This window comes from Gopherus evgoodei, chromosome 6, assembly GCF_007399415.2.
Source record: "Gopherus evgoodei ecotype Sinaloan lineage chromosome 6, rGopEvg1_v1.p, whole genome shotgun sequence".
Classification (NCBI taxonomy): domain Eukaryota; kingdom Metazoa; phylum Chordata; order Testudines; family Testudinidae; genus Gopherus; species Gopherus evgoodei.
In genome coordinates, this window is record NC_044327.1 from 123040418 (window position 1) to 123184596 (window position 144179).

Sequence of the window (144179 nt, forward strand, 5' to 3'; positions counted from 1 at the left end):
TTCAGCATCGCTACATATGCCAGTGTTAAGCCATGGTGTTGAATTCACTTTGTCCTCGGCTACGTTTGTGGTTAAGCCATGTTCTTCCACAGTACCCATTGCTGACTCCAGTTAGCTGACTCAACATCACCATTTTTTTGCTGAGAAAGTCATTTGCTGAATAATTTGTGGTACTTGTAGAAAGCTTATTTGGTGCTTACCAGGAAACTGGCAGAACACCTTTTTCTGCTATTCAACCACCTCCATAAAGCATAACACAGCAATGTTCTGATGTGGAGTATAACTGCACAGATGTGTGTGCAGCTATCAGTAGCGATGCACCTAACTTGGGCACTTACAGACCCCCATCACCACAGTATCTGAACATCCCATGAATGTATCCAGCCTCACAACACTCCTAAGAGATAGAGAAATGCTATTATTCCCATTTTACAGATGGGGAACTGAGACACAGGGAGGCTAAGTGACTTGCCCAAGGTCACACACACAGTCAGTAAAAATGCAGGGACTTTAACCCGCATCTCATGAATTCTAAGTTAACACCTTAACCACTAGACCACTTCCCTATTAGCCAAGAGAGACAGAGATGCAACCTTCTGCTCTGGGTATCCCTAAACCTCTGACTGCCACAAGCAAAGACTGGCCAACAAGGGATGAATCACTCGATAATTGCCCTGTTCTGTTGATTCCCTCTGAAGCACCTGGCACTGGCCACTGTGGGAAGACAGGAGATTGGGCTAGATGGACCATTGCTCTGATCCACTGTGGCCATTCTTATGTTCTTATGACCATCTTTTCTCTCAGGATTTGCAAATCCCCAGAAGACTTTTGAAATCTCTTCAGAATGAAGCTAGAGAATCCATAGACTCTAAAACTGGTTACATCCATGTCAGGAAATTCTTTCTTTGACTGAGGGGAAACCATTATAACCATTTGCACTACATTAGTGCCTAACGGCTCCAACCCAAATCAGGCCCCTGTGTGAGGTGCTGTCAAACAGATAGAAAGGAAGCAATATTATCCCAGGGCCACACAGATTTAGAGACTTACCTAGTGTAGCACAAGAAATCTATGGAAGAGCCAGGAATTGAACCCATATCTTCTAGTCCTTGTTTAGGATCCTGATCCCCAACCATTGAAAAGCCTCTGCACTGTACACATACATTGCTGTTTATTATGATGAGAACAAGGATGGCTTTGTGGCTCAGAAGACGCAATCTCCCTTGACACATTGTGATCTGATAAAAAGAAAAGACTCCCTTTCAAGTGCGTTTTTTGTTAGAAAGGTGCTTCTATAAAATGCCATCCTGTTACGGCGAGTATCTGCTCCTTCAGGTTTCTTTAGAATGGATCTCCTCTGTTCACTCAACAAAACCATGATTTTACAACTGCTGGCACTGCAGAGCCAATGCAGCTGGAGATGAACAAGCTCCAGAATTTGTTCTGATTCCTGAATCTTTATTGCAGAGGATGGTGTATAAAACAGAAGGAACATAACTTGGTTTTCATATACCTGGCAGAGTTTAAAGACCTGGCTGCTATAGTAAAAACATCTGATTTTGACTAATAAACTGAGAAAAAGGTTATTGGCAAGCAGGCTAGTTAACTGAAAAAATATAAAAATAAATGAATTGTATGTAATGGCACTAGTGGTGTAAAGGCGATGGAAGGGTGCCCTGAGTGTTATCAACTGTATAAAGCGGATTCCCCAGTTTTATAGGCCTCAGACAGCACCCAGCACAGGGGGTTGGCCAATGGGCAGGAACAGATGTGGTGGAAGTGCATTATGCTCTGGCTAGTCTAGCATGGTGGAGAGAGCTGTGAAAAGTCACCCTAATTGATAGTAGTGCCTGGGGCTGGTCTAAGATGCATTGAGTGCTGGCAGTGCTTGCTCACTGGCCTGAGCAGCATTTCCTGAGAGCCAAGGCTAGTGTCTCGCTTTCAGGGAACAAAGGAGTGGATCTTGAGAAAGTTGAGAGTTCAGTGTCTTTCCTAACCAGGTGGGATAAATTGACCAACCACACTTTAGGAATATCTGATTAATGGTCTTGTTAGGTAATAAAGCAAGTCCTCACTCACCTCTCCAACACCCGAGGTTGCTGCGGAGTTGGAATATGGGCCCACAATTCTGTCAGAGACCAGACACAAATGCGTTGATCAACGGGCACACACTACCCCAAAAGCTTTAGAATAAGTGTGGCCCCTTTATTAGGGGTGGGCATCAATATTTATACACAGAAGTAAACAAAGTGATTAACAAAAGATAATGGTCATGCATAATCAATCAAGATTTTACAGGAAGAGCAAGTTTAACAAGTAAATGCATAGAGATAAAGGCTAATGGCTACTTGAGGAAGGGGGTGTCATGAGTAGTTTGCAGGTCAGTGCTTTGTTCAAAAAAGGTTCAGAAAGGATTATGCAGAGACGGCCAGTCTGGGTGTTTTTTGGCTCCAAAGTTCACCAAAAGTTTAGACCCAACATTCCTCCATTTGTAGCTTTGAGATAACTATTAATCAAAAAGCTACACCCTATTTCAAGATCTCAAGGGCCGCTTGGCAATTTCAGCCTGGGCCAATTCGAAGAGAGTAAGGCTTTTAGCTGAAGTGGGAAAAGAATAAACTGACTTACATGAGTTTATGAGGGAGGGGACACACTGAATACAGCAACACAGTATTATAAGGACTACCATGGCCCCAACAACACCCACCAAGAGGTTTTTAACCCACCCAAATCCGGGCAGCCAATTCCATAAGGCTCCCCACCAATCATAAGGTGGCTGGCCAGAGGAGTAGTTTTTAGCCATTTCCCTTAGGTGTTTGGTACGTTGAAAAGTGTCAGAGTAGGTGTCATTTACAAAAACACAGCATTCTTCATTTATGAGGGCGCAAGTTCCTCCCTGGGCTGCTAACATCATATCTAAAGCCATTCTGTTTTGCAAAGCCAACTGGCGCAGCTGGGACATTTCCCCGGCCTGGTTTTCAAATAGGGTTGCAGTTTCATTGGTCAAAGATTCTAATAGTCCCTGTAGACGGATGATAGCACCCTTCAAGCTAGTGTGACCAGCCCACCGCTGCCAGGACAAACCATCACGGAGATTAATATTTCTGTCAGTTTCACGGATGTTACGAACGTGGGGAAAATGAGGGGGGGTGAGGGAGATCCGAGAAGGCGGTGCTAGCCATGCCAAATAACATGACCCTGCCCAATCAGGGGAGAGGAAATAATAAGCCTTGGGCCCGCACACCCAGTATGTTCCATATAATGCGTTTTGGGTATTCCATTTCTCAAAGTAGGAGGTAACCCACCGCCCGTTGTACCACTGTTCCCCTGGTAACGCAGAGGGGTCGTTGTGTGAACTGCAGAGGCACAATTTGGTAGTGTTGTCCTCAAAGGGCAGTGTAGTACTGCTTGAGCAGTTGTAGAAGGCAATTGTGTATCCTTTAACAATTAGTTGGACACCCTCGAGCTCTGAGCAGGGCTTTTTAAAAACTGACTCTGAAAACCTGCCCCTCCATGAAAAAGTTGAAAAGGTTGGATCGGGGTGAGGGATCCACATATGGGATAAGTGGGATGCGCAAGGCTTGAAGCCAAGATTTTTACTAAAGGCGGTGCCATTAAAATATATGTTGCATTTACTTGTTCCCACAAAAGTTGACCCTTTTTCTTTAACAAAACACAGTGATCCTGTTTGATTGGTTACCCTGAGATATTTGTTAATTGGCACTTCTGTTTTGTCCCATGTAAGATTGGGTTGGACTGGATCTTTTATTCTAGTCGGTGGCATCCAAGTCATATTAGCAGTGGTTAGGGGAATGGGTGTGAAGGGGAGTCCCTGTGCTGCATTTACTGGAAATTGAGTACATACCCAGCAATCACTTCTATTTCCTAAAATACGAGTTTTAACCTCATGGGAATATCTAATAAAAGCATTATCTTCATAAGCAGAAAATAAACTGAAAAAGCATAAAAAACATACAGTTGTCAAAATAAAGGGTCCTCTCATTTTTTTCGAGTTAATTTAAGTCTAATGTCTGAGAGAGGTAAGCTGGTCCACTGGTCGAAGGCAGTGTCCTCAGTGGTGACAAGAGCTGCTGGTCCGTCACTGTGGTCCACTACGGCTGGCTTGACGTGGGAGTGGTGGATCCAAGATTTGCGTCCTTCCAGGAACACTGCAGTCTGGGTTGTCAAAAGAACCTGGTGGGGTCCAGTAAACCTTGGCTGGAGGGTGTCGTCACGAACGAACTTTTTGGCCCAGACGAAGTCCCCTGGTTGGAACGGGTGGATTTGTTCCTCCAGCGGCACGGTCTGGGAAAACTGCGAGGCTTTCCAAAGGGTACGGAGGCGAGCCTGTAGGGAGAGAAACTGACACGCAGTCATATGATCCCCTCCCAATAGTGAAACATCAGCACGTGGTAGCGCCCCGCCTTTGAAAGGGGGGTGTCCATAGAGCAGTTCAAAGGGGGATAATCCCAATGCGCGGGTTGGGCGAGTACGAAGGTGAAACAGGACCAAGGGAAGTACCTGAGGCCACTTTAATCCTGTTTCCTGACAGTATTTAGCCAATGTAAACTTAAGTTCCCTATTCATACGCTCAACTTTCCCGCTAGACTGGGGGTGGTAGGGTGTATGAAAGGAGTGTGAAATGCCCAGTCCTTGTTCTAAATGGCCAAGGACATGACCAGTAAAGTGAGGTCCGCGATCTGAGTCGAGCACAAGAGGGATGCCAAAACGGGGTACAATATCTCTAAGGAGAATCTTCGCCACTGTGGCAGCAGTACAATTAGCAGTAGGAAAAGCTTCGACCCAGGAAGTCAGAGGGCAAACCAAAACAAGGAGGTGCTTTTTTCCAAAAGCCTTTGGCATATCTGCAAAATCAATTTGAAGATGTTGAAATGGAGCAGCAGGCGGAGGTCTTCCACCCTTAATTTTGTTAAGAGGTGGAGCAGGTCCATTACGCTGACATGGGCTGCATGCTTTCACTATTGATAGGCAATAGGGTTGAATGCCTGGAGCATACCAAAAGCGAGCGATAGTGTCCACGAGGGCGTGCGTGCCGTAGTGACCCCCTTTATCATGGTGCCAGCGAACTGCCACAGGGTATGTGGAGCGAGGGAGGCAGGCTCGGCCATCTGGCATAAGCCAGGTCCCTTTGACCAGAGTGGCCCCGAGGCTTTCCCATGATTTTAGTTCAGCAGCGGGTACTGGTACGGGGTGCGGTGGAGTAAAGGAGGAGGTTGCAATAGCCAATGTGGGCATGGCTAAAGGTAAGGTGGCAGCCTTCTTGGCGGAGGCGTCAGCCAGGGCATTCCCACGGGTAACGGGGCTGCTATCTTTAGTATGGGCCCGGCAGTGAACTACAGCCAGGACGGAGGGTTTTTGGAGGGCGTCCAAAAGCTTGTGGATGAGGGGGAGGTGCTGAATGGGTTTACCGGCAGCTGTCTGGAAACCTCGAAACTTCCAGAGGTGGATATGACAATGCACAACTCCAAAAGCATATTTGCTATCAGTAAAAATGGTAACGGTCTTACCAGCGGCCAACTGGCAAGCTCGGGCCAGGGCATAGAGTTCAGCGGCTTGGGCTCCCCAGTTGCCTGGCAGTGAGGCGGCCTCTTGAATGTCCCATTCAGAGGTGACAGCATAACCAGTGAAACGCTTGCCATCAACATAGAAGGAGCTTTCGTCCGAGAAGAGGATGCAATCGGGGTTGTCCAGTGGCACGTCAAACAGGTTGTCTCTTATCTGTAAGATGCTGGAAACTACTTCCACACAGTCGTGCTGGTCCTGGGGGACTGGCAGGTCAGGAAGCAAGGTAGCTGGATTAAGGGGTCCACACCTTTCAAAAATTAGGTTAGTGTCTTCTAAGAGTTCGGCCTCTAGCTGTTGCTGACGATGGGCCGAAAAGACTTGGGTTGTGCCCCTACGCAGAAGGGCTGACAAGGCATGAGAGGTCCAAACCGTGGTAAAATGACCCAGGGTTAGGCTCTTTGCCTTTGTGATCAGCAGGGCAGCTGCTGCCAGAGTCCGGGTGCAGGATGGGGTTCCCTGAGCGACAGGGTCGATTTGCTGAGAGTAAAAAGCAAGCGGGAAATGGTGGGGCCCGCTCAGCTGGGTAAGGACACCACTAGCAATTCCGCCTCTCTCGTGGACAAAAAGGTGAAAGGGTTTGCTGTAATTGGGGGGGCGGAGAGACATGGAGGAGGCTACACTGTCCTTGAGTAACTGAAAGGCTTGAATAGTGTCCGGGGACCACTGCAAAGGGTCAGGAGCAAGGTTAGCAGTGAGTCGGTGGAGCGGTTTGCTTAACTCCCCGCAGGACGGCAACCAGGGGCGACAGAAGCCAATTAATCCTAAGAAACCTCGAAGTTGTTTCTTGGTGTTCAGTAGAGGGCAGTTTTGAATAGTCTTTATGCGGGCTGGGTCCATCTGTCTTCCTTCTGGGGTTAACAGGAAGCCCAGATATCGGACCTTCTGTGAGACCCACTGAATCTTTTTAGGGTCTACCTTGTGGCCTCTGGTGTGTAGGTATAATAAAAGTGCCTTACCATCGATGCGGAGGGCAGCTTCTTCGCGATTACCTAATAGGATGTTATCTACGTATAGGACCAATGTGGATCCCTGCGGACTGGTGAAACCTTCCAAGTCGTGGCGGAGGCACTGGCTGAAAATCGTGGGGCTGTCTCTGTAGCCTTGAGGAAGTCGTTGCCAGACATAACTTTGTCCCTCCCAGGTGAAACCAAAGAGATACTGAGAGTCTGGGTGCACAGGAATGCTGAAAAAAGCTGATTTTAAGTCAATAACAGTGAACCACTCAGCATCCCAGGGGATTTGGCTGATGATAGTAGCTGGGTCAGGAACTACTGCATGAAGAGGGACCACATACTGATTAACAACTCGTAGATCCTGTACAAAGCGCCAACGAACAGGGTCTCCGTCCTTTTTAGGAGGCTTTTTGACAGGCAGTATAGGGGTGTTACAGGGAGTACGCTGAGGGCGGACTAGCTTTTGTGCAATGAATCCCTCAATAATGGGGCGGATGCCCTCCCGGGCTTCCAGCGACAGGGGGTATTGAGGGACTGACGGGGGGGTTAAGGAAGGCTTTACCTGAATCCTTACGGGCTCTGCCGAAAGGAGCAGGCCAACATCAGTGTCAGAAATTCCCCAGAGGGTTGAAGGCAAGTCAGTGAGGTCAGGGGAGAGAGAGGGGGGTGTTTCCCAATTACCCTGAGTAGGGGCCGAATCTCCTAACACTGTCATCAATAATCCTACCCCTTCAGGAGTGCAGGTTAAAGTAGCCTCAAGCTTACAGAGTAAATCCCGGCCCATCAAAGGGATCGGACAAGCTGGGGAAAAAAGAAAACGGTGAGAAAAACATTTATCAGCATAAATAACATTCAAAGGCAAAGTGAGTCCCAGAGACTGTGGGTTGCCCTCCACCCCAGTCGCAGTTTTAACCTCAGAGGATAGCCAGGGAGAGGGGGCATGATTTAAAAGAGAGAAAGTAGCCCCAGTATCAATGAGGAAAGAGACAGGCAGTCCCTGGACTGAAAGGGTTAAACGAGGCTCTTCGCTGGGAGGAGAGAAAGTGAGAAAGGAGCCGGCTAAAGACATTAAGGAAATAAGACCATCACATTGTTTGCCTTCGCCCCCGGGGTACCGTCATTGAGGAGGCTGAGTTTGCTGCGGCTGCTGCTGTTTTCCACAGTTGATCCAGGCCTGGGGGATGGGCTGAGCTGGTGGTGCAGGGGTGTATTCCTCACTTGTGTAAGCATCTGCGGATGCAGCCAGACCTTCTGGGCGTCCCCAGGGGCATTCACGTTTAAAGTGACCAGGCTGTCCGCACTGAAAACAATTTCCTGATGGCTGGGGTCGCCAGGACCCTCTTCCCCGGGCACCCTGGAATCCCCTGCCACGGCCACGGCCTTTGCCTCGAACACCACCGTGAAAAGCTAAAGCCATCAGCTTATATTCTTCCTTTTTCTCTTTCTTTTTACTACTTTCCCTTTTTTTCTCCCAGGCAAAATCAGCTACTTCCAACACTGAAGTGACTGACTCACCTCCCCAACCAGGGCGAAACTTTAAGAAGTAATCCCTTACAGGGGGCACCGACTGATTCACAAAAAATGAAATAAGAGTAGGGTGGTCTGCTTCTCTCTCAGGATCCATCTGAGTGAACATTCGGGCCCCCTCCAATAGCCTCGACCAGAACTTTCTGGGCGGCTCATCAGATTCCTGCCGAATCTGCATGAACTTAGCCTGATTAGGCGAGCGGCGAGCCATTTCCTTGAGTCTCTCTAACAATCGCTCTCTATCTGTTCGCAGCTGAGTCAGCCTTAGCTGAGTCCAGTCTAGGGGATTCCAGCCAGCGGCCAGATCCCGCCTATCCATCCAAGTAACATTAGCTGCATTGCTATCTCCCCATGTCCTTTCTGCCATCCACAATCTACTACGTTCTTCTCCAGTCAAAACTCTACTTAACAACTGATCCACATCCGTATAAGTAGGATTATAACTTAAAAACAATCTTTCTAGAAGTTCTATGATCTTTCGGGGATTTTCCCCAAAAGACCCTGACAACTGTCCCCACTCTTTCAAATCCCATTCTAGCCATCCTTTATATTCCACAATACTAGCATGTTGCAATTGTCCATCATTGCTCATATAAGGTTGATCGTGCACCTGTAAAGGCATCTCTATAACCATACTTTTATTATTCGCAAGAGATTTGACAGAGACATCCTCTAGGCTATCCTCAGGGGGGGGGCATGCACCCTGCTGTACCTGCTTGGACCTAAGCCTAGTAACTACTCCTCCCGAGGTTGGCCCCTCCAATTCCTCCTCATCCTTCTGCACAAATTCCAATCTGGGATCCTGCAGATTCCCCTCTGCTACAAGGAGAGAGTTCCCCTGCGGAGGAGGAATAGGGGCAGGTGCAGAGGGGACCAGCTGACGAGTCAAAACATGCCGTGGTCTACACCCTTCATCGAAATAACCTGGAGGGGGTTCACTCTCGGGAGAGTACCTGACTGCCATAATTTTTAAAGATTTCCACAGCTCTGCTGCTGTGTCCCAACAAAACCAGTAACATAACTGTCCCGGATGGTCTTTTTCGATCTGGCTCTTTACTCCTCTTAAGGCAGCCTGCTCGAAAGAGCCATACGAAGGCCACCTCATCTCCGAGTCGGCCAATACCGCGGTATACCCAGTCCAATTCCTTACACATAGTGTGTACAACTTCTTCCTAGACATTCCTGTCTGTACTGGGAGTTTCCCTTCATTTCATAACTTATTTACAATCCCCAACGGACTCTCAAGAGGCACGCTAGTCCCTTGACCCATGGTGTCTGACAGGAGCCCTCCAACTGGCGTTTACCCTGCTGTCCAATACACGACCTCTCAATATTGAATTGGCTAGGAGAAATCTCCTGTGGCGCCTTGCCAATTCATATATGAGTGGTCTGACCACTGGACAGAGGTACCGCACCAGAAGGAATCCCGGACGAGCCCCCAAATTGTTAGGTAATAAAGCAAGTCCTCACTCACCTCTCCAACACCCGAGGTTGCTGCGGAGTTGGAATATGGGCCCACAATTCTGTCAGAGACCAGACACAAATGCGTTGATCAACGGGCACACACTACCCCAAAAGCTTTAGAATAAGTGTGGCCCCTTTATTAGGGGTGGGCATCAATATTTATACACAGAAGTAAACAAAGTGATTAACAAAAGATAATGGTCATGCATAATCAATCAAGATTTTACAGGAAGAGCAAGTTTAACAAGTAAATGCATAGAGATAAAGGCTAATGGCTACTTGAGGAAGGGGGTGTCATGAGTAGTTTGCAGGTCAGTGCTTTGTTCAAAAAAGGTTCAGAAAGGATTATGCAGAGACGGCCAGTCTGGGTGTTTTTTGGCTCCAAAGTTCACCAAAAGTTTAGACCCAACATTCTTGGCTCTGTGGGAAATAATTTGCTACCTTTTTGCCTTCCATATGGACTGTGGAAACATCTGATGTCAGGTTCAGCAATCTCTGTGCCACAAGTATAGCCAGTGAGGGGATTCGTCCCTCTCTGTTCAATGGATGGTATTGTACTGACTGATTTTGGTTTGATAGCCTGAGTCTCGCACTCCTGGCTCCTAACAAAATTTAAAACACGAGCATTAGGTACAAAAATTCACCCAATAACACACACATTGAACTGCCTTATTAAAAAAAAACAACCACATCCAGCTTGTCAACCCATTCTCTCCCCAAGTGCCACTGTCCTTGCTGCATTCAAAGTCTAGTGCCAAATCCCCCTTTTCATGCAGGCTCTTCTAGACAGCAGGAATTCCAAAGAGATAGGCATTGAGGCACACCCCCTGAATTTCCCCAACCCCCCCTCCCAGTTTCGTGAACTAATTACATGCCAGTTTAGTGACTGGAAATTTGAATTGAAATTGAAACATTAATGCATGCCTGAAAACCATATACAGTGTATGATAAAATACAAGTATCTGAAAAAGTATAATAGATTTGAAAAGTATGAACATATACTAGCTTCCTTATAATGCTGTTGTTTTTTATGACAATGTCAGTGCATTCTTTTCAGTGATCTTGGCCAACCTAATAATTTCAAATGATGATTTGTAAGCAAAGTCTAAATGAGCTCTCCCTGACAGTTAGTGATAAGCTGGAGCTGGGGCTGGGGGGAAAGGCTTCAGGACCAGATTGTATTTACATTCACACCTAATCTACCTAGGAATCCAGCAAACAAAGCTGTGTTGCCCAAGTGATAGATTTTGGCTGGGGTTGGGTTACAAATCACTTGAATGCGGAGGCAAGGGGGAACGAAATGTTGTTGTTCTTATTGTGTGAGTAAAGGGCAGTAGAACTGTACTTAGCCTGTGCTGATTGAGAGCATCAAGAGAGAGGGTGGGGACCTGTTCCTCTCCACTGTTTAAAGATAGAGCTGATTAGGCTCCATAGATAGTCTTTTGTTCTGTTAAGTGACCACTGCAGCTGAAATCACTGATAATCAGGTCTAAGTGCTTAGTCCTGTTGTGGGGACAGTGTTACTTTGGAAGAGACAGCCCAGACTGCACTAGCAGCGAGGTTCCCCCACTGAGAGTTCAGCTGAAATCACTGAGAGCTGGTGGAAGCTCAAGAGACCAACTCGCAGAGGTCACAGCGGCAGGTGGCAGCCAAAGGTGATTGTGCAGGGCCATTGGCAACAGAGTGGTGGAGTGAACGGTGGCACAATGAACAGACGTGGCCAGAGCAAACAATGAGCAGCTGGAGGAACAAGCAAAGTGCCTTCTTGTCCCCCACCTGGAAGGTGTACTCACGTGAAAGCACCTCTGAACACTGAGTCTCCACCGACCAAGGACAACACCGGTAAGTGGAGTGCGGTGGAGGGAAAAGGGAGGGGCATGTTAAATAAACATGTTTGTTGGACTATATTTTAGTCACTTAGCTCCAGAATGCTAGATTTGTGACTGGGAATGGAAACGTATATAAATATGTTTCCTAGTAGGCCAAGTTTTTAAAATGCATTATTTGCCAAGGTTGTTATCTCACATCGTTGCTATCTTGAGAGGGCATTATGTTGAGGAGTTTCTGTACTAAACATTTTTATTATTATAATTAATTTTTACATAAGAATGGTCATACTGGGTCAGACTAATGGCCCATATAGCCCAGTAGTCTGTCTTACAACAGTGGCCAATGCCAGGTGCTTCAGAGGGAATGAACAGGACAGGTAATCATCAAGTGATCCACCCCCTCTTGCCCATTTCCAGCTTCTGGCAAACAGGCTAGGGACACTCAGAGCATGGTGTTGCATCCCTCCCCATCCTGACTAATAGCCACTGATGGACCTATTCTCCAGGAATTTATCTAGTTCTTTTTTTAATCCTGTTATAGTTTTGGTCTTCACAGCATCCCCTGGCAAAGAGTTCCACAGGTTGTCTTTATGTTGTGTGAAGAAGTACTTCCTTTTGTTTTTTTGAAACCTGCTGCCTATTAATTTCATTGGGTGACTGCTAGTTCTTGTGTTATGTGAATGATTAAATAACGTTTCCTTATTCACTGTCTTCACGACAGGCAAGATTTTATAGACCTCTATCATATCCCCCCTTAGTCTCTTTTCTAAACTGAAAATTCCCAGTCATTTTAATCTCTCCTCCTGTTTCAAAGTCCTAATCATTTTAGTTGCCCATCTCTGTACCTTTCCAATTCCAATATATCTTTTTTTGGGATGGAGTGACCAGATCTGCACAGAGTATTCAAGGTGTGCACATACCATGGATTTATACAGCGGCAATATGATATTTTCTGTCTTATTATCTATCCCTTTCTTAATGATTCCCAACATTCTGTTTGCTTTTTTGACTGCCACTGCACATTGAGTGGATGTTTTCAGAGAACTATCCACAATGACGCCAAGATCTCTTTCTTGAGTGTTAACAGCTAATTCAGACTCCATCATTTTGTGTGTATAGTTGAGATTGTTTTCTAATGTGCATTACTTTGCATTTGTCAGCACTGAATTTCATCTGCCATTTTGTTGTCCATTCACCCAGTTTTGTGAGATTCCTTTGTAACTCTTCGGAGTCTGCCTGGAACTTAACTATCTTGAATAGTTTTGTATCATCTGCAAATTTTGCCACCTCATTGTTTACCCATTTTCCCAGATCATTTATGAGTATGTTGAACACTAATGATCCCAGTACCGAACCCTCAGGGATACCACTATTTATCTCTCTCCATTCTGAAAACTGGTAATTTATTCCTACACTTTGTTTCCCATCTTTTAACCAGTTATTGATCCATGAGAGAACTGCCCTCTTATCCCATGATGGCTTACTTTTCAAAAGTCAATTTAAATTAAATATATATTTTTTAAAAAAATATTTTTTTTAGAAATCTAGTACTGTTATGTGTTTCGGTTTAACTTGCATTATCCTTATGTTAAATTTGCATTATCCTAACAAAACATTTATTTTATTCATCTCTCTCTTATATGTTGCAGGTCAAAGTGAAAATGAAAAGAAAAAAACAATGCAACAATTTTTCCACTCAGTGGCCTCAAAACTAACCAAGGTGAAGAACACATCAAGAACCAAGAATATATCAACGTCTTCTGAAGGTTCAAGTGGTATATCTACATCCGACCAACCCAAAGCACAAATACAGCTACCTCCTGAAGAAACAGTGTCTTCAAAACCTAAAGACAGTTCCTGATGTTTGTCTGTCAAAGTGTTCCCATTTATTGAGGTTACAAAAGATGGCTACTGGTGCACCTCTTGCAAAAATAGCTTACGAAGAAGGAAAGCTTCCCAATGCTATAGTTGGTAAAAGTGGAGGAGCTTGGCAAAGCCAATGCTGACAAACTACGTGAAAAGCCTGCAAAACACCAGGCCTCTGGAGTGCATCAACATGCAGAAAGCCTTATAAGCCCACTTTCAAAGCCAATTTTAGAAGTACTTAATGAGGCTGTTAAGAATGCTGGAAACACAACACAGTTCATGCAAACAAAAGTGGCTGTGGCATCCTACTTTCTATTTAAGCAAGAGATACCACACACACTACAAACTGGAGGCCAATGTTAAGTGCATTGTCACTTGTTCATCCTGAAGTTGAACACTGGTTCAGAACAAGACCAGCAAATGCTCACTACCTTTCTGCAAGAAACTCATCTGACTGGCTAGAAGCATGCAGTGCAACAGTGAAAGACTCAACAGTTTAAAAAGTGAAGAACTCGCTCACCACATTCAAAAAATTTACATACATGGCTGATGAATGCACTGATGCAAATAGACATCAAGTATTAAGTCATTGTGTACATTATCTTGATGTCAGGGGTAAGCCAGTAGATGTATTTCTAGATGTTCAAGTTATAGAAGACACATTGGCTGCATCTGTGAAAACCCACATCTTAGAAGAGTTATATGCTTGTCAATTGGACTTCAAACAGATGGCTGCCGGTGCATTTGATGGAGATGCAAACTTCTCTGGAAGACATGGTGGAGACAAGACAAGCTTTGCTCAGAGAAAAGTGTAACCCTAATCTCTCCTACACACACTGCAGAGGCCATCTACTTCAACTAGCACTAGTACGAGCTGCAGAATCTTCAAAAAGCGTTTTAAAAGCTATAAATTTAATGTTTTCATTATATTCTTTTTTCAGGAAGAGTCCAAAAAGACTGAATATCTTGGAAAATATGGAAGATACACTGGGACTGAAGTTCAAATTAGTCCAACCTGGGAAAACCCGCTGGCTTTCTCATGAGCAATCCTTGGCTGTTGTCTTAACATTACTCCTGCCATTATTCACTGGCTTTGGAAAGTATCTACCAAGATTGAATGGATCTAAGCAGTGAAGCTGGTGGATTACTTTTGCTACTTCGTTCAGAGAAGACTATTGCCATTCTCTCTCTGGTAAATCTACTGTTGAAACCACTTGGGTCATTAAACAATGCCATCCAGGCATCTGCTACAACAGCAGTAGATCTTTGTCCAGGAATAGAAGCTACATGTGGATCAATCAGAGAGCTATCCATTGAAAAAGTACTGGAAGAAGCAAAGACTTCAGTCCAGAAGTTGACTAATGAAGACATTTATATTGAATCCTTAAGTGAAGAAGACAAGACGTGTTTGTTAAGACAACTGAAAAGGTACACAGATTTGATTCTTAAAAATCTACAACAGCGACTTCTAGATTCTACTCAACCTCTACATAGCTTTTACAGATTCCTGTCCTATAAAACAACAACAGTTGAGTGGAGTGAGGCACTACCAGCAATGGGGCTGCCATGTGATCAGGACAAAATAGAGAATTTGAACACAGAGTGGAATATCATAAGATGAACACATTGCATTCGAGAAGTTCATTAACAGAGTTGTGCAAAATTATAACAAGAAACTAAGAAGGTTGTAGACATAGTGCTTCATAGAAGGCTTCAGTAGCCAACTTTAATTTGTGTGATGATTTTAAAACATTAGTTAAATCTAATAAAATGGTCATGAAACATTTTTCAGTTTTTTCTGTGGCGCCATACAGCCCACCTTCACCCTCACAGTCTCACTCCTCAATGGCCCTGACACCCTCCCTGTAAATTCAAACACCTTCCCTTAATTTCAATTCCTGGGGAAACCAATGCATTGAAGTAGTCGTAGTCAAGGCAGGAGATAAGGAGATGGTGGCCTGAGTGACTGGAGAAAAAAGGCTAGATCTTTATAGCATTATAGAGAAAGAAGTGGTAAGTTTTGGACATTACCGATCTAGAAAAGGGGATAAGGGACATAACAGAGGAGGCGATGGTTTTGTCCACAGCAACATAGAAGGATGAAAAACATGCAGAATTTGTGAGGGAAGACAAGCAGTTTAGTAAAAGCAGCAAAGAATCCTGTGGCACCTTATAGACTTACAGACATTTTGGAGCATGAGCTTTCGTGGGTGAATGCATCTGACGAAGTGGGTATTTGCTGCTTTTATAGATCCAGACTAACACGGCTACCCCTCTGATACTTGACAAGTAGTTTAGTGTGGGCCATATTAAGATGATGGTGAGGAGATATCAGAGAGACAGCATGAGGGGTGGAATTGGACCCAGGGAGACCAATTGGTAGACAGGTAGATCTGCAAGTCACTGAGGTGTAGACAATAGCTGAATCATGCAAGTGGATAAGATCTCCTAACAAAGGCATAGAGAGGGAGAGAAAGACAAAAACAGCTCCTTGTGGGACCCCTCCCCAGAAGTATAAGGAAACATTCATCTGAGAAGTGTCTGAGTTGATTACTTTAGGATTTGTGTGTCTTTGAAACATAAGTGATTCTTTTTTCCTTTCTTTCTGTGATACTGATTGATGGGCTTTCCTGCCATTCATGACATTTAAAGTGGTATTCTGTTATTAAGATTTTATAAATAATAAGAAGAAGAATGAAGAAATTAGACTCACAATAAATTGAGTTGATCTGGCATAAATTCTTTGAATGGCCCACTTAATATTCTTCCCCTTCTTCTCACTTTTAAAGCTATATACAGGGATAGCTTCACATCTGGGGTGGAACTCAATTGCTGCTTGACTGAACACAGCAATACTACTCACAATGTGTGATGGAGTCGGGAAGGCTGCAATCCAGTTGAAGAAGGGTACAATACAATTGAAACCGAAGGGGACATTTCGGTAGGTGGAATGTAACTACCCAAGTTGGGAATTGGGGCAAGACATTAATTCATTCATAAATTGTAAGGTCAGAAAGAACCATTAGATCATCTACTCTGATGTCTTGCAAAACACATACCACAGAATGTCACTCAGTTACTCCTGTGCTGAGCTCAGTAACTCATGTTTTGCTAAAGCTTATCTTCCAAAAGGCAGCCAGTCTTGATCTGAAGACACCAGGAGATGAAGAATCCACCACTTCCCCTAGTACTTTGTTCCAGGGGTTAATCACCCACCCTGTGCCTTATTTCCAGTTTGATTGGTCTGACTTCAGTTTCCAGCCATTGGTTCTTGTTACGTCGGTGCCCGCTAGATTAAAGAGCCTTTTAGTATTTTCTCCTCATGAAAGTATTTATACACTGTAATCAAGCCACCTCTTGAGCTTGTTTATGATAAGATAAATTGATTGAGCTCCTTAAGTCTCTCACTGTGAGCCACTTTTTTCCAGTCCTCAAATCATTTTCATTCATATTAAAAGTGCCACGGGATTTTTAATTATTACAAATGGACAGTGTTTCATTAGCGATAGGTGATGTGGCATGAAGGCAGAGTTGTAAGGAAAAAAGCTTTATTAAACACATGGAGTGGCTGGCCTGACCTGCTACTGTCAGCAGCAGCCCCAGGCTTGCATTCCTGAACCTCAGGTACCTGACTAATCTAGGTCTTGCCTACAACTTAATCCTTTTTCTTGAGTTCTACTCATCATACTATAGACAGGACTTTAGTATTGTATCTTCCCTGAAAATGACACCTCCAAGAGCATAGTGCCACCAGCACCAGGCTGAGGCATTAATCCAGAAGGAAGAGTAACCCCTACTGAAGTGCCTAGCTCTACTTCCTAAACCACCCCATGGGTTCTGTTTGGAAATTTCCCGTCAAAATACAGACCAAGCTCTGCCATGCTAAGTCTGTTGGGAACACAGCACAAGGTGTTACAGCTGCTAATGATTATTTGATTTATGGTTGCAGTACGAGGAGTTTATTGCAAAACTTTGATTTCTTTCTCAAGTTAATGTTAAATTTATGCACGAGTGCTGGCAATATTGTGAAGTACAGAGCAAAGGAACATGGGTTGGGCTTGTGTGTTAAATCAGTTCAAACTGGCATCAGATGATTTGAATTAGTACACAAAAAGCATATTAAACATATTCATTTTGTTAATAGAAATGACTAACTCTATTAGACTTTTGTGCTTATTATTCATAATATTTTGCTATAATACAGAAAATCAAATTTTATTTTAAAAATGCAATCAAATTACATTTCCTATTAAAACTTTAATATCAAAACAAATTAAGCAATGCTACAGATTACACATTAGTAATCTAGTTTCGTCGTATTCTGTTATGAACTATCACATTGCTAAGGTGCAGCAACTCTCAAAATATTCTTAAGGGGAACTTAAAAATGTGCTTTTTAAAAAACAAAATGAATTAAAAAAACCTGTTAAAGATCCCCAAATAATAAGAGAGTATGCTTCCGATTTACAAATAAACAATGCTTTAAGGTGAAATAAACCCTTTACTTACCTGTCAAGTAAGGCATTCAGAGCTCTGTTTTCCCTTTGCCACCTGGGAGGACGGATCACTATTTCCTGGTCTGAGTCACATGACATAGGTGAGAGCTACAAAAGGTTACATATCCCTGTCCCTTAGCAGTAGTCACTGTCTCCTGTCATTATGGTTCCAGATTGAAACTAAACGCCAGCATGCACTTTGTGTAGAAGTTCTGTTTAATGGGAACATGGTATTATCAAGATGGCAAATATACTTATCGTTCCATTTTACCTTGCACTGGGGGTGTTGTGAAGTTGTATTGCCCCTGCGGGTGCTCCAAAGGATTGTGCCGGATAAGTCTGTAGAAGGCATCCATTAAGATCTGCAAGTGTGCACTCTCTCTCATGGCCCAATTTCTTCCTCATATTTTGGGGGTAGTTAGATAGCTCAGTTGTGATTGTGACTGGACCCGAAGGTAAGGGAACCACCTCCCTCCCCTGAGTATCTGTACGCAGGCTGGCCACAAACTGGGCCTTAGAAAGCACACACACAGTGAAGATATAGACAAACTAAGTGAATGATTTCTGGAGAGGTGGGAAGTTAAGCAAGGTGTTATGCAATCCATTTCTGTGTCTGGAAACAAATACAATGAAGGCATCTTACTTGTCATCATAGAGAACTGCACATGGTAAGATTTAATTCTTAGGAAACAAACTGAAGTGTGTTCCAGTTTCAACTGACCTGGTGAGCAGAAGAACTGGTAATGTACCCTAAGATTTCATGTGTTGTACTTAATATTTCATTACACTGCAGTCACATGTCTGCCACAGCAGCACACGCACCGTAATTTATGCATAATCATAATGCACCATGAGTCCCAGCTGAGTTTGACACATCAGTGGGTCAAATATTGGTTAAAATTGCAGGAGGTGAGTTGCAGGATTGAAAAGATTGGGAACTGATACATTACCAGAGCGTACCCTCTTTCATCAAGTCTCTGTTCCCTCAGGGCTTTCCATGCCCCAAATCTTCCACAGAAAACTGTGACCCAACTGACCTTACAAATGAACTGCGACAAAGTTGAGTTCCAGCTTTCTGGAAGCTTGCCTGCTCCAAACAGACTGCTCTTGTCTCGGAAAGTGAGCCATATGTGTTGTTAGTTACTAGTTGATGATTGTGATGCTAATTAAAACATACTAAGAGACACACTATAAACATGCACAGCACATGAAGCAAATTAACCAAGCGAGCTTGTCTCCTTCATCGTGCTTTTATTATGATGCTCCTTGGATGATGTTTTTAAATGAATTTTGAATAGTTTTCTTAATTTGTTTTATTCTGCATTGTAGTAACAAAACTGCCAGAGCCCCACAGGAATGATTCTGAGACGCGCGATGTTATTGGAACATGTCTCCTGGTTTTCCTACTGCTTACTTATAATTAAGCTTTATTAAGGTGTACAATGAATAACCATTTAAAAACCTGTTTATTGACCCAGGTGCAACCCACAGACACATCTGAAAACCTTCTTTCTCCATGACCTCCAAGTAACATTGTCTGATTGGACTCACTGCAGTGGGATTCTACTGTGCCACTAAGGAACAACCCTGCACCAGGGTGCTCAGAGTTGCAACGCCCCTGTGGGAATTTTGGGGAGCTCTGCCAAGATATTTAAACATGCATTGCTCTGCTAGAAGGGTGCTGGCAGTAGGGGTACTTTCCCTACACCAAGATTAATACCCTCATTACACAGAGCGGCTCCCCCCAGTGTGTGTGCAAACTTCATCCTATTGTGCCCTTGGGGTGTCTCAAGCCTGCTATATGAGATGCAACATATATGTACACTAAAAGAATGATATTGTTGTATCTACTTCTTTAATGCTGTGATGATCATAGAATATCAGGGTTGGAAGGGACCTCAGGAGGTCATCTCTTGCAACCCCTTGCTCAAAGCAGGACCAATCCCCAGACAAATTTTTGCTCCAGGTGCCTAAATGGTCCCCTCAAGGATTAAACTCACAACCCTTGGTTTAAGCAGGCTAATGTGCAAACCCCTGAGCTATCCCTCCCACCTCTATACTGTATACTACAAGCATACTGATAATTGGGTAACAATGGTTTAGTGGATGAATGATAAAGGGTGAAAAAAAGAAAGAGGAAACACAACTCACACTAAAAATAAAAAGGCTCCATAATAAAACTGGTGAGGAACATTGTCTCAAATAAACTGAGGATCGCATGACAGTAGGTAGAGCTCTGGCAAGTTTCTTAGCCCTAATGGCAAGATAACAGTAAGCTTTGAGAGCTTCTGCTTTTGGTTTAGTGCTTGTTGTCAGGATACCTGGGTTCTGCCCCAGATTCTGACACTGAATAGGCAATTTCTCTACACTTCAACTCTAACCACAATCAACTAATGAGTTTTTAAACATAACTATCCTGGTCCATCCTAAAGGCAAAATTGTGTTTAACATTGTGGCAGATAAGATGAGTGAATTGTTATTAATGCTATTTGTTTACTTTATTTGTGTTATGCAGATAAACAGCATCATGCTGGTTAAAACTTGGTAGTTGACACATTCATTAACCACAAGCATACCACCAGTGTAGACAAGGCCACAGAAGGAGCTGGTGTGTGGAGCAGGGTGTTGGGAGAGCAAGGTGGAGTGGAAGGTTGCATGGTGGATAGGACAAAGAGATGGTAAGAAGTGGCTCAAGGGATCAACAAAGTCTGTGGCCTGGATTCAACAAGGTATTTACCCCTTTGGGAACTACTCATGTTTTAAAAGTTAGGCATATACTTTGTGATTCAGGACTTGTCTCTCCACTCTAACTCTTCATAGGTGTTACCACATCCAATGATTTTCATGTATCCTCCATATTTTCTAAAAGACAGCTTTGGTGGCAAACCAATAAAGCATGCCGGCACCTTCAAACGGATTTCCCAACATGCAGTATAGTTTAGAACTAAATCCCACAGAGGTCTGTAAGCCTTCTGTTCAGTCTGGGATTTTAGCACTCACCCCATCCATTTTAGCACCACGCCATTCCCCTCCCAAGGCAGGACTAATGGATTACTGTGCATTACATTCTTCATTACTGCTTAAATATTTATCAGAACATTATGTATTTAGTGGCTGGGGGAAAAGACAATCCTGCATTTCACTATGCAGAAGGGTTAATTACAGACTGGATAAATCTCTGTGATTTAAAAAAATGATAAAACATGGATATGGAGATTAAAAGGCGAATGTGTTATTTACAGCTAAATAAACATAAAGCAGTGTAATCCCAATCTGGGCTCCAGGCAGGATTTCCCCATACATAAAATGTATTAAATTCAATGCTTCATATCCATGGTCTCTATTTATACAATGGTCACTATTAAAACATTGATTCAGGGAAATCCTATTTTAAATGACCATTCATTGAAGGATCAACAAATAGTTGTGGGTGGTCTTTTAATGAAGGTGAGTCAGAACTGTAGCCTGTCCACTTAGAGATATATTAGGGTGACCTGTTAAGAGAGGAGATTGGAATCTCTAATGCAGATTTCACTGTGGTTACCAGTTACAATGCATTGCAACAGTATCAGGTACCACAGTCACTGGCTCCTCTCAAGCCTGTTAAAGTCAATCGGAGTCTTTCCATTGCTTTCAACTGTCTTTGGATATGGGCGTCATTGTTTTGTATAAAGTATAAGCAGAGGCTGTAGTACCTTAAATACCTCAGTGTGATTGACTCTTCATTTCTCAGCGCTGACCACTGCATTGAATACATTTAGTCACCGACACCGTCACTCTCTCACATGTATACATTCCTACAAACATTGGTTGGAACTGAAAGTCACTAAACAGTGGCATTTGAACTATTGCTGCCTTTATTTAGGCTTAGATAGGAAATAATGCCCTGATCTTAAGCCCAGTGGTGACTTAAGACTTGTTTGTCATTGCAGCAATGTACACACTACATAGGCGTATATATGTAGTATATACATCACTGTAATGACAAACTGGTTTATAATTAAAAACCGTACTTAAGTTTGGCTTCTTTAGCAGACAAAAACACCAGAAAACCCAGTCATTCGTGGAATTCAGCCAATGTTTGTCTCATAAAATAAGGTAACTTATACTGGTGCTGTGAAATATTGTTCATTATAACGGAGCAGCAGAGATAATGTTGTTTTCTAATTTCCCTTTCTCAGTCAGAAATTAAATAAAAAGTCATGTCTAAATTACAATACTGGATTGAACGCAGACAAGGACCCCATGCGGGGAGCTTATGATATATCCTTCCCACGTTTTATAGCCATTAAAAAAGATTATAGGATTTTTTTCCCTTTTCTTTTAGGCCATTTACATTTGTTCTGAACTCTCACTGTGTTTTATTTGAAGCTCTTAAAAGTGCCAATGTACATAATAAGTCAATCAAGAAGTTAAATTAAGAAAAAAAAACACAAAAACATATTGACGTGTCTACAGCAAACAGGCACTTGGAAATGTGAACTCTACCACCTAATGACTTCCTGACTTTTGCAATAAATATTACTGAGAAAGGATGGGGTGTTGGTTCTGCAGACTGGCCGAGGGACTTTAATCGGTCAGATCTAATGGCAAAAATCCCCTCTCTGGGCCAGATTCTCTTCTAATTTACACCAGTGCAACCTGAACAATGTGACCCTGTGGGCCTCTTACCTACACTGCTGGTCACTTGGTCATAATCTGCATTTGTTCCACCTACAGAGCTCCCTGTAACAAAGGAAATACTCTGTGTGGACTTTCCTGCTTTCTAACAAGCACCCTCAAGCCTGAAAATCCTTCCCGTTTGCCCCACCTGCCTTCTGAATTTTTTTCTTGTCTCCCTCTTCTCCCTTGTTCCCAAGGCTCTGGGGTGTGGTGTCTACTCACATCCCCTGGAATTCCTTCCCTGTGATTCTGTCCATGTTTCTCTTCGATCCTCTGCCCTCTCTTGACCCCACCAAGGTCACCAACGCCTTTCTCCTAGCCAAGACAAAAGGCTGCTTGTCTATTTTTATTCTGCATGGTTCTCTGCTGCCTTCAGCACCATCAATTGCTTCCTCCTTCTCCACTCCTTTTCCTGCCTGGGCTTCCTTGATTGTGCTCTTCTCGTTCTTTTCACATTATACTGGCCCCTCTCCCCCTTAGAACTATTTTTGATGTCTCCTCATCCTGTATATTTTCTGACCTGTTGGTGTCCAGCAGGGCTGTGTGTGTAGTCCTCTCCTCTTCTCCCACTACACCCTTTCTAAGCAACCACATCTCTTACCACAGTTTCAGCTACCATCTCTACACTGGTTATTCCTCATAGAATCATGGAATCATAGGGTTAGAAGGGACTGCAAAGGTCATCCAGTCTAATGCCGTGCCAAGATGCAGGATTAGTTATGTCTTAACCATGCAAACCTCCTTTTGAAAACCTCCAGTGAAGGAGCTTCCACAACCTCCCGAGGCATCTGTTTCATTGTCCTGCTGTTCTTACAGCTAGGAATTTTTTCCTGAGATTTAATCTAAATCCGCTGTGCTGTGTTGCGAACCCATTGACTCTTGTCCTGCCCACTGTGGCAAAAGAGACCACTTTTCTCCATTTTAATTTTCTTCCCCAATCTCCCTCCCTCTGGCTAATATCACATCTACGACTGTCTCTCTGGCATCTCCTACTGGATGTCTTTCTGATAATTGCAAATATACTTTCTCCAGAATTTCCTCTCTCTCTGTCTAATCCTTCTCCTCTCCCTTCCTCCTCTGGCAGAGCTGACAATTCCACTGCCCTGCCTGCCTCCCAGACTCACAACCTCAGTGTAATCTTCCACTCAGCTCCTCAATGCTTTTATACTGTGCCCATCACCATGGTCACCAGTCCAGGCTTTTGCTCTTTCATGCCACTTCCTAAGTTTAATACTTAGCACTTCTAGCCTTTCTCCTGAAGAGGCTTCTTGGCTCCAGCTTTGTAGTTTCTGTGGAAAAATTTCAAATTGCAGTGGATCACTGATTGGCTGGACTTTTAAAGTATTTGGCAATGGCGCGCGAAGCCTGCCCATCACGTAATTTAAAGAAAAAGGAAAGAGCTGCAGCGGCTCATTGTTTTCCAGGTGCTTAAGGCCGTGGCGGTCTTACAGTGGGATGGCTGGGATAAGATTTGAGACATGTCCCAATCACATCCGTCACATTCAGATGACTCCAGCATTCTTTTTAAACTAGGAAAAGAGGGTTTTTTTTTCCAGCATGTCTTACATTTTTCATCCTGCAAGGATATTACCTTGGACCTAGAAAAGATTAGTTTCCTACCTTTCGGACACTGAATCAATCACTGTCCTGTGCGTTCTTTCTAAGGCCTGTATTCAGAGACATTCTTTTGAAAGCCAAGCCTCTTATCTCTCTCTCTGATTTTCAAGTGAGTTTCAGTTTTCCCTTCTTCACTCTGGCAATATGTACTAGATAAGTACTAGAAGTAGCATGAGGTAAGTGACATTCTTCCTCTGTGGCTGCACTGATTAAACATAGCAGCATCTTGTTAGGAGACATTATGCTATGGGAGGTGTCATCTTTTGCATTCGACATAAAACAGAAGTCCTGATTCCTGCAACGTTGTGTGCATTAAAGATCTCATAGAAGTTTCCCCTCTCTGCTCCCCAAAATAAAAGGGGTGATGTCCTCAGCAAAATCCAAATTAGGGTTTTTACATTGGTTCCTTACTAGTATGTTTACCTAGAATTTTCACTTGAATATAGTATATTTCACTTCCTGTAGTGTGACTGTATGCTATTAAATGGATATCATGTTCCACCCCAGAAATGGCTGTATTTCAAGGGAAGGGGAAGTGAATCCTGTATACTGATTCTTGGATCTTGATCATCATATGTAAAACATGTATGGTGTGCTAGGATCTTTTGGGCTGGGAGGTGCTATATTATCATCATTCAGTTTCTAGAAACATATGCTCACCATCAAGGCATCTGGGCTCAATTATTTTATCCAAAAACGTTGAATAAAATTTAAGATCATGCTCCCAGAACTGGGCTACAACAAAAACACTTCCCGAATGTACTGTAGTGCCTATCATAATAAACCCATTGACACAGAGTTTGGATAAGGCCCTCACGTAACATCCCCACTATGGGCAATCCAAAAAGTAAAATGTTCATCACAGCTAACCAACCTCTGGCAAACGTGGGAGTGACAAAATGGGCTTAGCGCTATGCCCTGGAAGTTAAAAAACTTAGGCTCTGGTGAGCCATATGAGATAGTAAATCCTAGAGTAAAGGACCCACTACTGAGATATCCTGACTATCAGGCTTCAGACATTTCATGGGAAATTATTTCTGTCTTTCACTGAAATTTTCCAATAAGCTCTAGTTCCAACATTTTTTTTCTGTGCTCAGCAGCCCATAATGAACGTACACATCAAACGTTAAGATTCTAACTCAACGGAACCATGGAAATTAATTTTACCAGCCAATCACTGAATGACCATACAAGTGTCTGTATTATATGGCATAATGCCACTGAGACAGGCTAAGAGGCTGTTTTCTTCACTTCTCCCTCTTTTTCTTTTTAAGGCAAAGTCTGAACTTGTCTAAACTATCTGCTCCTGCACTACAATATTTTCTGTGTATTTTATGCAAAGGAAAGTTATTCCCCTTGGCTATGCCCCTCTGTGAGTAGAAGGTGATGCATAAAGGAAGAGAAATGCTTATCATAGGAACATCCATGCTGAGATTTTGAGAGAAATCATATCTGATGATAATGCAACCACTGCACATTTAAACCACATGACCAGTGTGAAGTCACTGCAAGATTCTTTATTAATAATATCTCTGCTGTATATGAGTGGAAAATGTAATGCTAGAGGGAGCAGTCAAGGCACCCAATTAAAGGGATGCCACCAGGTTACATGACCAGATTGGGTTCCATACCCTGCTTAAAGAGAGAGTCCCTGTTAGAATTCAGGAGTAGGGAGAGTAAAGTAACTTAATTCAAATTTTAAAAAACTCTTTAAAAACTTTTACCAATGTAGCTAAGATTCAATTGCAATAGTTTACTGCTCCATACTGGAATCACCTCTTGTACATCAGCTGATGGTCGCTTACTGCTCTTCTAGTTCATGTCAATCTGATATATCACTAGGTACTGGGGTGATGGGGGCCAACGAAGAACTGAGAGAGGAGAGAAAGAGAGATTTCTTTCTTTTCTATTCCAATACACCTTTAATTTTAGACTCTCTTAAATTTTCATGCATGTCAAAACCACTCTGCTTTGTCATGTTGATTATTGTTTGTCTGGATTGCTTAGTCTTTCCCATATGGGAGCCACCTGCTGTTTATAAGGTTTGCTTACAATCCCGTTTTTCCAATAAAATATTACAGTTCTATAGATCTTTCCTGCCCCATTTCAGAGACCACTTCTGAATTTGGTCCCTTGTGAGTTTTGTTTTTAAATAAACATTGTCTCTAATTTCTAAGCTGAAGGACTGAGAGATGTGGTTAAAGTTGCTTCTGCTGGGGGAATAGAAAAAAAACTCTTATCTCCACAGGGCTTTGCTTTAGGCAGGGAAATGCACTGATGGCTATTTTGACTAGACATACAACAGTAACCATTAGTGAATTGACACTAGAGCAATGGGGGAAATGTTTCAGTTTCCCTTCCCTGCCCCAAGGAAAATTAAAACAATTCTTTTTTGTCAACATTTTCCGTAGAAAAATTTGACTTTTCGTTAACCCCTCTCCATACACCCCCACCAAAAGAAAACAAAGAAACCGCCAACAAACAAACAACAAAACAGCCCAAAACTGGGGGGAAAGGAGGGTAGCAAATCAGTTTCTGGGTGGAAATTTTCAGGTTTCAATGTTTTGGTTTTCCAATAACAAAAAAAATCATCTAAGAAAGCAGACAGTTTCCATTAGAAACCATCCTGCAGTGAAAGCCCAAGTTTCAATTTAAAAAGATCGCTCTGATGGAGATTTTCAACCAGCCCTATTGGTCATATGACAAGGGTATTAACACTTGGAAACAAGATGAGGGGCAAGGGGTGGAAAATAAAGTGTTGTTTTCTTCCCAGTACTTGTGTTTAACCTTTATTATAAAGGTATCTGATGATGTACTCATGATGAGAATAAATGTCCTTACAGAGAGACAAATCCTGCCCCTCATTCTGCAGGTGCAGAGAGATGTGGATGCAACAGAACCAGTTCACGTACCATGGAGGAAACAAAACGTAGGGAATCTATGCAGCATCAAGTAGGGAGATGATAGATTTAAATTTGAACAAACTCTAGTAGTTACAGCATATGGCTACCTACCATGCTACCTCCTAACTATCTGGTTTTTGACAAGTTACTTAGGCTCAGATTTTCAAACACAGTTAGGTACCTAAATAAACTCTTTCCATGGGAGCTAGCCTCCTACCTCTTCATGTGCTTTTGAAAATTGCACTAGGCACCTATCTGCATCTGAAGGAGCCTAAATACTTGTGTGAAACAGGCTCTAGGTCTTTTAAAGAAACCACTTGCTTTAAAAATAAAAAGCATAGTCTTTAAAAATAAGCAACACTAGAAATAAAAGTTGCATCTTTAAATAAATTCATTTCCACACAGCTATAACTGCAGCAACATTAAACTAGTCTGCATGAGCATTTCTACTATAAACACCACCCTGGCCTTATCATGTTTAAATCTGTCACGGATGTCGGATATTGCCTCCTTAAGTGGACTCAACTGTATTACAGGCTTCTGTGGTAATGCTGGGCTGAAGTGTATCTCCATTTTATGTTCTTAAATATTCATAAGAAGCTTTGCAACATTAATATCTTAGATGGCTTACAAGAACACTTAAATAATGTGTCTTAGCTCCCTTCTACCATTCCAAAAAGTCCCAGCCTTTTCCAATTTGTGTAATGCATTGAGCCATTTTAATAATTGTTCAGGGATTTATTCAGTGGTTCTGCAGTTCACTCATAACCAGTGTAATTACTATCCATGCTGCTCTTATCATGTGCTAATCCTGCTTGTTTTACAGGCATGAAACACAAGATTTATAAGGGCAAACACGGGGTAGACCTGGTGCATGGGAATTAAGTTCTGTGACTCACCCACTTTACACACACACACACATGCACGCACACACACACACACACACACACTTAAATAGAAAGGAACTGACCAGGCCACACATCATTTAAAATATTATTTTTCATTACTGATGGATACCAAGCCCGAAGTGACTGTTGTGACCATCTAGTCTGACTTCCTGTATAACTCAGGCCATAGAACTCTCCCAAAATAATTCCTAGAGAAGAGCTTTCAGAAAAATATCCAAACTTGATTTAAACATTGCCAGTGCTGAAGCCTCCATCACAACCCTTGGTAAATTGTTCCAATGGTTCATTTCAACATCGGCTTTAAATGGTTTTCTTCAATATCTTCATTAATGATCTGGATGAGGGATGGATTGCACGCTCAGCAAGTTCACAGATGACACTAAGCTGAGGGGAGAGGTTGATACGCTGAAGGGTAGGGATAGATTCCAGAGTGACCTAGACAAATTGAAGGATTGGGCCAAAAGAAATCAGATGAGGTTCAACAAGGACAAGTGCAGAGTACTGTACTTAGAACGGAAGAATCCCATGCACTGCTACAGGCTGGGGATCAACTGGTTAAGCGGCAGTTCTGCAGAAAAGGACCTGGGGATTACAGTGGATGAGAAGCTGGATATGAGTCAGCAGTGTGCCCTTGTTGCCAAGAAGGCCAACGGCATATTGGGCTGCATTAGTAGGAGCATTGCCAGCAGATTGAGCGAAGTGATTATTCCCCTCTATTCGGCACTGGTGAGGCCACATCTGGAGTATTGCATCCAGTTTTGGGCCCTCCACTACAGAAAGGATGTGGACAAATTAGATAGAGTCCAGAGGAGGGCAAATAAAATGATTAGGGAGCTGGGGCACATGACTTATAAGGAGAGGTTGAGGGAACTGGGCTTATTTCGTCTGCAGAAGAGACGAGTGAGGTGGGATTTGATAGCAGCCTTCAACTACCTGAAGGGGGGTTCCAAAGAGGATGGATCTAGACTGTTCTCAGTGGTGGCAGATGACAGAACAAGGAGCAATGGTCTCAAGTTGCTGAGGGGGAGGTCTAGGATGGATATTAGGAAAAACTATTTCATTAGGAGGGTAGTGACGCACTGGAATGGGTTACCTGGGGAGGTGGTGGAATCTCCATGCTTGCAGGTTTTTAACTTCCGGCTTGACAAAGCCCTGGTTGGGATGATTTAGTTGGGGGTTGGTCCTGCTTTGAGCAGGGGATTGGACTAGATGTCTTCCTGATGTCTCTCCCAACCCTAATCTTCTTCTGTTTCTCTGTTAAGAATTTACACTTTATTTCTGGTCTGAATTTATCTAGCTCCAACTTCCAGTAATTGAGGATCAGGCCCTAAGTACGTGTGTGTGTGTGTGTGTGTGTGTGTGTGTGTGTGTGTGTGTGTGTGTGTGTGTAATATAACCTATGCATGGAGATGATATTCCTGTGATAAATTGCTATGTTATGGAGATATTACATGACCTACATAATTAATTTTGTATTGAGATTTGCACTTAAAACAGGACTAACATTTCTCTGTCTCCCACTTTAATGATTGACTTTAGCTGTCATATCTGGCAAATAACTCTACACAGGAGAGTTGAATTTTCTGTGTAAGTTTATAGAAAAATATTAATTAATCTTTGCTGGGGAAACATTTAAAACATTCCTTTTCAAAAAATGTGGCCCCATTTTCCTCATGTCTTTTTGAGTTTTCCTAGCTCCCGCAAATTCCAAACTTCACAAACACATACCTTCTGATACCATCACAGATGCAGGCCTCTTCTGAGCTTTTAAAATTAAACCCACAAAGGTCTATTCCGCAAATTTATCATGACCTGAGTTTTGCAAAGAATGTCTGATGCAATGCTAAGATCCATAATCTGCTTCTGTTGGCTGATGCTGCCAACAGGCAACATCTCAATGAAAAACAATAAGGAAATCTTTTGGAAATTGTAGCTTTTTATCACAATTTCATTATCATCAAAATTTCCCCTCTGTCCCTTATTTGCAAGCAGAGTTCTGCAGGTAGCCTTGCAAGCAGTAAAGGAAAGATGGGCAGCAGGGAATGGCTTCTGGTTGGGAGAGAGAGATCCTCTGACCATAAATGTAATGCCCTAACACATGCACATGTGCAGATTTCTACTCTATGAGGGCTACGATAAAATTACTACCCACTGCAGAGTCATCACCATCCGCATAGATCACTCATCCACATTTGTTTTTCTACAATGTTTATGAAAACCTATCTCAAGGCCACCATTTGCAATCTGATGCCAGACCCCAGTTACTTACCCATGCCAGCACAAAACCACATGCAGAAGTATGTGCAGGGTAAATGATGGACGCTACCCTGACCCTATATTAATCATCAAAACACATGAACATAAAACGAATAAACATGACTGGAATCAAATCTTCCCATGCTGCTAAGGAGGAGAGTGGAGACCTGTGGGCTGTGGCAGAGGAAGGGAAGTAGTTGAGGTTGCTAAGGGGAACTGATGAGTGGATCACAGAGGGAGTGTTGTATGGCTCTGCTGCTTACTTCCTTGCTTGTTATGGCTTCTGTTGGTTGGGATTTGCAGCATAGTGACCTCAACTCAATGTTTGTTCTACGGGATCCATATAGATATATTGTTCAGATCAGATAGGGACCATGAAGGGGCCAGAAAGTATGAATCAGATATGGACAGTGCTATGGAGACAGAACTATTCTACAGATATCGCCCTGGAGGTCACATTGATGGGGCAGCTTGCATTCCACTGTGCATGCTGTGTGTATTTCATGGATAAATAGAACATATTTCTCTCCGGGCTTCTCATCTTAACACCTTATATTAATACGAAACATACTTTAATGGTGAGACGCTCGGGTAACATAAATCAGCACATCTCTAATTGAAGACAATGCGACTTTGCTGATTCACAGTGGCCGAAATCTGACCCTATATTTTTTCAAAAAACCAAAACACCTATTGTTCAGCTGGTATATGTATAATACAGTAGGTTCTCTCAAACGACATCACAAAACGAGGTTTGGGTGACTGCATGTCACTATAGGTGCTGAGATATTGTGGTGATATAGGGCATATAAGTATGCAGATAGAGCTCAGAGTGTTAGACCACTCTCTCTCTTCTTTTCATCAGCCAAAACAAGATTTACTGCAAATGCATAGTTAAATAAATTGCCAGAAATAATATGGAATGGCAAAAACACATCATGTCATAAATGTGGAGGGGAGGGAGTTCCCCTTTAGAGGCAGCTAATGCGGTTTGGTTTAAAAGCTCATACTGTCTACTGTATATATCCAAACTTTGGGGTGGTAAATCCAAATTTGAATAATCTTGAGTGTTTGTTCCTTGACTGAGCACCTGAGCACTAATTACATGCCTGGTTAATTCAGTAATGTACATACATTTCTGGGCTCCCTCTGCTTGTATCTCTCTCCCTCCACTTCAGGAGATTAATGAGGTGAAGAAACATAAGATTGTTACAAACCTGCCGCTTTCGGTACCTCCTAAGATGATGGGAAATGTACCAAACATCATGTTATTTTTTAACACTGCTGTGTACAGTATATAATTATAATTTAGCTGATATATTCCTTGCCTATTAAAATAGATAAGCAATGATCCAATAATGCAATGAATGGCACAGATTCATGTAGGTTTTTTCCCTTTGTCATGTTGTAATAAGCTAGAATAGATGTTTGTGTGTAAGATTTTCAATAGAATAATTCATAAGGGAAATCGCATCTGAAAATTATCTTTTCTCCTTTGCGTATGCCCTTTGGTTTTTTCTTCTTATAACGTTCTCTCTGCATTATGAATTATTGTCTTTTCGGTATTATTTACTGTTGAAATACTAATATACTGGGCCTGACCCTGCATTCAGTCATCTGATTCTATGGGGATATTGGGTGTGCCCTTAGGTCCCAATTCAGGAAAGCACTTAAGCACTCATTTAGCTCAAATAAATCCATCCCTAGTCAGCAAAGCCCTCAAGCACATGCTTACATGATTTGCTGAATCAGGACCTAAATCTGTAACTTTGGACTGGATGTTACTTCTACTAAAATCAACGAGAGTTTGGATTTTGAATTCAAAGGGAGCCGAGGGGGGCCTTAATTTTAATTCTGGCATGGTTGAAAAAAAAGTGTATGGCTATGCTAAAGCTTCAGTACATAAATCCCTAGTTCTTCTTTTTCTCTTTTGCTTACTCACTTTTGGTCCATCTTCCTTTCTTTTCCCCTTTAAGTAAGAACAGTACAGCCTCAGTCTAATGCAATTATCCTCTTTTATCTTCTATCAAAGTTTTGTGTTTCATTGTTTAAATCTTTAATGGCCACCTGCAAATTTATTACTTAAAACTGAAAAATTACAATAAACAGGAAAATATGCCAAATGAAGTCCCGATAAAAAACAAAATTGTTGAAAAAGTAAAACAGCATTGGAGCATGTTCTGTTCTGTTTGATTTCTCATTGCTACACCCATCACCATGGCATCAGGGCACCTGTGATTTTTGGTGTGTAGCATGTACATACCCAAAACAAACAGGTTTATTTCAAGTCACATCATCCTGTGGGTAAGATCTGAATGGACACTTGAGGTCCCATTCTTAAATTACTTACTCTCACGTTCCATAAATGTTTCCCATCAGAAAGGGAGTAAACAGACCTTAGTACAGATGTAAACTCTGCATTCATTCATAATAATCAGCTGGCACTAAAGGTCTCTGAAACTTCCTAATGAAGCCTGAAGCCAGAGGGTCAAATTCTGCCCTTGTGCCCCTGAAACCGAATTCTTTTCCATGGGGACACAAAGGGTGTAAGTGAGGGTAGGATTTCTATAGTACTTAGCCTATACTACTGAGAGTCTTTACCTACTTCTGGGGCAGTCCAGCTTCTGCACCATTCCTTGCTCAGGGCTATTTAATCTAGTCAACAGTGTAGCGATGGGCCAAAGAGGTGTTTGGATCTGGATTAGGTGTAGGCTAGGGCATGCAGGACAGGTTTGAGGTCAAAGAAAATAGAGTGTGTGTGAAAGCACAAAAGCTGATTTTATGAGATTTTAGACATCTTGAATAATTGAAATGGTGACCATTGTAAGTATAAACTTTAAAATGCTAGACTTGAACTGTATATTGGACAGAAAAATTGGATTTGGACAATGTCTGGCAATCCTTGATTAGAATAAGCATTTGAGAATTGGTTTTGTGCTCCTCTACTTGTATAACTTGTATATCAGTGTGTTATTTCAAGACACACAGTTTGCACAGATCTGGAATTAGGGAAGAGAAAATTCAGACACTAGAAAAGCAGGTGAAAATAAATATTTTTACACGTTTCCAAAATGAGATTCTGCTTCTTTGTTCACCTCTAAAAGACAGATGATGAAATCTTGCCTTACCATACAGTAAATTCTTGTCAGATTTCTACTGCCTTGGACAAAATTTTGCAAAAAACAGTTGTTTTTGCAAAATTGCATATGAACTGGAAGTGGGAAATAGAGCTGGATTCAAAGCCATAGATGGAAACGCGTATCCTTGCATTTAAATCCAACTTGGCCGCAGACACAAATATTCTGAAAGATGCTGAACTGACCGTGAGTTAAAGGCATAGCCAGGGTTAGAACACAGGAGCACTTGCAACGCAGTTTGATGATTATTCTGTTAGACCATCTTGTCTGGCAATTGGGTTTCTGATTGCTTGAGTCTCACCTAGTTTTGTTTTTGAGGTTTAAGACCCTGCTCCAAGTCAAAACCAGTAAGCTGCTGATGGTTTTGAAGAACAAATACACATTGGCACAGTTTTCACAGTCCTAAATCCTTTCAAACTTCTTCCCAGGCTTACCAAAAGTTTGCTAAGGCTTGCTGGTCTTTCCTCCTCCACTAAAACTGCAATTGGCCCACTTGTCTCTCCCACACCCCTTACTCCCTGCTTCGCCATTTGAAAAATATGTACAGTAGAGAAGGCCTAAATATATTTTTCCCAACTAAAGTTTGGGAAACCCTGCTCTCTACTGTACAATTATCTGCCGGAAGACAAAACCATGGTGATATTGTAATATTTATCTTGTGTAACACAATACTTCAGGCAAGCAGAGTGGCCTGTCATCACAATTTGATTAACAGGATGGGCATCCTCGATATTCACTTACCAGAATATGGAAGATAGCTTTGTAGACCACATTAATGGGGATCTACCTTCCCTGTCCACAGTTGACTGAGAGCCCAACTGTGTGGTGTTTTAAAAGTAAAGTAATTCCACAGATTGCCTTTGATTACATCATAAATTGACACCTGGCCAAGATACAAAAACCTGGTTTTAGTCTGCAGGGGCAGCTGCACTTCAAATGATGCCCTCTCTCATTTACTAAGTCTTGTGCCATAACAGAGCTATAGATCACATCTGTAATGCTGTGGAGTTCATTATCTCCTAATGCTGTTTGCTTCTGTAGATCATTAGAATGAAACTTGACCTGACCTGTGAACTACAAAATTGATTGTTGCCTTTAAATGGTCAACAACCCATTTTCTAATCGATATACAGAATAATTTTATACATATTTAAATTATATATAACTTTAATGCTTGTTAAATTTATCTACCACTTTCCTTCTATAGTTTACTTTACATTCATCCAAAATATGGATGTTGCATTTACTACTTGGTGGTAACATTTTCTTTAAAAAAAAAGATGACAACAAAGAGGAAGAAGTAAAGCTGGCCTGAAATAAAAGCTAAGACAGCAAGCATGAATGTAATTCAGAGCTGAAGACTTTTAAAAAACATGCCAGGCTGGGTTGTGGTTTCAGATGCTAGACTCCCTGTGGATGGGGGAAAAAAATCAGCCCTGCTATACCTATTGAACAGGTAAAGGGCATCCTCATCCTTCCTCGTCCTTGTCTTGCAAGAAGAAGAAACTAAAGAGATAAAGGAGATTGTTAGGTCCACTTAAAATGGATTCTGGGTACTGCACTGAGTATTATTATTAATTGTTTGTTTTGCGGTAGCCCCTAGAGGACCCAGCTAGCATTGTGCTAAGCATGGAAGAACCATATAACGAAGAAATGGGCCCTACCTCAAAGAGCTTGCAATCTAATCATAAGAAGAGACAACAGATGGATGCAACAGACAGACAGGGTTCAACAAGGTCCCAATGAGATGAGTAGATCAGCGTGATAAACAGTGGGCACAGGCCACTTTACCTTTGAATAAATTTAACAGCCATGTCAGTGCTCCAAAAGATATAGGAAGCTCTCCTCTGGGTATCCTTGGGCATCCTGCCTTCACTAGCTCTGTTTCCTAGGCAACTTGTTCCATGTGAGCGGAACCTTGAGTGTAAGTGGAGCCCCAATGACCACCTCTTCATTCTGCTCATTAAGTCACTTGTAGGTACAGGGCCTTGGGCTGTAAACTCTTGAGAGCAAGACCTGTCCTCAATTCATGTCTTATACAATTCTGGGAACACTGGGCAATCATTCGTAGGAAGGAAAGCCCTTTCACCTTACCAAGTACAGAGCAGATCCTATCAGTTCCAACTGAGGAATGCTGTGGACAAGTCCAGATGAATTCTGTGTAATGTTACCTGAGATCAAAGACAACCCTCCAGCTCCTCTATTAACTTTTCTTTAAACTACCCTAGAGACTTTCCATCTCTTTCATCCTGTGGACTACTTTGCAAGAGAAAGATTCTCACATCCATGAATCACTTCATTCCCCCTACCCCCCAGTCCACCACTGCCTGTTTCTTAAAATGTTTCTGGACTACCAAGAAAGGGTTATGCAGATTGTTGGTGGTCTGTAAGCCACAGTGTGAGACCCACATAACTCATGTAATCACAACTGTAGGTTTCATCGCCTGTTCATGAAGAAAGTGGGTTTCCTGGATAATACCTGTCAATACTAATCTAAAGATATGAGACCCTCCACAATGCATAAATAGGGGGAGGGATAGCTCAGTGGTTTGAGCATTGGCCTGCTAAACCCAGGGTTGTGAGCTCAGTTCTTGAGGGGACCACTTAGGAATTGGGGTAAAAATCAGTACTTGGTCCTGCTAGTGAAGGCAGGGGGCTGGACTCAATGACCTTTCAAGGTCCCTTCCAGTTCTAGGAGATTGGTATGTCTCCTATTATTATAAACAATATTTAGTCAATAGAGCAAAGTGTAGTCCAAGCACAGGATAGGTGCTAGGATCTCCTGAGTTCTGCACTGATTTAGTGGGACTACTCAGACGCTTAAAATGATGCACATGTGGAAGGGCTTTGCATGTGCCCTTGGTCCCATTGCTTAACCTGTCTCACTTTCTTTATTTGTCAAAAGGGAACAACATTATACACCTACCAAAAGGTTGTTAAAATCAATTAGCTAATGATTGTAAGTCACTCTGAAGAGTCAAAGTAATACATGGTGCTCAAAATTATTGTTAATAATGCACAAGATTGTTCTTCCATGAAAGGGTATTTTCCTACTTCCCATAAAAAAATCTCTCTTGTAAATTGTCCTTTTGAATGATTATTAGGAATAAAACATTTTTAAAATTTTATGACCAAAAAAAAAAAATCTGTTTCCAAAATCATGACATTACATGTGTAGTCAAACTGTGGCCCCTATCTACATTAACCAGCAAAGGAATGAGGAAGTTAGGCTCAAATCCATCTTACCTTATTCAGTCGCCTCCAACAGGTCTTCAAAGATGAAGTGGGTATTCATCCAGGCTCCAATACGTCTGTTAGTCTATGGGGTGCCACAGGACTCTTTGTCGCTTTTTACGGGATGGGATGTTTACTCTGAGGGCCCAATCCAAAGCCCATTGAGGTCAATGGGAAGTTTCCCTTTGACTTTGGTGGGCTTCAGATCAAGGCTAAGGAACAATCAGAAACTCGACATTTCTCTGCTTCTCTTTCAAGCTCCATTCTGAGAGCTATGGCTTCCTTTAAAAAAAGGAGTTGTGGGGGGGAAATCTCTGGAATTGCCTTCCCAAGATTATTATTAGCCGAGTCAGGTTTAAGCTTCTAGACGTTTTTATATTTGAGAGTAAAGAGGCAGTCAGCACTTATCTAAAATTAAAATGGTGAAAAGTGAAAGCCCTTGCAGGTACATGAACCTCATTTGCATACACGCCTGCTTTTGTTTCCATTATTAGAGCCTCCTGCTTGCATTGCAGTGTGTGGGATTGCTTTGGGGCTGGGCTTGCTGTTGTTGTGGGTTTTTTTCCTTTAATATAACACATTCATAGACTGCATTCAGGAAATAGCCTCCTTCTAATACACGGCCATTTTTATTTATATGCAGGTTTTATCAAGGCAATGGGGCATGCAATGCACTAGTAAATAATTAATTTGTTTCCAAAAGAAGCCCATCCGAAGGGATGACAGGCCCTGCCGTTTATAGTTTTATGGAATGCCAGATAAAGTGAAGTCGTCAGCGAGGGGCCAAGATGCTAGGAATGAAGTGAATTAGAGAATATCTTTCCTTCAGTAAGACAAATTTGTGTTGGGTAACCATGCTTTGCTGGGGAAGCCAATTGGAAAAGAATGATAGAGGCCCAGCTGCCGAAGTTCATCAAAGTCACTTGTTTCAGGTAAGCTCATTTTTCACGAGCCAAGGAGATATTTACCTGAAGTACACCTGTAAGGTACAGCCGATAGATTGAATGGTACAGTGCTTTATTGTATTTCACACTCAGATGGTTCAATATGATGGGAGAGAGAGGAAGATACAGCTATAGATATAGTTATATAAACAGTAGCTTCTCTTTTCGGTGTATTTGTTGCGAACCCATGACTGCAGCGCTTAGTTAAACAGTTGGAGATTGAGCAATGGTTTGCACTGAATTATGCTTCCTTGTGACTATGTATTTCACTTAGAATTAACCTTAATTGCTTTTCTTTATTTTCTTTCTATTCCCCCACCCCGCATGTCAGTCTAGATTTTTGTGGGCAGCGCAATGCTGTATCCAAAAAAATATTCAAAAATAAATCAATCTGTGTTTGCAGTATCCCCTTCATTGTCATTGCAGATGCCTTCACAGATCTGTCCACTTGTGGAGTCTCCAGGCTAGATTCTCAATGACAACAAAGTGAAAGCCCTGATGGTGCTTACTTAGTACTGTAATAGGACTGCGGGTATAATGCAAAGCTCAGCACTAACTGAGTACAAAAGAATATGGGGAATACCCATTTCCATTCTCAGCTAGACAACTTGGAGTAAGGTTAATTGAAAAATATTTTACATTACATCTGTCATCCCAAAGTGATTTCCAACTATATACATATATGCAAGTACATCTGGGCTGGAAGGCAGCAATCTACCAGTACACAATTGTTGCCACTGAAACTATATTCCTCAGGTATTCCTGAAAAAGCATAAAGATACTGTTACATTCTATCTACCCAGGGACATATGTGATCCTCTTTACCATGGCTGCTGAATGCCTCTCAAGTGTGTAGACTTACGCCCTTGTGAAATGTAAAAGGATTATTATCCCCATTTTACAAACGGGGAACTAGGCACAGAGTGATTAAGTGACTTGCACGTGGTCACTCTGGCAGTCTGTGAGAGAGCTGAAAACTGAACCCACATCATCGTCCAGTGCCTTCACCACAAGTCCACCGTTTCTTCCTGGTAAGATAATCCTTCCTACATTAATTACTTGCAAATGCATCTGTGACTATGTTAATGATGACTGCTGTAGCTCACCCTACACCACAGGCGGGGAGTGGGGGACTAGGGAAATAATCTAGGCCAGCAAAGACCCCTACTCTTACAGAAAGCACCCAGGGTTCTTCAATCAATCATCCGCCTAGTAACACTTTGCAGCCCTATAGCAGCTTCGATAAAGTGATCTCACAAAGAGGGATTAAAGGTCTCATCTCAAAGAGCATTGTATGGGATTCCATTTGTGGACGATGATAGGAAGGATGGATGGCTGAGTACAGTCCTGTTCTATCTGAAGCTATGTGGCCCAGGCCATAAAGTCATCCTCTTCTGGAAATATTAATGGACCAAAGTGCATGGAGCTCAGCTACTGTGCCAGTTTGGGCCTAAATAGTGCTGCTAAAGGTAAAACCTGGGTAGGAGAGGACATGAACCTGCACCACCCCAGAGCAGTTCCTCAAGGGATTGTTTCATACAAGACATCTGACTGGGGAGGCCAGGGCTTTTAGGGACAGGCGGAAAGAAGGGACTCCGAGGTTGTTTTGGGCAGTGAGGGCTCATGTTGTATCTATCAACCACTCCCACTGCACCATTATCCCTAAGTTCTCATGCTGTTTACTGCCTCTTGTGTTTGAATTTAGCACAGTGCCATGATGGCCATTGGACAGTGTGTGTTTCAGGTCATACTCTATTATGCATAATAGAGTAGAGAGCTAAATTCAAACACAGAAAGCCACAGAAGGGAAGCAGTGCCAGCCCCTGGCTCAGCCTGAAGCTTTACCTCTCTCCTGGCCCCACTCTTCTCCAGTGTTCCCATCCCACCCCCAAATGGATCTTCTGATCAAGGTTCTGTTGGGCTGGTGGCTCCTGCCAGCTGGGACTCAGGTGTATAGATGGATAAGATACAACCTTAGTCACTTGGAGCATGGGATAGTTTTGGGGAAGCTGAAGGGGTGACTGCTGGTTTTTGAAATTTGGAGTGATGGTTGGGAAGTCAGAGTGGTCACTGGGAGTTTGGTGACTTGTGCCTACAATTTCCACATAAGATAAAACTAGCACTTTTCGATACTTCATCGGTGTCTGGAAAAGAGTCCAGCCAAAGCAGTTCCGTTCTGAGACTGTCTAGTCTGGTATTTGGAACCAAATTCTGCTTTCAGGAACACACTATCTTGTATTCTCATGGTCCAATATCTTTCTTTGCTGGTCGATGATTATCTTTCCATCACAGCAAATTTTGGATGGGAAGTCTAGGTACTCAGCACACTGCCATTTCACTGTGGGACAAGGGAGCTCAGGGGAAAGTATCAGTTTAAGTGAATTTGAAATTCAAATTGTGCGCAATGTCTGTAACATTTATTATTGCCAAAATGTCTCAGACTATATGTAAGAGTTTGTGATATTTGCTATGGCCTTCAGAAATAGTAACAAGAATTAAGGGTGGCTGGGTAGCAGTAACAGCCTCTGGATGCAACAGAGAGTCCAAAAATGTTCAGGTGCACTGCTTTTATATATGTAGGGCCTTGTAAACAAGGTCTTTTTGATGTTCAAGCACCGCGGTAGCCACTAACATTTGGCAGAGGACCAAATTTCAGCATTGGGCCACTGCCAAAGGTCGCATTAGCCAGCTGTACAGTGTGCAGGGTCATGTACTGGAAATGGATGTCTTACTGACTTGTCAGTCATTTTGGTTTGAGATGCCATGGCGCCATGGCCTGAGATGGTGTTGTGGGGGCCGTCCCAATACTCTGAGCCACCCCAGTACTAAGGTTCACTTTGGGAGCAGAACCAGCACAGTGGCAATGCAAGTTTGAAATCATCCTTGCTGTACAATAGCTTGAAGGATAAGGTTCTATTGGCCATTGGGGCGACATGGATAAGGGAACAGAAGGACAATGATACAACATAAACCGGAGTATAAGGAATATCTTCTGCTCCCAGTTAAACCAGCATAAATCTAGAGAAACTCTGTTGAAGTCCCTGGAGTTACTCCAGATTCTGGCCCTAAATATCTAAGAATCCCATGGCCTGAAGTTAAACATCTACCAGCCTGGTCTTTCAAGGTCTTGAGCACCATTTGTTCATAGTGGAACTGGAGAGCTCTCAGGACCTCACTGGGACTGTCTCTCAATGTCAGATTGGTGTTACTATATTTCTTTCACATAAAGGCTGTGGGTTTCTTTTAAATTTCAATAGGTGCCATTCATAATCTATACATCTTTTAGGAAAAAGAGTTCTTCCATAAATTAATTTGCCTTTTAAATGATAATATTGGCCCATAAAAATATATTATGATTCCTGTCAGGGTAAGTAATGATTTAACTAATCAGTCATTAATTGAACAGGTTTTTACCTATGGAGGCTGCCATAGTTTAATAATTTAAGCTGACTCAATGTTACCACGATCCAGGCGTAATTAGGGCTGTGGGGGAAAGTTTCACAAATACAGCAAAGCTAGATAAATTTCACACCGCTCTGTTTTCTGAGAGCAGAAAGCAGTCTGCAGGCAGAATAGACTTTGTGTTCTTAAGTGAATTGACTACTCAGGAAAGATGCCAGGTTGACGACACTGATAAACCTAGATAGTCACTTAGGCCCTGATTCTGCAAGGATTTACATACATGCTTAACGTTATGCTTGTGATTAGCCTGATTAAAGTCAATGAGACTACTCACATACATAAAGGTAAACACATTCATAAGGCCTGAATGATTGGTAGGGCCCTACCAAATTCATGGCCATGAAAAACGTGCCACGGGCCATGAAATCTTGTCTCCCACCGCGAAAGCTTGTCTTTTGTGTGCTTTTACCTGATACTATACAGATTTCACAGGAGAGACCAGCCTTTCTCAAATTGGGGGTCTTGACCCAAAAGGGAGTTGTGGGGGGGGGAGGTCGCAAGGTTATTTTAGTAATAGTATTGGTGTCACAATATTGCCACCCTTACTTCCACGCTGCCTTCAGAGCTGGGTGGTCAGACAGTGGCAGATGTTGGCCAGGCACCCAGATCGGAAGACAGCGCCCCGCCAGCAGCAGCACAGAAGTAAGGGTGGCAATACAGTACCAGGACACCTTTACTTCTCCATTGCAGCCTTCAGAGCTGGGTGGCTATAGAGTGGCAGCTGTTGACGAGAACCCAGTTCTGCAGGCAGCAGCACAGAAGTAAGGGTGGCAATACCATGCCATGCCACCCTTACTTCTGCGCTGCTGCTGGAAGTGGCTCTGCCTTTAGAGCTGGGCTCCTGGCCAGCAACCGCTACTCTCCAGCTGCCCAGATCTGAAGGTAGCTCCGCTGTCAGCAGCAGCACAAAGGTAAGGGTAGCAGTACCGTGACTCCTGCTACAATAACCTTGTGCCCTCCCAACTCCTTTTTGGGACATGACCCTACAATTACAACACCATGAAATTTCAGATTTAAATAGCTGAAATTTTAAAAAATCTCATAACTGTGAAATTGACCAAAATAGACCGTGGATTTGGTCGGATCCTAATGATTGGTGCCCTAAGCTGTAAGCAATTTGGGGACGGAACTGTCTTTTTATTATCTGTTTGCACAGTTCCTAGCACAATAGGGTTCCAATTCCTGATTGGGGCTGTTAGCCTTATCCCAAGGTTTAAGAAAAACATACGATTTACATAGGCTTTGTTTGCTTCATCTCCCTACTCAGGAGCATTTCATTCATTCTATGTCCTAGCTTACCTATCTGTAAAATGGGGACAATAATATTTACCTACCTCACACGGGCTTGGAGAAAGTGGCACTCATTTGTAAAGTGCTTTAAGCCCCAGCTACGGATGTTTCATAAGCACAAAGTATTGTATTATTAATGAGAGGTTATGACTTTGCCATAGAACATTATGACCCAATTGTGCTTAAATGGAGGAGATAATGCAAGAAGAGGCTGATCAGCAAAGGGAAATTTGTGCCATGGGTTTGTACATTGGTCCATTCTTTCAGAATTAAATTCCTCTTCCATTAATAATGACAATGCGGTGATTTCTGTGTATTTAATATTCTGCATCCAGAATAGGAAAATACTTTGGTCAGGGCAATGTAGAGCGGGAGGAATTCTTTGTTCTCTGAAAGGTTAATGCACCTGGGTGGCAGCCGAGAACATTTGCATCCACAGAGATCATTAATCCAGGCGGTAATAATTTGTGAAACAAAAATCAATCTTGGAAGGAAGGCAAAGCCTCTAGTTCCAAAATAATGGACTACCTTCTATATTGCATTTTGTTAAGCAAGACCCAAATACATAATGGGCTCAATTTTCATGCAAGTCTTCTCTGCAGCCCTGAAAAACTAATAGCAACCCTATACGAAATGTATCTATATCCTTGTGCCTTTCAGGGCCTCGGCAATTGCTTTACTATTTAGCATGGCAGTTTCTGACATGGCAGAATGGTAACGGCTGAAATATTTGTTCCCGGGAAATGAAGTTACAGGATTAATGGCTCAATTCTGAAAAAAGCGGGTGATGGCCACCATCTTGGCTGACACCCTTGGGGACTGGACCAGGGGCCTTCAGAGCTAAAAGGAAGCTTGAGCTAAAACACTAACGATATGCAACCTCTGGCTGTAATTCATATCTTCTGTAGATTGGCACAACTGGGGAGTTGTAACATACTCACCAGTGGTTACAAGATCATAGCACCATCATCTCCCATTCAAGGCACCTCACTGGTAAGATTAAGCCCTAAGAATGGGGGTTTTCAAAAGCACTTGGCATTGGCCTTTGGAGTCAGTGGGAGTTTTACCATAGACTTATAGGGAACAGATTTATGCCATCACTGAGAACTCTTGAAAATCCCAGCCATGGTGAGTAAAAGATTCTCCTGACTTTTGTATATAGCTGCAGGACAAGCTAATTGGCTCTTCCCCAGGGGAGCTTGAAATGAGATCTGCACACTTGCTACTGGGTGGTGGTGCTGGTGGGGTGTTGACTTCTAGTATATTTAAACACACATTTCAAATACATGGCTGGCGTTTCCATTACAGGAACACAGAATGGAGCAGCCCAGCTCTTACCGTGCAGTGCAGCTTGGTGTGCTACTGTACCAGAAAGAGGCTGCATCTAATAACAAGCAAAGCACTGACACTTTTGAATTCTTGAGAGATGATTTTGTTTAGGTACTTGTATTTCCCACATCACTGTATGGCTGCCATATGGTAGAGGTAAGTCTCATAGCCCCACTCAGATTGATATAAGTGCTCCAAAATCCTATGTTCACATCCCTTTTGCTTCTGTTGCTCTTACTTGGTACCAGGAGTACAATCTGGATCCAGATGTGGCAATAGAAGGGTAAGCAATGCCATCCTAGGGGCCTGATCCAATAGCCATTGAAATCAGTGAAAACCTTTCCATTAATATAGGGATTTGGATTAGATCCTAAAACCAGCTAAACTGATTAAGAAACACAATAAAAGACAAACTAGTCTTTCATAGCACTGGGGTCTATAAAAAGACATGATCACAAACTAATATTTTCCCTCCAGTTGTAACTTTGGGATCCTGTAAATGATTAATAGATTCACAGCTTATAGGGCCAGAAGGGACCATTGTAACCATCTAGTCTGATTTCTTGCATAACACAAGCCATAGGGCTTCCCTGAATTAATTCCTGTTTGAAACAGAGCAGATCTTTCAGGAAAACATCCAGTCTTGATTTTAAAATGGCCAGTGATACAGAATCCACCAAAATCCTTGGTAAATTGTTACAATGGTTAATTACCGTCCCTGTTAAAAAAATTGCACATTATTTCTAACCTAGCATCAACTTCCAGCCACCGAATCTTGTTATACATTTGTCTGCTAGATTGACGATCTCTGTATTATCAAATTTCTGTTCTCCATGTAAGCACTTAAATGACATACAGAGGACATTAGACACCAAGAGAGGGTGGATTCTTCTAACAATGGCAGAATAAAAATGCCTTGGAGAAGAAAAAAATATGAAGTCATTTACATATAACCAGAAAGAAGGCGTGAGTTTGTTTAATATACTGGAGAAATTATCTCAAAATAATTTGTCTCTACGAAAGTAAAATCAGTGAGTTGTACTGTAGATTAATGTGCTGAGCTAAAATGGAGAATAAAATTCACCCCTGGGCAGAAGACCAGCAAAGGGCCGAAGGACTACAAGGCATGTTTTGTGGCTGTGTATATTAAAGTGACACAGAGGCTACTTTATATTAGGCACCATGTTTTGCCATCTCAAAATAAGTTGGAGAAACGAATAAATATCACTTGCTCGTAAATATTATTTGTTCTCTGGGGCAGATCCTCTTCCACCAGAATTCCCAATTTTATTTTGCTTTGAGTGGCAGGTTTTCCTCAAATACATTCTCCAGCATATAGGACGCAAAATCCACCATGTCTTTAGGTAATTTAAATGAGAGCGAGAGCATCACATAACATCACTTTCAGACTGGAATAGAGCCCTGAGTGTGAAGTTGTCAGTATATAATACCGACAAAGTAAAAAATCCAGTCTGTATAATCCTCTTAAGTCGGAACAGAAAATAACCGGTATGATTGATAACCCAAAGACAATCAAGGTGTATAGGACTTAGGCAAGGTACTGCACAGAATATTTCCACAAAGAAGTAGGTGATTTTAAGGACTGGTTTTTATTCTTTTTCTAATATCACAGAAAAAGGAAAATAATTTTGTGTAATTGTATAAATACAATTAGGGCTTGATTGAAATGAAAGAAAGTCTTTCCATTGACTTCAATGAGTTTTGGCTCGAGCCTTTAATGAGCACAATTAATAAGGGAATAATCATTACAGGTAAATAGAGAGGATAAAGAAGGTTTAAATGAGTGTTACACAAGACATCAATAAGGGCAAGGAAGCAGGTGGTTTATGTGTTTGGGTATCAGAGTTAGCAAAATTAAGGCAAGGAAAGGAGGCCAAAAGGCAAAATATCTGTCATTTTCACCATATTTCATAACAGGATTTTTTTTTATTGACAAGAATATCCCACACTTAACAAAACCAGTTGCCCAGTGCAAGAAAAGAGGCATTTCCCAATGCTACAATAGTGAGTCCAGCTGGGATCACCCAAAACACAGAACATGTCTTCCTTGTCCACTCGTCAGATACATTAGATCCCAATGCTGCAACTGACTGTGCAGGTGGACTGCTGTGCCCAGACAGAGCCTCACTGAAATCCGTGAGGCTTCTCACAGACACGTCCACCCACATATTGGTCGGCAGCAGGATTGAGGCTTTCATGTGGAAAGAGTTGCCCAGAATCAATCAGCTTTATCTCCTTATTCCCATAAAATGTGAGCTCTCTGGATGCAATCGCACCAGGACAGATATTTCAAAACCACCTAAAGGATTTGGACACCCAGTTCCCAATATTGTTAATGGGTGTCCAAATCTCAGCCCCAAGGTACCAGGACAGCCTACAAAGGAATTAACAAAAACATAAAAGGGATGGGAGGAGAAATATGCTCTCTGTGATAGATACAGAATGCCTGAAAAATGTGGGAGAGATTATTTTGTTTTGTTGTCTTGTTCTTTACTTTGGACATAACAATAATGCCAAGTCTGGGCTTACCTGGTATTACTAGAAGACTTGCTGAAAGTCACTAATATATATTTTTCACACCTTAATGAAAGAAGTAGAATGATGTTGAATTTTTAACAACCATGGTCGTTCTCCCATGTGTTTATTAAGTATAGGAGTTGAGTGGAGGTTAGCAAAATTTTAACAACCAAAAGGGTTTGGTTGTTTTTTTTTTTAATTCTAACTAAAAATTCCTTCCATTCTCAGCTGATTGACTTTCAGTGTATGGTTTGTGATGTCATAATCCCACTAGTTCACCAATTTTCAAGAAAGAGATTACCTAAATTTCTAATGTAAAAACCGAGCAAGCAAGCAAATAAATAAATCAAAGCTGTTTGCTAATAAAGCAAAAAAACAGAACAACAACAACAACAACAAAAGCTCTTTCAGGTTTTCTGTATATACAATAAAGAAACAAAAAAGGGAAGAACTCCCTCCCCCCCCCTTTTTTTTTTAACCTTTTTTCCTAACCTGCTGCTAGCCTGGGGAAAAAAGTAAGGAGACACAATATTCCCCTTCACGCACCTTCACCTAAAACTGAAAGCAGACCTGTTTTAAGATTCTGAAATGTCTGGCTACTGCTTTTCACATCTGCACACCAGCCAGGACTAAAAGGAAAGCTAATATCATGAGAAAGCTTATTCCTGCATGATTTCTAACCCAGTTTTGCATACCACAGTGGTTTGAACACTTCAGCTGAGCACCCAAGTTCTAGCTATTTTTCCAAACCAAACCTGCATACCAGGTTTTGGCTAAATCCTTAAATACTAAAGTAAAACTCCAGTAGAAGTCATTGTGCACCCATCTCTAGACTGAATCACAGAGATAAGACATATGTCCCACCAGCAACATCATTTCTTTCCAACTAAAACAATGGTTGCCATTGTCAAAGTCAGTATTTACATGCAGCTATCACTCAACAGTATCTGAGTAGTAATATCCTGTGCTAAATTTGGGAGAAACAATCAAGGATAGTTTTTATGCTATCTTGTTACTATAAATATTTACTATTTGTACCATGCTCAAAGTTGTGCTAGGCACATCACCAAACATGCAGACTGAAAGCCTCTTCTATGGCCTAGATTATTTCACACTATAGAATAAATGTACCATTTAGGAAAGTTTACAGTTTTAGGCCCCAATCCTGCCAATCAGATCTACATGGGCAGACTTAGCACCTGGGCAGAGCTCCATTCACTTCACTGGGACTCTGTCTAGGTGTTAAAGTCTGACTATATAGATTTGGCTGCAGAAGAGAGCCCTTAGAGAGCACTGCATAGTGGCCACAGGCACATATTGAATTTTTAAGGGTGACCATTGCACTAATAATTCTCCACACTTATCTCATTCTTGGCACAAATCTTCTATCTCAATCTTCTCATTTTCCCCTTTCCAAATCCTGACATCCATTAAATTCTCAATGCATCCAAAGCTTACCAATACTGTGCGTGGCTTTATCCCGTTGCAGTCAGTCCATCAATAAAGTGGAGTTGTTGAGTTTGCCATCTTTCTTGCTTTTCTGGATTACGGTAAATCATGTGGTTGCTTCAGCAGGCAAGAGCTGAATCTTGTTTTTAGCAGTTGCAGATGCAGGCATCTTGTCTCAAAACATGGGACCAAATTCATCCACAAAGTAACTGTGTTAACTTCAATCAAGTTACATCAGGAATTAATTTGTTCCGTTATTTCTAGCAGCCTGCTAAGCCGGCACAGTAAGAAGAGATCTCTGCTACACCGCAGAACAACTGGAAAAAGTAATGCAAACCTGAATGGCATTTTCCCCCTTGGCTGTGGCCTCCCACTCATCTTCTCTCTCCTTTTTCACTCTCAAACGAATGTACAATTAAAACACAATCAATCTCCATGACATTTCCAAAGTGCATAGTCAGTGCACAGGCTTCTGTTTTATACTTGGCACAAGCCCAAATTTCACAGCAAAATAAACTCTCTTCTTTCCCCTCAGAGAAACTCAAGATTAAAGGTTGTCAAGTGTGGACAAGTCAAGCATCAAATTTGTTGTCAACAAATTAATGCACTGAAGAGACTTTTCTGAGTAACTCGTTTAAGATTCAAAAACCAGCGCGGATGGTTAATTCTAATGCCACCCAATGATCGGCATTTAATATCCTTTTGCAATGTCCACAAGTATAAACAGTGGGGGTCAGGGGTTAAGACTAATATAAAAAGAAGTCTTATTTTTACCTTGCTTTATCAAAAATGTAAAGAAAAGGGATGGGAAAAGACATGTCAGTCAAATGAAAAGCCTTTAATTTATATTCACGAAATTTTTTTTTCCAGAATTATTTTATTTGCCATCTAAATGCAGACAGGAAGAAAAATATGAATATTTAAGACTACCTCTAGCAATTGTATGTTTTGTTTTTCTATTTATATACCCTTAAGGTGCATATGGGGTTGTATCAATGCCTGAGGTCAGTTTCATAATAAAGGGTACCACACTTTTATTACTGTGTGTTTCCCTTTAAAACAACTCTATTAGTACCAAGCAAGCTACCTTAAGCAGCATCTGACATATACAAACTGTTGCCTGTAGGTTGCCTGTTTGTTTGATTTTCTGCAGTGTGAAGGTTGAGTTGAGTCATTTTGCACCCAATTACTTTGCAGTAAATTTGTCGGATGATGCTTGTCGTGCGGTATTGATCCAACATGTCACCTTGAACTTGTTTATTGACACATCAAATTCAAAAGGCAGCCCTGTTCAATTTACCACTTCCCAATTATGGCATTTATATGATGTCACAGAAGCTTCTTGTCATGTTTAGATGAGGGCCATTTTTTCCCCCTCTCACCAATCACCTGCACGGCAGTTGCTATTTTTCTCTGACCTTTCCTGAGACAGATGGTAGTTCATAAAATACATCATTAGCACACATGTCATTTTATCTTGCCTTGGTTTTTTAAGTGAAAGGTACTTTGTTCAACAAAAGATTTTTCAATTTCTTCCCTGACTACAGTGCTTCTAAACAGTCTTTCCCAGGCAACAGAGAAAAGAAATTCATTCTCCATAGCCTACTGAGGAATTGCTGCTGCCACACTCCTCACATGACAAAACTGCTTGATAAGGACGTTACAGGCTTGATCCAGAGAAATGCTGAATATCTGCAATGCCCATCGATGTCATAATGGGAGCAGCAGCTATTCAGTATCTCTCAGGATCAGGTCCATGGCTTTGAGAGGCAAAATAAACGTGGGAAATTCACTGTTAATGATGACGTTTACCAGTCCAAGATGCAGAGGGGGAGGATGCCCCATTGTACTTAGATCTATTGCAAAGAATGTCATCCTTACCTTTCACAATTTTAAAAGGGCACCATCAACTTAAAATTGCATATTTTCCATCTGTATTAGTCATAGCATCTGTGTTATTAAAGCTGAAAGAACTTTCAAAATCTCATCCGTTTTTCGCTATCTGTGCTGTTTAGTTACTTGGATAACATTGCTCACCTTGTTTGTGGCCCACTGGCTGCCCAGTTTTGCTAACAGACGCTGCTGGGGGAATATTTAAAGCCAAATAATTAAAAAACACGTTCATGGTATTTTTTAAAATCAGACAATATTTCAGTTACTATTCATTTGATAAAAATCTCAAAAAAATTAACCTGAATTTGAGACCTAATCAGCCTGATATTGTCCCTCTAGGTCTCAATTCAGCAAAGCACTTCATGATGTGCGTCTCTTTAAGCATGTGCTTAAGTCCCATGGCTTTCAATGTGAGCATGTTTAAGTGCCTCCCTGAATCAAGGTCTGTGCATTTATTTAAAACAAAGGGATTCGTCCTCTTCTCAGACCTCAGTGTAAACAATGGGGTAACTGAGAAGAGGATTAGGCACAATATGCTTTTTGTTGCATCAGGCTTCTTGGGGCTGAGGTCAATGTTAAAGACAAATAGAGGAAATATGCACTCCTTCAGTGGATGACTTATCACACCTGTCATTATCTGGATGCCAAATGTATTTGAAAAAGAAGGAGTAAAAAAACCACTGACACGTTCGAGACAAAGTTCATCTATTTTTCAATTCTTTACCTGCATTGCTAGTAGCACTTCTGATCACTAACAATGAAAGTCTTTACAAACACAATTTACTTTTTCTGTTTTATGCTTTTGTTTATGTCCTTCCCCCTCCCCCCATTTCATCCATCTGGACAATGAAACTAGACTGCTCAGTGTTTCATTTCCTAGTTCTCATGCATTGTCAGAACTTACGTTTAGAACCTAACCTAAATAGACAGTATTCCTTTAAATTCCTAACGAGCTTAACCTGGTTCTTTTACCCTGTTTCATGCAGTCAAAGTTCATGCAAGGTTGTTGCCATTTCAGGTACCTCTTGCAGCGAGACCCCTCCCAGTCATTGGAGTGATGAAGTCAGCTTCATTGAGTCTGCCTTTGTGTGGGGGGAAAGGTAGCAACTGCTCTGAGGTTGAGACCTTGAATGTCACATTTCAGCCTGGAGCATGCCACTGATCTATAACCCCTCTAGGAAAGGGTTATGAATGGAATCTTTGGTACTTCCTTCCAATAGCCCTAGCAATGTGATGTGCTAACAGGATTAATATAGGAAGAAAGATCTTTTTATCTTCTCTCATAGGCAGCTTTTGTATATTGTTGATTTTGTGACCACTCTCTGAGTCTAACTTTGTGCTTTCAGAAATTATTTCACTTGGTCCCCACCAATATTTCTAAGGCACCCATTTCCATAGAGTCTAGGCTTTGTTACATCATTGGGAAACACCCCTTCTTCCCAAAGAAGAGCAAAAACCTTCCTCCCTTCCCTTGCTCAGGCTGTGGTCTTGCATATGAATGCTGCCACATTCTTGTGCTTTGCCCTTATTCAGGGACGGTCATCACGAAGATGTGAGAAAAGCCTTCTTCAAAAAGGCCTTTACAACATAAGAATAACACCCACACATTGATACCCCCTTTGTACTCCCAAAAAATCCCAACCAAAACTTGGGACAAATCAACATAGAAAAAATACCACATTTTTACACTGAAATAAATATATATTTTAAAAAAATCTGTTCTGCAAGTAGAATTTTACCCAAGAAAAGGAGAAGTGCCAGAGACTCCATGAAATCTGCTAAGGACTTTACTATTGCTATTGATTTTATGTAGAAAGTGCTCAGATACTACAGAGATGGGGGACAGTATAAAACCCTGAGACATTCTGCACCATGCTCTGAATGTAGCTAGTCTTGGAGTCAGCGTGATTCCATTCTCAGAGAGCGCTGTAGATGGGGACATTGTGACAAAGAGGTCTTGCCACAAGCTTCTAGTGGTTTGACTTTGTGCTGGTGAATCGTAGTTCCAGGGTATGGCATGGAGGGAGATACTGAGGGTCTAATCCATTCCAGCCTTTATTGATAAGAACTGGTACCCTGAAATGGATCCAGTAATGATTAGGAAGCAAGTGTCATTTGTAGAGCACAAGTGTGATATACATTGATAGATAGAGACTGCCCATCAGAGCAGAATATCTCAAAGCCTCTGGAATGCATGTAATGTTTTTTTTACACAATATATATTTTAGCACCCAGCATGGTCTGCCTAAGTACTGTAGCATATACAGCACATCTTCTTGCCAAACATGCGTGTCTGCAAACTATATTTCTTCATTTCTTCCCTGTCTTCTGAGAGACATCATAAGGCAATATAATATTGACATGCTCATGTCATATATCTCTTTATCCTTAAACAGAGTAGATATGCGTACTAGTATATGTGTGTACACATATATGTATCAGATGTCACGTGATCTAGTGGACAGAAGGCCTGGATTCTGTTGACTCAGAAAGCCTGGATTCTATTCTTGACCTTGCCACTATCTTGCTGTGTGACCCTGGGCAAGTCACTTTGCCTCTGTTTCATGTCCCACTCATTCCCTGTTTTGTCTATTTAGGCTGCGAGTTTTTCAGGAGAGGGACTGTCTCCTACTCTGTTTTTGTATGGTACCTTTCACAATGGTTGGGGACTCTAGGTGCTGTTGTAACACACACACACACACACACACCCCTGAATCAGTATATATATATGATACTTCTGTCTCAGCAGGGCCAGCCCTAGACCAAATGGCGCCTGAGGCAAGGAGCATCTTCAGTGCCCTTCCACCTCTGTGTGTTAAACTTTTGAATACCTTATTTTTTATTTCACTTGTAGCCCATGACTTTGATGCACGATCTGCACGCATGAGTTATCCTGGCCATATAAGACAATAAATTTGCATGCTAGGATCTGTAAATTGTTATTAATTCATGCCATATATAAGCAAATGTAAAACATTCGTTTCCTCTAAGCTTATAGAAACTTTTTAATTTTAAGAATAACTGAAATGTACTAACATCAAGAAATTGAACTGTGCCCCAACACTGGGTGGATCAGTAAACAGTGTTACAGTAAGTGACAGCCTTAGAATGTTAACTCTAGTCCTTTAGTTCTAAAGATCGCTTTTCTCGTTTTTGCCCTCGCGAATTGAAGCACAGCGTCAGAGAAATCCAAAGATGGGCCAATAGCATTTTCAAGTGATAAAATAGCAAGTGATGTCAGTCTCTTGTTGGTCATCGTCGATCAAAGATATATTTTAATGAGCTTGAGCTTCAAAAAGTGCTCACCACTCATGACTGTGACCAGCAGCGTGAACAGAATCCTCAAAGCTATCCACACATTAGGAAAAGTGTCCTTGAGCGCTGCCTCATGAATGAATTGGAGATCTTGGAATGGAGAGTGCTTCCCGTGTGGCAAAATGTGATGGATGTTGTCCAATTCAACATAGAGGTCTTTATCATTGAGGTCCAAATATTCCCCATGTGTCAGCATCCGGTGAAGGTCCATACATTGTTCAAGAATGTTTTCCAGTCCACCAGTAGCTTACTAAGGTCATACAACCCCCCCTCCTCCAGATCATTTCATGGCGCTTCATTTGTGTGAATCTTTTTTTGATGGACACCTGAGCAGTGTAAACAAGCAAGCAAAAAAAACCTCCCTCTTGAATTTTTCTTTCACGCTTCCCATCACTACTGCTTTAGTAACCAAATTGACTCTCCTCTCAATGAATATGAGTTTCCTTGAAGACAGGTTCAACTTCCAAGTTTTCCACCATTTCTCTGGCAGTAGTGATGGCATCTTCAAATGGGCTGTCTCTGTAGGCCACAAAGAAATTAAGGCAACGTCTTATCAAAGTACTAGCAGTTGCGATGTCCATTTACTGAGTTTGTAATGCCTGGCTTACAACATTTGCTTGGAACAGGATATCATGCCAAGCCACATTGGGGACCGGAAATTTGAAGTCAGTGATCTGGTTTGCCAGGCTTTGTGCCTGGTGTCAGATTCCGGCCTCAGTTTTACTCGACTATGCCAGTTCCATCAGGGTGTTGTAAACCTCAGTCACTTGGTAGCTAACTGACTTTACGCTGTCAATGAGGGTCTCCCAGCGAGTGTCACTTAGCGGCTTCATGCTCAGATTTGTAATATTGTCCATGAGGATCTTCCACCTGATAGTTGATGCTGAAACTAGGATGTATATCCTTTGCAGTATTCCAAAGAGAGACACTGAAGCTAAAGCAGATGACACTGCACCTGACACAACCAGGTTGAGAGAATCGCAACCATAAGGCACGAAGAAAGCTCTTGGATCAGCATAAGGATCCTTGTGTGGACGTCATTGTGTCTTCCCTTCATGTTGGTGCCATTGTCATAGCCTTGGTTGCGGCAGTCCTGAGGCTTTAGTTATTCTCATTCTAAATGTTCATAAACAGTTCTGTTAGGCCTTTTCCCGTAGAGTTGTCCATGGACCGGAAATAGATAAAGTGTTTCTTTATTTGGAGACAGTCATGTTTGTCTTCACAAATCTTACTGTAAATAACATCTTTTCATTGTGATTAATGTCAGGGGAGCAGTCCATTACTGCAGCACAGTACTTCAAACATTCTATTTTCCCTTTTGTCACGAACAACAAAAACAGCACCTCGAGCCCAGCGCCCCCCCAAGCCTGGCACCCCAGGTGGATGCCTGGATCACCTGCCCCTAAATCCAGCCCTGTGTCTCAGCAATCTGAACAAGGGTAAAGTTGCTTGTGACATTGCTATCTTGGGGTCATCAAAGACCAACCCTGAAAGTTAAGTCACTTGCTGCACCACACAAACCATCCATCTAAACCCACCTTTACTTAACTTCTATGCTTAGTGAAATGGGCATAGCACAGTGAGCAAATCTAAACAGTGTTATCCTTATAGGTGAGCATGTACATAGACAACTCAGGGGTCACTAAGGAACTTCAGATGTGTCCATTTAGCACAGCACTTCCAGGCAGAAGTGTCCAAAAGGCATGTCCTCTTCATGCATGTCAGGTCTCCTCAATAGAAGCCTCTACCAATAATTAGATTCTCGGTTACCGTACAGCATTAATGTGCGTTCTTTTAACAGAACCTTCATTTGGATGCAATGACACCTAATGTCATGTGTGCCATTGCAATCCTCTACGCACACAAATAAAAACGGACAGAAAACAAATGTGATCCTGTTTGTAGATATTGAATTTATGACATGTCAAGTTTAAATAGCACCCATAAGGCTTAAAACAGTGGTGACGGGGAATTCATTTTTCAACTCTATCAAGCACACAAGACTTTTTTCTCATGCAGGGGCTGGTGCTAGATACCAATTTCAGGCAATCCTCATGCCAGGAAATCATCTCACTACCTTTGTCACATTCAACTTTGGGGGTTTTGTGGAGGGTTTTAAAAGTCTAAAAATGTCCTAAAATAGTGTCCATGCTACCTAACAGTATCCGATGACTAAAGACAGCCCTTAGATACCAGTTAACCTTTGTGCCAGTTTTAGGCTAGTGTGCACACTTTCATCATGATTGCAACTGCTGAATAATTAATCCCTTAAACTAAACAAACTATTGTCATACTGCGCCCAGCTTCCTCTCCTGTTAGGTTATGTGCCAATATCTACTTTTTTGTCATTGATTGTTCACCTCTTTTTAAAGGGCACTTTTTCTTTATCTGAATATGATGATATTCTTTTCTGTAGCAAATTAAACTGGTCAGTAGCCAAAAGCTTTTTGTAGTAGCTAATGTAGTGTGGCCTTGATGTAGAAAGAAAAGAAAGAAAAAGCTCCACTCTAGCAGAAAGAAAATCTCATTTTGATAATGATTGGAGAGAGAAACATTTTGGTTACAGTGATGGTTTGTAGCTGTACAATCTTGCACAGAACCCAAAAATTAAAAATTACCTACAGGGAATAATTTTTTATTTTATTTTTGCAAATATTAGTTAGCCTGTTTTCATCTTGTTGCGCATACTGTCACTCTAAACTGGCAGCTCATTTGTTATTCTCAGAGCATGCAAAAGATCCAGAAATAATACCATAGAGAATACAAAGGGCTACACTTTTCATGAACACTCTCTGGGCAATACATTTGCAGTCAGGAAAAAACTTGTAGATATGTCTTTGTTTTGTTTGCAAGCCAGGGAAATGCTCTTAAAGCCCGTGGTTTAAAATACCATGCAAAGCTTTATTGTAAACAAATCAATTAATTTATAATAATAATGGGTCAAACCTTGTAGTCCTTAGTTCTTCCTCAAGTAAAAAAATCTCAGATGAGTAGGGCCCAATTATAGAATTTAGCATGATGCCCATTGAAATCTGTTGAATTTAACTTCATTGGCTAAGTGCTAAATGTGAGATCACAATTCTCCTTTGAACTTGTCAGTCAAAAATTGTACTAGGGCTGAGCTATAAAGCAAAAGCCAATTACATCTAAAGTTACTTTGGCAATGATGTTCTTTAATCTTCTACTCAAAGAATATATGCCCCAACAGATGTTAGTTACGTATAAAAAAAAGAAATTTCACCTGAGCGTCAAGGATTCTTAGTTTAGCTACCACTCATTATATGTTTTGGGAATGCCTCACAATCGCATCACGCTTGCAAGTGTAAATGGTGAGGTAAATATGGAAGGGGAGGAAGGACGATCCACTATTTAAAGTGTAAGGCTGGGAGTCAGAGTTCCTAGAAGCCTGTTCTTAGCTCTGACATGGACTTGATTTCAATGGGAGTTTTGCCCAGTCAGGATTGGGCCCTATGTATTTACTTTTCATTACACTTAAAATCAATAAGTAGATACTGACTACTGTTGAGGTGAATATCAAGATTAATTGACCCAAGTGGTAAATATTGATCCAGGAACAGCCAATTTATTGTCAAGGGACAATAAATCTTGATGTTCACTGAAACAAGAAGCCCATGGGCCAGATTCACCCAGGATCTATATTAGTAGAAGCCAGCACAGAGGGTCCTTGCTGGCAGAAAGTCTGCCAGAGGGTAGGTTGCAGGAACTCCTTTATTGCCATCTCTACCCTCAACATGGCCAGCACAGCCCCAAAAGTTGGCAGTGTTGATCAAGGAAGAATGGCAATCGGAGCAGCCCAGGAGATGCATTTACTGAATACATCCTCTATGGAATCCATGTTATGGGGCTCAGAGATTCGTAGAATTTAAGATCAGAACAGACTGAGTAGGTGAGGGGTGGCCAACCTTTGGCTCCGGAGCCGCATATGGCTCTTCAGAGGTCAATATGTGGCTCCCAGCACAGGCGCTGACTCTGGGGCTGGAGCTACAGATGCTAACTTTCCAATGTGCCAGGTAGTGCTCACTGCTAAACCCCCTGCTCTGCCCCAGGCCCTGCTCCCACTCCATCTCTTCCCCCACAGCTCCTACCCCTTCCCCTGAGCCTGTCATGCCCTCACTCCGCCTCTGCTCCCCCCAAAAGCCTTCTGCGCATACGAAACAGCTGACTGCAGGACGTGCTGATCAGCAGGGCTGCCAGTGGGTGGGAGGCGCTGGGGGCTGGAGGGTGGGAGCTGATGGGGGGCTGCTGACGTATTACTGTGGCTCTTTGGCAATGTACATTGGTAAATTCTGGCTCCTTCTCAGGCTCAGGTTGGCCACCTCTGGACTAAATCATCTTGTCTGATCGCCTGTAAATCACAGATCCTTCAATTTCATCCATTTACCCCTGTATTGAGCCCAGTAACTTCTGTTTGGCTAGAGCATAACTTCCAGAAACGCATCCAGTCTTGATTCAAAGACATCAAGGACAATGTTAAAGTTGGTTTTCTGAAGGAGAGCATCCTGGGGAGGGAAGGTTATGGAAGTAAGGCCTGTCCTCTCAGAAAGCTTCCACTACTTTTCTAGTGCTGGCAAATGAGCTGTTAACCACAATGGGGAAAAACTTGGAGAACAGTAATCTGAACTCTCATAAGTTAGGAGAAAGAGAGTTCCAGTTTTGGCTTAAAAAATGCAACTGTTTTTTTTCTTTTAAACTAACATTTTCAAAAGGAGATGTGCTTACATATCCAGAAAAAGCACTGTTATTTACCTCCTGGGAGGTGAATAATAGCTTTTATGTAATGTATTGCAGCAAACCTGCATACCTTCGTTTGCATATGTAATCTGATTTATTAGCATTGTTCCAGGCCTCAGTATTAACAACCCTTAATGCTGCAAACCTCAGAAATGACTGACTTGTCACCTGACTGTTTTCAGCAAAACACGAGGCAGGATTTTTTCTCATTTACTTAAAAAAAAAAAATCACATAGAAAATGTTGATATTGATTTTATAGTGCAGGCTCAGTCTACACATTTTCAAACCATAAAGGAATTAATATTTTCATAATGGCACTTTTACTGAAGATTTTAAAACAGCATTCACATAGGCAACACACAGAATGTTGTGCATGAAGTATCATAGTCCAAATCCTGCAGTTCTTTCTTAGCAAAATTCCCCTTGATAAGGAATGGCTGCAGAATTTGGCATATACTTTATTACTAATCTTGGAAAAAGTTAGATTTTTAATCAGTAAATTTTGGTAAACATCAATTTCACTGTACACACAAAAACTGACGGTAAAATATTTCCATTGATAATAATCAAACTTTACAGCTTGATAAAGTAAGAAAAATGCTGCTTGAAACTTAGAGGCAAAATCTAGTGATTTAGACTTTAGAATTAGACGTTGTTACAAATGGACAAGCCAATTAATAATTATTTAAGGTCATTTAGGTTGTACATTTTGATATGCAATGTTGACAATTTGTGTTATAACAGTTTATAAACCTTTAACTTCTTGAATCTCAATATCTACTGTCATTAAATAATTGCCTGACCTACCTTAATTTTGCACAATTGTGAAAATGCAAATCAATTTTTAAAGTGCTTAAAAATAAACATTTTCCATCAAAATGATAAAAAATAATTGAATTCTGCCAAGCCTACTATTTTAATTACAGTGGTGACCAGTGACCGCAACCATGATCGGGGCCCCATTGTGCTAAGTTCTGTACACGCATGGTAAGAGAAAGACTTTGCAGCAAAGACCTTACCGTATAAATAGAGAAAAGAAATATCGTCCCCATTTTATAGATATGGAATGGAGGTGCAGTGAGATTAACCAGTCACACTGTATATGATCACAAATGTTTTAAGCAGAGTTGCAGTTAGGTTGTAAACGATTAACACATTATGAGTTTACATATAATTTGCTATTCTTGTTTTCTTTACATAGGTCAAAAATAATTAAAGAAAAGAAAAGAAAAGAAAAGAAAAGAAAAGAAAAGAAAAGAAAAGAAAAAAGACCACACAGCAGCATTCAGAGCCAAATCCAGGTTTCACCAAAGTTTGAATCAAATGGCGCATGCTCATCAGTATTCTGATTAAGTGAATTCTGTTAGACCTGTGAGTGCTACAGAAGAAAGATGGTCTTGGTTTAATACAGTGTACTAGAAATTGGGGAGGCTGGGTTCATTTCTTGATGCTGCCACAGACTTCCTGAGTGATCTTGGTCAAGTCACTTAATCTCTTTGTGCCTCAATTGCCTAACATGGCAATAATAATATTTCTTTTCACACACACTTTATCTGTCTTGTCTATTTACTGTCAGCTCTGGGGGAGCAGAGACTGTCTTTTACAATGTGTAGGTGAAGTGCCTGGTACAATAGCCCCCTGACCTTGGTTAGGGCCTCTAGGTACTGCCGTGTACAAAGAAAAAAGACTTATGTCCTCAGTCCATCCTACTGCCTGTGCAATATTGTTCCCTAGAGCCTTCACTTTTCTGCCCAGCCTAGTACAGTTTTAAAGTGTCCAACATGAAACGGCTTCCATCACTTTCCTCTGGAGATTTTCCGATAGTCTGAACAGATTTTGCCACGAGGAAGTTTTGCCTGAACAACATACTTGTGCCTGTTAGGTCAGATTTTCCTTCTGGTTACAGTGTGGTTAATCCAGAGTAGCCTTCTTAATTTCAGTGGAGTTCTGCAGATTTACACTGGTGAGACACCAAGCAGCCCATTTGGGACGGGTTTATATGTATTTTATTTTTAATAACATTCTCTTTTCTTATTTCTAATAGTGAACAATACTTCAGGGCTTGGAAGCCCACATTCTGTCTTCCAGTGTTTGTTACACTGCGTTGATAGGAAAGTTCCACGTGATATTTTTGAATACGCGTAAAACAACAATTTTCAGCAATGTGAGAAAATATCTACGTCTGTGTTCAGTACCTTGAATCAGTGGTACTATAAGTCACAGCTCCTTCCTTAACCACTGTGCCCCTTCTCTACATTTTGAAATGCTTTCGTCTTATTTTCAATAGGATTGACACTTGGGGGCAAGAAGGGGAAGGGATTTTTTTTTTAAAGCTTGCAGGAGGCAGGGGCATAAAGCAATTATTTGTTAATAGGTTTTGCCCGTGCACCTCCTGTGCATCATTTGGAAAATTTACCCCGTAGGCAATGAAGAGCAATCAGGTGAGAAATTTGGGTTCACATCTCACCAGACGGGCTTGACAACATCAGGCTGAACTTCAGCTTCCCACCCTTCTTTGTGGGAAATTTGAGTGTCCCTCACTTTAAAAAAAAAATGCACCAAACACATTTTCCTCATCACAAACTCATTTCCAATGTAGAAAACATTTTTTAATGTATCCGTTGCAGGAATTGGCCCTTTGCCTTTGCGCTGGAAGAGGTTGACTCTGATAACACCCAAGGCCTTATTTTAAAAAGGGAATTGTTGCGAGTGGGGAGAAGCAACTGAGGGAAACAAGAAAACTTTGGATATTGTTCTGAAAATCAGTTGGGGCTGCAGTAACTCAACTGCTAGCCATTAATGCAAAGATTTTCTAGAAATGCTTGAACCAAAAATGTTCATAAGTATTTTTAGGTAACTAAGGGAGCTATTTACCTCCATAAATCTCAAAATTCTTCACAAGCATGAGAGAAGAAGAATATTCTCCATCTTTAGGTGCCTAAATACTCTTTTAAATGTGGCCCTAGATAGATTTGTTTCAATAGAGCATAGAGCTTTGCTGATTTACAACAGCTGAGGATCTGGTCTACTCTTCACTACTTCATATGGTCAGGAGGAGATGGCATCTGTATGATCAATGAACAAGCAAGCAAATCCTGAGGTCTTTACTACGTTTTTATTCATTCTTACTCAGTAAACTCCCATGGAAATCAGTGAGAACTGGCTTGAGCAAAAATCAAACAGGGCGGGACCTCAGGATGTGGCCCTATGTTCAGATTTCTGATAATACAAGACATGACCTAAGGAACAGGTCTCTTAGGTACCCAACCAAAAAAGAGCTAACAAAAAAGCCTCGTACATGATTCTCTTAATGTGCTCCTCAAAGCTGTACTCTTCGTAGCATAATATTTAGTGATAAATTAATGGTGACACATGAGATTCAGTCAGTGACCTATGTGCCTTTAATGAGGTAAATAATAAGAGGCATTGTTTTCTGGCTCTTAGATCAAACTGTGATTTGTTCCCAGGAAGTGCAGTCTTTCAAAACCACACACCATACATGTCACAAAAATGCACTCTTGGCACAAGGACAAGAAAGATGACCGGCTATGTGACTGTGTCAAAGAGCTGATTTTTCTTCATCTGAAACAGCAAAACACACAAGGAAGCTGAGGTAGGCGGCTCACACCCCTCTGACTTACATCTGTAGTTCAAAACACAGGACATGCTCTTACAGTGTAATGAGTAAGGCGGGCAGTGTCAAAGCAGCTTGCATATAAGAAGTCTTCAGCTCCTTTCCTTTCTTTTTGATGCGGGCAGGTTAAATGACCCAGACAAAAACCATAATGGGCCAAATTACACTCATTTGCAATGGAGTAAATGAGAAGTTAATCCATTCGCTTCACTGGAGCAGTTCAGGATTATGGAATTTGCCCTAATGGGAGACACATGTACACACTCAAGGGTAGAATTTTGCCCACTAAAGGTGAAAATGGCCACTGATCACCTAACCCTCATCAAATTTCAATGGGAGTTAGGCACCTAGCTGCCATTTGTGCCTTTGGAAATCTTTCCCATAGGGCCTGAGCCCATTGAAATCAATGGAAAGACTTTCAGAGTTCAATGAGTTTTTGGATCAGCTTGCAATGAAACACCCTATGGGCTATAGCTAAGGCATTAGGATGAACACAATATGCTATTATTAGAATCCCAAAGCAGCTGTAATGTTATTAGTACAATGTACTTATTTTACAGATAAGTAAAATGAAGCATCGAGTGGTAAGTAAATTGCCCAGTTACCTCAGTCCCTAGGCTCTACCAATTACAGATTGCACCTATATCTCACATGAAGTATATCTACTACATATCATAGGAAACAAAAAAAAGAGAGAGTTAACTTATCAGTAGGAACTAGTTAACTTTCCTGGCAATGTTTCTCTCCATCACCCTTCAGGCAAAGGTAAGTGTTTGACATTAAATGATGTCAGCAGACACATCTACTTAAGAAGACAATTAGCAGTGGGGAGAAAGCATTGCAGTTTGACAGAGTTTCATTGAAGTAGGTCATAAAATGCTTCTGTTCACATTTTCTAAGATTCATTGGCAACCTTGTAATTGATGATAGAGTCAAGAGAAGAACATCGCTCTCAACTACTGTGGAAATCTCTCCACACCATTGATAATGACCCACTTGCATTTACAAGAAACAAGCTTTAGCATCCTTTTATTGATACAAAACTGCCCACCATTGAGGAAGTCCAAACAGTAGAAGCTAAAGATAAATAAAGCTATTAAAACCTTCTCCATTCCTCCTGAGCTGCTAACGTCTGTGGCCTCTTAATTGCTACAAAGCTATAGATGCTGTCCAAACTCATTTGAAAGAATGATCACACACTCAATAACCAGCACATTGGAAAAATAATAATAAGATACCACAGAGAAGGAAAGATGTAATGCTATTTTTAATACCTGGCAACCTTTGCAGTGGCAATGGTCTAAAGATTTTACCAACTCCATCATAGTGACTCCTGGGATAAAATGATGTAATCGGTCAAATATAAACAGACTATAACTTTGTTTTATGAAATCTGTTTAAGACAATCAGGGACTACAAAGACATAGCTTAAGTTGTTTTCATATGGGCAAATATGGGGCTCTTACTCCCAGAAACAACCCATGCCTGCTGATAGTGGGAGAAGAGAGTTAGGGCAGCCAGCTTCAGCAGTGTTACTGAGCATGCTCAATCCACATGAGCATGCTCAGTAGAAGCCGAACAGCAAACCGGGAGAGGGATGTGACCCTGCACGCCCCCCACAACCCGTTGCCTCTGTTTACTCCCTCTGCCCTGACTTCAATGGGAGTTTTGGCTCAACAAGGACTGAATAAATGTATCCAGTCTTAGTCTTTTGCCCTTTGAGTGGTATTTTATTCAGTCAGGAACCTCTCTGATGTGCCTGTGACAAGGCACTTTCCTGCAATATCCTGGACAAACCTTACTGAATTAAGTTTAAGTATCCTAGGAGTTTGTTGTTTTAAAAATGCAAATGTTTGTGTATTGTTGTGGGGTTGTGCGTGATGTCACTTGGGGAGGAGGGGGAGACACGACTAATGTAAACCCTGGGAAGTGCTCTGAGCTTCAAAGGATTATTTTAAACAAGGAACCCCTCCACCTCAGGAATGCCAAAAACTCAGCCTTTTATAGGTTCTCCCTGAGGATGGGACCATTGTCTGGGTGATTACTTATTGACGGCCACTGCAGATCAGGGACCCACACTGTGTAAAGGAGTGATATACTGCTTGATGGATGTTCTTGTTCTGAGGGAAAAAAGTGTTATGAACTTGTAAACACAGGAAAACCCCTGAATGGGGTTTGAAGGATGTTCACCTGCCAGAGCCCCTGTTTGAGTGATATCTCGTACGCTTATTAGCATGTTTGTTAGGTTTTTAGTGTTTTAATGTTTTCTCTGTAATGCTTTTACCTTAAGAATAAATGTACTTGCATAGAAAGAGTTGGGGGTAATTTACTGTAGGCAATTATGCTGTGTATACCTACAAGGAGAAGGCAAAGACAGCCTGCTGCGGCAGTCTGACTTGCTGAGGAATTCATAAAATAGGCAGGGAACTATGCAGGCTGGAAATACTCTGGTCAGGAGGGAGAGAAATGCATATCTCCACCCAAGAGAGGTGATGGCTGGGGAGATGGATGCCTGAGAGTGGGTGCCCTTGCTGAAATATAGAGAGAATACAGGGGTAGCTGCCGTAAACTATGACAATGCCCCTCTCTCTTTTTACTTATTGCCTATGAAAATGATGGGAATTGCATCTCTTGTAAGGCCTGATCCATCTCCCACAGTATTCAGTTAAAAGACCTCAGTGGGTTTTGCATCAACCTCGAGCAGAGGAAGGTTGATAATGGACTGGCTATGGGTCTCGATGCAGGAATCACGAGGGAAGATTCTATGGCTTGTGTGAAGCAACAGACTGAATTAGCTGATCACAGTGGTCCCTTCAGGCCTTAAAAATATCTATAAAGTGCTCCTATTGAGAAAGGCCCGAGTAAGGAATGAATACGAATTTATGGAATTTGTCTCTTTGCCGTCTACCTTCAACGAAAGATCATCCAATAGTAATATCATGGAGAGTAGCTGAAGTAAAGCAATGTGCCTGCCCAAGAAAGTAAACCCTTGAGGTAGCAGCAGAAATCAATTTAAACTGGAAGAGTAGACCAGATTAACAGGCAGATGTACAGTCTATCTATGCATCTGTCACTTCAGTATCTAGACAAACTCCAGCACCCAGCACCTCTTACACCAGAGTTAGGACTGGTGTATGGAGAAAAGGGAGGCCACTTGTCCCTCTTGGATTCTGGGTCTGTGGGAGGCCAGTTCAGCCCTCGGCACAGGATAGGATATGCCTAAGGACTGTCCTAAATCATGCCCTTATGAGCTGTCACAGCAGTATAGATTCACTGGGCTGTAAGAATGCCCCACCCAGTCTCATTCCAGTACACCCACCCTGAATGTCCCCTCTGTTGGCCCTCCTGCACGCTGGCACAGCTCCCACAGACAGCTTCTTGAGCACACTTTGTGGTTCGTTTGTGCCAGCATAGCTGTGATTCAGTCAGAGGAGAGAGAACTAAACTAACTGCTGCTCACCAAAATGTTTCTGTGCTTCAGCAAAACAACAGGAATACACATACCAACTCCACAGTCTCAAAGTTTGTAGAGGCCAGTAAATATATAGGTCTAGATCCTCTGCTGATCTAAACAGGGATTGACTGCCTAAGCGTCCTGAAGAAGACCTGAAGGAGAGCTCCATATATCTCAAAAGCCTGTCTCTCTCACCAACAGAAGTTGGTCCAATAAAAGATATTACCTCATCCACCTTGTTGCTCTAATATCCTGGGACTATCACAGCTACAACACTGAATAAATCTGGTTCTGGTAGTGGTGGTGATTTCCTTACAAAGACCTCTTCCTTACTTAGTCCTCGTCCAGTTTGAATTCTGTGGATTAAATTCAGCCCCTAGTGTAGGAGAATCCGGCTCAGTGGGAGTGGCACCTGACCAAGCTGAATTTGACCCTAATAGAATATTTGGTTATGGAATGAAAAGAAAAACAACCCAGATTGTATTTCTGGAGCTCAGTTTAGCTAATCTTACCAGGGTCCTTTCTACTCCATATACATAGCTCTATTAATTGCCAACATTTTAGATCCTTTGCCATCATTTTATGTCACATATACACCCAGCAGAGCCGCTACCTTCTAGGATGGATGTAATTAAAAGGTTAACTTTTGAGTGCTAAACTTCTACATTTAAAATGTAACTGTTTGCACAGTAAACATATTAAATCAAATGATCTCTGCGGAAGTTAGTGGAACAACATTATGAAAGGAAAATCTGGCTTGTATGGTACGCATTGTGTACTGTAGAAAGCACTGGAGCATATCAAATCGTCATGCTACCATTTATTAATATTATACGTAGCGTTTTATCTTCAGAAGCTTTGCAAACATTAATTGTGCAATCATTATTGATGTTCATTCATGTCATTGATTCTCAGGTAGGTCATTCTTATTATCCTCATTTTACAAATATGGAAACTTTGACTTAGAGACAAAGTGGAAACTTCAAAATAAAGTGAAATTTGAGTACCAGGCTACACAAGTCAATATCAGAGCCACTGTTAGATTTCACAGCTCCTGTATTGACATCACTGGGCCATGCCTCCTGGACTAAAACAAGCCTAACATGAGTGTTTCAATCCCATGTCGTTATTAACATACCTTTTACCAAAATGTTTTAAACACACTTTAATAACCTAACTGGGAAGCTTTGGAAGGCCTAATGGAATCAGCTGTTTATTCCACGAGTCAACAAAGCATGCTTGTCACGTAATGGAATCTACTGTTTCCCATCATTCTTCACTTACCCTTTAATTTTATAGGAACATCTCAGAAACACAAAACACAACTCTCTGGGTGGGGAGGGAAGAAAATCAGTATCTTTGGAGATACCTCCACATTAATACAAACAGGGGAGGAACTTCTTTCTAGTGTTCTTTTACTTAGATATTAGTCACATTCCTTGAACAGATTTCTGAGACCACATGTTTTCAGAACATAGATTCATAGATTATAAGGCCAGAAGAGACCATTGTGATAATAACCCTGTAGGGCCTTTATTAATTAAAGTGCCTTTCAAGTTGTAAACACTCAGATACTACAGTGACAGGGACACCAAAATACAACAGAATAGGCCTGGGTCAGATGTCAGGGTCCCAATTAGGGGAAGTGCATAAAAAAAAGAAGGAAATGCTGATAAATCAGAACATAACCAATGGATGAATCTTTGCATCATTACATTACATGGAGTCCTTTTTGCTGCTAAAACTCCAACTGACTTCTGCATCGACATCACTGTTTTATTCTATTCTAACTGTGATGGGCCCTACAGCTATCCATGGGGGCAAGAGAAAGAAAAATCCTCCCCCAGGACAGATCGCTGCACAGCCCCTACACTGGCCTCAAATAGATGAATCTCCACCTTCACCTCATCCCTCAGAGAGCCATTGTATGTGGCTGCACAAGGACCCCTCTCCACCAGATCTGAGTATCGTGGTGCTTGACTGCTGTGCTCTGCACCCCTTGCAAAACAGAACTGTCCCAATCTCATTGCATCTATACGGTCTGCACCCATGGGGGTGATGAAGCAGGGGTGGCCCTCAAATGTGCACATGGAATGAAAATGGCAACCTGTGTACAATTAAAAAAAAAACCAAAAACTTTGGGTTGATCTTATATTTGGTGGGTGGGGGAAAAGAAAATCAATGAAATGTACAAGTTGAAAGCTCCTGAAGTTTGTTTACCAAAAATGGTATATTTAGTTATATTTTGTGCATGTAAAGCATCTATCACAATGGTCATTGATTGCAGCCTCTAGGTGCAACTACATACAAATAAATCAAAAATAGAGTCCAAGAAAGCAATGAATTTTTGCCATGGCTGAGAACAGCAGTGTCTGAACACTGTTTTCAATCCTTCCCCCATCTTTATGTGGCTGAAAAAGTGTCTCACTGTAGCAGAAGAGACCAGCGAAATTTACTAGTTTATTCAAAATTCCTTGCACGGAAAGGAAAACAGAAACAAAGTAACTTGTGTAAATTCTCTTTTTCTACTGAGGCACACAGCTGTCTTTCATTCTCATATTGCTAATCCCTCTCCTCAATTTGAATATTCAATTTAAATTAAAACCATATTTCAAACGTTGATTAGTTCAACAGAGGACATCAAAGTTATTTGCATAAAAGTTAGAATTTATTAAAGCAAATGTCTTGTCATATCAGGTATGAAGTTGTTGGAATAGTTCTGGAAATCATTTTGTATGTTTCCACAAGCTTGATAACACTCAGAGTTGGTATGGGCTATTCAGGCATTTTGGAATGGAAAGGGAAAGGAAATGAAGATACGCCAGCCACAAAATTCATAGATGCACTAAATGGCTCTTTAACCTAGCAGAGAAAGGCATAAGAACTACCAATGAATGGATGCTGAAGCCAGACAAAATTCAAATTAAAAATAAAGTGCAAATTTTTAGCAATGAGGCTGATTAACCACTGGAACAAGATACCATGGGAAGTGGTGGATTCTCCATCGTTGGATATTTTCTGACCAAGGCTGGAAGATTTGCTTTAGCCAAACACAAGTTATTGGGCTCAATACAGCAGTAACTGGGAACAGGTTCACAGCCTGTATTACACAGAAGGTCAGACTACATGATCTAATAGTCCCTCCTGGCCTTACACTCTATGGATCCCGGAATATGGGACTGGAGACCTACTTGCATCTCAGAAAAGTGTGTTCTTCAAAACACGAATATATCTTATCAAATTCACTCACTTATTTTGGTGACATTTCTAAAACTTTAAACTTCCACTTTAGAGTTTACAAAAAATAATTATACCTTTGAATTAGGAACTGGGAATAAGGAACTAACTTCAGCTTTGCCCACCCTGGTGTATGAGAAGTCCGACTGTGACTGCTTGCCCTCTGCCCATGCTGTGAGCGGACCCCCACTCTCCCTGCTCACTCCCCTGCTCATGGCATGAGGGGATTCCATATTCCCTCTGCTCCCTCTACTCCTGGTGTGAGGGGAGAACTGACTGCCCTGCTGCCCTCCCCCTGCCCATGCTGTTAGGGGAGCTTTCCTTCCCCTAGTCCAGGGCATTATAGGATTGCCCCTCTCCTTGTCGTCCCCCTCCCACCTCCTTCTGGGGCTGAATGTCATGTTATTCCCATCCTACACCGAGTCCCAGCACACTTTGGCTGGGAGCACCTGCTGCCATAGGTGCCAACTCTGTGGGTGCTCTGGAGCTGGAGCATCCACAGGGAAAAATTAGGTGCTCTGGACCCATCAGCAGCCAACAGAGAGAGGGGATGGAATGAGTGTGGGGTGGGGCCTCAGAGCAAGGGCGGAACAGGGGCAGGGCCTTGGGGAACGGAAGGGGGCAGGGCAAGGGTGTTTGGTTTTGTGAGATTAGAAAGTTGGCAACCCTAGATTGTGCCCGGGGAATTCATTGCTTCTACTCAGAAACAGAACATGGCGTCAGTCAAACATTCTCCTTTCCCCAGGGCCAAACAGAGTTTTCTATCTCCTGTGTGGATATTGTCATCTAAGCCTGTGCCTACAGGCAATTAGACACCCGTGGCTGGCCTGTGGCAGCTGATTCAGGCTCACGCTAAGGGGCTATTTCATTGCAGTTCAAGCCTCTGTGAGGTGGGAGGGTCCCAGAGCTTGGGCTGCAGTCTGAGCCCAAATGTCTACACTGCAATGAAACAGCCCCTTAGCATGAGCCAGCTGGCATGGGCCAGGCATGGGTGCCTGATTGCAGTGTAGACTTACCCTAAGAGTACTACCTGGGCCCACATAGCAGGGGTAGTGTTACTCTGCAAGGTTCTGTGTTGGACAATGAAAGCAATTTCAGTACCCACAAGGAAAAGAGTTACCTCTGGGGTAAAATATGCAGCTTTTTAACAATGCACAGCAGCATAGGATAGGAAGGGAAGACGAATACTGTATCAAATCAAAATTGTAGGGGAAACAGGCGGGCAAGAGTGCATGTAGGCACATGAAATAATTAAGGATGGCATTTGCTGCTCTGCAGAGCACTTGTGCCGGGCCTTAAATTCAACTTAACCCCTATTTTGGGGTCTCGTGTAGGATTTAAGTGGCTCAGAGGCCTTGGCTGGGCTGTCTGCACAGGAGGGAATCTCACCCTGGACAAAAACAGCTGCATTTTATATCTTCATTGTAACAATGAGAGTGTTTGAAAAGCATCAAAATGTCTCCCATCCACATTAAATAAAAGGCCTTGAACTGAGCTTTGCTCTCAGCTATGCTGTGTAAATCTGGAGTAAACCATTGATCTCAATGGTATTACTCCAGTCAGTGAACTTACCCCAGATTTACACCAGCGTGAGCGAAATATTTGACCCAAGATTCTTCCGATCTCTTTCATTATTTTTTTTAATCAATTTTTATTTTAAACTTTGAGGCTAGGCCTAGGCCTTCAACGGTATTTAGATGATTTCAATGGGCACTGGGTGCCTAAATACCTCAGAGGGTCTGGGCCTCAGAGCTTTCCTAATGGTAACCAGATTGTGGCACGAGCCAAGTCCATGAGCAGTCAATGGCATGGTCTGTTGGCCAGAAAAAAAACAAATGTTCACAGGTCACAGTCTCACAAGTGCTCGGCATCCCCAATTAGGGCCGGATTTTCAAAAGGGCTCAGCTCCCACTTAAGAACAATGGGAGCGTGTGGACTCTGAGCCCTTTTGAAAACCTTGCATTTCATGTCAGATGCCTGCATGGGGGTTTTGCTCTTTTGAAAAACTGGCCACTTATTTAGGTGTCTAGATGAGAGCTGGAGGATAAATCTAGCCCTAAAATTAGTCTTCAGGGAGTCTTTTTTTTTTGTCTTTTTTTTTCCTGTAGGGTGTGGGAGGTCTTTATTCCGAGACCTCCACAATAAATTCCAAGATATCAGGAAAAATTATAATGATTTAATTTTCAGTCTAATCAAACAGATTTTATTTACATGATTGACCAGCTAATTCCACCACATTGAGGCTGACAGACTGTCCAAGATCGTTTGGTTTCTAATTACTGAAATGAAGCAAACATCTTCGTCAAACGACATACATTTTTTTAACTCTGCAACCATAAAGAAAAGCCTCTTGGTGATTTAATCAGTCCTTGTCCTTTCTGTTAATAACATTTAATCATCTTATCCAACTTCATTTTTATAATGGCCCCTTTCACCAGAGCTCAGAAAAGTATTAATCAAAATATATATTACATATTTCTCACAGCTTAGGAGATCTTTGTATTGTTTTGATTACTGTTTATTCAGGGAATTATTTACAAGACCAGATTAAATGAGAAATGGTTCATGGAATTTCTCCCCCACCCCCAACCCTCCCCTACACCTATCCAATCTTTTGCTTGGAGAATTGCTTGGCACATTTTGGCTTGCATTAAATTGTCCCATTGGCAACAACCTGTGCAAGCATTTAGTTACCCTAGGTCATGTTATGTGTTTTAACTTATATTAATGGACATAGGTCCTGGAACTGGAGGGTGCAGGGGGTGCCGATGCACCCCCTGGCTTGAAATGGTTTCCATTACAGAGAGGGTTTACAGTCTGGTTTAATGGCACTCAGCACCTTCACTGTAAAAATTATTCTAGCACCTGTTAATGGGTATCTTCTTCAGTGCTATGATCGAGCATATATGCAGTAGATTCTTTGAGTATCCTTACTGAATTTAATGAGAAAAAAATACCATCAGGAGGTTCAATGAATGCTAATAAAATCCCTGGCTACTTAGTAAAATGTATCTACCCTTTCCTAAATATTTTACAAAAGGAGAAGCATTTTTTTTAATAATAGGGAACCTTTGATGTGGTTAACCCATTCTTTAATTGTTCACAGATACAGTACTACAGGAATGTTCAAATTTGTGGTTGAGTGTAGGGCTGAGCTGTTTCAAAGGGAAAATAAAACTGTGCATGTATGTTCCCAATGGGAGTCACAGGACAAATTACACGGTATATATTCCTCTCAGTGTAGCTGTGTAATTCCCATTAAGATGAATGAGATTTACTGAATGTGTGTATGACGAGGGAGTATTTCTCAACACATCCATTGTTATTCAATGGATTGTAACCATTTTGTGATTGCACAGTTCCACCAAGAATGTAAACCAAGCCCAAATGGGTTTTTTAAAACACTGGGTCAGATTCTCAGTTGGAGACTTCAATGGAACTACAGTGATTTAGACTAGCTAAGGATATAAATGCAATAGATTAGATAGACAAAGAGGATAAGGCCTATTATTTTAGTTCCATTAACAAAAACAACCTATAAATTGTACAAAGAGGAATCTACTAAGGATGTTGCATTGGTTCAGTTGTAGGATTGTTCTCTTCTTATATTAATTTATGTAGGCTATATGTAGGCAGGGCCGGTGCTTCCATTTAGGCGTTCTAGGCGGTCGCCTAGGGCGCCAGGATTTGGGAGGGCGGCAATTCAGCAGCGGGTGGTCCTTCCGCACTCCAGGTCTTCGGCGGCAATTCTGCGATGGGTCCTTCACTCGCTCCGGGACCCGCTGCTGAAATGCCCCTAAGACCGGGAGCACGAAAGGACCCCCCCCACCGCAGAATTGCCGCCAACGACTGGGAGCGTGGAAGGACCCCTGCCTAAGGCACCAAAAACCGTGGCGCCGCTCCTGTATGTAGGGATAAATAGTACTATGAGAATTGCCTCTATAAGAGTTAGCTTGATTTATACAGATCATCAGTATATGGAACAGGTAGGTGACAAAAAGGTATTTGTTTACTATGGGCTCCAAAATGTGTCATTGGGAAGGGGACGCTCCATGGTTTGGTTTTGCCAGTGTAGATACAATCAAACTATTATAACATGATCCCTTTTTCCTGGTTACAGTAAAGTTACATCCATAACAGAAAGACCAAACTGCATTATAAAATAGCACTCCAATATGACACATTTTGCTTTGTATTCTGACGTTAATACGTCCCCGTTGAGACCCCGTAGTAATGAGACATGAAGAACAGCGGGGAAGTGAAAGGAGTGTAAGGCTAAAGAGATTGAATGGGAATGGGTGGGAATTAGAGGTGAAGTAAAGAAGTACTCTGCAAATTCATGGAAGTAATAATAATACAACCTGGAGACGGACCAGAGCTGTCTCCTGCATTCCTGTATCTATACATAAAGGGCCTGATCCAAAGCCCACTGAAATCAGTGGGAGGGTGTTTCCATTGAAGGAGGCTTGAAGAGTTTGCTTTTTACTGAGACGATTCAGCTTCCCACAGGGGGACACAAACAAATTAGACTGAAAATTATTAAACAGTTAATCTAAAATCCTATAAGAAAAAAACCAACACATCATGCACTGTCCAGAATCTTTAAAGCCAATATTTTCAAACATGGGTTCCTATAGTTAGAATCACATATTCATATTTAGGCACCTATATACTTGCCTTGATTTGCAGAGGTGCTGATTTCCCACAGCTCCCTTTATCATCAGTGAGAGCTGCTGGATGCACAGCACTTTTCAAAGTCAGGTTGCTTGTTTAGGTGTTTAAATAAAGATTTAGAAGCCTACCTTTAGTCATCTGGATTCTCTGCAGTTTGAGGTCTTCAAACCAGTTTTGAGGATTTCAATAACTCAGTCCTGGGTTAGGGGTTGTTATAAAAGTGGATGGGTGGGGTTCTGTGGCCTGCCTTGTGCAGGAGGTCAGACTAGATGATCATATTGGTCCCTTCTGACCTATGAGTCTAAGAGTCTATGAGTCTATCTGTTTTTGAAAACCTGGGCTCAAATGTGTCTCTCACATTAATACATTTTTCCCCCATAAAAAAAGAGATCCAGCCCTTGCTCTAAAACTAGGGAACTAATCCACATTTATTTTAAAATTTACATATTGGGAATGAGTTTAGTGCTGCTGAATGGAGTTCAGCCGACAGACCTCTCCTGAAAGATTTCAACCTGTAAAGGGAAGAAAGTGTGTGAGAACATCTGAGATAACACAGTTTATACCATCTCGATATGAAATAAGCTCCTGCTGCTTTTGGATCTGACCCAAAACCAAGACATAGAGGTGGAATCACATCCAGAGATGCGCATCAGACCCCTTCTCAATATTCAAATGGGCTTAGATTCAGTATTCTGGGTTTGAACAGATCTCTGGTAATGACCGAGAGCTCTTTAGGTAAATTCTATAATTTAAAAAACAAAACATATAACAGTAAATTACCTTTTTTTATTGACACATTGTAGCAGCGGCTCTCAGCCTTTTCAGACTCCATACTCTTTTCAGGAATCTGATTTGTCATGTGTACCCCCAAGTTTCACCTCACCTAAAAACTACTCGCTTACAGAATCAGACACAAAAAATAAAAAAGGTGTCACAGCACACTCCTAGAGACAAATTGCTCACTTTCTCATTTTTACCATATAATTATAAAATAAATCAAATGCAATATAACTATTGTACTTACATTTCAGTGTATAGCATATAGAGTATTATAAATAAGTCATTGTCTGTATGAAATTTTAGTTTGTACTGACTTAGTTAGTGCTTTTTATGTAGCCCGTTATAAAACTAGGTAAATATATAGATGAGTTGGTGTACTCCCTGGAAGACCACTGCATACCTGCAGAGGTACACAAATCCCTGGTTGAGAACCACTGCATTATAGGATTTTTCTTTGAGATCAATTCTATCTTTTTATAAAACATAGATCCTTACCTACTGTATTTTATTAATAGCAATGGAAAGAATTGTAACATTTGGATTCATTTCTCTCTTTTTATAGTGCTTGTTCCAATTTTGCATTTTTCTCATCTTTAACAAATGAAAACAGGAATGTCTCCTCCCCGCCTTTCACTTTTTTTTTTTTAATCAGTTTTACTTTCAGCTTCTTAAAAACTATTTTCAAAAAGCCTATGGAAACATTCCTTCTGTTATAAGTCTTGTCATTTTTAAAAATTAAATCCTAAAGACACAAGCCATTGTCGGACAGCACATAGTGAGACTGCCCCAGGAGAAGACCAGGAACTGGATGGCCACTCATTTGTAAAGGGTCCACTCAATTTAACAACCAAAATAAGCTTTCTACCCACAGTACTGCAAGCTGGGAACTTGCTGCTTTACGCTACATCACAGAGGGGAGGGGAAAGCTCCCACTTAGCAAACAGGAGAGGTGGTAGAGCATGGCTCTATTCTATAACACTCAAGGGTAATCCAATTAACCCATATGTGACAACTTTACTACATTCACTCAGAATCATTATCTGATACCTTGTTCCCTCCCGGCTCTGGGGGGTGAAGCAGTTGCACTAGGCATTGCTCCCGCCAGTGGACCTGGTCAGCTGCAATGGGATGCATTGAAGGAGCAAATCTGTTTACTTCCCACATGTAGGAGCGGGAATAGTAGACTCAAGCTGCTTCCTTATCAGTATTGGCATGTGTCAAGGCTGATTTTCCACTCTGGCACTTTGAGTGCAGAAGGTGGGGGCCTGCAAGGATTCTAAAAATTAATACTGGCCACTCCAGGCTGGTATTAAACTTCCAGGGTTACAACTTCTCTCTGAACTTGGAAGGGTAGATGCTGCCACCAGCCAACTGCAAACTCCCAGCCCCCTTTGAGAACCCAGGAAGGAGCATGTGGGAATTTCTTCCTGTGGGGAACCCTCAAGCTCCTTCACCCCCTCTCCGGGGAAGAGCTGAGAAAGAAAACAAAGAAAATCAGCTGTTGCCACCAGCTAATTAAACAACATGTGCACAAACCTCTTAGGACACCAAAAATCTAATCCTGTTCTTAAAAAGGTACATTTTATTAAAAACAGAAAGAAAATACATCTGGAACTTAGGCTCTTGCTAGATTTAAAAAAAACACTTACAAAAATTAAACATCAAGTATAACCTTCTTGAGGTCCAGTTTAAATGTTACAAGCAAAACAAAAGCATTTGAGCACAGAGGAGTCCACAAGCCAATTAGAAATAAACAGAGATAAACCTAATCACGTCTTTCTAGACATTTTCTGATCTACTTACATTTCTGGGGTTTCCAAGGAGGAGTTTTAGGTATGGTCTGATGATTTCCATACCTGATTATACACTTTTTACAGCGTAGTCTTAGCCCTGTCTCTGCTCTGTCCTCTCTCTCTGGAGAACAAGAAGGGACCAACAAAGGGAAAGTCTTCCCATTGGCTCTTTTGGTCAGGTGCCCACTCTCTTCCTTTTACCTATGCAGGGAGACTTTTTAACCCTTTACAGGTAAAGCAAGCAGAGAACAGCTACCAAGAGGGATTCTATAGCTAACTGGCTGGCTGGGTGTTCACAAAAGGGAGCTACCCAGACCTCCGCCTCTCCCCCCCTCATTTATCACAGCACGTATTGAGGCTCACAACTAGTGTTAAATTGGAGGGGAGTTTGATCTGAAGCACTCCATTAAAACAATTTTGAAATTTCCATTGCTTTCTAATGGGACTTGAGGGCTGTGGAGGTCCATGCTAGCTGATAAGGATTTGGGAATTGCTAGACTGGATCAGACTCAAGGTCCTCGCAGTCCAGCATCCTGTCTCCAGTGCAGAAAAACCTGCAATCTGACTGCAGGATTGGTGCCTAAAACATTATCACTAATCACTGTGGTTTTCATTTCCAAAAAAGAACCTCTCTGTGAACGCAGCCTGCATGTCATTAGTATCGAGTGAGATTTAAAAGGAAAACCAGAGCAGCAGCCAAATTATTAACATTTAAGAATCAGCCACCAGTTTTGGTTTGTGACAAAACTTACCCATGGCATTTTTAACACACATATCCAAATTCATACTGTATGTGGCTGCTTGTTGTGGATCAACGTGACATTAAGGGCCCAATCCTGATCCCACTGACATCAGTGTCAGGGTTTTGCCAATAAAGCAAGATGCAACATAAATATGGATATGCCCTAAATATGGATTTGCACAATAACAGCTCCATAGGTCTATCCAGTCAATAATATGTGTTATTAAAACATCCTTAAATATACGTTTACAGAACTGGCCCAAAAACACATCCCTTCAAAAATCCATCAATTCCTTTTATTCTGACTACAGATTACAAACGTTTACACAGACTATTGGTACAGAAAATAACTAGCACTTTGACTGCCCTCTTTAATTTAAGAATCTCAAGGTGCTTTGTAAGAATGAATTAGTTCTCGTCACTTGCTAAAAAGGAGTATTATCCCCATTGTACAAAAGGAGGCACTAAGTACAGAGAGACCAAGGGACTGGCTTAGGGTCACCAGGAGTCAGTGAAAGAGCTGGGAATAGAACCTAGGTGTAGACTTGATTTTTTTTATTCACTGGAAGTTCTGAGGGGGGTGGGGGAGGCGAATTAAAAATGAAAAATCATTTTGGGTTGAACCAAATTGGAAAATTGTGAAAAAATTAAGTGAATTTTAAAAAAAAAAAATCTGTTCTGGGTCAAACAAAACATGTTTGAAGACTTTTGGTTTGGGCATTTGTAAGAGTTAGATTCAAACAACAGTCAGAAGTCCCCTTATGACCTTTAACCCAGTGGTTCAGGCACTCACCTGGGCTGTGATGTGAGAGCCTGTGTTCAGTTTCCCCCCGCCTGACATGAAGAAGGGATTGTGAAATTGAGTCTCCTAGCTCTCCGGAGTGTGCCTGACCACTGGGCTATAGCAGTGGAGGAAAATGCCTCTGTCTCTCCTGTTGTAGCTGTTCCATTTTGTAGAAATAAATAGCCACTGGACCAGGTATCTGAGTATCCCGCATTCTAGATAAGTATAGTTGAGTAGTGGTCAGGACCCTTTGGACCTGCAAATCCCCTAGCTACCCACACAAGAAAATTCTATTGTAGTCTCACATAAAACACAGTGTACAATAGACCCCAGGAGTGCTCGACTCCAAGTTCCTTGCTCTAACTACCAGACACTACTGCTTCAAAGATGGCTTATGGTCAGAAAAGCAATGGCCTAAAACAGCATCTGCATATATTCTCCAGTGAGGACTTCTAAATCCCATTTGCCCAGTCTGCAAATGAAAACAAAATTTCTTCTCTAACTGCCATCTTTGGAAGTGTAACCTAGAATGAGGAAATTGTGCTGTGCCCCTCTGTATTCCACCTTGTGTCTCAACAGCAATCACCAAAATACACTGAGTATGAATAAGAGAGAAAACTCACAGTGGCAAGAAAGAAGGGACAAAGGATTCAGCTTAACTGAAAAGACTCCATACTCAAAATGACAGCGCTAAATCTTTTATGCCTGTGTAAAACATTTATGACCATATAGGACTCCATAGCTGTCACTATAATGCGCCCTTTTGCTGCATCAGTATTAGGGTTTATAACACACAGGTGTCGTATTCTACCCACACACCAGGAAATTATACCTACATAACATAACTGATCACAGGGCCCATGATAGTGTCTGCAAAACTTCCAAAAGTTATGCTGCCATAGCAGTAATCTGGAAATATCCTTGTAGAGGTGCATATTGATTGTTGCGGTGGGTGGATTACACAGGGAATCTATCTTAATTAAAAGAAACCATCTAGATGGAATGGCCAGCAATGCAGCAAAGATGACACAGGGGGACATCCATTACTCTTAGGGAAAGGTCAATTCAATAGGATATATGTTTGCATTCAGGTCAAGTGATGGCTATTCCATCACCAGGCTCTATTCGCACTGCCCTGTCAGTTCTGTAATAGCTTTACGCCTTCCCACTACTCACCTCTCTTTCCCCAGTGCTAGACTGATAACAGAAATAAGGGCAGCTTGAGGTAACAGGGCACAGCTGTATTATCACAGATGATAAACAGTGTCAAAGACAATTATAGGAGTTACAGTGAGAGGAGGAACCTTTAAAACAGGCCCTTTTCTTTTCATATTGTAGAAGCAGATAATGTTTGACCCAGGATGAGAGCAGGAAGGGGATTGTGGAATAAAAATAAGCCCTGCCTTCTGTTTCTTCTCCCTGGTGCTTTAATATTAGAAATGTCTGCCTCAGGCTGACTCTTTTTGAAAAGCTACAGCTAAAACGGGTTAGAACAAAATTAGCGGAAAAAGTGTTTTGCGCGCGTTACAATAATTCTTACAACCACTTAGCTGAGGTACTCTGGTGCTTCCATTCTTCAGAACGGGGACATTAAATTTGGCAGGGGCATTGCCCTCATGTCAGGGAATGTGCCTTTTGCTGGTCCCAGGAAAAATCCAGAAGGTCATTTTTAGATTGTTTTAATTCGTTCCATTTGGGGCATCTAAAGGGATGATAGTAACTAAGGGAAGGAAATTTTTTTTTTTAAATGAAGCCAAATCTGACTAGAAACGTGGAAGCAAGCAGTGCAGTTTCAGGAAGGACACCCCTATTCTTGTGAACCATCGTTGGGGGCTGTTATGAGATCTTAACCGGTGCTCAGCGAGGCTCGTGTCTAGGAGCATACGTTCCCTGATCCAACAATGGCCCCTGTGCACAACCCCGTATAAGCAATAGATTTCATGGAGTGGGTTGGAGTGAGGCTGGTCTCATGCAGAATACGATGGCACATTAGTCATTGACACATTGAGAGGCTTTTGGAGAATGGAGAGGAGGGAAAGTCACTTAGCACAAACCCAAGGGTCACCCTTTATCTGTCTCTGAACTGCATTATAAGCCCTGCCTTTACTAGCTTGGCATTGCTGGGAGCCATCCATTTGAAGTTTGGCCCAATTAGACAAAAGCTTGGGCAGAGTGTACATGCCAAGCCTGCTAATATAATTAGAATTGCCATCGCAAATTGGCACAGTTATCATTACAGAATGTTTTCCCTTCCCTTTTACATTCTAGGGGGAAGCGCTGATCGTCATTCTCCACTTGGCTATTCCAGCCATTGAAAAACTGTGGGAAGTGCTGCCAACAGGGAGGTAAGTGGTGGTTGGCCAGAGAAAAAGAACTGACCATTCCAGGTTGGCAAGCAGCCTGCTCTGGAGTTTGGCCACTGGGAATTTGCATTTGCAATTCAGGCTACATCTACACTGCCCCACATTTCAGACTACAAAGGTGTGAGTAGCTGTGCACACCAAAGTGTCAATCCCCCCTGTGGATGCTACAGGTGCAAACTAAAAGATTCCTAGTTTGCATTAATATAGCCCAGAGGACTCGGTGAAAAATCCACACCTCTGAGCACCTCAGCCGGGCCAACCTAACCTCCAACATCAATGAAGCTTGGTTGACAAATGAATGCTTCAATCGGCCCCGCTACTGCCACTGAGGGAGGTGGAGTTCCTCCAGTGATGGTCCATGGTCTCAGTCTGCCCAGTGCTCACTCAGCCAGAGATGTGTCACCCCTTTGGAGGGGGTGCTCCTGAAATATCCCACTGAGCCTCTAGGGGCCTCACCCTTGGACTACAGCAGTAATGGTTACGGAGGCTCAGGACTATTTCCCAAACTGACTAGCAACACTACTGGGACCAATCATGACCCCAGATTCAGAGCAAAGAGCCTGACTTTACTTTCAGTTGGCTGTTGCTGGAGAGGAGAGAAGCATCACAGTCAGGAGGACCCTTCTACCCTCCACCTTCATACCTGAGCGAAGACTTGGAGTCCTTTGGGGGTTTCTGGGACATTGAACAGTGTCATCTCACAGAAATCAGGAACCCAGGAAGCTGAGGAGAGAGTCATGGTTAGGCTACCAAGAGCCAGCCTAATTGCACATTTGAATCCAGAGCCACAAGTATATTGCCATCGTTGGTGTGAATACCGGGTAAGAATACCCATGCTTGTTTATTCTGATCTTGTGTTTTAAACTGGCCACCAATTTCAGGGCTCTTTGCCCAGGCAGGTGCCAGAAGGGAGAAGCGGGGGGATATATAGTCTGCAGATGTTGGGAGCAGTAGAATTTATATATTGTTGATTTTGTCTTTTATAATCCTAATCCTTTTTCCCATTGCTCCCTCTCCTGAGCGCCCCATACCTAATAAAGCCCTGGTTAATGTTTTGTTACTCTGGGAATCACGATAGCTATTTTATTTGTAGTGTTCTGGCTGACCCTTCTCTGTGGGAGATTTGGTGTTGAATATTTTCTCAAAGGACAGGCCCTCTGTGTTCTCTGCACTAAGAAAGGTTTCCTTGGGTGAAGGTACCTTGCACCCTTATAGGTGAACCCAGGACCCATACCTCTGAGGAGAAAAAGCAAAAGACTGCAGCCACACCTCAGGGTTGAGTCACACCAGGGATTGGGAGAGGGCGGTACAAGAGCCATTATGACAATTTCACAACAGGGGAGGATTCCTCTATGTGTGGGGAATCTGCAAGTGGCCTGATCTCTCAGCTTTTGAGCATAAGCAACAGGAGGACTCTGGAGAATCAGGGCCATGTTGTATACAGGCCACACACTTCAGCCTAACTTTTCCAGGGGAGTTCTTCCATCTCTACCACATAGCACAGGCTGTTCTTAAGTTAGAAAAAATGTTTGTAAATTGAGTCGCCCTGGCAGGAGAGGGGGGGAAAATGGGTTTAAATTAGAGGGAGAAATTGGATCATGAGCTCAAATTAATTATATGAATCCACAATATGATTTGGGAGATTTTTTTAAAAAGAAAAATTGACTCCACACAGTGCATCTCTCCTTAATGCTCACTAGAAAGCCCCAGACTGCTTTGCATGGGAGCCACTTCATACTTGACTTCATTCTAAATAACGTACAGTGCAGCCCAATATGCATTTGAAAAACACATTTTTCGGTGTTATGGCCAAACGAATGAATCAGGCTGACATCAGTTCCCACATCTCACCCACTGTAAGCAGGGAGCTTCTTTGACTCTCTCTTCACAATAAGGAAAACTCAACTTCAGGGTTGTGAGTGGGGAAGAGAAGACGACTTCTTATTGTCCAAGACTCGAAAGGCCACGCTGGTAAAGAAGAAGCCTCAAAAGCTATGGCCAGTGGTGTGTCTACCTGCAACTATAAGTGCACAATTGTGCACATCCCCCCCAACAAACCCTAGGCCTCCTGCTGTGAAAATATAGCCCTAAAAGCTAGCTTGGTATAAAAGAACTATTAAAAACACAGGAAATTCTGTATGTTAAAAGGTTAAAAAGGAAATCAAGGGTCTTGTTTAACCTTAGCTAAATCAGGGTAATGCAGCTCAACAGAAATGTCCATGTCACCCTAAAATACTTCCACCGTTGACTCAGAGGTAAAAGCCTTACAGCACGTATTGCGATAGCTAGAGTATGGAGGAGGGTGAGTTCCTTTAAGTGGATGGCTGCATCCTTGCTGTTTTCACTGCACCTTCAGCCTTCCACAAGCTGAGGAATCTGGAGAGTCTTCATCTGGCCTGGGTAGAGGATTTTCTGCCAGGCACCCAGGAACGCAATATTTTGCGTATTGGGGTGCACTCAATTTTATTGTGGGGAGCCACACGGGAAAGAACTGGAAGTTAAGAGGCAGAAAAGACTATTCTGGAGTGTCCAGGGAAGTGGTGATAAGTGGAAACCAGTCAGGGTGCCTCTCAATGGGCTCTATCCTGCAGTGTGCTGAGCATGCTGGCCCCAATCCAGCAAAGTATGAGCTAAATTTAGAGCATGCAACCAGTTCCATTGCAGCTGGTTTTGAGGTATTCAGCTACTAACTGGATGAGCACCAAAGAGATGCCGATATAAAAAAAAAATAAACTGAGGCACCATATTCTGGCAGCCTCCAGTTTTTCCACAGTAACAATCCAATACATTGGTTTTTAAATGAAGAGGGATGTTGCCTTGTTGCATTCACTGAATGTTTCCCCAAGAGATGAAGGTCTTAGTTTAGCCCCTCGCTCAAGCCCGTCTCTAATTTCCCTTAGTAACTTTGAAAGCCTATGGCATTATTATAGAGTGCCAACAGCTGAATAGTGGGGTCTTGTTTCACAGAAGCAAGAATTCTCATTGAAGTTATCTTTTTTCATAAACGAAGAGCAACCATATACTCTCAGCCAGTGTGACTTTTGTCTTATATAAAAAGATAGCAAAACAAGAAAGAACACAGTTAAGTCTCTGGGAGAGAGCACGTAGTGCGACTGTCTCCTCTGTGGCAGGTTGCATCAGAACCCAAAATGGCAGTTTGGGAAGGGAACTTCTCTTTATTTAAAGGTTCAGTACACAGAAGACAAGTCCTAACAGATATAAGCTACATACATCAGAGAAATAAACAGGTAACTTCTAAGTCTTTTACCCACAAGCCCTCAACTTTTCAGCAGCCAGCAGTATCCATTGTACTTCTTTCTAGATATCCACCCCGGGTACACTGTAACACTTTTAATGATGGCCTCATTTGTAATTGCTTTATTAATATTTATTAAGTGATCACTAGGTATATTCTTTAATAACTAATATATAAAGTACTCTATAAAACACATTACAAATACATTTTTAACAGATAATACTATACCAAGCTGCTGCAAAACATACCACAAAATGCCAATGATTCCTGTACCTGAGCTGAGAACACACTGAGCCTGGGAAAAGGAGAGAGAGAGAGAGAGACACACGGATTCTATCATTGCCTGGAGACCCTCCTTAGACCCAGGAGCAGATTCTGAGGGAGCAGACTGCTAAGCAAGACAACATTTATAGGGATAAAACCTCCTACTGATTTAATTCTGCAGATGTAGACACGAAAAGGGAACATGCAGTAATCAGAAAAATATAATGCAGGCAACTCCTTGGTAGTGCCGATCAAATGTAGGGCTGTTTACAAAGAGGTCTCCTAAATTCAGCTTTTCTCCCACCAGTTCAACCGACGGCTCTCTTCACAGGCTTCTTCCGTTCCTCATCCTCCCCTTCAGGGCCCATCACAATTCCTGCTGCATCTCCACTCTCTTACCCGTCCCATGCCGAATACTCTCCTCTCCAGCCTCTTGCCTGACTGCTCCTTTTGTCCCCCTTTTCCCACTCTTAGCTTCAGACTGTCTCCTCCCCACCACTCCATGCTGCACTTCATACTTGGAACAGACTCCCACAGCACATGTGCAAAGCATTCATCTCCTCCTCCTCCCTGCCACACTAGGGGAAGGGCTGGGGGAGGAGGGGTCATGTAGCATCTCTCCCCAAGCCCCACAATAAATATATAGGCTTCTTGTGTTGGGGAATGCCTACCCACCACCTGGTAAGCGCTTGGGGACAGGGACCATCTCTGCATCTAGCACCATGGCATCTTGATCCATGACTGGGGCTCCGAGGGGGTACTGCAACACAAATAATCATTAATAATAATAAATTATGATGATGGCCCTGCAGTTCTTGGGAGTGCGGAATGGACCCTCAATTTCTTTAATTCAGGATTTACATGAGCTGTACTTATCATACTATTTTGTATGACCTGTTAGTTTCACAGGGAAGCTAGGAGCCTCCAGTCCCTTTAATGTCAGTGTTTCAGCTTTATGCATTTCCTCAAGCTTCGTCAGTTCATCTCTGCCTGGGTCCAGCAGTTCCTGGGCTGAGACAGGAATACTGAGCTTCTCCCAAACTCTCCTTATTCCTAAATTAACCTGGCTCTTCCCCAATATGAATTGTAACAATTAGGGATTGTTTGTCTCTCTTTCCAGTTTGCCAGGGACACTATAAAGAGGAGTTTCAACTCTTGTAAAAGTAAGATGAGAAACATGTCCTAAAATATTACTGCTCCTGGAGAAAGTGGATGGAAGGGACAGTTGTCATCACAGCTATTCCAGATGTGCCTGTGGCCTGTCTCTGGTCCTTTACCATTATGGGCTACTTTGCCCTTATCCCTAATGGTGACGCAGTGGAGCAGTGTGGAAAAGTAAGGGTTCTTCCCCATTGTGCTGCCACATTAGAGCAATCCATATCTTGGATCAGATCACGTAGAGAGCGCAAGAGTTGTGCTCTGCAGTTTCCCACCCTGGAAGCAAGTGGGATAGAGAAGGGGCACAGCCATTAATTCCCTCCACCCCCATCACTTAGTGGGTAACTAGGGGTGGAGGAAGTGGGCTGCACCCTTTTCAGGACTGCAGAAAATAACTTCCCTCCCCCTGGTGCAAAAGAAGAGCAAGGGTGGGGTGTGAGTCTGTCACCTGTCCTCCTGGGGCAGCACACCAATGCGCTCTGCAACCAGTGTGGCTAAGCAGCACAATCTAGACGGGTGTAGCTATGTAGAATTGCCATAGGGTTTTACATCTGTTGCAATCTCCTCGAAAAAGTATCCTGCCCAGCTGCTCATGGACTTTGTAAAACTCTCTCTGTTACTGTGTCAATGGGTTTGATTCTCATTTACACGAAGGCCCCTTTACACCACTCTAGCAGCGTAAAAGGTCCCTACAATGGGTTTAGATGAGATTTACGCCCACTGTCTGGCCCCTCTGCAGTAACAGAGTGGTGATACTGAGAATTCAGGCCCATATCTTTATTCTCCCCTGGGTGCACACAGGTAACTTCCTTAAAGTTTGTAAAAGAAACGTGCTCATTTATGTGAGAGACTAGACCCTAAATGCAACAAAAGCTGTGGAATACTGGTCACAATTCTGGTTTTCTTTTTAAAGGTCTTTTCTTTTTAATATATCTGGAGCTGGACATACAGCTAAAAGAGAGGAAATTGGCCAATTTTCACTCTAGGAGAATGCAGGTGCAAAGGAAAGGAAACCACCCTTGATTTTCATTCAAAATGTTCAAGATGAGAACAAAAACACGCACACAAAAATTGTTTTTGCTTTTTGGCAGACCTGTGAAAGCATGAACTTTTTATTTTTTGAAGGTTTTGCCAGTAGTGCGATCTTTCTTTACACAGTTTTGCATCTGGCCTTAGATGAAGCAAGCGTCATTTCTATTGTTTCTTTTTTATATATATACCATTTTATCTATATGGTTTTGAAATTATACACTAAAAGGTGCTGCCATGCATTAGAACATTGATAGTTAAACTAACAATAAGAAGATTAAACAACTTGTAATTAACCAATCAGCTACCGTCTACAGACAAGGTAAATTGATAGTTAAACTAACAATAAGAAGATTAAACAACTTGTAATTAACCAATCAGCTACCGTCTACAGATAAGGTAAATTACCAAGATATTTCAGTGGGATTACTTACGGAATAAGGTTTTTATTAACTGTTAGGAAGGTGGTAGAATCTGGGTGTTAGTTATTTATAGATTTTGGTGAGGACAAGGATTAAAAATTTTTTATCTGTCTATCGTTATTTGTATTATGGTAGCTGCTGGATACCCCAGCTGACACTGAAGTCCCATTCTGTTAGAAGCTGTACAAATACATTGTGAGAGTGTACGCCCTTTGGGGCAGAGAGTCTAAATAGACAGGAGAGACAAATGGCACAAGAGGGGCACATAGAGGTGAAGGCCCAAATTTGTAAAGGCATTTAGATGTTGTTCCACTCAGCGTTGCCAGGCCTAAGTGATTTAGACAGCCGTGTCTTATTTTCAGAAGTGATGTAGGAGCCTAGCTCTCACTGAAAGACAATGGGACTAGGAATCTAAATCCCATGGACCTCCAATGAGACTTGGGATCCTATGTCACTTTTGAAAACAAGCAAACTAATCACTTAGGCCTTGCAACACTAAGTGAGGAAAAGCCTAAATACCTTTAAAAATATCTGAAGTGACTATCCCAAATCATACACAAGATGAGGACTAGAATCCAAGTTTCCTGCCTGCTAATACAGCGTACTGTCTGCAAGGCCATATCACCTCCCGTCTCATTCCTTCCACCACCATACTCATTTTGGTGGGATAAAATATGCCTGGTGCCCTATTTTGACAAAGTCCGCTTTGTTGACCTTTGACCTGAGCTCAGGTGATCATGTAAATAATCAGTTATATCTTAGAAAGAGTTAAGATGCTTGCTCAGTTAGTGCAAATGAAACTAAACCTCTAATGTGACTGGGAATAAGCAAAGAAACGTAAAGATTGTTTTTAAATGGGCTTTGCAGTAAGCCTGAAACCTAGTATTTTGCTTGAGGCCTAGTGGCAGTAATAGGTATTGTAAGGCCACACTAGGACTAATAAAAGTTAACATTAGTAAGTAATCTTGGGTCAGATGATTTAGCAATATCTGTCTTGTAGATAAACTGTCTGGAGCATAAAGGTTTTATTTAGCCAGACGTCCTTAACCACTTGTATAGAGAACCGTCTATCTGTGCAAAAGTGTAGGAGAGATTGTTAGAACCCCAACAACGGACAGCAGGAATGGCAAATATGAGACGAGAGGCCAAGAATTCATCAAATATGGTCTTGGAAATAGGTAAGTGTCAAGAAACAGTACATAAAAAGGGAATCCCAACCCTCAGCTGAACCTCAGGATAGCGGTGACCTTAATGCTTAATCTCACCTCAAAGGGAACCCACAGCTCCACGGATTTGTGATTATTCATGAGGTATAGGCTGCTGTTACGCTTATCTTGTTTTTCTAGTTCTGTGATATTGCTTATATTGCTCATGGTATTAATAAAACTCATAAAGACTCTATGTGTGTATCACCAATCATCATCTTAATTGATCTCCAGATAGCCATCAAAAAACAAACATATTATTAGTGACAAGTATATTTTGCACCCCAAGTTAATCATAAGGCTATAGCTTGAAATCTTACCTTTCTTGTTTTACATATATCTAGAAACATCAAAATCAACTTTTTTTTTTGACTGAGTCCAAAATTTTCTCTCCGTGTTTCCCACAAACTGAAAAGGCATAAGAAGAATAGTTAATTTCTATTATTTTTTATCTATGGTAAATGTCCTGGGTACAACTAGGTGAATACTATCCCAGATACTGCAATTTACTGCAATATTCTTGAAAAACCTTACTGCATTAAGTATCTTTGGAGTCCATTGTATTAAATGCAAAGGTTAGGTATTATTACGGGCCTGATTGTTCAGTATAGTCATCTGATCAATGTGGCAGATGAGAATGGTCTTTTGGTACAATATGTGTGAAGTGGATTTCCTGGGAAGTATCTAGGGGGAAGTAAAAGAAAAATCCCAGCCTTCTAAAACTAAATCCTGTCAAGAGGACCTTTGTCTGATTATTGCCTCTTCCAGGAATCTAAAGACCCAAAACCCAAGCTGTATAAAGGAAATATTAACTAATTCATTGTTGTTATAGTTTTGAACTGAGGTTGTTATGAACATGTAACCACAGAAAAATGCCTTTTGTGGAGTTTGAAGGACTAACTCCTACCAGAGCCCTAGTTGGTGTTGGGGAGTGATCTCTGGTAAGCTTATTTTGATGCATGTAGGTTGTTTTAATATGCTTTCACTTTAAGAATAAATGTGCTTGCTTATAAAGAGCTGTGTGGTAATTTATAGTTGTGGGCAATTCCACAGTTCATAAACTCTGGAGAAAAAGCAAAGCATAGACATTGTTCCTTTTAGGCAGTCTGGTTTTCTGGGAATATCACAGTGTAGACAGGGAACTGTGCAGCCTTGCAAAACTCTGGTTAGGAGAGACAGAGAGATGCAGGTCTCCGCCCAACAGAGGTGACATCTGAAATGCCAGGAGCCTATAGTGGGTGCCCTTGGAGGACCATGGTGTGGGAATGCAGGTGCAGTTGCCCTGAATTGTGACAAATACAACAAAAAGTTATTTGTAAACATTTGTTTATACCTTTTAATGAATTATCTTTGACTGACCTGGACATACTTTTAAGGAACAAATTGCTAGAGTCAGAAACACCAAATTGTAGGCTAACACTGCAGAATATTAATGGAAAACAATTTTTGAATTCATAATTATACGTGCAACAGAAATCCAATCTCCAAGAATCTCCCTAATCAGAGAACGGAAAAATATCATGTAACTTACGTATCCAATCAAAGCAGCTTACATTTCACATTCTGAGCATTTTATGAGTAATCCATAGGCTGAAATTCCATGGTGTAAAAATGCCATTGAGTAATTCTGAACAAATAATGCATTAGTGGGAAAATACAATCTGTTCCTGAACAGAACCAAGAGCTGAATTGACAAAATGCATTGTCTGCTGTGAAAAGTTTGGCTAGCTCTAGCCTTGAATCCCAAGGAAGTCGCATTTTTTTCTGAAGTCAGCCTAGATCGATTTGCCAGGACACTCTGTTTCCTTTTCTATGATTATTAAAACACTTCTCACAGCCTTTCCCCCGTTTCCCCCCCCCCCGCAAGCTAAAATGGCAAGACTAATTTCATTTCTTTTGCTTGAGTTTGTCTATCTGTGACAACCCTTTTTATGCATTTAATTCATTCTCAATTTCTCATAATCAGGCGAAAGGTGTCCCCTAAGGTTAGGAGAGAGCTTGTCAAAAAGGCAGGGTAAATTTGCAGAGGTAATCACCAGTCTATCTCCTTTTCCCAATGCCCGTGGAACTATTAACTAATATCGCTGTCTAATCTTTTTTGTACTTATTTATTTTGCAGCAAGAAACTAGTGTTATAAACACCCCTACTGTCAAAACTTGTCATCCTCATTACCTCAAGGCGGGTTCCATTGCAGTTATTCTAATTTCATAGTTTCTCGAATTTACAGCCGCTGGAAATTGAGTACAAAATCCATTATCATTTGTATATTTTAATTATGCAAATGAGGCAGCTCAGCTGCGCTGGCCGGGACCTGCAGGGATGCCTAACTTCAATCTGGGTGATTACAATTTATCCAGTCGAGTCACTTTAATTGTAACAAGCTAATTACATTGTTTCATTTGGCTTTAACAAAAGAAAAGGAGACGGCAAAAGCTTAATGGCAAAGGCCTGGGATTATGCTGTTTCTCTTATGTGTGCATGACACTTCCAAATTGAAGCTAGTTAACCCTACACCTGCAGAGGGGCCCAACACTGGGAGGGGGGTAAGGAAGAGGGATGGGTGTTGGTAGGTGTTTGCACAGAGAGAGACAGAGGTGAGTATCAGGCCCCTAGTGTTGCGATATGCAAAATATACATTCGTGACCCACCTATTATTATGTATAGTTAGATCACTTATGGTGGAATTCACAGCTTCAGTAGGACTGAAGTGGTGGCATAGGCTTGGTGCTTGTCCTCCATGTAGGAGAGGATCGGACCCGATATGCATCGTCACCGATTCCTGTGTGCATTTATCAATGAATGTGGAGGACTTTTAGGACAGATCTAACACTGCAAGTGGGAGGGTGCCTCCCAGCCCAGCTACACAGCCGCGTCCCAGCTCTGCTCAAGCTAGCAGCAGGGAAGTGGTCGCCTGGGCAGGGCACAGACCTAGGGGTCAGGCAGGCTTGTCCTCAGGAGGTGAGCCTGTGTCACTGCCCATGCCGCAACCCCCACAGGGTGCTACACGCTAGCTCAGCTCATGTTGTCTCTCGATCTGTGCTGGGAGACACGCTTCCAGCTGCAGCATATCCATTTCCTTAGAGACTTATTGAATGTTTTACCTCTAAACAGAGACGCAAATGCTTACAATGCCTCTCAGCACTAGCCCATACTATACAGTTATTCAATAAAGGCCTGATCCAACACCTACTGAAGTCAACGTAAAATCAGTCCATATATTTCAATGGGATGTGGATCAGGCCCTAACTGCCTGAAGATTAGAGAATACTCTACTACCATCTCTATACTGCATTCATGTAGTGCCTTGCATCCCCCAGTGCTTTGAAAACATAGGGATCACTTCACCACTGAAATGCAGTCACCTCCCTATTGCAATATGGCCACCATTTAATACCTCATATCAACAGTATACAACCAAAGAGAGCAGGAAATGAAGACTAGTACTGTATCCCACTGAGCTACCCAAATAGGAACTTAGCGTGGCTGCGAAGTTAGACACCCCTGCCATTGACAAAGGTACCAGGACACCAAGTTTGTCTCTGGAAGAAATATTACCTGCAGTTCTTCTTTTATGAATGTTTCATTCAAGTACCAAACACCCATCACCTCCAGATGACCCTTCAACTCAGTAATTACTTTCTAAGATTCAAAATAAGTGTTCAATGCCTGAATTAAACAAACACTCAGGAAAGATGCAATACAGGTAATATTGCTGCCCACAGCTTCAATGAGTTAATTAATAAATAATTACTTCTCTAGCACTGTCCCTCTGAGGACATCAAAAACACTTTAATAAGTATTAATGAATGTAGCCTTGCAACATCCCTGGTACAGTAGGGAAGTATTATCCCTGTGACACTGGCAGACCAGCTACCAGTTCATGCCAAGGCCCATAGGCCTCGCTGAGCACTGACAGATGAATAGCTGGAAACCAGTCTGGCTCAAGCAGATGTTAGCATTGTTAAAATAGGCATTAGAGTTATAGACATGTGCTTAGTGTTTGGACTTTATGAAATGCTTGTGGGTTGCTGCCTGCATTAATCTCACTTATAATGTCAGTATCCCATGTTATAAAGGTAAATATTTAAGTGTATGCTTTGTAACTATAACAGTTTTTGCTGTGAAACTGGAAACTCCCCCAGTCTGGAGAGAAGCATTACCAAGTGTGAAATACTAGTGTACCACATGAGGTGTCATCTCCTGCCCAACAAAAGAATGCCTATAAACACCAGACAAACCATTGTGGAACATCAGGAAACAAAAGATTTTGTTGATTGCTCCCTCCACACTCATGAAGAGGGACCGTGCACAAACCATCAGCCTATCACAGTCTGAACTCTAGAAGAAGGGAATAAAATTCCAGAAGGATCTGTAGCACTGTGCTACTTGGAATTGGAAGTCGCAAAATTTCTAAGCATAAGTAAGGGATCCCCAAGCTGCTTAGCTTCAGTTAGCCCTGAAGGACATATGCACATTACAGCTGCTTCTATTATCTTTTGGAACCAAATACTAATTCGTGTGTGTGTGTGTGTGTGTGTACACACACCTTCTTTAACCTTGTAAATAACACATTTCTTTTCCCTGGTTAATAAAACTTTAGTTAGTTTAATATAGGATTGGCTACAAGTGTTCTCTTTGGTGAGAGATTTAAGGTGCAATTGATATGGGGTAAGTAGTCCTTTGGGACTCAGAGTAACCTGAATATTGTTGTAATTTTTGGTGTAAGGAACTGCAAATAACAAAGGCAGGCTTGCCTGGGTGGCAGGATAGACCAGAATGCCCAAGGGGACTGTCTATGTCCAGGGCCGGCTCCAAGCACCAGCATTCCAAGCTTGTTTTGCCCCCAAGCAGCATGCCAAATTGCCGTCGCGAGGGCAGTCCGTGTGCCCTTAGTGCGGCAGGCGCATTTCCGCAGTGGCTTCAGCTAAACATAGAAGCTGCCGTCGAATTGCCGCCACAGCGGAAACGCTCCTGCCGCCCTAAGGGCACACGGACTGCCCCTGCCGCCTATGGCGGCAATTCGGAGTGCTGCTTGGGGCGGCAAAAGCTGTAGAGCCAGCCCTGTCTATGTCTCCATGGCACAGCTATTGTAGTGCTTGAGGAGTTCACACTTGATCAGTAAATCTAATTACAGAACACACAATCACTTTGGGGTAAATACTCTGATTTATAGCAGTCTGCACTGAGGTCAGCACCCCTGTTTGTAAGCCTCTCCAGACCGCCTGACAGTCCCCATCATAGATGGAGAACTGAGGCACAGAATGGTAAAGCAGCCTGCTGAAGATGGCAAAGGCAGTTCTGGAGCAGAGCTGGGAAAAGAACCCAGATGTCCTAACTCTCAGCCCTGTGCTTCAACAAAAAGACCATCCTACCTTGCCTGTTAGTTATTTACTATGAGACAGACCTCCCTTTAGGCTAGATCCTGTCCCCCAGCTACACATATTCATTCATATGGACCCTCCACACAGAAATCTCATCCTCCCCATGTGAAACACTGTCACTCACCAACACTGCACCGTACTGCATGCCTTTCCCAAGAGGACTCGCTCTAGGGTTAGGATCCATGCAGGAAAGACTGGACTGTCTGGGGATGTAGAGTGTGACCATTCACTGAGTGGGATCTATTGCTTGGGCAATCTCCTTCTGCAGCATCGTATATTGGAGACCTTTGGATTTTTTTTCCTCACTCAATAGAATTCCCCTGTGATCTTGGATCAACATGACATCACAGACGGAAAAGACATTGCCACTGATGAGTGTAGAGCTCTGACCTCAAACCTGGCCACAATATTGAGTTCTGGTTTTCACTGAGTATGAAGGTACATTGTAGCGAAAAACATAGCATAAACCTAGCCCAAAAGTAAACCAATTAATCTGTAATCTGATAGCTCAGCATGAGTATTCTCCATGAATGGCACAAATTCACCCCTTGGCAGACGGCCAGCCTGAGGCCAGTGCACCATTTAAATGGCATTTAAACCTTCAGGCTTACATAGTGCCTAGACCTTGGAGGAATTTCACCCACTAGACATCAGTGGTTCCTAATGGAGATGATGCATGCCACACTGGTACTGTAAGAGAGGCTTCCTCTACCTAGCGTAATGATCTGCCTCTGTGCTGAGGCCCGAAATGAAGTCACTACCCAACTTCCATTCCTTCCCTAAATAGCACTAGCTGGATTACATGGTATCATCTAGCGGGTAGAGCCTCTATTTTATACAGTTCCAAGAAGATTTTCAAAGGTGCTGGCTAACTCCCCTTTGATAATCTCCTCGTCAAAGACTCAGTCTGGTGAATTGGCATGATGACCCAAAGGATACGGGACTGATTGCTATAAGGAACAATCCAGCACTGGCAAAAGGTAGATGAGAGAACCACATAGGTATTTTCAATCTCTTCTTTCTATAGGTCTGAATCATCAATCATCATCTCTGGTACGTAGTAATCTATTAATTTCCTTTGATGACCTCATATGGCGCACTGAGATCATTCCAGGGGCTTGTTTTATTCAGACTGGAGTCTCTGACGAGGAAGTGGCCAGTTTGGAAGGAAAAAGGGGAATGCATGCCAAGAATGGCTGCTGCCTTTGGACACGTGAGCAGATGCTAATGAAAGGAAAGCATAGGCACTGATCGCATTTTCCCAGGGTGAACGTTCACAGGGTCCGTTTCAATAAAGCAGCAGTAACCACGATCACACTGAAGTCCCTCGTCAGCAACAAAACGATGGCCTGGAAAGGAAACTGACACATTAAACACTTACACAGATGCTTTGTACCTATCAGTCTTCTCCGAGGGGAAGACCCACCATCTATTTTTATTTTCCATTGTCCTTTTACAAAATGCATTCATTTATAACTAAAGATGGGAGAGAGAGAGAAAGGAATTACATGGTGGAGGGGAATGATAATACCGAGTTAACAAGCTTCCAGAAATGAGCTTCAGAAGCAGGCTATGGTATTGATTTTTAATTATGTTTACTTGGTGAAAGCATGGCAGAGTTTACAAAGCTGCAAGGCCGAATGTCTCTTTTCTCAGGGTCTGTCGACAGTGCTGCAATCACATCTCAGAGTGCACAAGTAGACGTAACCACTCTAGCTTTCCCCACACTAGCACAGCGAAACAAAGAAGTATAGGTGTGGGGGCACAGGCTTCAGCCCTGGCAAGGAAGGGTACAGACCTACTGTCCTCAGCATGCTTGTGTAGCCCATACTAAGCCTATGCTGCCACATCTACACTGCTATTTTTAACCATGTAGGTAAAGCTAGCACCTATATCTCTACCCATGCTGCAGTCATGCCTTGGATTGCAGTTTAGATATAGCCTACATTGGCTTTTACTGTAATGGGCCTTGATCCAGCAGCCACAGATGTCTTCCCATTTGCTTCCATGGGAATTCAGAGCAGTGGTGTGTCTGAGGGTCTGATATTGCGAGGTACTCAGCACCTCCTGCACCGTGCTTCCCTTGAAGGGTCGTCAAGGAGGCTCAGTACGTAACAGGATCAGATATGAGTTAGGCCAGCAGTAGGCAACCTACGGCACAAGTGCCGAAGGCGGCATGCAAGCTGATTTTCAGTGGCACTTATACTGGCCAGTTCCTGGCCACTGGTCCGGGTAGGTCTCTGTATTTTAATTTAATTTTAAATGAAGCTTTTAAACATTTACTTTACATATAACAATATTTTAGTTATATATTATATAGACTTATAGAAAGAGATCTTTTGAAAACATTAAAATATATTACTGGCATGCAAACTTTAAATTAGAGTGAATAAATGAAGACTTGGCACACCACTTCTGGGCCTAAGTGACTTACAAACACAAGTCTCATTGAAAGCCATTGGGAATTGTGCTCCTATGTTATGTAAGCTCTTTTGAAAATGTGCTCCCTACTCATTTGACGACTTCAAGATGTAGTAAATGAAGTAGAGAATACTGGAAGGCTGTTCCATATGGGAAGAACTGCGGAGGTTTTGGTACCAACGTTGACACTCTGAAAGAACATAGAAGATGACAGCTCTAGGTAAGCACAGAAACAAAGAAGAGCAGTAGAAACAGACAAGATCCATGAAGGAGTCTGAAGCCAATCCATGAGTGGTTTCAAAATGAGGTTAATTTTATACAGGTTCTTGAAGAAAATGGGGAACACTTGACGTTATGTGAAGAACAGGTGATGTCACCGTGCTTCTTTGTACTTGTGAGAATCTGTGCAGCAACTGTCTATGCATCCTAGAGTCTAGTGAGCTGGGACATAGTGAAGACTGATGGGATGAGCGAACTGAAGTGGACAAAGTAAGAGGAGATGAAGGTCTGAATGAGGATTCCAGTACAGAGGGCAGGGGGTCAAGGCCGTGGTGCACATGAGCTATGTTGCTCAGATAGTGTTAAGCAGACTTACAGACCTAGGAGAGTGGAAAGAGGAGAGTTGCATTGATCAAGAATGATGCCAAAGTACAAACAACAGAGGCATATGGGAGTTCTCTCTCACTTCTTGTCTCAGAGGTGGTGGGTTTGTGTTTGAGGATGCTCCTCTTCCCCAGGAGAAACACCTTGGTGCATGAGATATTTAACAGAAGAAAATGTCAAGAGTGACTGAGGATGGATGGATGGATGGAGGAGTCATTAAAAATGCAGAAGGATATGAGCAGCTGGACATCAACAGGAGAAAATGGATGCTTAAGGTTAATGATGGAGATAAGATGATGATTGGGGATGTTTAAAGTATATACCGGCCACATATTCTCCAAGTTTCCTTCCTCTTCTATTGTAGGTTTAAGATGTGTCCTTATTGCTATTTTGACACAGATTTGTATCTGACTGTTTGAGACCAGGAAGGGGTCGGGAAAAAATCAAATATATTAAGTATTAGAAATGGTGCATGTGTATTTCGGAATCTTGATCAATGACAATGTTTCCATCAAGAATGAGGTAAAAAGATGTGCTTTAGCTAAAACTGCTGCACAGAAATTGATGAAATTATGGACTGATAAAAACATTACTAAATTTTTTTCAAACCAGTGTATTAACAGTTTTATTCTATGACCTGGAAGCAGCTGCATTAAATGAAACAGACATCAGAAGTCTGGAGGCAGTTGATACGAGAGTTCTTCAGAAGATGGCAGGTGTGACTGTGACAGGGCAATTACCTGCAGTATCACTGAAAAGCCTTTTTGCATTAAATGTAAGTATTTTTGGAGTCCATTGTATTAAATTTAGAAATTATGTATTATTGTAGGTTTATCTCCAAATCATGAGTGCATGTAGCTTGTTAATATTAATAACACTTGCATAACTGAGCAAAACAGACTGCTTACAAAAATCTTGCAACGTTTTCAGTATTTAAAATTATCTCTTACTGGAGCAGGTATTTCTTTATGAAACTATAGTGATGGTGAAATATATATACTGGCTTCAGTCACAAAGTTTCTATACAGGATCTTTCTTGGTTTAATTTTTCTAATGTCACAATTACAGACATTTGAGGTATACAGCCTTATAATTTTCTTTACACATTTTATATATATTTAATGTTACTCACAATTTATTTCATTAGTTTTCTTCTGTATCCTTGCAATAACTCAAAATGCCTCAACGTTGCTCTATTTTCTTATCTTTTCTTTCTGATGCTCTCTCTACTGCTATTTATGTAAGAAAACTTGTATTTTCAACAATTCCAATTACCTTCTATTTAAAAAAAAGTAACCAAAATTATGCCAATAATGGCCAAAAAATTCGGAACCCACTATGAAAAATGTTTTTTTTACCCTAATCATTATCCTTCTAGCTAATTTAGTGCTTTTTTAAAAAAATTAGATGAAAGAATCCAACAGCAACTGAGCCCATATTGTATTTTACACCAGGACCAGACTAGCATATATCAGTATGAATGTGGTGGTTGGTGTATCCAGCTTATCCTACAGGTATTCCAACAGCAATTAGCATCAACATCACACTGATAAAATGTATTTTAAGTACTTAAACAGCCAAGACAATAACTCCAGATAATGGAGTCTTAGAAGTTAATGCCAACTGGTCTTTAATGCTATAAGTTGCTGCAGATGCAGCGAGTGGAAAGTTTTGGGGATAAAGCAGAGATTTGAAGTATTTCATTGTTGATGCTGATAATGCAGTTGACAATTTTGCTCTACCTACCTACATCTTTATGCCAAAGCATGTGATCTACACTCAAAGGATATTAACAGAATGTATCCACCAGGATTTACTTATATCTTGTAGAACTCTTTTTATTCAAGGTTATGTAGAATTGCTTTAATACAGAAAGCCTGCATTGGTCTTTTTTGATCAAAAGAAGTAGGAAGAAGTTATAGTTTTTGACAAGCTTTATTTAAATTAATTTGGTTCCTGGGCAACAAAACAGGACCTTCAGATTAGTAAAAGGGAGGCAGAAATTCCTTGCAGCAGGTCCAAAGCCTGCTATACAATAGATAGAGGGATGTAAATAATTAAAGAGAATCATTCTGTAATGTGCTGACCCCTGAGCATTGCTCATCATTCACTTAGATACTTTCACTCTCTAATCCAGGGCCTCTGGTTCAGTGCGCACATCATTAATGACCTTTTATGAAAATTAACTGATAGAAAAGCATCAGCAACATATCTACGGTATTTTTGAAAAACACCAACGTACTTTATCTATTTATCTGCCTGCACAGATTAGTTTTGTAAAAACAATTAGAATGATTTAAACCGCTGGTTATGGAAACGGCTACTGAGCTGCTGGGGAGAGTTTTCCTGCTTTATTCATGGAAAGCATTAGATGTGGTCAAAAAGCAATGGTTTGATGCTGTCCAACTTGTAAAAGAAGCTGGTTATGCTAGAAGTGGATCCTACCAGCAAGCCAACGGGATGCACTGCAAGGGGGTCGCTTTAGCGTTGTTTGAGTTTGTTCTGGTTTCTTCCATATAATTGAAAGGTCAGATGGATGGATGGGAATTCCATAAACTGGCAAAATCAGCTACCACAGCCCAACACCAAAAGTCGTCCAGACACAGAACCTCCTTCTCCCATCCCTAAGAGTTTATTAATTATTATTATTATTATTATTATTATTAACTACATGTATTACAGTCACATATAGGAGCCCCAGTCATGGTCTAGGAGCCCCAGTCATCGTCCAGGACCACACTGTGCAAGGTGCTGTACAAATAGGGTGACCAGATAGCAAGTGTAAAAAAATCGGGGTGAGGGGTAATAGGAGCCTATATAAGAAAAAAGCCCTCAAAATTGGGACTGTCCTTATAAAATCCAAACATCTGGTCACTCTATGTACAAACATAGCACAAAAAGGCAGCTTACAATCAAGTCTGAACAGAACAAGTTTTTTAAAAACCCCACTAAAGATTTAAACAAAAAGAAAATAGCCAATCCCAGCTCAGGCTATGATATAAAAATCACTGGCCCTGATAAACTGGTGATGAGAACTGCATCACTCATGTCTCCTGGGTTCATGTTATCCCTACAATCTTACCACTTTTTCCCTTTGAGCCATTTGTTTCCACTTATTAACAACACTTTACAGACTTTTATGGCACGCTCCATACAAAAGATACCCAGGCACTTTTACAGGTGTTATTTAATTAAGCATCACAACACTCCAGTGTGGTAGATGTTATACCAACTTTACAGAAAGGGGGAAAGGGAGGCACAGAGCAGTTAAGTGATTTGTCCAAGAGCGCATGCCAAGTCAGTAGCAGAGCCAAGAAGAAAACACAGATTTTTGTTTCAACAAGGGTAACAGAGATGCATAGTAAGAATCATCCACTGACTTAGTCAATGGTTTCTTGGACTGGGTTCCAAGAGCTTTCTCCAAAAGACTATTCATTTTTTTAGGGCCCAGTGGAGAGAACAGCAGTTACTTTCCATGTAGAAGCCATCAAAAGCACCACCATAATAAATCCTTTGTATACTTGAATTACAAAGCAATTCTAAAGTTTTATCCAGAATTTCTTTCTGGGTAGAAAGCCAGGCATTTCTAACTGTCACAAACATGGAGAGAGGCATATGGCTGTTTAACTCTATGGATGTCCTTGGACCTAAGTGGATCTGGGTGTGAAATCCAGGGGGTCTGTCTGCACTAAATTCTGTGCCCACTAAGCTCCCAGTGTCAACGGTCACCTGGTAATTCCTGGGCTTTTCCCTCTTTGTGGCAGGTAGAAGACACAAAGACAAGGAATGTTTAAGGAGCAACATGAATATCCCTGGTAAAATCCCAAGAGAATTTCTACAGGTTTGAAGGGGATGATAGCTGATAGACCATCCCCAGACTCCACTCCCAACCCTGCCTAGCTTCACCCTCCAAAATCCCTGCAGAACCCCAAGACGACATCCCGAGGACCTGAAGAAGAGGGGAATGATGCAATTTGGGCACATCTCCCCTGCCTTCTTCAATCAAGAAAATGAAATAACCATGATCATATAATTAATGCTCCTGTCCAAGTTCTCTATCCATTTCAGCAAACCCCTTCCCATCACGTTTTCAGCATGGGGAGTGGGCAATCAGGGTGGGTCTGATCAAGAGAAAATCATACAGAGTGCACAACTACTGAAACAAACATAAGATCTGCCATGGGCAGCAGTGAAGAAGGGACACATGAGTCAGTAGAGAAAAAATAAAAAAATCAGAATTCAGCCCTAAGGGTTCAATCTTTCTTTTCTATTGTCAGAGCAGATGGGAAAAGGAATGCATCATGAAAGCCACATTATCCAAGACACTAGGGAGGATCAGCACAAGTAAGTGTGTCTAAGATCTTGGAAGGGGCGGAGTAGAATGATGCCAATGAGATTTTACAAGCTAGTAACTAATTAAAAGGCAAGAGGGTTATCAGATGAATTAACCCCTCCTTCGCTGGGGGAGGTATGATACAATTATACAAGCTCCACAGTTATAAAGACCATGTGCTTATTGTAATCTGGATTTTCAAAACCTCTTTTTTTTTTGGTATAATACAAACAAGTTCCATTATATTGCAGAGGCAGGTATTCAAGATGCTTAGAATGATTGTTGGCTGCTAGACATATTATCTATTTGGTCATATGACCAGAATATCTGCCAGAAAATAGGAACAACATACTATTGTCAAGTCTAACTTGATCTCCTGTAATCCTTATTGTTGAATACAGCAGATCAAGATGGGCAATTTCACAAATCAGGTTTATGTTGTTGAGTCTCCCTTTACCCAGTCCTGCAAGGTGCTGAGTGCCTCATATCAAATAAGGGAAGCAGTTCCTGGCTAAAATTCTCAAAAGTGCCTAAGTGATTTAGGAGCCTATAGTCTGGTCAACATAGGCTGCTTTGCATTGACCTAGCTCTGAAAGTGTCTTCATTTAAATTTGGCTCCCACCAACGTAAGTCCCTCTCTACTCTGATTTAGCAGCACCACCTCCCTGAGCACCAGAGTCACAGTTAATGTAATTAGGTCGACCCAGTGTCAGCGTACACATTGTGTTGCTCATGTCAACTATTTCTGGCCTTCGGCAGCTGTCGCCCAATTCCCCCCACTGACAGTACACCTCTACCCCGATATAACGCTGTCCTCGGGAGCCAAAAAAAAATCTTACCTCGTTATAGGTGAAACCGCATTATATCGAACTTGATTCATCCGCCGGAGTGCCCAGCCCCACACCTCTGGAGCACTGCTTTACCACGTTATATCCAAATTTGTGTTATATTGGGTCGCGTTATATCGGGGTAGAGGTGTACAACTGATACAAGCGCTCCTGGTGAAGACACACGCTGCTGACACAAGGAGCCAAATGTGCACACACACAAGAGATTTAATCACTGCGGTGGCTGTATGTAGACAGAAGTTAGATCAACATAATTTTGTAGCACAGACATGGCCTAAGTTTCACTTTCAAAAGTCATTTAGGGCATGTCTACACTTGCCTCCACAGCGATCAATCCAGAAGGGGTCGATTTATTGTGTCTAGTGAAGATGCGATAAATCGACAGCCCAGCACTCTCCCGTCGACTCCGTTACTCCACCGGAGCAAGAGGTGCAGGCGGAGTCGACGAGGGAGCATCAGCAGTCAGCTTACCACAGTGAAGACACCGCGGTGAGTAGATCTAAGTATGTCGACTTCAGCTACGTTATTCATGAAATCCAGGGGGTCTTCAGCTACGTTATTCATGTAGCTGAAGTTGCATAACTTAGATCAATTCCCACCCATCCGCACCGTAGACCAGGCCTTAGGCATGCAAGAGCCTAAGCCCCATTCACAGTTTTCAAACTACTACATGGCATTGATTAGATAACAGCTGGATTTCTGCATATAGCTTTGAGCCCCCTATGGACAGACAGATCCACGACAATGCTTTACAAGATGCATTAAAATACAGTTATAAAAATATATCTAAAAATTAATAATTCCCTAAGTCACTTGTTGTGGCGTCAGAAAAGAAGTGAGATTTTAGGGGTGACTTGAATGAAGAGAGGGTGACGCGTTTGTAAACTGGGATGGAGACGGCATCCCATGCACAAAGTTTGTCATAAAAAGACAGAACCATGATGGTAGATTAAAGGAAATAAGTATGAAGAGACTGGAAAAGAGGACACTGAAGAATATGATTCTAGTATGTAAGAGGTCAGTAAGAAAAGAATGCTTAGTAATTGTTTTCAGTAGCTAGAAATGATGGATTTCAAAATTATTTAATTTCAGATAGTGAGAGAAGCTCTTAACATTTATTTGTTGTGTCTTCTCTTACAGCACTACAAGAACAACCTGACAAAAAAGTATTTCTGCTTCTTCAGCTCTTTGGATCCTGGCAAGCTACTCAATAACATTGGATAAACAATATTAAAGGAACTGTATGCCAAGGCCCTGGACGCTGAAAGGATATAAAGAGTACATCGGAAAGGGAATGGATCCCAGATCAAACTCAAAATGCATCTTATAAAAAGGTAATCAGCACAGTAGAGAATGAAATGGAAGTGCTCAGTGGAATGTGGGACCCATTTCCAAGCTATACTAAGAGAAAGGGGTAATTATAGACATCAAATGGACGATTAAATACTTGAGGAAGTCATTCAGGCCAACATTTTCAAAGTAAGTAGTCAGATTTACAAAGGCATTTAGGTGCCTAAAGATACACATAGGGGCCTAGCAGGGTTTTCAAAAAGTGCTTAAGTAGATTAGGTGCCTAATTCCCATGGAAATCAACAGAGCCCTTTGATTATCTGCATCTCTAGGAGGCACCTAAGTACTTTCAGAAATCTGCCCTTAAGTCTTTACCTCGGCATCTAAATAAGTGACCCAATTTTCCAATGTCCTGAGCACCCAACAACTCCATTGAAAATCAGGCCTATTACTTAGATGTCTAAATACATCCAACATCTTAGATGTCTAACTGTAAGCAACTATTTTTTGGGAAAACAAAAAAATCTTGACTCCAGTTACAAAACAAAATGAAAACAAGATACAGTAGAAACATGTTTCTCTGAATGGAAATGCAGAGATTCTAGAAAGCCAGTGTGGGAAGACAAGACAGAAAAGAAGCACTATTATCTGCGTTTCACAGATGGAGAACTGTGGCCCAGAGAGATTAAGGGAGGGATTCTCTCCTGCAAGACAGCCCTTTTACAGTCCTGCAGCAGCGCTAAAGGTCTATAACTGGCTGGGGAGAAGTCCCCATGGCACAAACTTTGTTCAAGGCAGCTTGTACTGCCCTATGAGACCTCTGCCACAAGGGCCAGGTATAGCAGATGTACCAGGGTCCGGACCAAAGCCAGGAGGAGCATCTCAGAGGCAGAAAGAGGAAGGGCTGCAGTGCGCAGCTTCACAGGGATTCCAGGAAGCATTGCTATTTGTAGGTAGCTGGGAACAGGCTGCTGAGCTTTCCACAGCTAAGTTACTCCAAGGACCTCATTGCCCTCCACAGCAGCCCAGATCTGGGATGGCATAAAGGTGATTCCAAGCCACCTTAGCTCCTCTTCCTGCTGGGCTGCAAGTTTCTTATCCTAAGCAGTTTGCTCAAGGTCACACAGAAAGACTGTGGTGGAACTGGAATGGAGCCTAGAGCTTCTGCTTTCAGTTACACCTTTGTCTGTGCGCTTGCACAAGTGTAGATGAGGACAGAATTTGGCCCAGAATCCACTGGTTAAACAAGTGTTTTGTATTGAAGTTAAGTGAAATTCCTCAGCTTTTTCTGATATTGCAAGTAGCTTTTCCAAGGGAAGAAGACCTTTAAGATCCATCAGCTAGCCTGCATCAGCAGCAGGGAGTTTGGATTTGCAGTGAACAGCAATACAGCTATGAGTCATGGTGAACGGGGGAGGTCCCGGGTGACTGGAAAAAGGCTAATGTAGTGCCCATCTTTAAAAAGGGAAGAAGGAGGATCCAGGGAACTACAAGCCAGTCAGCCTCACCTCAGTCCCTGGAAAAATCATGAAGCAGGTCCTCAAGGAATCAATTCTAAGCACTTAGAGGAGAGGAAAGTGATCAGGAACAGTCAGCATGGATTCCCCAAGGGCAAGTCATGCCTGACTAACCTAATCGCCTTCTATGAGGAGATAACTGGCTCTGTGGATGAGGGGAAAGCAGTGGATGTGTTATTCCTTGACTTTAGCAAAGCTTTTGATATGGTCTCCCTCAGTATTCTTGCCAGCAAGTTAAAGATGTTTGGGCTGGATGAATGGACTATAAGGTGGATAGAAAGCTGGCTAGATCGTCAGGCTCAATGGGTAGTGATCAATGGCTCCATGTCTAGTTGGCAGCCGGTTTCAAGTGGAGTACCCCAAAGGCTGGTCCTGGGGCCGGTTTTGTTCAGTATCTTCATTAATGATCTGGAGGATGGCGTGGACTGCACTCAGCGCAAGTTTGCAGATGACACTAAACTGGGAGGAGTAGTAGATACACTGGAGGGTAGGGATAGGATACAGAGGGACCTAGACAAATTAGAAGATTGGGCCAAAAGAAACCGGATGAGGCTCAACAAGGACAAGTGCAGAGTCCTGCACTTAGGACAGAAAAATCCCATTCACTGTTACAGACTAGGGACTGAATGGCTAGGCAGCAGTTCTGCAGAAAAGGACCTAGGGGTTACAGTGGACAAGAAGTTGGATATGAGTCTGTGTGCCCTTGTTGCCAAGAAGGCTAATGGCATTTTGGGCAGTATAAGTAGGGGCATTGCCAGCAGATCAAGAGACGTGATCATTCCCCTCCATTGAACATGGGTGAGGCCTCATCTGGAGTACTGTGACCAGTTTTGGGCCCCACGCTACAAGGATGTGGAAAAATTGGAAAGAGTCCAGTGGAGGGCAACAAAAATGATTAGGGGGCTGGAACACATGACTTATGGGAAGAGGCTGAGGGAACTGAGATTGTTTAGCCTGCAGAAGAGAAGAATGAGGGGGGATTTGATAGCGGCTTTCAACTACCTGAAAGAGGGTTCCAAAGAGGATGGTTCTAGACTGTTCTCAGTGGTGGCAGATGACAGAACAAGGAGTAATGGTCTCAAGTTGAAGTGGGGGAGGTTTAGGTTGGAAAGCAGGAAAAATTTTCACTAGGAGGGTGGTGAAGCACTGGAATGGGTTACTTTGGGAGGTGGTGGAATCTCCTTCCTTAGATGTTTTTAAGATCAGGCTTGACAAAGCCCTGGCTGGGGTGATTTAGTTGGGAATTGGTCCTGCTTTGAGCAGGGGGTTGGACTAGATGACCTCCTGAGGTCCCTTCCAACCCTGATATTCTAGGATTCTATGAGTCTGAACTATGCTTCCTAGATAAAAATCACACAGGGCAAGGCAGGAGGCATGTTCATTGTGGCCTGTAGTCTCACTGCTTGTTCCCAAAGAAACAGCAAGCCCCAGGTGAATCCATGTAACCATGAATGAATACTGGAGAAACTAAACCAGGCTCAGCTCATCTGACCCTTTCCAGATTCAGGGGTCTCTAACACCATAGGAATTGGTTGTGACACCAAAAAATAGCAACAACCCATTTTGAAAAGAGAGGCAAATTTAGGCTCTGGATTTCAACCATTCTCAAGTTGAGGTGTGTTCAGATGCAGAATTTTGGTGAGGCCCGGCATGAAAACAGAGGTTGTTTACAAAATGCAGATCTGTATCCGAGTACAGACAGTACCACCAAATCTGCTGATGTTCAGACCTGGAGTTTGGTTTGTAATGAACTCAGAAAGTATAAGGTTACCTAGTATCTTCCCGAAGATCCCCAGCTCCTTCCAGGATGACTCTTCAACCCAACGTTTCCTCATAAGAACATAAGCTATCCACTCAAAATGGCTATTGATTAATAGAGACAAGTCTGGCTTTTCCCTGTCAGGCTTCTAAACTGTAAGCAGTTGCTATGACAATAGTCCCATCATAATGGAGTAAGTCATAGGGAGCAACTTGGAAGAGACCTGCAACTTGATGAAAGTATCCAAACAAGAAAGCCTGCTTCGTCAAAATCATATCATCACAGAATGTTTGCCAGTTTCCCGACTCTCACAGTTCACTGAAACCTGAACTGGTGATCAATCAAAATTGGTATTTAATGGAGCAAAAACCACAAGCAAATTCCTGGTGCTTAGAAATCTTTCAAAAGTCTCCTATTAACACGAAGCGTCACATGAGTCACAAAACAATCTACTGTCTTTTTTCCCCCATATGTTTTTGAACAACGGTGTTCTTCAACTTGGGTATGAGATAATGCAGAACATCTTTGGTGCAGTTAGCATGAATATCAAAGTTTTCCCCAGGTAGGGTTATGTTTGAAACCGGATACTGCTATGGAAAGCCGCACACTGATTATAATTTATCATCATTTTCATATATTCTTATATAAGTAATACAGATCACCACAGACAATTAATCAATCTGTAATTAGGAACCGACATGAACATTTACTACCATCAGGCATAATTTATATGATTACAGATGATTAAATAAAATGTAATTGAGTGAACAGGCAATTTGTTAAGCACATGTAAATTCAGCCATACCACCTCAGGCTATGATCTTGTCAGCTCTCAATAGCTGAACAGGGTCAGGATGGGTCAGTATTTGGATGAGAAACCTCCAGGGAGAAACCCAGGTGTTGCAAGAAGTGAAGCTAGTGATTTAGTAGATGGTTCTCTCCTCGCTGAGTCAGTGCTGAACCAATGTATTCCCTCACATGCTATGGGGAGGATGGAAACAAGCTGCTGGAAATATACTGTCCTTCAGATGAGCCATAAAAGCAACTTGCAGTTACTCTACGACAATTTTTATAAACTTAGGGATGAGGGTGCATCTCCTAGACCTGGCTTAAATTAATTACACAGACTTCTTGTCACTTCCGCTGGACGCAGCAATATTCCCCAAACTTTAGTCCCCCCATAACTGGTGGTTCCCAGACACTTGCTGGTTGTATGCAGAGACAGAACAGACTGCTCACATGGTGCTGGCTCTTCTCTGGGTTTCCAGCTGCTTCTACAAGTGGAAGCCTGTAGGAGCTGCTGGAAACAGAGAAGCACAACCAGCCGAGGGGCTGCTACTGCAAAGAAGGAGAGGAAGCACTCCCCCTTAGAGCCAGATCTAACGCCCAATGAAGTCAGTGGAGAGACTCCCACAGAAGTCAGCTATCTATAATGTTTTGGAAGTTGTGTGTATGTCTGTCTTCTACTGTATCAAGACAAAATCCAAACAACTGAATGCTTTCTTGCAAACTGCAGCACGTACCTAACTTGATCTTGGTGTCTGGGCAAATGTAATAGTGTGTTTAAAATAATTATTTCACACAAAAAATAAACCTGAATTAGTGAGATTTTTATTTTATTTTAATCACCACTTAACTTCTGTTGGTTTGTTCTGCAGCATTCCACTGCTTATTTCAAGATGACTCATTCCAATAATTAAAACCAGCCATTTTAATACAGTGCAGCGCTTTTGCTATAGATTTAATTGTAGAACTTCTTTTCAGGAACTTTTCAGTTCAACCTTTCTCATCAGAAAATGCTGGTTTGTTGAAACCAAACATTGTGCAGAAACAGATCGCTTATGATGCGAGTTTCCTTGGGCTGTCAAGATGGAATTTTTGGTCAAAACCAAACAGAGTGAAACCCTCATAGAATATTCAATAGCTCAGTGATTAAGGCTTTCACCTGGAATCTAGGAGACCCAAGTTCAAGTTCTTGCTATATCCAATTCAGGATACAAACTCCAACCTGGGTTTCTAACATCCCATTGGACTATAGAGTCAGTCTCCATCTTTCCTATTAGAAACATTTCATTTTGTGTAGCTAATTAAGCATTTATTGGACCAGCATTTCTATATCCTGGGAAATTTCCCCAAATCTGGGAATTTGTGAGTAAAATGTTTTGAATGAAAATTCCCAATTTCCAAAGTTGAAACATTTTACTCACAAATTCCCAGATTTGGGGAAATTTCCCAGGATATAGAAGCACTGTAAAAAACTTTCTGGGAATTTTTCACCAGATTTGGGAAATTTTTAACACTAGGTTGGGAAAAGTTGGTATCACGATATAGAAGTACTGCAGCAAGCACTCTGACTTGCTACTCAGCAGTTAGGACAGACAGCTGGAATGTGGAAGACCAAGGTTCAAGTGCCTTCGCTGAATCAGTCAGAGAAGGAACTAGTGCATGGCTCTCAGGCCTTCCAGGTGAGTGCTCTGGCTGTTCTGGAGTGGGACTATCACAAATGTATTTGTCATTAAAGATTTCAAAATATTATTTCCATGCCACTGCGGAACAAAAAAAACCTTAACATTTCAAAACCTCAAATGTTTTTGCAAAATGGAATTATTGGTTTTTGGCCAGACCTATTTATTTGTATTCTTGTAGGGCCTGATCCTACTCGGACTGGCTTCAGTGGGAGCAGGACCAGGCCTCTGATAGATAAGAAACATTCATAAAACCATTCCAACTTCTGCTAGTGGAATGCAAGTGTAGTGGGGTAGGGGAATGCAGAGGCAAATAATGTATAATTATTATACTCTCCTTCCTCCTGCAGCTCAGCTTAACTCTTTGCTGAAGCAAAGAGCAGAGTCCTGTCTTTTCAGAAAGCAGTACACCGAGTTAAACTTCAGAACTATTGCATGTAAAACCCTGACAAATAGATGCGAATAGTTCTCAGTCAACTGTGGAGAGGGAGGAGTACTATACAGCTTCTTAGTAAAACAAACATTTAATGCACACAGAAACCATTGTAAATAGTATTTGGAATACTATGAATAATTTTTAAACGAAAAGCTATTAGACAGTAAATCTACTGTTCCTCGTATAGACTTTCCCACTTTACTGTTACATATATTCAAATATAAGGTTTCAACAGAACATTTACGCTTCTATGCTTAGCGCACATATCAAAACACATTCCTCTCTGATCTTCTCTCTGAGATGATTTCACAGTTGCAACAGTGTGGCCATAGTACATAGGGTGTGTCACCTGGACTTTTTGGAGCATGGGAGGGAAGCATTATCTCAGTCCTTTTAAACACTTGAGAACCCTGTCAGCAAAGTTTAGAGATCTCCATGGCTAGCAGGATTCCAGACCTTGGGTGAACTGCTGACTAGTCCTCAGCTGCTGGTGAAAGAAATCTGTAGTCTGTATCCAAAGTGGTACAGGTGTTGGGGTCAGCACATAAAATATGCATTCCCTGGGTCTCTCTGAGGCTCTCACTTACAAGGCACCATCTTTCCCCCAAAAACCCAACTAAGTCAGGTATTAGTTACAGTCCCTCACCACACTAAGCACTGCCCCATTCTCTCTCTGACTGGGGCAGAATCCCAGTTTAAAGCAGTCAGGTGATAGCTTAATGTAAATTCTGCAGGCTCTGTAGCCTCTAGAGGTGACAAACATTTCTCTCCCTCTAGATCCATAAAACATACCATGGTGGACCAAGCACTCATAATGGAGGGTGTCATAAACAGATAGCTAAGGGTTAATGTCTCTTTCACCTGAAACACCTGACCAGAGAACCAATCAGGAAACTGGATTTTTTCAACTTTGGGTGGAGGGAAAAGTGTCTCTGAGTCTTTTGTCTGTCTGCCTGTTTTCTCTGAGCTTTGGAGAAGTACTTTCTATTTTCTAGTCTTCTGTTTCTAAGTGTAAGGACAAAGAGATCAGATAGTAAGTTCTATGGTTTCTTTTCTTTGGTATTTGCATGAATGTAAGTGCTGAAGTGCTTTGATTTGTATTCTTTTTGAATAAGGCTGTTTATTCAATATTCTTTTAAGCAATTGACCCTGTGTTGTATCATCTTAATACAGAGAGAACATTTGTATTTTTCCTTCTTTTTATATAAAGCTTTCTTTTAAGACCTGTTGGAGTTTTTCTTTACTTCAGGGAAATTAAGTCTGTACTCACCAGGGAATTGGTGGGAGGAAGAAATCAAGGGGAGAGCTGTGGGTTGGATTGCTAGCCTGATTTTGCATTTCCTCTGGGTGAAGAGGAAAGTGCTTTTGTTCCAGGATTGGGAACGGAGAGGGGGAATCACTCTGCGTAGTTTCACAGAGCTTGTGTCTGTGTATCTCTCCAGGAGCACCTGGAGGGGGGAAGGGGAAAAGGATTATTTCCCTTTGTTGTGAGACTCAAGGGATTTGGGTCTTGGGGTTCCCAGGGAAGGTTTTCAGGGGGACCAGAGTGCCCCAAAACACTCTAATTTTTTGGGTGGTGGCAGCAGGTACCAGGTCCAAGCTGGTAACTAAGCTTGGAGGTTTTCATGCTAACCCCCATATTTTGGACGCTAAGGTCCAAATCTGGGAATAAGGTTATGTCATGGTGGCAGTGGCGGGAGATAGACAGAATCCAGAAGCCAGTAGGAATATTATATTTTTCTTTTCTCTGCTAAGGGCTTTTTAGCAGAGAGAAACAGTTTGGTTTTAAAAGGGAACCAGAGAGAAATTTTTTTTTTCTGCTCTCTCTAGCAGTTTGTGGTTTGCATGTTAAGCGAGAAAACTGTTGAGGGTCTTTTGTCATGCAATAGCCCTCCCATTAGGAGGCAAAGTACCAGCACTTATATGCATGCAAATAAAGTGGTTTTTCTGGTTTCCCTTCATTGAACATTAGCTAGAGAGAGAAAGGGAAAAAAGCACTGTTGCTAGGCAGACTTCAGGAGGCAACAGAGTCTGCAGTTCAAAAGAGAAACACCGGAGGGCACCCCAACACAAGAAAACAGGAACCATGTCTACCAGGACAAAAATGGAGGCCGAAGACCAATTCAAAGAAGCTGAACACAGGCGACAGATGGAAAAACACAAACAGGAACTAGAAATAAAACAAAAAGAGATGGAGATAAAAGAAAAGGAAGAAAGCCTCAAACTGGCAGCCTTCCAAAGAGAACAGGCAGCCCAAGAGGCAGCACACAAAAGAAAACTAGCAGAAGAAGAGTTGGCCCACAGAAGACAGATAGAACTCCAGAGGGAAGCCCACCAACAGGCCATGGAATTAGAAAAGGCTAAGCAACAGACTCCAGCCAATCCTAACAACCCATCGCCCATTATTGCTCCACAGCACAGGAAATTTCCCACCTACAAGGCAGGTGATGACACCGAGGCCTTCTTGGAAAATTTTGAAAGAGCCTGTCTTGGGTACAGCATCCCCGAAGACCAGTACATGGTAGAATTAAGGCCACACCTCAGTGGACCTTTAGCAGAGGTGGCAGCTGAAATGCCCAAGCCGCAAATGAATGACTATAAACTTTTTCAAACCAAGGCCAGATACAGGATGGGGATAACCCCAGATCATGCCCGTCGGCGCTTCAGAACCCAAAAATGGAAACCAGAGGTGTCATTTCCCAAACACGCCTACTACATTGCAAAAAACTATGAGGCCTGGTTAACAGGAAACAACATTCAAACCTTGGAAGAAGTGAACCTTCTCATACAAATGGAGCAGTTCTTGGATGGTGTTCCTGAAGACATCACCCGGTACATACAAGATAGAAATCCCAAAACTATCGCTGAGGCGGGGGAGATTGGAGCCAAATGGATGGAACTGGCAGAAAGCAAAAAAGCTACTGTCAAGGGGAACGATTACCCCAGGGGGCACACAGACCATAAACCCTACAACCGAGGACAGCCAAAGACCCTCCATACCACCCAAGTAAAGCCACAGATACCCTACTCTTCAACCTCACCAGTCTCCAGTAACTCACCTCGGCCCAGTGACCCATCAGATGGAAGATGCTTTAAGTGTAATGAAGCGGGACATATCAAGGCCAACTGTCCCAAGAACACCATGCGAGTGCAATTCATTACACCACCATCACACCAAAGATCCCCAGGCCCGGATGCCTCTCAAATACCCGTGGAGCGAAGGGAAAATTTGAGAGTGGGCGGAAAGAAGGTTACTGCGTGGAGAGACACGGGGGCACAAGTGTCAGCTATCCACCAATCCTTCGTTGACCCCAAATTCATCAACCCAAAGGCCAAAGTTACAATTTACCCCTTCATGTCACAAGCTGTAGACTTGCCTACAGCTCAACTGCCTGTCCAGTACAAAGGCTGGTCAGGGATGTGGACTTTTGCAGTCTATGACAATTATCCTATCCCCATGCTACTGGGGGAAGATTTGGCCAACCAGGTGAGGCGGGCCAAGAGAGTGGGAATGGTTACCCGTAGCCAAACCAGGCAAGCTTCCAGACCCATTCCTGTTCCTGAGCCGTCCACAGAAGCCCCGTCTGTGTTACCAGAGACCCAGACAGAGGCAGTGGACCCGGATTCCATGCCTACCACTGAAACAGCCACAGCATCTCCAGTCCCAGTCCCGGAACTGGAACAGCAACCAGCACCAGCAAGTGCAACCACATCTTCAAACTCAACGCCAGAGGGCGCCAGCAAGCCAGAACTGGCAGAAGCAAAAGACAGCCATACCCAAAAGGCTCAGCCAGAGCCTGAAATACCCTCAGGTGCACCAGCGGAGAGCGGTTCACCAGCAACGGAAACAACCCCATCACCTACATCGCTTCCAGAGGGACCAAGCCCAAGTCCACAGTCTGAGGAAGAACTGGTGTCCCCAGCCTCAAGGGAACAGTTCCAGGCTGAGCAGGAAGCAGATGACAGCCTTCAGAAAGCTTGGGCGGCGGCACGGAGCACCCCACCGCCTCTCAGCTCTTCTAATCGATCCCGGTTTGTTATAGACCAAGGACTTTTATACAAGGAAATTCTTTCTGGTGGACACCGGGAAGAATGGCAGCCGCAAAAACAGTTGGTGGTTCCAACTAAGTACCGGGGGAAGCTCTTAAGCTTAGCCCATGATCATCCCAGTGGCCATGCTGGGGTGAACCGAACCAAGGACCGGTTGGGGAAGTCCTTCCACTGGGAGGGGATGGGCAAGAACGTTGCCAAGTATGTCCGGTCTTGTGAGGTATGCCAAAGAGTGGGAAAGCCTCAAGACCAGGTCAAGGCCCCTCTCCAGCCACTCCCCATAATTGAGGTCCCATTTCAGCGAGTAGCTGTGGATATTCTGGGCCCTTTCCCAAAAAAGACGCCCAGAGGAAAGCAGTACGTACTGACTTTAGTGGACTTTGCTACCCGATGGCCAGAAGCAGTAGCTCTAGGCAACACCAGGGCTAACACTGTGTGCCTGGCCCTAACAGACATCTTTGCCAGGGTAGGTTGGCCCTCTGACATCCTTACAGATTCAGGGTCTAATTTCCTGGCAGGGACCATGGAAAAACTGTGGGAAACTCATGGGGTGAATCACTTGGTTGCCACCCCGTACCACCATCAAACCAATGGCCTGGTGGAAAGGTTCAATGGAACTTTGGGGGCCATGATAAGAAAATTCATCAACGAATTCTCCAATAATTGGGACCTAGTGTTGCAGCAGTTGCTGTTTGCCTACAGGGCTGTACCACATCCCAGTTTAGGGTTTTCACCATTTGAACTTGTGTATGGTCACGAGGTTAAGGGGCCATTACAGTTGGTGAAGCAGCAATGGGAGGGGTTTACGCCTTCTCCAGGAACTAACATTCTGGACTTTGTAAGCAACCTACAAAGCACCCTCCGACACTCTTTAGCCCTTGCTAGAGAGAACCTAAAGGATGCTCAAGAAGAGCAAAAGGCCTGGTATGACAGACATGCCAGAGAACGTTCCTTCAAGGTAGGAGACCAGGTTATGGTCTTGAAGGCGCAACAGGCCCATAAGATGGAAGCATCATGGGAAGGGCCATTCACGGTCCAAGAGCGCCTGGGAGCTGTAAACTACCTCATAGCATTTCCCAATTCCTCACTAAAGCCTAAAGTGTACCATGTTAATTCTCTCAAGCCTTTCTATTCCAGAGACTTACAGGTTTGTCAGTTTACAGTCCAGGGAGATGATGCTGAGTGGCCTGACGGTGTCTACTACGACGGAAAAAAAGACGGTGGCGTGAAAGAGGTGAACCTCTCAACCACCCTGGAACGTCTGCAGCGGCAACAAATCAAGGAGCTGTGCACTAGCTTCGCCCCATTGTTCTCAGCCACCCCAGGACGGACTGAACGGGCATACCACTCCATTGATACAGGTAATGCTCACCCAATCAGAACCCCACCCTACCGGGTGTCTCCTCATGCCCAAGCTGCTATAGAACGGGAGATCCAGAACATGCTACAGATGGGTATAATCCGCCCATCTACCAGTGCATGGGCATCTCCAGTGGTTCTGGTACCCAAACCAGATGGGGAAATACGCTTCTGCGTGGACTACCGTAAGCTAAATGCTGTAACTCGTCCGGACAACTATCCAATGCCACGTACTGATGAGCTATTGGAAAAGTTGGGACGTGCCCAGTTCATCTCTACCATAGACTTAACCAAGGGGTACTGGCAAGTACCGCTAGATGAACCTGCCAAGGAGAGGTCAGCATTCGTCACCCATACGGGGGTGTATGAATTCAATGTCCTTCCTTTCGGCCTTCGAAATGCACCCGCCACCTTCCAGAGGCTGGTAGACGGTCTACTAGCTGGACTGGGAGAATTTGCAGTTGCCTACCTCGATGATGTGGCCATTTTTTCAGACTCCTGGCCCGAACACCTACTCCACCTGGAAAAGGTCTTTGAGCGCATCAGGCAGGCAGGACTAACTGTTAAGGCCAAAAAGTGTCAAATAGGCCAAAACAGAGTGACTTACCTGGGGCACCAGGTGGGTCGAGGAACCATAAACCCCCTACAGGCCAAGGTGGATGCTATCCAAAAGTGGCCTGTCCCAAGGTCAAAGAAACAGGTCCAATCCTTCTTAGGCTTGGCCGGATACTACAGGCGATTTGTACCACACTACAGCCAAATCGCTGCCCCATTGACCGACCTAACCAAAAAGACCCAGCCAAATGCCGTTAAGTGGACTGATGAGTGTCAAAAAGCCTTTACCCAGCTTAAGGCAACGCTCATGTCTGACCCTGTACTCAGGGCCCCGGATTTTGACAAACCATTCCTAGTAACCACAGATGCATCTGAGCGTGGTATAGGAGCAGTACTCATGCAGGAAGCAACAGATCACAACTTCCATCCTGTCGTGTTTCTCAGCAAAAAACTGTCTAAGAGGGAAAGTCACTGGTCAGTCAGTGAAAAGGAATGCTATGCCATTGTGTACGCCCTGGAAAAGCTACGCCCATATGTTTGGGGACGGCGGTTCAAACTACAAACTGACCATGCTGCACTAAAGTGGCTTCATACTGCCAAGGGGAACAACAAGAAACTTCTTCGTTGGAGTTTAGCTCTCCAAGATTTTGATTTTGAAATTCAACACATCACAGGAGCTTCTAACAAAGTTGCTGATGCACTCTCCCGTGAGAGTTTCCCAGAATCCAGTAGTTAAAAAGTGTCCTTAAAATGTAAAAGTCTGTTAGTTATATACTTAGTAGTATATGTAAAGGTGCATGTGTTGTATTAATCTGTTTATTTTCAAGTTCTAGAAGGAAATTGCCGCCAGTGAGCTTCCCCACTGTCTGCAATTTGGGGGGCGTGTCATAAACAGATAGCTAAGGGTTAATGTCTCTTTCACCTGAAACACCTGACCAGAGAACCAATCAGGAAACTGGATTTTTTCAACTTTGGGTGGAGGGAAAAGTGTCTCTGAGTCTTTTGTCTGTCTGCCTGTTTTCTCTGAGCTTTGGAGAAGTACTTTCTATTTTCTAGTCTTCTGTTTCTAAGTGTAAGGACAAAGAGATCAGATAGTAAGTTCTATGGTTTCTTTTCTTTGGTATTTGCATGAATGTAAGTGCTGAAGTGCTTTGATTTGTATTCTTTTTGAATAAGGCTGTTTATTCAATATTCTTTTAAGCAATTGACCCTGTGTTGTATCATCTTAATACAGAGAGAACATTTGTATTTTTCCTTCTTTTTATATAAAGCTTTCTTTTAAGACCTGTTGGAGTTTTTCTTTACTTCAGGGAAATTAAGTCTGTACTCACCAGGGAATTGGTGGGAGGAAGAAATCAAGGGGAGAGCTGTGGGTTGGATTGCTAGCCTGATTTTGCATTTCCTCTGGGTGAAGAGGAAAGTGCTTTTGTTCCAGGATTGGGAACGGAGAGGGGGAATCACTCTGCGTAGTTTCACAGAGCTTGTGTCTGTGTATCTCTCCAGGAGCACCTGGAGGGGGGAAGGGGAAAAGGATTATTTCCCTTTGTTGTGAGACTCAAGGGATTTGGGTCTTGGGGTTCCCAGGGAAGGTTTTTCAGGGGGACCAGAGTGCCCCAAAACACTCTAATTTTTTGGGTGGTGGCAGCAGGTACCAGGTCCAAGCTGGTAACTAAGCTTGGAGGTTTTCATGCTAACCCCCATATTTTGGACGCTAAGGTCCAAATCTGGGAATAAGGTTATGTCAGAGGGATGCAATAGCACTCACCTGTATCCAAAAAGCCTAGTCCTGCATGATCAACCTCTAACTCCCCAGAGCTTTCTGGGGCTTCCATACATAGAACCTGCCCCAACACACATACACAATCTGATTGGCTCAGCCCTCAAAGGGTGAGTGGGTTTGACCTTCCAGGCAGCTTGCCCACAATGAAAACTTCCTATAAGGCTACCAAGCATGTCTAGTAACTGCCACAGCCTAGTTCTGAATGTTTCTAAGCCCTTCTAGCTGAGTTGCCCTGCCTTGGCCTTCTGCCTGTATCCAGCTAAAATCCATGTACTGTCCTCTCATTGTTTCTCTCCCTTTCTTTGGGCCAAACAAAGTCAAAGTCAAATGTTGCAATATACAGCATGTACACAAGCAGAAAAGCCACATGGAGAAAGAGAGAAATTACCTTTGATTACTAAATGGATACTTATGTAGATGGATAATCAGACTTCTTTCACAAGGGATGTGAAATGTATGGGAAATATGGGAGCACAACATACGGATTAGGGCAGCAAGTCACACAAGCTTTCTTCTATCAAACAATTAATGAAATCACTTTCCAGACGGTAAGACCCCTGGCTGGGCTATTCCTTGCGCATTGTACATTGTATCTGCACAAACAATTTGGGTCAGTGTGATGTTTAAACTCTTAAGTGGTATCACTAATCTCCATTAATCTGACTTTAAAGATGAAACATAATGCTTAATACAAGAGCATAAGAGTTGTTAATGCAGGCTCCTCAGCTGGAACACATTAATACACAACTCCTATGGAAAGAATACGCTCTTAGGATTGTATTTGAGGGTTGCAAATAAAAAATCCATTTAGTGATCTTCCCAGAAGGGCTCTACTCTTCGGGTACTTTCCATATGAGTATTTCACCATTACCTATGTCAGTGTGAGAGCAAGGGGCATGCAGTGCAGATTCACTTTCATATGGATTATTTTGTTCACCAAAGAAAAACTTTCTTTCCGAGCTTTTTCTTAATTTTTCCTTCTTAGCAAAATAAAGGGAATGAAATCTTGGCCCCATTCAAGTCAACAGGAGTTTTGCCATTGACTAAAATGAGGCCAGGTTTTCACCCATTTATATGTGACAATAAACCCAGCTGGATCAACAAGCCTGATTCTGCTGTAAGTTACACTGGTCTCAGTCAGGAATAACTTCACTAAAGCTGGAAGTAAACTGATGTAAAATATTAACCAAGGAGAATCAGGCGCCTAGTCCTTAGGCATCAACATGTGTCAATGCCCATGTGAGTATTCCATTTTTTTGTTTTATGATAGTAAATATGCTGATTTTTCACTGACCTGTGCTTTATGCAGTCATTTACACCTGTGCACAGTGGATATAAAGCACTGTCATTCTGGTCTGGTAGCAATGTATACTCACTTTTAACCTACCTCTGAAAATTTTGGCCTATATGAGTTATAGACAGAGCTGTTCAAAAAATATCTTTTGCAAAAAAAAATTGTTTTTAAATGTTGAAATTGTCTCTGTTCCACAGATTTTGAATTGGACTCACTTCTCTTGACAATTTTTGCAACATTTGTTATTGAAATACCTATCAAAATCATTATTCAATTGTTTTCATTTACCAAAAACCTGAGGGTGGGGTTTGTTTTTTGTTTTTCCAGTTTCAGCAAATGAGAAATGTGGGTCTCATTTTCAATAAAATATATTTTGAAAAAAAAATTGTGATAATTTTTTAAAAGTCAGTGGTGTTTTACAAACATAAGTATTTTGAAAATAAAGTTATTTTTCAACAAAAAACCTTGTTGTTTGAGAAATTTCAACCAGCTCTATTTACTGACATCCATGAAGCCTGGACCAGGCCTGAAAAAGCTAATAGTCTTGCCAGGGTCATGTAATTAATGTAAATGCTTTGAGATCTTTTGATGGAAGGTATTAATCACCTCAGTGTAAATTGAGTAAACACAGGCAAAAGATGAAACAATTACCCTGTGTATACATAGTCTATGAATTACTAACACATAGCAATCTAGAAAGTAGGGAGAAAATATTATAAAGCATATAATTTATGGCCGGATGTAAAATACCATTGACTTCAACAGAAGGACTGAGATATTAAATTGAATGCTTTTGACTTGAGAATAGTTAGATCACTGAAATTACCATATCATTGGCTATGTTCAGTAAAAGAGATAATTGCTACTTTTGTTACCCAATCTATTACTGAATCCCTTGAAATGAACAGTTTAGGAGTTATTAATTATTATAATTACAGTAACACCTAGAGGTCTTAATCAGGATCAAGGCCCCAGTATGCCAGGTGCTGTACAAATATATAAGACATGATCCCTGCCATGAAGGGTTTACAATCTTAGTACAGCTACAGAACAGTGTATTTTCACTCCCAATCACTACAATGTTTTTTGTTGGTTTCTTACGTGGTCACTCCTCTACCTTGGTGGAAGAAATTAGGATATGCACTGGGACGAAATTTGGTATAGGTTTAAGTTCCCCCTGTTTAAGTTTTCCTCAGATAGTGGAGAACCTGCTCCAGGGTTATTTATGCTGAGGAAAGGAATTCCGTGTTGTTTAAATAAGATTGTGCTTTTTACTGTGCCCTCAGCTTAAGCCTGTGGGTGAAGATCCTAGCTCCTTTGAAACCAATGGGAGTTTGGCCTTCACATTTTATCTCAGAGTATATCCCATACTCAGATATTGACAGACAGAGAGGTATGACAGCCTGTATTGCTGAAGTTCTAGTGAGGGTCTACTAGCCGCTTTCTGAAATTGTCCCCAAGTGATCCAGATATAAAATGGTGGCAATGAAAAAGTTGCTACGATAAATTAACAGTGACATCACTACTTTCTATATTCCCTTGTACTTCCTTACATTTACTATAGAAATACCTTGAATGCTGCAAACTAATTGCAAATACTTATTTAGTGACCAAAGGCAGCTGAGCAAAATTTTAAATACCCCTACTGTCATAAACAGATAGCTAAGGGTTAATGTCTCTTTCACCTGAAAAAAAAAAAGTATCCTGAAACACCTGACCAGAGGACCAATCAGGAAACCAGACTTTTTTCAACTCTGGGTGGAGGGAAGTTTGTGTCTGAGTTCTTTGTCTTCTGCATGAATCTCTCTCAGCTAGAGAAGGATTTTTTCTATTTCCTGCTTTTTAATCTTCTGTTTCCAAGTTGTGAGTACAAAGTTGGTTTTTTGTATTTACATGTCTATAGTTGCTGGAGTGCTTTAAATTGTATTCTTTTGAATAAGGCTGTTTATTCATATTTCTTTTAAGCAATTGACCCTAGATTTGTCACCTTAATACAGAGAGACCGTTTGTATGTATTTTTCTTTCTTTTTTATATAAAGCTTTCTTTTAAGACCTGTTGGAGTTTTTCTTTAGTGAGGAACTCCAGGGAATTGGGTCTGCAGCTCACCAGGGAATTGGTGGGAGGAAGAAGTCAGGGGAAAACCTGTGTGTGTTAGATGTACTAGCCTGACTTTGTATTCACTCTGGGTGAGGGGGGAAGAGAGATTGACTCTCGGTAATTCTGTTCTCCAGGCTGGGAACGGGGAGGGTGGAATCCCTCTGTTTAAATTCATGGAGGTTGCTTCTGTGTATCTCTCCAGGAACACCTGGAGGGGGGGGAAGGGAAAAGGTTTATTTCCCTTTGTTGTGAGACTCAAGGGATTTGGGTCTTGGGGTCCCCAGGGAAGGTTTTTGGGGTTCCCCAAAACACTCTAATTTTTTGGGTGGTGGCAGCAGTACCAGGTCCAAGCTGGTAACTAAGCTTGGAGGTTTTCATGCTAACCCCCATATTTTGGATGCTAAGGTCCAAATCTGGGACTAGGTTACTGACACCTACTATAGAAGTTTTCAGTCTTCTTAGTGCAGATACATAACGGGTGAAATGATGGCCCCAGTGGCAAAGCTCCCATTGACTTTAATGGAGCCAAGATTTCTCCCAATAACTCCTGTTAAATTCTAGTGCCTGAGGAAAATAGATCCCTTTTGTGCAAAGGTAACACCCAATGTAAAGGATTTCTTTCCATGGTTTCCCTATGGAATTTTACCTTCACCTTAACATTGTTTTTTATTTTAATCACTTTCTGGGAAGTTGAAGGTAAGTGTCAAAAGGCCTTTACCCAACTTAAGGCGACGCTCATGTCTGACCTTGTGCTCAGGGCCCCGGATATTCACAAACCATTCCTAGTAACCACGCATGCATCTGAGCGTGGTATAGGAGCAGTTCTCATGCAGGAAGCAACGGATCACAACTTCCATCCTGTTGTGTTTCTCAGCAAGAAACTGTCTGAGAGGGAAAGTCACTGGTCAGTCAGTGAAAAGGAATGCTATGCCATTGTGTATGCCCTGGAAAAGCTACGCCCATATGTTTGGGTACGGGGGTTCCAGCTACAAACTGACCATACTGCACTAAAGTGGCTTCATACTGCCAAGGGGAACAACAAGAAACTTCTTCATTGGAGTTTAGCTCTCCAAGATTTTGATTTTCAAATTCAGCACATCTCAGGAGCTTCTAACAAAGTAGCTGATGCACTCTCCTGTGACAGTTTCCTAGAATCCAGTAGTTAAAAAGTGTTCTTAAAATGTAGAAGTCTGTTAGTTATATACTTAGTGGTAAATGTAAAGGTGCATGTGTTGTATTACTGTGTTTATTTTAAAGTTCTAGAAGGAAATCGCCGCCAGTGAGCTTCCCCACTGTCTGCAATTTTGGGGGCGTGTCATAAACAGATAGCTAAGGGTTAATGTCTCTTACACCTGGAAAGAAGTAACCTGAAACACCTGACCAGAGGACCAATCAGGAAACCAGACTTTTCCAGGTCTGGGTGGAGGGAAGTTTGTGTCTGAGTTCTTTGTCTTGTGCCTGTGTCTCTTTCGGCTATGGGAGGATTTCTGTCTTTTGCTTTCTAATCTTCTGTTTCCCAGTTGTAAGTACAAAAGATCAAATAGTGATTTATATGTTTTTTTGTATTTTACATGTGTGTAGTTGCTGGAGTGTTTTGAATTGTATTCTTTTTGAATAAGGCTGTTTATTCATATTTCTTTTAAGCAATTGACCCTAGATTTGTCACCTTAATACAGAGAGACCATTTTTATGTATTTTTCTTTCTTTTTACATAAAGCTTTCTCTTTAAGACCTGTTGGAGTTTTTCTTTAGTGGGGAACTCCAGGGAATTGAGTCTGTGCTCACCAGGGAATTGGTGGGAGGAAGAAGTCAGGGGGAAATCTGTGTTTGTTAGATTTACTAGCCTAACTTTGCATTCCCTCTGGGTGAGGGGGAAAGAGAGATTAGCTCTCGGTACTTCTGTTTTCCAAGGCTGGAAACAGGGAGGGTGGAATCCCTCTGTTTAGATTCACAGAGCTTGTTTCTGTGTATCTCTCCAGGAACACCTGGAGGGGGGAAGGGAAAAGGTTTATTTCCCTTTGTTGTGAGACTCAAGGGATTTGGGTCTTGGGGTCCCCAGGGAAGGTTTGGGGGGACCAAAGTGCCCCAAAACACTCTAATTTTTTGGGTGCTGGCAGCTTTACCAGGTCTAAGCTGGTAACTAAGCTTGGAGGTTTTCATGCTAACCCCCATATTTTGGACGCTAAGGTCCAAATCTGGGACTAGGTTATGATACCTAGCTGTATAAGTTTGGGTTCTTTTGACAATATCTAATATTAGACATTTTAGACTGATGATTTGAAATGATAGATGTCAGATCATTCCGTTCAGGGGTTGGGTGTAAAAGAATTAAATTATATCTTGTTTTTGTTTTTAAATGGGGTTTTACAGGCTAATAATTGTCCATGGACTAGTGCATCTATGTATCTGGGGGGGAATTTAATGAAAAATATATGAGAGGTTTGCATCAGAAATGTTTTTATTGGGTACATGTTCTGGGTATTTTTTTTTTTCAATGAAATTGTCTTAAGGATTTTTTGCACTTGAACTTAGAGAACATGCTCAGCAGATGAATTAAACCGCACATTTCAGAGTCCTTAAGTACTCATTGAAACAAGAGGCAGTAACAGCTCTGAACGGACTATTATAGTCTACCAGGTTTTTTTAAAAGCCTCTATATATGGATTTCTGCAATAGGTTTTAACAGCTCAGAAGGGTCTTAACAGCTCAAACCGTCTTAGCAGCTATTGGGTTAAATAACATACATTTTAAAAATTGTATGAAGTCTCTCTCAGTCACTTCCCATAAAAGATTCTCCCCCTACTGCCATTTTTTCAATTAAAGAAAACAAGTATTAGAATTAATACCAAGAACACGACTTAACCCAACAAAATGCAGGAAATCCAGACAGTCAGGGGTACAGAATGAAGGTTGAAATTCTACATTTAACTCACCCCTATTGCACCTAGGTACAGGAGATTATATGACCCCTTATGGTGGAGGATCACAGCAGAGAATGATGTTAATATAAACAACATGAACTGCAATACCCAGCCACAATGGGATAATAAGTGTGGGAATTCAGGGCCAGATCCTGAGCTAGTGCAAATCGTGTAGCTCTATTGACCTCAGTAAAGTTACATCAATTTACACGAGCTGAGGATCTGGCTGATAGCCTACAAGTATGAAAATATTTTTGTGGGGATGTGAAAGATGGTTAAAGCTAGTTCATTAATGAAGTTTTCATGAGCCTATGAAAATATTAGTGCCTGGCATTGACTTGACTTTGTCTCCTTTTTCTTGCAGGCGCAAAGCCTACTCTTTAGGAGGGCAAATCAGTAGCCTGACCCTGCCAAATCTTAATCACTCGAGTAGTTCCACCAAAGTCAATGAGAGTACTCACGTGAGTAAGGTTTGCAGATTGGGCCCCAGGCATCCACAATCAATTGCAAATGAGGGGGAAAAGCCGATGCGATTAATGGTCAGTGCAAAGTTGTAGAACAGGAGGCTGGCACTGAGGGCCAGATCCTAAAAGGTATTTAGGCACATCACTCCCACTGATTTCAATAGGCACCTAGATCCCTTTGAAGCTCTGGGCCTGAGATTCTCACTCAGAGTCAAATGATGAGCTCCATTACATCTGGGTAAAACTGGCCCTGGGTCACTCCATTGGTTTCTGTGAGTAACTGAGTAAAAAAAATAAACCAAATCCTATTTCCTCAATGATTACTCAGTGTTAATAGGACAGAATTTGGCCTGCTTCTTATATGTATAAATAGCACAATAGTAATTGTATTATTGTAATGAAGGACTTTCACTTTCTTATGCCTCCTGGAGAAAGAGTATGTTGTCTTGCAGGGCTAAGCTTTTCCAAAAGAGGGGTTTGTTTTGTTAAAAATCTGCTGTCATTTCAACATTAATCATAGGTCTAAAAGCGTTTATTAATGCCCCGTCAATAGCTAATAGTGAAGCAGTGCTATCAGCTCCCCTCCCTCTTAGCTATGTGCAAACAGTGGTGATTAAGCACCAGATTAAACATCTTCATGAATATTTAAAAGGCTGTTTTTGAAAGTTTCCTGTCCTTTTACACTAATAGCCCCATTAAAACCTGTTTACAAGCCAGTCATGAGAGTAACTGTGTGCACTTAAAACACGAGAGAGTTCCCCAAGAGGAGCACTTTAACCACGTGAGGATGGCATCTGATCAATAGGGTTCTTAAAGTAAGACTGTCTGCCTAAACCCAATGGAAACAAGCCGTATCAGCTAGACATAAAGAGCTGGCACAAGCCCAACTTGTTAATTAGAGAGACAAAAAAAGTAATAATACTAACAACAATATTTGCTCTATGGTCTCCACGGTGCAGTGTCCTAGGTGACCCATCGCGTGACTTTGCAGAAGCTGGCTTTGAGATGTTAACAGCAGCCATGAAAAGGGCACTGAAAGTTTTAAACTAGCTGAATGCTGTGTGTGTATCCTGTCTCTTTTCATGAGCTATTTACATATCAGCCTTTTACATAATGTGGAGAGATTATACAATACCTGTGATACATGACATATGAAGGTCATAAATAGTATATACAATCTACATATCATAGTGATCATCTATAATAAATATATGTATTATACAATGTACATAACAAACCCTTGTGTAAGGGGATGCTATTCTAAGACAATGGAATTGCACCTTCTTACACCAGGACTATGGTTGACCCATTCAGGATTATATAGAATACACCATAGACCAGGGGTTCTCAAACTGGGGTTCGGGATCCCTCAGGGGGTCGGGAGGTTATTACATGGGGGGGTCATGAGCTGTCAGCCTCCACCCCAAACCCTGCTTTGCTTTCAGCATTTAAAATGGTGTTAAATATATTAGAAAGTGTTTTTAATTTATAAGGGGGGGTCCGCACTCAGAGGCTTGCTATGCAAAAGGGGTCACCAGTACAAAAGTTTGAGAACCACTGCCATAGACCTTCCAATCACGATGTTCTATTCCAAGCTAAAGACACATGAAATAACAAAGTGTGCACTTAGTGTCTGTTCCAATGTCCACTGAGTACCTGGAAAGATTTCCATTGACTTCAGTGGGCTTTGGATCAAACTCCTACTGTGTTATTAAGTGAATCATTAATTATTAACAACAACATAACAGAAATCACGTGTTGCCTTATTCAAAACTTCACTTTTGCCTTATGCACAGGATTTTGAATATACAGTTGGGGAGTTTAAATACAAATGTGGATTGATTGTTTAGCCTTTTTACTCATTGCCAAGGAGAAAGTATGCATGCATGTGGGTGTCCAGTTTTAAATGAATATTGATTAACTGAAATTCATGCTGCCTGTTTCAGTTTAACTGTTTGGCAAAACTATAGATGTCGATAAAGCTGAATTGAATTCTGAATGGGTTTAAAACTTTCTGGAACCAAGGTAATCATAATGGGAAAAGTCATAAAAGCCAGCAGATCTAACTAGCAAGGGGGGGCTCCCACTGCCATGATGCACTCTTGGGAATGGGGGTACGTAGCGCCAGAGCTAAGGGGCCAGTCATGTGGCAGCAACAGCAGGACTGTAAAGAATTTTTCTGGCCGCACTGCTGCAGGAAGGAACAGAAAAGCAAGTTGCTTGCCCCAAAGCATGAGAAAAAGCATGCATATTACCTGTTACTCCCCAATAATCAAGATTGGCACAGTTCTCCCTCCTGAAGAGAGCAGAAGGCCCTCAAAATATCACAAGTATTGACCCTGAAAAGCCAAGGGAACCCGATGGTGCTGTGTTTGGTCCATTTGTGTTAGGAACTTCCACCTTGCAGTGGATGTGCTCAGAGAGCCACAAAGTGCCCTAACATTCCCTTGCAATGCTTGTGGTTTGGTTTTGCATCACCATGACTCCTTGTCAGTGATCAGCTGTCCTGCAGTGGCTCAAGAGCATGAGCACCAGCCGCAGGGCAGACTGTAAGGAAGCAGGACACAAACCTCAAATTGGTTATGAGTTCCACCAACCAATTGTCAAATGTAAGCTCCTCGGACACTAGAACAGCCTTAATGTGGAGTCACAGACAGTCCCCTTAGATACTCTGATCTGTCTTGCCACCCTGGGTTCCCTGTCTTTGTAATAGATGGTCCCTTACACCACAAATCACAGCAGTATTCAGGGTATTCCCAGTCCCAATGGATCAGACATTTAGATCTCTCACAAAAGAAAACACATGTAGCCAATCCTATAATAAACTATCTGAAGATTTATTAAAACAGGAAAAAGAAACAAGAGAGTTATTTGCAAGGTGAAAGCAGGTAAACATACACACACACACGAATTACAATCTTAAGTTTCAGGAGGTAATAAAGCTTATATAACAAACAACCTTTATATGTCCTTTAGGGCTAACACAGGCTAAGCAAAGGGATTTTCTCCCTTATGCCTAGAAATCCTTGCCCCTCAAAGTCCAAGCAGTATAGAGATCTACCTCCTTCTTGTTAGGGGGTTTTATTTCCTTCTCCCCTGGCGCCTTATGCTATGAGCAGCAAACTCAGCTGAGGGGAGGAATTCACAAGTATGAATCATTTTCATGGGGGAGGGGGAGTAAACAACGAAGTATTTTGTTCATTCTAATATTCCACATAAGTTTGTCTGGTGTTGATAGGCCTTCCTTGTTAGGCAGAACAAAATATCTTCTGCTGGAGACCAGCATTTCACACTAGTTAATGTCTCTCTCATCACCTCAGCCAGAACGTTATGTCAGCTGCATGGAAGAATTATGAAATGAACTTCATCATTATTTAAGTCAGCACTGTCAGCTTTGTAACTCTTCTGAGAAGATGCAGTGGTGCCCCATGGAGGTGATGGACTGGCAGCAAAAAAACTACTAAGCAAGTTATTTATAGCAAGACTGAGGCGGCAAGGTGATGCCCTGCAGAAATAATACCAGGTTTCTCATGAGCTTAAGACTGGCTGTGAACACAGAACATTCCCTCCGTACAAACATAACATTCATATGGAAGGAAATTACCACTCTGGTCTACTCCTGTTTCTCCTGTTCCCGTGACATAGCCAGGCCAGAGGCAGATGGACACCTCCTTCATTTTCTCATATTTTCTACACACTCCAACTCTTAGTTAATTTATGTCTCTTCATTATCTTTTTGCCTGATCCCCTCTGTTTCTAATCTCCTGGGGGAGGGGGGAGGAGCAGGGAGGTTGTTATTTACATACCAATAATTGCCAGGTAGATCTCTTCAGAATCTACATCATTTTAATATTATAACAGAAATTACTGATGCACTATGAATACTCTGTTCATTTTAGCTCCATGGGAAGACTTATTTTGGTTTTCAGTATGGCTATATGTAGACACTTTGCCAGCCAAAACTGATGTGCGTGGCAGAACTTTGTGAATGTGTGTGTATGGCTATGAATTCACATAGCATCTGTTTTGTATCCAGCTTACACCATTACAAGTCCTTCAATTTCAAAGCACTTACCAAAAAAAAAAAAAGTAATAGCTACACATTTTCTATTTAAAAAAATCAGATGACCAAATACCTCAATGGAGGTATATCAGGGATGAATTTGGCCCAGAAACTCAAGGTGTAACCATCAGCTCCCGTTTGTGATTATCATTCAATTGGCAGGTAACAAACGCAGACATTGGTCCGGGCAGCATCACAGTAATAAAAATACAAGGATAACACTGATTGATTTTCCTGGTGTTATTAAGCAGAGCTCTAGAATGTGGCCTTGACCCACCGCTCAAGAATAAGCAGTGAAAATCCAGCAGCATTTTAAAGCATTTTTAAGAGGCAGCATCAGGCTCATCAGCCCAATGATGTGGCAGTTCTCTTGTTCTATATGTTAGGAAACCATCAGGTTACTCCAGGACTTTAGATGACTCTGAACTAGGAAGTCTAATTACCGCTCAGTTCATGTGTGTGAAGGCCACAAAAACTAATATGAATTACACAAAGGCATGGAAAGAAGACCGGAACCCCCAAAATGCTTGTTCATTGTCAGCACTGGGGTTTGTTCAGTTTTCTTTCATGGTCAAACGGGAATTTATCATTATTATTATTACTATCTCTAGTCAGGGACCAAGCCTGCATTGTGCTAGCCGCTGCACAAACACAGAACTAAAGGATGGTCCCTACCCCTGAGAACTTACAATCTAAATATAAGAGAAGAGACAAAAGATTATACAATATAAGCAGATGGGGTAATACAAGGAAAAAAGAAGACAATCTTAAGTCAGCGTGACAGGCAGTGGTCTTGGCACACCACCAGCCTAAGCGTGGTCAAATATTTTGTAGGGATCACAAAGAAGAGTTTAAAGGAGAGTTTTGAAATAAGAGAATCCCTCCTACTCTGGAGTTCCACGCTCAGAGAACTGATCAGTTGATAAATTACCTTGCCACACAGTTATCTCCTATCCCTGCCACCCAAATACACAAACCTCCTCAGCTAAGGAGCCCTTGTTTAGATGACTGGACTCTGCAGAGTCCATCGGTGCTTCTCCTGAAACATCTTACAAGGAATGCTAGACATTCATTGGGCCCCTGCTCCCAAAAGCCCAGCATACTGCTTCCTAAACTCGAAATCCCAGAAAGAGAAACTCCAGAATATGAATCAAAATACATAGAAGAGCATTTGAGCAAGGGGCTGGCTACAAATATCTATTCTCAGGGGAAGATGTTCTGAATGGCATGCAGTCTACACACAGTTCTGCCTTTTAGAAGATCCAAGGAGAACACAGGCAGTTAAAAAACAAATATTTTTGACTGGAACCTGTAGGGTGAAATCCTGACTTCCACTGAAGTCAATGGGAGTTTTGTCATTTACTTCATTGAGGCCAGGATTTCATCCTTAATGTGTAATTCCCTAGCACAGGCATGTCCCTTTATTTGCCAAACTACTGAGCTAAGAGGTCTGAATAGTCAAGAGGAAGCGAGATAGTCCTTATACCAATGTCCATGATAGGCTAAGTACCTGGGAAGATGAGTAACATTCTGATTCATTTGGGTATCTACACGGGGAATGCTGCCTGTCCAGCCCATGAATTTCCCATCTTCTTGCGTCATTAGTTGACTTGCAACAATAGCATCTGTCTCTCAACTTGTAGAGCACCACGTACTTCACTCCGCATTTGCATCATTTCAGCTGCTCCTTGCACACACTTTGATGTTGATGCTAGCTCTCTTTAGCTTTGCCAGGAAACCTCAATGACCAGTTCATCTTTGCGCACTGCTTTGAACACGTAAGGGTTAAGTATAAGGTAGCAGCAGCAGCAGTTGCAATAGCTGAAGTAATAGAAGTGGTGGTGGTGGTAGAAAAATGATAGTAATAGTTGCAATAGCAGTGATGGTGGTAGTAGTCTAGAAGTAGTAGTGGGTAGGTGGTAGTGGCTGGTACTTTTAGTAGTAGCAGCACATAAGTAGTAGTTGTAGAGGGTGGTAGTATTAGTTATAGTAGTAGCAACACAAAGGGAGTAGTGATGTGGGATGGATATTAGTAATTGTACCAGCACCTAGGTAATAGTTGTAGAAAGGTGGCAATAGTAGTTGTAGCAGCACAGAGCCAGAAGCAGAAAAAGGATGGTAGTAGTAGTACATACATAGTAGTAGCAGAAAGGTGCTAGTAGCAGCTGTAGCAGCAGCACATAGGTAGTAGTAGTAGTAGTAGTAGAGGGGTGCTGGCAGTTGTGGCAGCCAATAGGTGGCAGTACTAATAGATGGATGGTAGTTTTAGTTGTAGTAGTAGCAGCAACACAAGGTGAAAGTAGCAATAGGAACAAAGAGGTGGTAATAGTAATTGTAATAGTAGCAGCATGGGGCAACAGTAGTCATTGCTGTAGTAAGAGTAGCAGTAATAGTAGGGGGTAGGAGTAGCACCAGGGGGCAGTAGTAGTAATTGCAGAAGTCATGGCAGGTAGTGGTAGCAATATAGTAGCATCAGTGGGTGTGTTAGTAGCAGCTGGACTGGCAGTAGAGTAATTGGGATGGTAGTAGTGATGGTGGTAAAAGCAGTTAAAGTAGTAGCTGCCTAGGGACAGCAGTAGTAATAACAGAATCTTAGGAGGGGTGGTTGTAGTAGGAGCAGCTTGGCAGTGGTAGTAATACTTTAGTAGTAGTGAGGGGCAGGTGACAGCAGTAGTATTACAATATTAAGCGTAACCGTGACTGTAATAAGGTGGTAGTAAAAGCACTAGCAGCCGCAATAGCAGTGGAGATGGCAATATTAGACTATAGGGAAATGTCACGACTTTGAAGAGCTCTCTCCAGGCACACGAACCCAGTCATTGCACAAACCTTTCTGCAATATTAAATACGTCACTCCTGCTGAACTAACCAGATAGACTCGGTATGTGTGCCATCCAATCAGCAATGCAGGTAAGTGATAAAGTAAAGATAAATGCAAAGCGCTCCACTTAGGAAGGAACAATCAGTTTCACACATACAGAATGGGAAGAGACTGTCTAGGAAGGAGTATGGCAAAAAGAGATCTAGGGGTCATAGTGGACCACAAGCTTAATATGAGTCAACTGTGATACTGTTGCAAAAAAAGCAAACGTGTGTGATACTGTTGCAAAAAAAGCAAACATGATTCTGGGATGCATTAACAGGTGTGTTGTAAACAAGACACGAGAAGTCATTCTTCCTCTTTACTCTGCGCTGGTTAGGCCTCAACTGGAGTATTGTGTCCAGTTCTGAGCACCGCATTTCAAGAAAGATGTGGAGAAATTGGAGAGGGTCCAGAGAAGAGCAACAAGAATGATTAAAGGTCTTGAGAACATGACCTATGAAGAAAGGCTGAAGGAATTGAGTTTGTTTAGTTTGGAAAAGAGAAGACTGAGAGGGGACATGATAGCAGTTTTCAGGTATCTAAAAGGGTGTCATCAGGAGGAGGGAGAAAACTTGTTCACCTTAGCCTCCAATGACAGAACAAGAAGCAATGGGCTTAAACTGCAGCAAGGGAGATTTAGGTTGGACATTAGGAAAAAGTTCCTAACTGTCAGGGTAGTTAAACACTGGAATAGATTGCCTAGGGAAGTTATGGAATCTCCATCTCTGGAGATATTTAAGAGTAGGTTAGATAAATGTCTATTAGGGATGGTCTAGACAGTATTTGGTCCTGCCATGAGGGCAGGGGACTGGACTTGACAACCTCTTGAGGTCCCTTCCAGTCCTAGAGTCTATGAGTCTAAGTGCTTGTTTTAGAGTTAATAATGTGGTATTAAAATTATGTATGTCAGATTATTTCATGCATAATTCAAATGCATGATTTCTCACAGTTTGGAAGTTACTGAAATGCCTAAAGCAGGAGCTCTGTGTAGTGCGAGAGAGAACTCTCCTTCTCCACCCAGAGTCAGAGACTGGCCTGGGATAGTTTTATATCAGCTGTGGCTGCCCTAGAATTTACTACACACACTGAGACTCTCTCTGTGTTTCCATTATACAGCTTGACATTCTGGTGACTGGGAGGGAAGTGGCATTTTTTTATAATCTCTGTCATAAAAATGTGCATTAGCCTGAAATTTGACAAACATTCTAAACAGATTCTGGTGTACGTACATTTTTTTAAAATGGTTCGGATACGTTAATCTTAAAAAAGGAATGACTAGATGGACGGACAGATGGATCTTAAAATCATGAGCTTACAATGGGTGGAGTACTAATCTCATTGAAAAGAAATGTGTGCATGCAACTCCAATTCCACTGAGTTAAGGATAAAGACGGAAGATGGTTATTACCAACTCACCCTGAAAATTACTATGATTTTTTTATATGATCAACAATTGTTTTCAAAAGCTATCCTGTGCCCGGTCCTGCATAAATGCACATTGGCAGGAGAGATGTTAAAAACATAGTTAGGCTGCTAGTGTGCAGAGATCACTGCCTACCATGCTGATCAATATTGTCTTCTTTTCTCATTCATCTATATCCATCTCCTATCTCTTACTTAGATTGTGAGCCCCTTGGGGCAGGGACTGTCTTCTTGTTCTGTGTTTGTACAGCACCTAGCACAGTAGCTAGTCCATGACAAGGGTTCTTCCATGCCTCAGTGACACAATGCATAATAATATCCTGCTCCTCCTGCATCGGGCCCAGGCTTGGCAAACGTCCTTGCATTCAGAGGTGAGAACTCCACAGGGGGTCAGTGCTGCTGTTGCCTTTGCAAAGAAGCTGGGGAAGGGGAGAAGGTGGACCCAGCACAGATCCTGCAGCCTCATGAGAGTGGTAAATCAGATATCCTTCCCCAGTGCTCCTGAGAAGCTCCCGGAGGCATTGTGACTGCCAGAGACCATAATGCTTCCAGCGCTCCCACTGGGTCAATGCTGCTCTGCACCACTCTCAATGTGGGGCTGTGGCTATCTGCCACAATCGACCCCTAAATCTCAATCGCTCTGCTAAAGAGACAGACTGATTGACTTCAATCAATCATCCATCAATCATAGTGAGCCACTGAGTTTCATGAGAGCAAATGGTTCTATCTATCTTGATTTTATATAGCACCCATCACCATATTATCTATTAACACACATTTCCAATATTCACTAGAATGGCTCAGAGGAATAGCATGGATACATGGATCCGATCCAGCTCCACAGAAGTCAGTGAGAGTCTTTCCATTAACTTCAATGGACATGAAATGGTCCAGAGAATAATACCAGGTCCCTTTTTTAAATTTGTATTAGCAGTTGGGTGTCTCATTCTCTATCACATGTTAATGGTACTTTTGCCTATTTATTTTCAATTGTACCACAAGTCAAGACATTAAAGGGAAAAGAAAAGTGCATGTTTCTTCCACTGTGTTTTGCTTCTGCATTGCCAGTACAGTATATTCAAACCCTGGTTGATCCCATACACCATACATGTGCTTCAGTACCCAAAGACATATATAAAGTTCAATGGTTGAGATACTCTTCAGGAATCAGTAGTATCAATATTTTTCACCAAAATATTTAGCACTTTCCAGATTCAATATGCCTTACAAATAGTAACTATTTCTCCTAATACTCCCGTGACATACCACTAAATAAAATTTTATTATCACTATTTTACAGATATGGAAACTGAGGCATAGAAAGAGAAAGACGAAATTTTTCAAACTTGGGTGTCTAAAGTTAGGTTCCTAAATCCATATTTGGGATCCTAAATGAAAATGGCTTGATTTTCACAGGCACTCAGGATAGATAGTTCGATAGATAACTTGCAATATGAAATTCCTATCAACTTCTCAAAATCAAGCCATTTTTATTTAAGAAACTAACTTTTTCAGCACTCACCTTTGAAAAAATTTGCCTAGATGACTTTCCCCAAGGCCACGCAGCAATTCAGTGGTAGAGGTGAAAGAAGAACTCAGGATTTCCTGACGCCCATTTGTGTATTCACACCACTAGACCACACCTCTCTCATACAGACTACTTTCAGGGTACATCAGAGGTGTGATTACTTTCTATGGGCCAAATCCTGCTCACCCTACTTACATGAGTAGCCCCACTGAAGTGAATGAGACTATTCACATAAGCCAGGCAAGCAAGATTTAGTTCTAGGTGCCCAACCGCCAATCAACAATATTGTCCATAACTCTAAAACAAAAGCAGCAGCCAGTCTCACACATTGCACCAACCAGATACATGTTGGAAAATCAGCAATCTCTGTCCTTCAAGCCTCTTGGTGGGAAAGTAAACATTTCAGTCCTCCCCCATGCCCTGTTCAAAGAGATGGGATGGAAGTCAACAGATTCTAGCTATTTCAGACCAAAGCAGGAATGAATTCCAAGGCAGAAAGGACACTGGGGGGGTAGGGAGGAAAGATAGATTTGTCTCCCACAGCCTGACCCATACCTAATGAGAGTCTTTCCATTGGCTTCAATGGGCATTGGATCGTACTCCCATATACAAGGGAGCTCCAGCTCTAATTCCTATATAGATCACACTACTCTAATTATTCCTGGTCTAGGGAGTCAGCCTTTTGAAACATACCCAGAATCACTCTCGACACTGCTTGAAGAACAACATCATCAACCTGAGCCTCAGCTCACAAGATCATTTTTAACATCATTGATTTCAATAAGAGAAGCAAAGTGATCATTCACTCCTACATTTCAGATGAGTGATTTGAAAAAGTCAAAGGAGCGGTGTAATTGTTGTGGATACATTTATGCCAGCCTCAGCAAAACTACAGACCAGAATGACCGAGATCACTTTTTAGGAATGGGCTTGAAACCTTCTCTTCTCTCTCTCCTCTCCACACCAATTGATAACTGTTGTAGACCTTTTTAAACAATGGATAGTATTTACCAAAGCACCTGCATGATTTGGGAGCATAAGTATTGGAACTTTCCCTATGGACAGGTTTTCCCAGAACGTCCTTCTGCAGGATTTCTTGTACCTTCCTCTGAAGCATCCGGTGCTGGCCACTGGTGGGGAGTGGATATTGGACTAGAAGATCAGTGGTTTTCAAACTTTTTAGGCTGCATACCCCTTTCCAAATAATGTAGACTACCATGTACCCCCATCTGAGATAGACAGAGGTGACAAGTGGGATCATGCACTTCCCCCCTACCCCCTAGATTTCTGCTTCCTTTTAGCAACAGCTTCAAGAGGTTTTCAAAATGTGGGGCATGCCCCCTTAGGGGGGCATGGAGGAAGACTGGGGGGAAAGGCAGCAACATCAGGCACTTCCTGTGTGGCTGGGACTCAGGAAGGGACCACTACCTCCACCCCCTGACTCACCTCAGTGCGACACTCAGCCTGTCTGGGGGGGGAACACATTGGAGCTCAAAAATTCAAACTTTTTGAGCTGAGCCCCTGCTTTGAGTCCCAATTTTTGTTGCATCCCCCTACCCCAGACAGGCTGAGGTGAGTCAAGGGGTGAAGATAGCATGGGGCTGGCCCGAGCTGCCTGCTGATGTCACCCCTTCCCACCAACATTCCTCCACGCTCTCCTAAGGGAGTGCACCCCACACTTTCAAAATCTCTAAATAAAACCTGTTGTCTGCCATCACAGGATTGTTATTGGGTACCCCCTAAGGAGTGCTCATGTACCCCGTCCCTTAGGGGCATGTGTACCCAGTTTGCAAAACACTGGACTAAATGGATCTCGGGCCTGATCCAGTTTAGCAATTCCTATGTTCCTGTTTAGGACTTCGGATATTGTTGCAGAGATTGAGGGAAAGATTCACATTGGATTTAGATCAATACAGCACCTAGCACAGTGGGGCCTAGATCTCGGAGTGGCATATCTGGGTGCTTCTGGATAATAAGTATTTGTTATTTTGAATGCAGTTTAAGTGCTTGTTCATCCCTGGGAGTTCTGCGACTGCTTTCAATGGGATCCAGTTCTGATTCCTTCTGAGCACTGTTCTAGGTTCATCAAGAAGCTGAACATCATATTTCCAAGTAAAACATCTAGCTGTTTAAACAGCAAATAGTCCTGTGTAAACGGGCCAACATGCTATGCTGCGGCTGAAAAGCCACCCAGGGCAACATGCCTCCTTCCTGAAATGTGCAGCATGCTAAACCAGTGACAAAAATAACAATCGCGTCAAACGTGTGTGGCGCTGAGGATCTTGTTTCTGCTGTGGAACCGCTGGAAAAGGAGCGCACAGCCTAAAGGGTGCTAACAAACCGCATTGTAGACTCCAGACTCCATTCTGATTCGAATCTAGAGCTAGCAGTGGGGTGGAGTGCCAATTGCCGGTTGTCCAGGATCCAGGGTGCTGTCAGAGAGAGACAGCAAGGGGCTGGGGTCTCTGGGTAACTAAGCCACAGAACATTGCCAAAACAAGCTAGCTAGTTCTCCAAAGAGCTTTGCCTTTCGCTGATTCAATGTGGACCTTACTGTCAGTGCGCGGGCATCTTATTTACAGAGCGTTCATATAAGCAATATTAATAATAATACAGACAGGAAATCTAACCTGTGCAGGTGGCTGGAGTACTAATCGCCTAAAATGTGAAATCATACTGTCCTTTGAAGGCTGAGCTGCTTTCTGTGAATTCCAAGAGGGGTGGGGGGTGCAAATTGATCATTCAGGCAAAATAATATACATCCATTTTACCCTAAGGGATGTTCACTCTGACCCCCCAGGATAGGATCCAGCAGTACAGCGCCCCCAAAAGGGGCTGCAGAATTAGACTCCACAAGTATCCACAAGAAGAGAGATTGAGCGCAGCTATCATTTGAACTTGCAGCGAGCATGAAATTGACCAACCAGTTGCTAAACTTCCCATCCTCTTCCATGCTGGCTGGTTGCTCGAATCCGCTTGAAAAAGAGCGCATCGAGCCAGCTGTCGTTAGAGAAAGCAGCGTCTTGGAGGTGATATAGAGGGGATGTGCCATTTTAGTTTGTATCCAGTTCAAAGGCTACTCAGCGTGTGTTGCATACATACATTGTATAGATAGAGATCTATAGATATATAGATACATCCACAGTACAGATACTGCGAATATATATATATATATATATATATATATATATATATATATATATATATATATATATATATATATATATATATATATATATATATATATATATATATATATATGAACTATAAGAAGTACAGTCATTGCAGCAAACTCCGGTGAGGAGGTAGTGAAGCAGGCAGTTTAGATCAGCTTGTGAAAACCCTGACATTAATCTCCCCTATAGAAACTCACCAGGCGATCCTCCATCTATTCCCCAAACTCCCATTCAACTCAACAAGAATCTGGAATGCAGAATCAGGTCCTGTATTAAGCAGATTCATGTCTTCCTGCACAAGACCAAACGTTGCGCAGGGTCAGTTTTCCCCATTTCTTGTTCCAGATACGTTTTAAATGGAACTAATCCTGTCTTTCTGTAAATGCCTTCTTCATTTTTTAACAAGACATCAGTATATTGCTCTTTGGCTGCAAACCTATCATTGATTAAAGCACAATAAACAGATGATATATTTAGGTCCCCCAGGATAAAAAAAAAAAGAGGTTGCAATTGTACATTTCTGTGATCAAATCACTTCAAATTAGAGTCTGTTCTAGCAACAGGAAACAAACGGATTTCTAACCAAATGAGCTACAGATTTACCCAGGCACAATTAAAATGAAATAAACCATACCAAGAACAAGCAAGCAGGAACATAGATAGATCTGGATACATTTAGATTATCTATCTAGATCTATCTATAACTAATATCCACATCTGCATGTATCTATCCTTAAATATATCTGGATCTTTAGATTAAAGTTATGAAGGGCTCTGAACAATCTAAACTCTGGGGGGTTTCTGTAGCAAGAGCTATTCCTGAAAGGTAACACTAAATGCATTGCAGAGAGGGTGTTGTTTATTACACACCTAAACCCTTGTTTTAGGAAGGGCTTACTCCGCACGCCTTTACTTCCTACTTCGTAATTTGGGGGAAGATTCCCCAAAGCACCCGAGGACCATAGGAGTCCTTTTGATGGATAAGCCCTTCCTGGATAATTTCACTTCCAGGATCTCCCCCACCCGCAATGCTCGCGTTGCAAACGGTGGGCCTGATTCTGCGCCCCCCATACAGCTCCCCGTCCCCCTTGATATAGAAGACACCCTGCCCTGCCGAGGTTATTCCCCTGCCACGCAAGAGAGGCTAAGCTTCTGAAGCAACAACAGGTGAATCGTGATTTTGGACAAAGGTATAAATGTCTCATTGGGTGGCAAAGGGTAGTCAAGGAGCGGCGCCGGTGGAATTCTGCACCGGAGCGAGTTTCCGTGGGTAAATGTTCCCTAATTACGGGAACAATCGCGTAGCACAATATTTCCTTTCGCCTCCTATCAACTCGCCAAACGGCGACGTTACTAGAATACCTTTGGGTATGTGTGTAACTGCACGGACTGCGTGGTGCTTTTCCTTTCAGCCAGCTCAAAGCTGTTCTCTTAATGAATTACTAATGAGTTAAAATTGGACAGCAGGCTTAATTAAAGCGTAGAGGCAATGTGTTTACCACATTGTAATTGAACTCATTAGGGCTATGGCTTTTTTGTTTTTTAAGCAGCCGCCTTCTTCTGCGCGTCAAAAAATCCACGGGAGCCGTTTATTAGGAGAGGGGAAAGATATTGTAAATCAATTCTTCGGATGAAAAACGCGACTTTGGGGGAAAATAAAACGGTTAATGATTTCTCGGCTCTTTCCTAGGCGGGGACGGGGGTGAATCGCGCTCCGCATTGCAAGCCGTGCTTGATAGACTGGCAGGAGGCTGGAAAGTTTGGGGGGGACTTTGGAGTTGTTCTTGCCCCGAGCAATGTGATGGGAGAGGCGTATTCCTAGCGAGGAGTTGAGGTTGTGGCTCCAATACCGCTGCAGTTTGGGCAACTCTGGGCTCTTCCGAGAGTTATTCGTGGAGGTGGATGGGGGGGCTCGTTTGAAGGAAAAATAAGCCTAGTTTAATTCTAGCCCCATAGAGGGATCACTTGTGGGGCGAGTGTTGCCAAGGGGTCTGCCGAGACTCCCAGCCCCTCTTAGGATTGCTAACATGGGGGGGGGGCTGTTTGTGCGTTTAACTTCTTTATTCACTGAAACTAGGAGGGGAGAGGAGGGGGCTGGCGGGCCTGGTCGGGGAATTGAGAAGAGGACAGGACTAGGGTGTGGGGAGGCGGAGGGAGTTTGGGGGCTGAGGCTAGGGATCCGGGGGGTGAAGTGAAAGCTGGGGAGGGGGTTGGAGGAGGAGGGGAAGGGGGATGGAGTTAGGGTGCTTAGCGGGGGGAGATGAGGTCGGGCAGGGCTGGGGAAGGGGAGCTTTGCCCTCCTTCCTTACTGTGTCTAGGAGCTTTGAACACGCCCGTGCGCGGGCAGCCGGCTTGGGACCCTCGCTGGGGAGGGCGGCGAGCCCTTGGGGCTGCCTTTCCCAGCCCCCTAGATCAGCGGAGCCGCTGCCTTCACAGGCTGCAGAGGCGACGGCGGAGCCGAGCCGAGCGGCCGGTCCCAGAGGGACACCCCGAGCAGCTCCTGTGCGGGGTGGGGCTGGGCCGCTGGCTGGCTGGCAGCAGCACCCCGGGGAGAGGGCGATTTGCCGGCGGCTTGCAATGCGCTGCCTGGCGGTTAGCAGGCGTCCGAGACCCCCAGCCGCAGGAGGGGAGAGAGGCAGAGGAGACGCGCTCCGGAAAACTTCTGAAGAGCAGAGCCGGCAGGCGGGCGAGCGGGGGGAACTCGGGTCCCACCTGGCCCCTGTTCCTGAGCCAGCGCTGACGCCTTGCGGTCTCGTCCCTGCCAGGCGCGTGTCACAGGCGCTGGAGCCACGTTCCCCCGGCAGCGGAGTCTAACAGGTAAGCCGCAGCCCTCTGCCTCCCCTCCCTGGCTGGAGGGGCTGAGAGGCGGCTGATTTGAAACAGGCTCCCTTAAAACTCCTCAGCGCCACAAGCCACGCAACCGCTCCCTCTCTGGAAGGGTGACGCTGTCGATGATGAGCAGAATTGTTGTATCTGAGTGCGTTGTGTGTGTTTTTTTAAAGGCACCAATAACGACCCCCGCAGACTGGAGTGATTGTGTGTCATTTGTTGCTCAAGCCTCCATGGCTGAGAGGGGGTCTATTTGATGAAGGCGATTAATCTTTGATTACAGGGCTCTGGTGTCACCTGCAACACAAACAAAACGCCTGTGCCAGGGCTTTTCCGAAAGCTCCACTCAGCAGCTCCAGTGAGAAATGCCGCGCTCAGCCTGGGTGCGCTCCGTGAATCTTCAACTAGTGTCTGCCCGGCTCTCTCCTGGCAAGTTTGAAGCGTGGCAGAGAGAGGAGAGATCAGGAGTAATAGGAACGGGAGCTACGTGCGTTTGTTACTTACAGGTGCATTTAAACGCTTCATTTCTCTCGTCTTTTTTTTTTCCCCGTGACTAATTAACACTGGTCATAAATAACTGATGCCAGGTGCAAGGGGAGAGAGAGTCTTCTGCTGGCTGTAAGCAGGGCCGAAGCGTGGGGTCTGCTGAAGGGAACCACTTCACTTGGCTGCTGAGAGTTGTTTCACGGACAGGAAAAGACTGGGATCATTCCAGGAGGGTAACTGGGGGCAGGGAGTGTCGCTCGCCATTCCCTCTGAAGCAGCGCTGGGGTCCACCCCTTGTGTATGCGGAGCTACTCTGGTTGCAGAGGCAGGGTAAGGAGCTGTCCTTTCAGCACCCACCGCCGTCCCTTTGCTCAATAGCCAACTTTCCCCCTTGCTTTGGGATACCACCCTCTACCTCCCAAGTGCTTCCTGCAACTTGAAATTAGCCGCCTCGGGTGGGTTCTCTCATTATGTTAATCAGGTGAGAATATTTCGTATCTCTTCCCCCCCCCCAGCCCCTTTTGGGTCTTAACACTTTAAAGTATAAGGTCGGCTGAAAACGGAGCCCAGCTTGATCCAAACCAGGCCTGCTGCGTTGCTGTGGGTTGTAAGGTAGTTCTGCCTATTTCATTTCATCCCAGTACATTTTGCATGTAAATTCATTTCCAGGCTATCTCACCCGAAGGGTGACTTGCAGACCTTGGACCGTTTTCTTTAAAATAAAAAGCAACCTTCCTCTTTGATAGGCAATTTGAATCTGTATTTAAATTGGAGAAAGGCCTGAAAAAAAATCAGTGTGTGTGGAGGAGAAGAGGCAGAAGTCAGCCAGTCAAAAGCCTGTGTATGTGTGAGAGTTTATAAGGGAGCAATATTTTCTGACGTGTGAATCTACACTTGGAAACAAAAGTGAAGCATGTTGCATGGAGCAGATTTTACCTTGTGTTTGTAAAATGACTTTGAGGTCTAAGAAATAACCCGTTGGTATAAAAACAAAGAATAAAAAACACTCGTGTTGCCATAAAACCTCATAATATGGTTGCAGCATTGCCTTTAGGAATGACATCTCTATACCAATATAGGGTAATAGCCTCATTAAGCGAGCCGCACGCTTGTTGCACAGATATCACTGTGGCTTCTAATCAACAACTTCCAAAACATGGGCAGTCCAGTTGTGATCTATAATCCATTATATTACAAAATCCTTGGGGAAAATGTCCCTATAGTATAACTTTTAACATAATGAAATCATGACAGTGAGGGGAAAATATGGTAATGGGACAGTAAAGAACTTACATTTGGTGGATGAGAGTCAAATTGTGACTTAACAGACCCATAAGTGGGTAACGTGAACTATCAAATTATGGAGGAGCGTAAAAGCTAAAGAAACATGGTACCCCTAGGTTGTTTATTCCTCTTAAAATACAACTCTACAAAGCAGGAAGTAACTGCAAACATTTATCAATAATGAATGAATCTCCTGTAATAAAATACTTACATAATTAGCTACAGCCAAGTATGTGCATTATGCTAACCCTTTTGCAACTCTGTGGAAAATCTGAGTTGACAAATCCTTTAAAATATCCCTTTAAATACCAAAACAACAGCAACACATTCGCCCAGCGCTCCGCCTTCTATTATGCTACGATTTTCCATTTCTGAAACCGAAAACGTAAGTACTCCTGAAATATAACAGAAAACTCTCTTTGGTGAATTCAGAAGAGTCATTAACATTCAGCTTTAAGTGAATGTTAACAGTAAATAAAGAAATCTCTTGATTGTAATAGTTGTAACAAAGCAATAATAAACCAGTGGGTGGTCATCAGTAATGATAAATGTATCATTATTACTGTGTGTCTGGGAACTGGGTTTGGAAAGTACTTCAGACTTTTTAGTAGCAGGCTTGGTGGCAATTCGTTTCTTAGCCTGGAAAAAAAAGCCATATAATTTTATACACAATTTAGGTGAAAATAAATTTAAATCTGTATATTACATTTTTAATTTCAAGATAGTAATTAAAGTTGGTTCATTATATCTCCTCTGAAACTCTCAGTGCTCTTCTTAATTGCCTGTTTGTACAATTTGCTTCTAAGACACCCAAGGTTACTTGGTTCTAAAAGATGCAAAATTTAATTATTTACCAGCATTGAGTTTTCAGATGATCACACCATGTTTTCTTCAAAAGTTTGGTCTTGCTTTTCCTCCAACCCCAGTTGGTTAAGGCCTCATTTTCAATTGTAACAGTTTGTTTCTCTTTTCAATAACTTGAAACAAACGTGTTTCTGGTTTCAGAATTTCAAAGAATGGTTTAATTTACACATTTTAAAAAATCAATAGCCGAGGTTTATTTTCTGGAGGTCAATTCACCAATGTCTAAATCCGCAGTTGCTCCCCTTCTCCCCTCCCCCCATATTAACTTCTATAGTCAGGACAAAGCTATAGAAATAAGGACACTTGAGTTTTTAAGGTATAATGGTCTCAAAAAGCGTAAAGAAGAGATACCTAGGAAGAATCTAGGGTGTAATTTCTGGTACTAAGCATTAAAATAACAGATTGCACCTTCAATACAATTCCAACACAGTAGGTTTAATGTTGATTGCTATGATACCATTTTAATATGCCTACAGTGGAACTATTCGGATATGCTTACAAAGGTTTGCAATTATCTTGAATAATCACAATCTCTGCCTTTGATGACTTGAAGCATATGTAACCGTGAAGTTAAAAGAGCTGCCTCAAACAAAAGATACCGTTTAAATTAATTCCCTCTCCCAAACCTGCAGTCAGCAGTTGCTGGGGTCTTCCTCCTACTGAAGACCTATCAACATCCACAGAAATATCAGTTCCCTAAACTCTCCCACTGCCTTTAAAGTGTCAGTAGAAAGAGACCATGTTGTGCCTCTTTCCCCATGATTCTGATTATAGTTGCATCTTTTAGACGCATCTTTTGCCCGTGAAAACTCCACCTAGATCTCTGCCCTTTTGTTGTGTTTAGCTAGGAGGTTATTCAGGAGCAGAGACAAAAGCCTGAAGTGATGTGATCTAAATGAGCTCCGGGGTTTTCCAGATGGGACCATCTCAATTCCAAATGCCCCTTTGCTTTCCGATTAAAATAACGTTGTTTGTTTTTTAAATCAACTATTAAAGAGGGCTTCCGTGTAAACAAAAAGTCGCAACATAAAATCATTATCAGTTATTTTAAAAATCATGCTTCAGTACATGAATCTATTTCAAACTGAAATTACACCTTGCGTGCCTACTACTTATAGCTGCAAGTTTCATTGGGTTGGGGGTAGGGAGCGCATAATGAATGTGCACACGGGTTGGTTTTCTTTGTGGCTTTTAAATGCAGCAAGGTAAACTTGCCAAAGAGTCCTGTGGCACCTTATAGACTAACAAACCTATCGGAGCATGAGCTTTTGTAGGTGAATACCCACTTCGTCGGATGCATGGTAACCTTGTTCCTCGTGTCATGTCTGGTAGAATTAAGGCTGCTGGAGTAAATAAAAGCTGTGAGGGAGGGTTGATGTGGAGTAAACATGAAGGGCTGAGCTGGATCTATGGTACTTCCCCCCCCTTTCTCCACAGTTGCTTTCAAATCAGCCATTCCTCAAGGAACAGGAATCACTTCTGTTTGAATCAGGAGCGATCGCTATATTACGCAGAAGGGGGTGGGGGCAGGCGCAGACCAAACGAAGCGTGACTTTCTCTGTCCACATCTGATAGAAGTTTGCCCACGGTTCCTTTCAAGTCCTTCTTCAGAGGTGACCCCTGGCCCTGGTCCTTCGTTATAAAATAAGCCATCCAAGGTGGCAATTGCCGGAGAATGACTCCAGATTTGCTCTCAGTTACACCGATATAAATTCAGACTCCCCGAGGTTACTCCGGATTTACACCGGTATAAGTGAGACCAGAAGGTAGAGCTCCTTGGTCAGAGAGCGGATCTCTTTACCTACAATCTGCTTGGCTGCATAATTAAATGACAGAGACGCTCCCAATAGAAAGCGAATCTGTTAGCCAGTGCAAAGCCCACTCTGTAGTTCTTCCAGCCAGTTAGCAGGCCACGCCTGAGCGAGGATAGTGAATAGTGTTTTTTTTCAGTGCAAATCCACAACAGCCACGTTGCGTTGCGTCCTGCACGAATCACGATCGGTTCTTTTCACAAGGTTTTCCACAAGCAAATCTGGATTGTGGCTAAAAGGCTCCGCGTGGTTAATAGGACGCCTCGCCATGCTTCCTAACTGGGCAAGTCTCTTCTCACGTATGCCAGTTTTACCCTGGCTACTCCGCTGATTTAAGAGCAGTTACTTCTAATTTCTACACTGGTGTAAATTACCAAGTGAATCCGCACCTCCATGCTTAAATAGGGAAAACGTCCATGGATTCCTGAACCAGTTGCTCCTGAATTAGTATTACCCGATGGGGTCCATTAGTGTTACCCAAGGGCTCCAGATAAGCTATTACAATCTACCCAGCAAAACAAAAACACGTTTAAAAATCTTCTTTAAAAATATAGGAAGCTAAATATAAAACGCTGGCTAAGGCTCTTTCGGAATTCGATTCTTTTAAATATGTATTTCCTGTTTGTATTATTTAGCTCATGAGGGAGGTTTGCTAGTTAAAGGTATTTGCCAATCTGAAAAGCTGTCCAAACGTGTTTATACACACGCACTGGTGGTAGCCTGATAACATGTGAATTTACATGCATTTCTATAGGACTATCTCTCTCCTTTCTGTGCTGCTGCAGAATAGCATCCAAGCACACAATAAAGTGATGATCTAACTTGGAACCAACAAGACCAAAGGAACACAAAAAGTTGAAGCAGAGACTCTAGCAATCGGGCGTCTAAACGGTGGTCGATCTGACAAATTATATACAAGATTTTCCTCTTGATTGTTGGGATTTACAGGCCTAACACCCATCAGCCATATTGGGAATTGGGGCTTTATATCCCCAGGCATTGAAATGAATGTGTATTTATTCAGTATCTGCTGCAAAACCTAGGCATGAGATAGGATGAGCACAAGTTTATCTCCATCTCCGCATTTCCTTGCAATTAGGTTTCTTCTGAAGTTATGTAGGTAAACTATTGTAATTTACTGTCAAAACCTGTTCAGAAACAGGCTCCAACACACTTGAGGAAATATATGCAGTTTTGACTATGAATGTACTGTTAGAATATCAACCTAAATAATTCCATTTTCAGATATAGACAAGCCAGTCTAAGAAATCACCAAAAATAATACTAAAATTTGGCTCTCCTGAGGCTGAAAGGCCTTAAATTGGACCTCATAACTTTGTGATTCTTCTTACTTTTGTTCAAAGAGGCATTGTTCTTAAATATTTTACCTGATATGTGCATTATATATATATATATATATATATATATATATATAATCTATGTAATAAACACTTACATGTATATATACACACACACAGAGAGCGAACAAATACGTAATACAGACACATACATACGTGTATGTATATATAACGCTCCTTTCCTATCTGTACCATATGCGAATCAAATACCAATTTAGTGAAGACAGGAGAGGAAATTTCTCCGTGGCGTGGTAATAGATCATACAATGTGTGACACTGGTTTAACCAATAAAACAATTTGAATCAATTAGCTCGCGGAGGAGAGTTTTGAAGTGTAAAATTCATGTCAGTCTGGCTAGGAAGCATTGATTAAAATGTCACCAATCTGAGGCGTACAGCTATTGCTCACATGAAAGCAGCAGGCTCCGATATGGAAGAGAATCAGAAAAGCGGGGAGGGGGAGGTCCCTTTGTGACAATTGCTGTGCACGGACTAGCGGGATTTAATAAAAGGTGACAGAAGTAGTAATAAAGATAGGCTTTTGCATTTCAAAGTTTTAGCGAGGATCAGGCTTTGCAAGGGCTCTGCAGGTTAGCTGTCTAGGTAAAAATTAAAGAGTTTTCCATATTTCTGGAATATCTGTTGGTAAATTATGCTAAGAGTCGAAAAGGAAAGCTCCAGCTCGCTTTAGCATGCACTGGATCCTTTATAAAA